This window comes from Ahaetulla prasina, chromosome 3 (genome assembly GCF_028640845.1).
Source record: "Ahaetulla prasina isolate Xishuangbanna chromosome 3, ASM2864084v1, whole genome shotgun sequence".
Lineage (NCBI taxonomy): Eukaryota > Metazoa > Chordata > Lepidosauria > Squamata > Colubridae > Ahaetulla > Ahaetulla prasina.
The window spans coordinates 205,528,251-205,658,414 of record NC_080541.1 but is presented as its reverse complement, the minus strand read 5'-3'; the positions used below and the strand labels follow the sequence as shown (position 1 = coordinate 205,658,414).

Sequence of the window (130,164 nt, the reverse complement as noted above, 5' to 3'; positions counted from 1 at the left end):
TAGAGAAAAATAGGAGCCAATACACATATGTCATCATGCTTGCTATGTAAAAGTTGCTTCAGCAGTGAGATGGATGGCATATAAATTTAACAACTAAATAAATAATAAATAATTCCCGAGTAGCTGGCTAAACAATGCATCTATTAAGAGTTCATCTTCCCCACTATGTCTTCCATCTTATGCAAAGATACATGACTTGATATAATAATCATCTCAGCCATCCTGAATACAATGGTACCTTGATACTCAACTGCTTTGAAACTCGTCAAATCTGATAGTGCATTTTGATATGAAAATTGTTTCCCAGTACTGACTGTTTGTTTGGTACTCAACACACAAGCTAGAATTTGTTGGTGCCAGCTGCCTTATGACTCACTATATTATTCCTTATCAGAAAAAAATTGTTTGATACTCATCGTTTTTGGTATTCATTGCACCTCCTGGAACTAATTAATGATGAGTACTGAGGCACCACTGTAAATTTGCTAAGGCAGTTTTTCTACAAACCTATTAGACACATCCAGGCAGCTGTTTTAAAGTGTTCTTCTCCAGATTTTGAGGGAAGACAACAGTAGGCTAGCATAAGTTGGTCTACTTAGATGGTTTCTATTTTGCCTGGATAACAAAGTCAGCTAACACTACAGTCTTAACAATTTACTATGAGCAAGTTAAGGTGCGAGATTAATGGATTTCCTGCCAATGGGAAAAATATGAACCAATCACTCCTCCCCAAACAGGGTATGGGTAGGCTGGTAGAAGAGACAAGGTTTAGATGCAATCTATGTATTAAGACATTTCTTTCCACCAGGATCTAACCAGTGGTTCTCTGGCAATTGCAGAGAGCTAGGATGCCTGTCTCGCAATCTACCTGTCAAACCTGTGAAGAAACAAATACCTAGAAAGCAGCTCACTCTCCTGGTGTCATGCCATCCAGCAGCACAAATCAAAATGGCCATGAAGAGAAGTGAGCAACATCTGGACAAGAAGCAGCATGCCTACAGCAGTTGAGGAGAGCCAAATAGAAGCCAGGCAGATCCCAGACCTTGTGTCAAGTGACCCGGATCATGCATACAACATGATTTATGTTAGGTGAAAACTATTGCCATGTTGGATGAGAGAACCTCGAAGAGATACGGCTTCAGCTTTGAGCTGGTGATGAGAGGAAAGCTACATTCATGGGGATATTTCCTGACAGAAGGGTGAATGAAGCATCTTTGATTCAAAGTTGGAGGTTGTGAGCTACTGAGGGATAGGGGTTAAGTTTTTGGAGTTTAAGGTTAGAAACAAGAGATCCAAGTTCTAGTCTTCAGCTCAGAAGCTCACTGAGGGACTTTTTCTTTTAGCCCAATCTACTGTACTACACAGAATTGTTGTTGTGGAAAGGGGGTTATGTATGCTGCTTGGAGCTGCTGAAGGAAAGGCAATATTTATGTATTTAATAAATGAAATTAATAAATTAAAATTAATTAATCTATTAATAAATAATTAAACATGCCCTGAGTCTTCCTTTTAATAATGCACAATAATCTAGTCTTGTTAGCAAAAATATTCCTTTTATTTTGAAGTCTTTTGCTAACCCATTGAACTGAAATACATTCAGACTGTGTGCAACACATGTTGGAAACCAAAGTCTTTTTAAGAAAATGTTGGATAGCCATTTGTGTGAAATGGTGTAGGGTTTCCTTCCTGGGCAGGGGGTTGGACTAGAAGACCTCCAAGGTCCCTTCCAACTCTGTTATTAAGTTATGTTATGTTATGTTATTATGTCTGTTGTTGACAAGCTATTTTATGGGAAATAATGTGAAGTCTTTATGTTATGAATGGTTAAAACTAGCAAAGCTGCACATGCCCTAAACTAGCCAAAAAAAGTAGAATGAAATAAGATGAAGAACACAGATACAAACATGAATTTTTCTTATATGTATTTCCATTATGCCATCGATTTTTAAAGAAGCTACTTAATTTCCCGTCAACAATACTTTTAAACAAAACCTACTGAAAATTTGAATAAGGTTCAAATAAAAATTCTAGTCCCCCCCCCCCCCCAGGATTAGCAACAAAACAAAGCAAGTCCTCATTTCAGATTGCTGCCTTTATACTCATCGAGAAAAGGGTTTCTAGATGTAGAGTGAAATAATCTGGAACTGCTTAGTTGAAAGAACTTCATCCAGATCAGCTTGGCTGAGTTCTGGTGTCTTCTGTAAGGCTCTGTAGATCTGTATAAATCTGAATAATATATCATAATCTATATTAAATCACATTTTAACTCCCTTCCCCCAACATCATCTTGACAAAACATGGCAGCAAACTGCCAACTGCAGTGCAAACTCCTGCCAATTTTTAGCAGGAAACAATTAAAAAAAGATAGAAAGAAAAATAGGTGTGTTAAACCTTGGATACACAGAAGTTTAATCTCCTGGAGGAAAAAAGAAGGTAAAGCAGTTGAAAACCTTGTCTGGCCCCACTCTTAACAGAGCAACAAGCCTTCCAAATATGCTTTCAAGTGCAGAAATAAAGTATACAGGTAACTCTGACACAAAATAACAAAATAAACTTTTGTATTGACAACGTTGCTTGGCTGCTTCTACAATGTCACTAATCCAGTCCAGAGATCAGTTAACACTTACCATAAATCTCCCTTTTATTATTATTTTTAAATAGACAAGGCAGCATATGAATGACATTATGAATGAATGAACATTAATGCAATATTTTTAAAAGGCACTGTATGTAGTGTAATGGTGAGAGCTGCCAAAAGGACGATCAAAATTAGTGGCTAAACTAAACAATATATGCCAGTCATTTCTAGGGCTATCAGATCAGGCCTGCAAAAATCTGGATGGTTGAAAAAAGTTAAGAGTTATTATCCTTCTCATTACCTTCTTTATTCTCTCCTCTTATTTGGTTTTATTCATTAAATGTGAAACTCAGTCAACTAAATATTCAAAAATGCATCACAAATACCATTGACTGGTGCTAATGGTTGATACTGGTTGCTGCCAGCATCCTAGGCATCAACCAAATACCTTCTTAAGATGTATGGTGTTCCAAGTAGCGCAGTTTTTTCTGCTGGTGTTATTGTAGGAAGCTGCAATTTGTTGATGTATCTTATACAATTTTTGGACATGGTACCAAGTGCCCTGATGACAATGGGTTTCACTGTTACATGTTTCATCCATAATCGTGATATTTTGTGATTTTTTCCAGTTCTTTTTCTTTGACTCTGGCATCTCCTGGTACTGCAATGTCAATAAACTATACATTTTGGTTTTCAGCAACTGTGATATCTGGCATGTTGTATTCCAAATGACAATCCATCTCTATTTGAAAGTCCCACAAGATCTTCACCTTCTCATTTTCTATAACTTTTTCCACTTTATATTCCTATGACTTTTTGGATAAATTGTATTTTTTACATAATTACCAGTGGATTAATTTAGCAACTCAGTCGTGTCTAACTTTGTAATCAGTTTGTGCAATTTTGTTACATTCACATATTAAATGTGAAACAGTTTTGGCTTTGTTGTTGCAAAGTCAGCAGTTTGGATTGTTGGTGGATTTTTGTATCTTTGCTTTCATGGCATTAGTTTGTAGTGCTTGTTCTTGAGCAGCGAGTATTAAACCTTCCGTTTCTTTCTTGATGGTACCCATCTTAAGCCATGCCTATGTAAAGTTGTCATCACATTTTCTTTCAATGTTTTTCAAGTGCTGTTCATGCAAAGCTTTGGTTTTCCATCTAATTAATCTGTCATCCAGCTATTTTTCCTTATATTCTGCCTTTGTTTCTGTTGTTTTTATAATGTTTTCCATTTTCACATCCTGCAGCAATTTTTCTGTACTTTGGTTCACATAATCATTCAAACTTCATTTTTCTTCTTCTACAGTTTGATGGATTTGCAATAGTCCTTTGCCCCCTATTTTTCTTGGCAGGTACAACCTGTCGATGTCACTTTGTGGATGTAAAGCGTGGTACATATTCAAAAGTTTACACGTTTTCCGGTCCAAGTTTTCCAGATCAGCCAAAGTCCAGTTGATGATTCCAGCTGAGTAGTGTATCACTGGACTTGGCCATGCATTAATGGCTTTAATTAAGTTTCCAGCATTCAACTTTGTTTTTAATATTTTGCAGACTCTCCTTATGTATTCCTTTTGCATTGACTCTTTGACTTTTCCTTTCAAGATGTTATCTGCTTCCAATATGCCTAAGTATTTGTAACCATCATCGTTTGCTAATGCTTTTACTATGTTTCCATTTCCCAGTTCTGTTCCTTCTATTTTTTCCATTTTTCCTTGCTGCATGGATAATATAGCATATTTTTCAAGTCCAAAGTTCATTTTGATGTCACTGAACAATGTAAACAGTTGAACTGTGTTGAGTATTGATTTAAGTTCAGTGGGGCTTTTTGCATACATTTTTAAGTTATCCATGTATAGTATATGGTTTATCTTGCTATGTTGGCTTGAGATTTGGTATCCCAGTTTTGTGTTTTGTAGGATTATTGTCAGTGGAATTAATGCAATGTTGAACAGTAGTGGCATTAATTCCACCGACAATACTCCTAGGAAACACAAAACTGGGATACGAAATCTCAAGCCAACATGGCAAGATAAACCATCTACTATACATGGATGACATCATCATCATCGTCAACATCATCATTATTTTGCTTTGCAGGTACGCCAAGAGCTTCTGCACCAGAAACAAATGCCTTGTTTGTTTAATCACATTTGACCAAATAAATTATGCATTCATTCATTCATTCATCTTTTTGTTACCATTTAGTAGTGTTCTACAACCCATATCATCTGGAACTTTAAAACCAGGTTTGTATATTTTATAGTATGTCTATCTTCTTAAACAAACTAGATTACTATCTCAGTTTGAGAATGTAAATTATATTAATGTCAAATTGCACATAGATAGATATATCTATCTAAATATAGGGTCAGTTTGATGTAGTGATTAAGACATCAGGTTTGAAACCTGGAGAACCTGAGTTCTAGTCCCACCTTAGGCACAAAGCCAGGTAAGTGACCTTGGGCTAGTCATTTTCTCTCATATTTAGGAAGGAAGCAATGGCAAACACTTCTGAAAAACCTACAGGGACGTGTCGAGACAATCTTTCAAAATCGGACATGATTGAACAGAACAACAAAAACAACAAATATGGATATATGTCTTCAGGGCACTATATTTCTTGTGTTTATACCTAAAAATAGGATTGCCCTATCCTTTCCATCTTACATCAGAAGAATTCAGCCATATCCTACTGTTCCTGTACTATTGTTTCCTTTTATTATATCCAATTAATATAGTTGTTACATACTTATGCTCATATATATGCTTATATATTATATAGTTATTTTCATGCTTATGCTTATATATACTGTTGTGACAAATAAAAAAAATTTAAAAAATTGCCAGCCTGCCATTACAACCCCTACCCCACTTAAACAGACTCTAAAATTGCAAAAAAGAAAAAAAAAGAAAAAAGAAAAAAAAGAAAAAGATGTGTGTGGGGGGTTTATAACATGGATGATTAGCACCTCACTCTAATGTACATATTTGCATGACTTTTTATAGGATTTTTTTCCTATATTATTGAACCCTGATGAAGAATATTTCCTATGCTGCTCAAAGAACGTAACTGGCAAGTATCATCTCTTTGCATCTTTGCTTTCACTTCTTTTGTTAAAACAAATTTTAAAGAGCTTTCTTAATTGATTAGTAAATACTAATCAATTACTAAAATACTAAATACTATACAATACTAAAAACAAATGGGGGGTGGAAATGGGATCTTTTAACACACAAAAATTGCTACTGTTATCCCTGTTTGCTTCAATATTTAATCAAAAGTGCAGTAACCTCTTTGACTTTCCTTAATGTGCAAAGTGAGAAAGGAGCCAAACAGAAAGATTTTTAACCTTTCTATGGGTAGCATTTTCAATCTGCTTCTGTACTATCCCCTTCTTTTATTCCTCACTCTTGCTATTAATTCTTTTAATATGTTCCAGTGGTGAGCATTGCCTCTTCCCTTCTTAGTAAAACCTGGTGCTTCTGCCAGGACATTATGTTCTCAGTTAGTACAGTGACGTCAAGTGGTATCTGGCTCCTAGTCAAAGAATGTTGCTGGGAAGGAATGTATGAATGAATGAATGAATGTGGATTTCAGTTCAGATGGTAGTGGATGCTTTCATGAGCCAATGAATCTTCCACTTTTCAGTATTAGCCAATTGTGGGCCAGATGGGTATTATCTCACAGAACATCTGCTTACTCTCTGTGAAAGGAAAAATAAGAATATCCGAAGCAAAACCAATGCCTGATGTAGTTTACATGGAAATGCATTCATTTTTTTTAAAAAAAAAAGCAACCTTAAATTTCTAAAACTTCAGAAATAGTCTCGCCTTCTCTGCTTTTTTAGAAAAAGAAAAAAAGACTGACAGAGGCATAGAGCAGGGGTCTCCAAACTTGGCATCTTTCAGACTTGTGGATTTCAACTCCCAGAATTCCTCATCCAGCAAAGCAAAGCTGGTTGAGGAATTCTGGGAGTTGAAGTCCACAAGTCTTAAAGTTGCCAAGGTTGGAGACCCCTGGTATAGAGGCTTCTAAAATTACAAATGATATCTGCAGGGTGTCTACGTATCATACTTCCCAACAAACCGTGTTGTCCTGAAATAGCTATGAGAGTGTAACTGCCTTCTTTACGGGCCATTCTCTGTTTCAAGGTTGTGAACTTTCTGGAGGCTGCATTGGTTTTTTTGCACAGCATGCTGAGAAATCACTTTAATTTTTTTCCCCTCACCTTATTTTTATTCTTCAATGATATTTCCAATTATTGTTTTACAATATTGTAAGTGTTGTACCTTGATGAAAGTATTTTTTTCTTTTATGTACACTGAGAGCATATGCACCAAGACAAGTTCCATATGTGTCCAATCACACTTGGCCAATAAAAAAATTCTATTCTATTCTATTCTATTCTATTCTATTCTATTCTATTCTATTCTATTCTATATTACATTACATTATTTCTTTGGAGGGTCCTTTCATATTCAGAATCCTCTTTCTCCTAAAATAAGATGCAGATTTCCCCCCACCCCTTTCCCCCAAAGCAGGGGTCTCCAACCTTGGTCCCTTTAAGACTTGTGCTTTGCTGGCTGCGGGACTCTGGGAGTTGAAGTCCACAAGTCTTAAAGGGACCAAAGTTGGAGACCCCTGCCCCAAAGGATACAATAACAATAGGAGCAGCTGAGATTTTTTTTTAAGGTGAATTTCCCCTTGAACTTTTTTTTTTAAGGGGAACTTGCCTGGTAAAGGGCAACACTTCAGACTTTTCACTGCCCAGACTGCACAGGTCTCCAACGTTTGCTGACTGAGAAATTCTGGCAGTTGAAGTCCACAAGTCGTACAGTTGCCAAGGTTGGAGACTGTTGGCCCAGAGGAAAGCCCAAGTGGAAGTTTGAAGTCTTTTTTTTTTTTTGCAGTTTTGGGGAAATAAGAGACCATTTGGCTTCCCAGTACATTCACCCTAACATAAAAACAGCAGAAATCCCCACCCCCACCCAATTTATATTTTTAAAAGGGTGCAGTAGGTTTTTAAGCTAAACCAGCTACAGGTACCGGAACAGACTTGTAAGTGGATCACAAGCTTCCTAACAAACAGGAAGCAGCAGGTGAAGCTAAGCAAGATCACATCAAATACCTGTACAATTAGCACAGGGGCCCCCCAAGGCTGTGTGCTCTCCCCACTTCTCTTCTCTCTGAATACCAATGACTGCATCTCCAATGATCCATCTGTTAAGCTACTGAAGTTCGCAGATGACACAACAGTGATTGGTCTCATTCGAGACAATGACGAATCCGCATATAGACGAGAGGTCGAACGACTAGCCTTGTGGTGCAACCAAAACAATCTGGAACTGAACACACTCAAAACCGTAGAAATGGTGGTAGACTTTAGGAGAAACCCTTCCATACTTCCACCTCTCACAATACTAGACAACACAGTTTCAACAGTAGAAACCTTCAAATTTCTAGGTTCTATCATATCGCAAAATCTAAAATGGACAGCTAACATCAAAACATCATTAAAAAGGACAACAAAGAATGTTCTTTCTGCCAACTCAGTAAGCTCAAACTGCCCAAGGAGCTGCTGATTCAGTTCTACAGAGGAATTATTGAGTCTGTCATTTGCACCTCTATAACTGTCTGGTTCGGTTCTGCAACCCAACAAGAAAAACACAGACTTCAGAGGATAATTAGAACTGCAGAAAAAATAATTGCTACCAACCTGCCTTCCATTGAGGACCTATATACTGCGCGAATCAAGAAGAGGGCCGTGAAAATATTTACAGACCCCTCGCATCCTGGACATAAACTGTTTCAACTCCTACCCTCAAAACGACTCTATAGAGCACTGCACACCAGAACAACTAGACACAAGAACAGTTTTTCCCCGAAGGCCATCACTCTGCTAAACAAATAATTCCATCAACACTGTCAAACTATTTACTGAATCTGCACTACTATTAATCTTCTCATAGTTCCCATCACCAATCTCTTTCCATTTATGACTGTATGACTATAACTTGTTGCTGGCAATCCTTATGATTTATATTGATATATTGGCCATCAATTGTGTTGTAAATGTTGTACCTTGATGAACGTATCTTTTCTTTTATGTACACTGAGAGCATATGCACTAAGACAAATTCCTTGTGTGTCCAATCACACTTGGCCAATAAAAATTCTATTCTATTCTATTCTATTCTATTCTATTCTATTCTATTCTATTCTATTCTATTCTATTCTATTCTATTCTCTCTACAAGACTTAAAGGAACTTTGTGTATTCAAGTCAGTTTTGATTCCTGGCAATAGCCCAGAGTTCAACTCAGAGTTGTCACCCCAGGCACAAATGAGTAGACTCAAATTATCCTACTTCAGACAACATTGTGTGAAAGACCCATATCTAATGCTAGGAAAGATTGAAGGAAAGAGAAGAGGACAACCAGTGGTAAGGTGGATAGAGTCAGTTACAGTGCTGATGAGTGCACTATTGGAAGGACTGAAAAACCAGATCATCATGGAGAAAATCTATCCAGGTGATGGCTAGGAGTAAAAAATGACTTGATAGTGCATAACCAATCAATCAATGGCCCAGATAAGTCCATGCAGTCTTTTTGATAAGACTTGGAATTGATTTGCCATTGCATTCTTTCTAGGATTAGCAAAGAATGAGGGATCTAGGTCACCCAGTTAGCTTTAGGAAGGAGGATAATTCCTGTTTTAATCATAAACCTCCAGTATAAGCCTTGTTGACATCATGCTTGGCATGACACCATCACACAAAAGAAAAATTAAAAAATTTCAGTGAAAATACCGCAGTGCAAGTGATGCTATTTGCCTATAATTTTAGCTAGTATAACCTCAAAAATGTGAAAAGGAGCTTTGAAAATTTAATTTAAATTTAACTGGGAGAGTGGTGGGTTGCCCCCGGTTTGTACCGGTTCTAGAGAACCAGTGATAAAAGTGGCAGGAGGCTCCGCCCACTGACCCGAACATCATCAAAAGCGATCTGCGTATGCGCAGAAGCTTCTGCATGAGCACAATGCGAACTGAACCCACCCCTGATTGGGAGGTTATAGCAGGTGTGATAGGGGACTGCATCCAATTTACAGGCCACAGGGTTTTTTTTTTTTACATCCTTGCTTTATTTTGAAGGAACCTAAAGCTTAATGAAAGAGAAAAGGGGATAAAGTGTTTGCACCTGGCCTGAAGTGTAATACAGCATAGATACAAGTCATCTGCTCACAACTGCCCTACAAGATATAGTTATTTCCTTTCCTTTCAGGGGTGTCAAACTGGCGGCCTGTGGGCCAGATGCGTCACGTGCAGGCCAGGCCCACCCCAGCTCTGTGAAGGGGAAAAAAACCATCTTGAAATGGCAACGTGACACTGCGAGTTTGACAACTGTGCTTTAAAACAGGGGTCTCCAACCTTGGTCCCTTTAAGACTTGTGGATTTCAACTCCCAGAGTCCCTCAGCCAGCACAGCGTGGCTGAGGGTTGGAGACCCCTGCTTTACAACATTACTTTTGCATTATATTTTTTTCCTAAGTTTCCAGATGTATGTATAGAGAAAGCTGGGGGAAATATAAATGCACAGGTATTCAGTAGTTATGCCAATCTTCTCTTGGGTCCTGTTTTCTGAGGGATTTATAAGTGACCAGGGAAATATATTAACAAAATAATATGAAATGTTCCGCTTAAATAAAGCCACCAACACATTGTAATCATAAGCACAGCCACAGGGAAATAAGTTCCACTAAAATGAATGGGACTTACTAAAATTTTAGAGTTTTTTCCCCATGCCCTGGGAATATCAATTGAATTGATTAACACAAGCTTCCAAAATAAGGGAAAGGAATTATTTCTGCAGACAAAACAAGATTAATTACTTATGAACACACAAAGACTTGGCTCAAAGTTGATCTTTAGAATCTAAACTACCCCAACAACCTTTCTGCTCATGGGGAGTTTCATGAACTTGATCAATTAGATTTCAACATATAGGAAATAAATGACAGAGGGTGACTATACTAGTATCGGCCTGGGGTGATGCTTAAAATGTTGGCTTAGGAGTAAGGAAATTCATATTCAACTTCAGTCTTAGCTGTAGAAGCTCCATGTTGACTTTGGGCCAACCTGTCCGTCCTAGCCCAAAGTATTTTACAAGGTGGCTGTTGTAGGGGGAAAATGGAGGGATATCCTCATGTAAGCCAACTCTCAGAGGAAAAGTGAGTTATCAATCAATGAAATAAAAATAGTTCTGGATATTATTTCCAATCAACTAGCATTACAGGTAGTCCTTGATTAACAACTGCCCCATTTATGACTTTTTCAGGTCTATAAAGCAAAGGAAAGCTGAAATAAGATTGTAAGCATGATCACAGTTTTATTTACCAACTGCTTGGCTTAGCACAGGGGCCCAGTGATGGGTTGCTACCAGTATGCTCTGGTTTGGGAGAACTGGTAGTAGCGGTGTGGGAGGCTCTGCCCACCCACCCGGACTTAAGGAAATATGCTCTGCGTATGCACAGAAGCTTCTGCACATGCGCAGAAGTGGTATGCATGCAAGCAAACTGGTAGCAAAGGTAAGTGAAACCCACTCAACCTGTGGGCTGCGACTCACTAGTGAGCCATCAGGGGTTTGCAACAGGGCCAAGGAAAAGGCTGGCTACTAGTGCGGAACCATCCCTTTTTTAAAAATTTGAATTTATATCCCGCCCTTCTCCGAAGACTCAGGGCGGCTTACACTATGTCAAGCAATAGTCTTCATCCATTTGTATATTATATACAAAGTCAACTTTTATTGTCCCCAACAATCTGGGTCCTCATTTTACCTACCTTATAAAGGATGGAAGGCTGAGTCAACCTTGGGCCTGGTGGGACTTGAACTTGCAGTAATTGCAAGCAGCTGTGTTAATAACAGACAGACTTAATCTGCTGAGCCACCAGAGGCCCTTCTTCCCCCGCCCCCCCGCCAGTCTGCAAAGCCAGAAACGTTGGGGAACTCTGGCTTAGCACCTGAGTTGCCATTTCCAAATGTGTAATTTATGAAAATGTAGATTGTGTTTGCATTTCTTTGAGTCAATTTTGATCCCTGGTGATTACTTGGATGAGTCTCTGCAGTTTTTCTGACAACATTTTCCAAATTGGTTTCCCCTTGTTTTGTTTGTCTTGGGGCTAAGAATGACTGACTGTCCCAAAGTCACCCAGATGGCTTTGTGCTTAAGGCAGGGCTAGAACTCCCAGTCTCCCAGTTTCTAGCCAGTAATAATAGAATTTTTTTATTGGCCAGGTGTGATTGGACATGCAAGGAATTGTGTAGGTAAAAGAAAAGATACGTTCTTTAACAGTATCTTTAATCATTGCACCAAACTGGCTGGCTCCCTGAAGTAATACATCAACATCTGACTCTAGCAAAGCTCTAGCAAGGACAAATAGCTAGGATTGTCTTTATCATTATGCGCTTTTGAACTTGTAAAATCTTTGTTCTCCGTTGGAGACAACATTCTGGAGTAGAGGGGCTGCTTCTTTCAAACAAAAAGGCAATTAAAACAAACGGAACAAAATTGTGTCTTTTTTACATTGCTCTGGTCACTGCAACTAAAGTGCTGTTTTCAAAGGATGTGAGAGACAATGTAACTAAGCATGGAAAAGAATAGGAACATAGTGACGTCAATGGTAATTCTCCTTCAGCATTAAAATAAAAAGTATTCTTCACGTTGAATTTGACTATTGAATGTTTTCATGTCAGTCTGTTGACATGATACGTAAGTAGTTTCTCACCAGCCTCTTCAATATGATTTTTGGACTTCCCAGACTAGCCTACTACCCATGCAAATACTAACCAGATTTCTTTGCTTAGTTTCTAAGCTCAAGCAAGGCAAACTGGGTGCTGCCATTTACTATGACCTCTTTGTTAAAACATTGTTAAAGAAAAAAAGTAGATTTTCAATTTCCTGGGAGATTCAGATGACCAAGAGTGATATGAAAGTCATCTTTTTTTATTACTCTAAGATTGCTATTATGATTTAGAATAAACTGGCGTATTTCAGCTCTGTAGGTAATAAAATAATATACTTTGAAGGGGGCACTGAAAGCAGGAGTGGACAATATTCTTTTGGCCATTTATAATACTTTATGCCTTCCGGAGGCACAAACTCTGTGCGCCAATGGCATCACTGGGTGTGGTAACAATGTGACTTCTTTTCATGTTTTATGTGACTTTTGTACTTTAAAGACATTGCATGGATCAAAGACACCATCCCCTTAACCCTTTCAAATTAAAAATCAGCCTTATTTTGTATAGTGGGTTTTTAGAAGCCCTTGAAAATCATTCATGTACAAAATGTTAGCTCTACCTGTTCCAATAATACTCTGTATAAAGGTTGCTGCATGGTTCCCAAGACCGCAGATCGGGGGTGAAATTCAGCAGGTTCTGACAGGTTCTGGAGAACTGGTAGTGGAAAATTTGAGTAGTTTGGAGAATCAGCAAATGCCACCTCTGGCTCCATTCCTACCCCAGAGTGGGATTTCGCAGTATCCTTCCCCAAGCCACACCCACCAAGCCCACCAAGCCACACCCACCAAGCCACACCCACCAAGCCCACCAAGCCACACCCACATAACCAGTAATAAAAAATATTGAATTCCACCACTGCAACAGTGGCGTCATAGTCAAAATGTTGGACTGAGGAAATCCATTCCCAGCCTTAGAAACTGATCGAATGGAAGACAATCTGTCGACCAGACTTCTTCTCCCACTATGGGAAGAGTTGGAGAAAGAACTGCTATGTACATTGCTTTTATCCTTTGGGGGGAAAATGAGGTATTTAAATCTAATGAATAGATTTTTAACTGAGAACTAAAGGCCTATCCTCAATTTGTAGTATTTCATCTGCCAAGGAAGAGTCTGCAAGCAGATGATAATTTGTGGAGGCCAGGAAGAGATTTTAGAAAAAACTTAGAATTCTGTACTGAAGGTGAGCATGAATGGAATTTGCGATACAGAGCCTGAGATGACCCAGTGATGTGGATACACAACATGATTTTCTTAATAAGTTCCCACAAATCGGCTTAAGCAGAAGATGGAAGACCTCCTCTAGTAAAAAGGAAAACACGCCATCCTTTGCCTTTTAGAGGAATGGCTGTCTTGTTAAAAGGAACTGAGTGGTCGATTTTGAAAATCCACAGCTCGAGGGCAGCCTAGTTAAAAGCACTTTAAACATAGCATTGAATTCATTTTATTCTGTTTACCAAAGTTGGGAACAAGATTCTTAAATTGGTAAGTGTACTTCATGTGACATACAAAATGACTATAAAAATGATAAAACCCAGATGGTACAAAAACCCATTTTTTTTTTAAAAAAAAGGAGAGGGATAGCAACATTCCACCTAAAAGACAGGAGTAGTCAACATTCAACACCATTTCATAAGACCTAGTGACCAACGATGCCTAATGCAAGGAGACAAATGGATTTCTTTTGAAGGCAATTCAAGAAGGCCAATCCTACCGCAGAAAAGAATTTGCTCGTGCTATTCCAAGCTCTAAACAAGCTCTTTCAAATGGCATGAGAAAGGTTCCACACAAAATAAATTAGAACTCGTAGGATGGAAAGTTATCCCTGAGAATCTCCCAAAGACGATGGAAAATTATGTTCATATTTAAAGCAGCATCTTTCTATGAAGGGCAATTGTTGGATGCAAAATGGGCAGAAGTCAAAAGGAAAGCTCATTTGGCAGGCAAAAATTACTGCGTCCAAGATCATGTCATCCCCTTTTGCTATCTTTTTACAAGCAAAGTCAACGGGGAAGCCAGATTTACTTAACAAACCGGGTTACTAACTTATCAACTGCAGTGAGTCGCTTAACAACTGAGGGCAAGAAAGGTCAGACAATGGGGCAAAATTCATTTAACCAATGTCTCACTTAACAACAGAAATTTTGGGCTCAATTATGGTCATAAGACGAGGACTACCTGTACTTCCCCAGAGCAGAGACACCTCCACATCACTGTGTTCCAAGACTTTTCTTAGAATAACTGGATTATTTTTTTTAAAAAAATGACTATAAACTTTATTTATTTATTTATTTAAATCTGTTATAGCCACCCAACTCTGAAGGACTCTGAGTGGAGTACAAAACTTTAAAAAAACCCCCAAAAACCTCCATAAAACCATGGAGATAGACCAGACTAAAATGATCTTAAAAGCAACACAAATCAAGCTTGGGCACCCATTAGTCTGCAGACTCCAGTCTGCAAAGTTAAGCAGCAAAATATATCATGAAAACTTTGTTCTCTTGGCATGTTTTCTTTTAGTCTCTGCCAGAACTTTTGATATGTAAAGTGGGAAGAAGATAATGGAAAGAAATGAAGAAAAAAAAAAGACCTCCCTAAAGGTTGCTTGGCTGCATTGTGTTACATTGTGTTTTGTGTGTGTGTGTGTATAAACGTATGTTTGTGGGCAGAAGTTCAGAGAGCAGCTCTTGGTTCAGCTTCAGCCACTTTGCTCATTTCTAAGTGGAACCAGCTGCAGACAACATCGCATATACATGGCTTTCAGCACCGCAAAACATTTGCATGAAACAGATTTTTTTTTTGATCTTATTTATTGTCCTGAAGATTTTTTTTAAAAAAATCTAAAACAAAGGTCAAAGTCCTAATCCAGAACAAATTGTGCGTCTACAAATACCTTGTATACATTCAAGGAATAAATATGCTCCTTTGTTCTCTGTTCACTCAGGCCTTTTCACCCTATGTGGGTGAAACATATGAAGTTGGGACACGGCTGCACGTCCTATGGCCCTTTGCCACACTTGGCCCTTCCAAAAACTGATTGCCTGTTTCAGGAATGTGCACTCTAGCAAGAAGGGAGATCTTCAGCCGATCTCCTGAGTTCTTTCCCGTTCTACAATTCTTTAACTGTTGGAAAATCCCAGGATAAATTCACAACTGTGTACCATAGCTGCAAATCTACCCATTTAAGAGGCTACACTAAAGCTTTGATCCAAAGACAATTTGGTGGAAATGAACGTTCCAATGGTGATATATAGAATCAAAACAGATATATTGACATTGATTCTGCAATTTGAAGGATTTTGATACCTTGAGAAAAAGGTTGCTGTGGTTTGCTCTTAGAGATCACTTGGGCAGGTCTAGCTTCGGTGATGATCTGCATCTATGGAGAACTATACAGGAGATTTATTATCTGTACCCTTTTCAGTGTGAATTTAGGCTAGTAATATAGCATGGATATAAGGGATGTGGTGGCTCAGTGGCTAAGATGCTGAGCTTGTTGATTGAAAGGTTGGCAGTTCAGTGATTCGAATCCCTAGTGCTGCATAATGGGGTGAGCCCCATGACTTGTCCCAGCTTCTGCTAACCTAGCAGTTCCAAAGCACGTAAAAAATGCAAATAGAAAAATAGGGACACCTTTGGTGGGAAGGTAACAGTGTTCTGTGCGCCTTTGGTGTTGAGTCATGCCGGCCGCATGACCACAGAGACGTCTTCAGACAGCGCTGGCTCTTTGGCTTTGAAACGGAGATGAGCACCACCCCCCTAGAGTTGGGAACGACTAGCACATAGGGGAATCTTTACCTTTACCTTGTAGCATGGAAACCATGTTGATTGTTCTCACAGATAACCTTTGATGGGAACCTACATCTCTCCTAAATGTCTATGGAGATCTTTCCATAGACATCTCTCCTAGTCTTAGCTGATTTATCAACTGCTTTCAATGTCATAAAATCATGGTGGTTTTCTGGACTGCCCCTGGATGTGTGAATGAAGTGATTCTCTTATCTTTAGGATTAGGTTCAGTTGGTGATGGGAGGGGGAGATAAGTCAAGCCTTAAGGCCCTTCTGTGTGGGACAGTCATCTGCTGGTATCAGGTATTATTTTCTGGGCTTTGCTGTACATCTCAAGCATGATCAGTAAATGTTATTCCAACACTTCAAGGCTGTGAAGGTCTAAATGGAAAAAAGGATTCAGACACAACCCCACCAAGCAAAGCAGATGTGGTATTAGAAACCAACTGAGGCCAGTGATGTTCCATCTTTTGTTCAGAATGGAGTCAAGCTGACCCAGACTGATTTGGTTTGTAATGGGATGCTCCAGGACTAACAACCCTGCTTGAGGAGTAGGTGGTTGTTGAGGCTACAAGGGCCTTTGTACAGCTCTTTGCGCACACTTATGACTTTTTTGGATCAAGAGTTCCTGCTTATAATCACTGCTTGGAGGTGAGACAGGACAAGAAACAGAAATTCTACTAATGGTCTTTCTCATAGTAAGGGTGTGCAACAATCTTGGAAGCTTGTCCAAGTTTTTCTCTACTCCATTGTCTACTAAACAAAATCAAGGCAGAGTTATTTTGAGCTTCTTTCTCACTTTTACCCCCATCTCAAAATTGTAATCTTTCTGCTTTTTCTCTTAACAGCTCTCTCCTTACTTCCTCCTTAATGGTCCAAGGTCAATTATACATTCCTTCACATTCATTTCTTGGTTAACCTTCCAGTCTCTTGGGGTTACCCTGGAAGATCACACAGACCCTGCAGCTGACTCAGAATACAGCAACTCAATATAGCTAAAAGGTTTTTCCCAACTTCCCACTTCTGAGAAAGTGGCAAAGTTCTGCAGTAGTTGGAAGTTGGCTTCAAGGTTCAATTCAAGATTTTGGGCTGCATAATTCAGGACCTGGATATTTGCTGGACCAATTCTTTTCCAATCGTGCCTTTTATAATTTTGTTAACAATAAACTTAAAGACACAAGATCCATCCCACCACTAAAAGATTCTAACAACAAAGAATGCAATGACGAAACAGTTAAAGCCAACCTCTTCAACATATTCTTTGGCTCAGTTTTTGTTAACAGCGATGACACATATCCGACATTCCACAAATGTACCAGCAATGAACATGATGACTTAACTCATATAGACTTCACAGAAGAAAATGTTGGAAAAGCTCTTCATAACATAAAACCATCGCTATCTATTGGACCCGATGGACTATGTGCCTACTTCTTAAAAAAAACTTTCCACTAATATAGCAGAACCCCTAAGCATAATCTTTGATAAAGCTTTCACTACCAGTTCCCTTCCCAAACTGTGGTCACTGGCCACAGTCATCCCCATCTTCAAAAAAGGAGACCCCAGCTTAGTCGAAAATTACAGACCAATCTCTCTATGCTGCATCACCTGCAAAGTCATGGAATCAATCATCAACCAATACATTACCTCACACTTAGAAGCAAACAACCTACTCTCCAATAAACAATTTGGTTTCAGGAAAAAATTATCATGCAATTTACAACTTCTCCACTGTAAAAACATATGGACTACAAATCGTGATCAAGGCAAAACAATAGATGCAATCTACATAGACTTCTGCAAAGCTTTTGACTCAGTAGTACACGATAAACTTCTCCTAAAACTAAAATCCTACGGCATTTCAGGACCCCTTCACAAATGGATATCTGCTTTTCTGTCTAAAAGACAACAAGTGGTCAAAATTGGCAATGCTCTATCAAATCCTGTTCCTGTCAAGAGTGGCCTTCCTCAAGGCAGTGTCCTTGGACCAACACTCCTCATACTATACATTAATGATCTTTGTGACCATATCTCAAGTAATTGTGTTCTTTTTGCTGACGATGTCAAACTATTTAACACCACTGATAATACATCTATCATTCAAAAAGACCTTGATCATCTAACTGCTTGGTCTAAAACTTGGCAACTCCAAATCTCAACCAGCAAATGCTCAGTCTTACATATAGGAAAAAAGAACCCAAAGACTAAGTACTTGCTTGATGGACAATACCTTACAGATGACCCCCATCCCGTTAAAGACCTTGGAGTTTTCATGTCAAATGATCTAAGTGCCAAAGCCCACTGCAAATACATAGCAAAAAAGGCTCTAAGAGTTGTAAACCTAATCTTGCGTAGCTTCTTTTCCAAAAACACTACACTACTAACCAGAGCATATAAAACATTTGCTAGACCAATTCTAGAATACAGCTCACCTGTTTGGAACCCTCACCATATCTCTGACATCAATACAATTGAACGTGTCCAGAAATATTTTACAAGAAGAGTTCTCCATTCCTCTGTAAACAACAAAATACCTTATCCCACTAGACTTGAAATCTTGGGCTTGGAAAACTTGGAACTCCGTCGCCTTCGACAAGACCTAAGTTTAACTCATAGAATCTTCTATTGTAATGTCCTTCCTGTCAAAGACTACTTCAGCTTTAATTGCAATAATACAAGAGCACCCAATAGATTTAAACTTAATGTCAACCGCTTTAATCTAGATTGCAGAAAATATGACTTCTGTAACAGAATCATCAGTGCTTGGAATACTTTACCTGACTCTGTGCTCTCTTCTCATAATCCTAAAAGCTTTAACCAAAAACTTTCTACTATTGACCTCACCCCATTCCTAAGAGGACCATAAGGGGCGTGCATAAGCACACAAACGTGCCTACCGTTCCTGTCCTATTGTTTTTCTTTTCTTCTATACCTTTATATACTATATAACCTTTCTGTATGATAGTTACATATATTGTTGTGACAAAATAAATAAATAAATAAATAAATAAAGTGGCTTCTGCTGTCCATCTCATAATCTCTAGTAGGGAAGGCATCCTTCAAGTGTCTTCCCATCATCAGGAACCATGAGAACATGTCAATTTGCCTCTTTTTTTTTTTTTTGGGAATAGTGCTTCACCCAAACCCAGTTAGCAGTCAAGTAAGATGCCAAATATAATTTCATAAAGCCTGGAGGGTTGAATCGCATAACAGCTCACTCACTGAGCATATGATTGTTGCTGCTAGGCATTTTCCTCAGTGTGTCAGTGGCTACTGTTACTGGGGGTGGGTTTGGGGGTTGGGATGGATGGATAAATAATCTACAAACACACATTTTTAATTGAATCAAACTGAGCCCATTTGTTTTGACTCAGGTCTTTGAGAAGATGAATCTAATTAAATCAACTGGTTGAAATGAATCAGAAACAAATTCCGAAGTGATTCATGAAGGCCTAATATTTAAGGCTATATTGCATATTTGGATGCCTAATTGGATAAATAATTTCATGCAATTTAGAGCTACAGCAGACATTGTACTGCATGTCAGAGACCACCTTCTAAAAATATATGGGGTCAGGAAGTCCAGTGTTTAAAAAGTGAATTCAGCTGACTTCTTTAAACCTCTGCAAAGCTTAAAGCATTTATTTTGAGTTTCTTAAGCGTTTCTTCCACTCTTAAAACTCAACAACATGAAGGAAGGACCAGATATTTTTTACCATCTTGCTCCAATCTATGGAACCTCTGGAAGCTGCAGAAAGATTGCTGATAGGCTACACATCTAGGCTATAGCATGGTAAATCTATAGGATTTCTTCATCTAATCTTTTTTTCTCTTGGGATTTTCTCAATTCCAGTTTCACTTCTGCCCCTGTAAATTGCATGCAAAAAAGGGAAATACATCTGGAAAATCAATTGTAAGGGTAAGAACAGAATAATTTCTTCATCCCACCTTTGTCCCTAACCTTAGACTTGGTATCTGAAGAAGATAATACAGATCGTCCTCCCCTTACAACCACAGTTAGGCTCAGAATTTATGTTGCTAAATGAAAAATTTGTTCAGTGAGTTTTATGACTTTTCTTGCCACATTTGTTAAGTGAATCATTGTGGTTGTTAAATTAGTACGGTAATATAATTGTTAAGTGAATTTGGCTTCCCCATTGTCTTTGCTTGTCAGAAGATCGCACTGCAATGTCATAAATATGAACCAGTTGCCAAGCATCTGAATGTAAATCATGGGGATGCTGCAACGGTCATAAGTGTGAAAAATGATCATAAGTCACTTTTTTCAGTGCTGTTGTAATTTTGAATGGTCATTAAATGAACTGTTGTAAATCGAGGACTACCTGTATTGGTTTTTCCAGCACTCTCTGCTCTTCTCAGATTGAGAATTGCATGTGATGCTGGCAAGCCTGGAGCCGTGGTGGGGCAGCGGTTGGAGTGCAGTACTGCAGGATACTTCTGCTGCCTGCCGGCTGCCTGCAATTTGGCACTTCAAGTCCCACTCGCTCAAGATTGACTCAGCCTTCCATCCTTCCAGGGTCAGTAAAATGAGGACCCAGATTGTTGGGGAGCAATATGCTGACTCTGTAAACCACTTAGAGAGGGCTGTGAAGCACTGTGAAGAGGTATATAAGTCTAAGTGCTATTGCTAATATAAACAGTAAAAAAAATATCCAGAGGAGCACTAGATCAGGGGTCTCCAACCCTGGCAACTTTAAGCCTGGCGGACTTCAACTCCCAGAATTCCCCAGCCAGAGTTGATTGGAGACCCCTGCACTCGATGAAAGCAAAGAGTGAGAATTTCTCTTTGCTGCCATCTACTGTTTGGATTAATGCAGTTCAGATATGGCAACCCTTCATCAGAACATAACAAGGTTTTGAGTAGAGAGCAGGGAAACATTTTTATATACAAACTAAAAATGATTTTGGAATGTCATGCAATGCTTGCAGGACTACCATTGCGTCCTGGAATGCTGATTTCTGTGCTTGGCTTATGTCTTATAAACAAGCAGATTAAGCAGGCATCATAACTCTCCAAGACTCTCTTATATGAAGCTAAATATGCATATTTAGCCTGTCCTGTCCGGGACAGGATGGGAATGTACAAAAAAATGTTTTATCTTTTTTGCTTGGGATAGTTAAATGCCTAAGGCTAGTTCTGGTTCTTTGTGCTCTTTCTGCTATCAGCATGCTTTAGTTGTGATTCCTTCTGCAGTCATCATACCTTGGAGATAAATGCCTGAAAAATATGCTTCTTTCCTACTAATCAAGTTTTTCAAAAATTCTGGAGGCAAAGTGAAGAGCCAAACAATAGAGATACAATTACTGAGTGATCTCAGAATGTGTGTACAATATGGGTAGATATGTTTGTCTGTTTGTTTGTTTATTTTGTTGAATACATATTAAATAACATTTATAAGTATAAGCATGAGTTGAATACATAAAATGAATACAATTAAAGGAACATTAGGACATGGACGGTAGGCACGCTGGTGCTCTTATACACACCCCTTACAGACCTCTTAGGAATGGGGAATGTTATGTATACAAAGGGAATAAAAGATATATATGTGAATAGGCATTGCCCAATGCCAACAACAATAAAGAGAACCTTTTTTTCTTGTTCCTGTTTGCAATCCTAGATGAGAAAGAAATGAACAGAAGGATAGTATTTACATAGTCGTTTCCTCCTCCTCCTCCTCCCCCCCCCCTCCTCCTCCTGTCCAACACCAATGTGATATAATGATATAATTGTTAGCATAGGTCCATAGTCAATCCATCCTTAGGCATGGAAGTTCACTCATTAATCACACTTTCACAAAACATCTCAAGGGGGTTGTACTTTAGGAAAATTGGATGGAGCGAGTGCTACATCAACTGCATGGAAGTTATAGAAGAAAATACAATGCTATACATCTAAAAAAGAAATTTCTATGAAGATAAATTTAAAATAAGTCAGACATTTAGATTTCCCAGATCTGTTGATTGTATAAAATCTATGCACACTGATTTCTTGGTAGACGGAAAACAATATTTAAACAAATGCGTCCCCAATTCTGAAAAAGCAATCTGTACTTAGACTAGCAGTTGGATCCTTTTAGATGATATCAAAATCATATTGAGTCCATCTAGGAAGGAAGAATAGAACTTGCCAACTGCTAATTACATGAGACTGAACTGGAGGTCTTGGGAAAGGAATGATCCTGGGATTTTTTTCGTGAGGGTCAGGAAAAACAAAAAGATATTGGACATTTCTGATGCAAAGAAATGAGGATATAGGTCAGACAAAATATGTAACAGGAAAGTGTTCAATGACACCTTCAGAAAAAGTTTGCAAAAGCGAGAGGGAAAGGCAGCTGAGTGTGAGAACTGATTATCTGTATAATTAAAACATTTTTTAATACCTTCAAATAAGTACTGACTCATGGCAACTGCATGGACAGGTGCCTGCAGTTTTCCTGGCAATATTTCAGAAGTGGTTTGCCGTTGCTTGCTTCCTAGAACTAAGAGAAAATGACCGATCCAAGGTGGCTTTGTGCCTAAGTTGGGACTAGAACTCAATATTTCCTGGTTTCTAGCATTAACTTCATAGTTATAGTTATGTTGTCATCTGACCCTCTTTTGCTCAAAAACAGCAAAATTTAGACTATATATGTCTGCAAAATCCATACTCTGCTGCAAGTCTTTGAGTGCATGTTACGTGCTTACGCATGCAAAGAATCTTAAGGTGGCACAGAATTACTTTAAACTTTTCATGGTAATGTAGTTAATTGTCAAGTGCTGTATGAAGTGTATCCCAAGGAGAACACAACACAGCACTGGAATCCCTGCAAAATATAAGAAGAACATAAGTGTTCCCAGGGCTATCACTTACCTACACAGTGGTAATTTTCCTTTCTAAGAATCAGTTCCTGTTTATACCTTTACAGCTTAATTAAATGTAATTAAATGAGCAGTGAGTAATTGGATATATACTTAGCCCTCTGGGAACATGGAAAGATTTGGACAAACTGTACCTGACAAATTTTACTATAAGGTTATCCCATTTTTCCCCCTATGGGTTTGCTATACTTTTTTCCTCCATCCTGAAGGCATGGAATGATCAGGGTGGGGTGGGGGAGGCTAGATGGTTTCTGCTGAAAGGAAGTACAGTTATTAGACTGAAATGATTTGAAAAACATCCAGGTTTTTCTATTACAAACGTTAAGAGGACAGGGGAAGGAAAATCTCCAGATGGAATCAGCTATATTCTTCACATACCCTCCCAAATTTTGGCCATTTGGTATTTTGACATTCTATCTAAGATATCACCAAAGAGAAGAAACAGTACCAGCTTCTCCTGTTTGAAATTGTGACCATAGAATAAATCATAAGATTCATAGAATTACAGAACTGGAAGGGACATCTTTGTGGTTGATTTCAATGGATTTGTTCTGTCTTCCATGAGCCTTTGCTCTCACTCTTGATAGAAATTCTGGCCAGCCTGCTTGTCTACCTATCAGTCCATCCTTCCCTCCCTCCCTCCCTCCCCCCCTCCCCACTTTCCCTCTCCCACTCCCTCTCCCTCTTCCACCCACCCACCCATCCATCCATCATCTATCAAATTTATTTGGTGTCCATCTCACATCCAACAACATAGTCTAACTCAAAATTTATTTGCTGCCTATCTTGTATCCAACAATTCAATCTAGCTCAGTGTTTCTTGGCAACGTTAAGATGTGTGGACTTCATCTCTCAGAATTCTCCAGACAAGCATGCTGGCTGGGCAATTCTGGCAGCTGAGTCCATCCATGCATTTTAAAGTTTCCAAGGTTAAGAAATATTGTCTAACTAATTTACTTTTTACAAAATGCCTTTGTAACCCACCTTCCTGCCTTGTCATTTGCTTGCTAAGCAACATAGCTAACCAGACAATAATAATAGCAGTAGTAATTATATACTATTACTAATCTATTTTTTGGCTGTTCAGCATTCTTCACATAGTAAGGTTGTGGATGCTCTGGAAATAATGCAGAATATGAGCTTTGGACCTCACCTGGATGCATCACTCCACTTTTCTGCTATTCACTAGAGCAGCCCCCCCTCCTTTTTTTTCAGACTTTGGCACAAGAGTTTTGGAAGACTTTCTTCTCAAAAAGAAATGTACTGTTGCTTTAAAAATTGAATTGGATTCTTTAAAGTAGCAGCATCTTTCTTTCCCAGCTGAAGCTGAAGCCTGGAAAAAGGGAATTACTGCAGTGAATAGACACTCTGATACTCTGCTCAAGTTCACATGAGGTCTGAAGCCCTAAGGTAGAATCCCTCATATAGAATCTCAGTCACCGTAATAAACCCTTATAATAGGACATCATTGTAATCAGATTGTTGAAAGAAAATCAAGATTGTTTGCTGAATCTAGACAGGGCATGAAATATTGGCCCAAATTTTAACATGGAACCTTGAGGCTTATTTTCTTAATTTACACGACACTTAATTTCTACTTGGTGTATTAGGTATTGCAAAATAATTACGATGTTTTTTCATGTGAAGGAAAAACATTGTGAAGGAAATTATATTGTACTGATATTATAAGATAAATAGCAGCCATAGATGTGGGGCGGGATTACAGAATTCAATTCTCTCTCTTTGCTGAGTGGCGCCTAAGCTTCCTTTGTATGATGAAGAATGATCTATGTAGTCTATCTTTGCAGTAAATAAATTACACTATAGCACTGGATCAGTTTTTGGTGAAAACTGAACTAAGAAATATCCTTGAGGCAGCAATCTGTAAAAAGTTTTAAAATTATTTCCCATTTTAGGTTTGATGATACAGTTTTGGATATCTGCTATCTCTACATACCAGGAAATCACGCCAACAATTTTTGGCAATTGTTTTGCTGAAATTTGGCTGCTCAATGACATGGGATAGAGTAGGTAGTCTCACAAGAAGGTCTCAAGGCTAACCAGTTGCCTTCCCCATGCCTCAAAAGCATCTAATGAGCCTTCAAAATGTGTACTAATGGAGGGATAGGGTCACAGAGTACGGTATTCTGAATAGGAGATAGGGTGGAATCTAAGCACATCTTTATCTGAGCTGTTGGAAAGCATGATATATGCAACTGTCCTACAGACAAATTGTTCTCCTGTATGCAAAGTACACTTTTATCAGGCAGATACTGAAAGTCAAAATTCAGTGGTGATGCAAAGATAACTGTGATGTGATTGTAATTCATACAAGATAATAATAATAATAATAATAATGTTGATACAGAGCAGAAGGAACACTCTTTCTGTCCTTGGCAATTTCCCCACTAATGACTTACAATGCTCTTTGGAGCATCATCATCCAGCCATCACTGGAGTGATATAAAAGCTGTCCTTGTTATTTTTATTTTGGCACAACTCTAGCTGGATAACTCTGGAAGACAGTGAGGAAATGACCCTTGTCAGTAGAAACAAATAATAATTCTGAGGATTTTGGAAACATTAAAAACAGAGGAAACCCACTTCAGAAATAACCTACTCTAGATATTTTATCTGGCAGAAGAAATAATAAAAGCTCTTCCAGATCAAGGAGAAGCCTTAAAACTCAGAAGAGATGATTCTTCCATGGTTTGTTAGTTTTATAACAGTGATCTTATAGCAGTGAGCCATTTTAGGGTATCCCCAAGCCAATGACATGGAATCTATGGACAGAAAATACCATTTCAAGGCAACAAAGGCTTTTCAGAACATTAATATCCCCTGTCTTTGAGGGAACTCTCACTGGCTGAGATCCCTTCACTTAGCTCTTGGGATTGCTCTAGAGTACAGTGATGGCATGGCCATGATTCATTAAAGGAGTACAAATACAGAACAGATGCAGAATGAATGGTTGCCGTGTTGATGGATCAGGAACACGAGGAAACACTAGCAATTGATTCTTTTTTTATTTTTGTAATTAAGGAAGGGGGATGGATGTTGAGATACTATCTGAGGGATACAGAATAAAGTTATTCGCTGATAGACAAGCACTGATTGATTCTCTGTCTCTCTGTCTCTCTCTCTCTCTCTCTGTCTTTCTCTGTCTCTGTCTCTGTCTCTCTCTGTCTCTGTCTGTCTGTCTGTCTCTCTCCCTCTCTCTCCCCCACCCCCCACACATGCAGACATGTGCTCAGCTAGTCCAGAGAAGAATCATCAACCATAAGTTATCTGGAATATACTGTAAGTCCTGGCAATTGGACTTCTTTTTTGTTTGTTAGTTTGTTTGAAATGTTTCACTGCTGATCCAAGTAGTTTCTTCAAACTTAAGCAGTGAAACATTTCAAGCCATAGAAGAAAGAAAGAAAAGTCCAGTGCCATGACTGAACTTCCAGATATTCTGCCTCGATGATGTTCGTTGACACCAACCATGACTGATAAAGCTACCTTTATTGTACGGTAACTGAATCTTGCAAGTCTGAAAGTGCTTCTCCCCTCCTTTACCTTCACTTCCTATAAAACTAGGGTAGGTAGGTTCCTTCTGAGATGCTTCTCATGCCTTCTTTTCATTCTGTGGGTTGAGATACATTTTGCATCATGGTTGTCTAGACTGAGGCTCTTCTTTTTCTTTTTCCATGCTCATAGCATCCTGATGTCCAAACAAATTTGAAAGGATTGAGAGATTAAGATTCATCGGGCAGTGCTCCAATCACTAGATGGAAACCATATAGTCTCCATACAAAACATAGCTGAGATGAGCAGACCACTGGGGTCATTGCATGTTGTTTTGTTGAACATAAAGAAATCCTAGCCCTTGGTTGAACTGGAGTTCTCTTGATTGCAAAGCAGTTGTTATCTCTCAGGCTGAATTGGTCATAGATATGAAAAGCATGATCCAACTAAACATAACCCAACAAAAAGCGTGTAGTCATCATTACATTGATTAATCACATTGTTTACGCTAAGGCAGAGGTCAATGAAAGCAAGGCCAAATAGACTTTGTGCTGGAGTGACTGGTTAGTGGGGGATAGTTGTGGGGGAGGTTTTGCTTAAATGAGGAATACTAAGTATTTTCAGATTCAAAAATGTGTTAGTCATCAAAAGGCATCCATTTATTATGGCATAACATGTCTAAGGGTAGAGCCTGCTTTGTCCGATAAAAGAAATGGATGGAAAAATATAGCCCTGTTCAGGTATTTTGCTCGTAAATCATTTTAGCAGGTAAGCAGCATTGGGTAGCTTTTCTCTGCTGTAATTGAGCTGATAAGGTAAGTGAAGAAACAATTCACTACAACATTCTTGTAGGGCAATTTTGACAGCAGGGAGACTTGCTCTACCTATGAATATTTCCACTTTGCTCAGTATTTTCCAACCTTGGCCACTTGAAGAAATGTGGACTTCAATTCCCATAATTCCACAGCTGGCTGAGGAATTTTGGGAGTTAAAATCCACACATCTTCAAGTGGCCAAGGTTGGGAAATGCTAATTTATCTGTAATGGTTTCCTAGTGATGTCCAGTCTGAACACTATACCTGAGGGATGAATACCCCTCATTAATCTTGAGGTAAAATATCATACTTCTGTAATGGGTATCGGTCTACATTTCTTGAAGGAAGGAGGAATAAAAGTGAAATTGGCCATTATAAACCTCTATCTGGAAATATCTACCTTCACTTCCAAGGTTCCCGATCAGGGGTGAGTTCTACTTACCTTTACTACCGGTTCGTATTATGCCCTTCTGCGCATGCGCAGAAGAGTTTTGATGACGTTTGGTTCAGTGGGCGGAGCCTCCCTCTGGTTTTACTACCGGTTCTATAGAACCAGTCCGAATCAGGGGCAACCCACCACTCTTCCTGATCAAGAATGATCATATAGAGAAAGGGACTTTCTACTGGTTTAATTTCAGGAAAGTTGGTTTAACATGGTTTTGTGAACTCTCTAAAGCACATTTGGCCACACTGCTAGGATAATAAGGTCATATTCCAGCTGGATTCATAGGTACTTTCTGGGTATTTAAAACCTCAGCTCTTATGGCCTAATTTATAAACCCCAGGAGGAAATGGCAATTAAATTATCATGCAATGCCTGGAGAGGAATGTCTCCCCCACAGCCCATAAATGCATGTGAGAGGGGAAGAAACATTTCTGAATAAAATCAAAGGGATTCTCTTATCTAGATTTTTCCACTTGGGAGGATGAAGAAAGAATCTGCACTTCTGTCCAAAAATTGTTGTTATCTTCTTCAGTCAGTAGATTTTAACAGGAACATAGCACTATTTTGGAATAAGTCAAGTCATAAGTTTATTTGAAATAAAATAAAGTATTATTTTTGGCACATATGGAGCCTAATGCCTTGTACTAGCTTTTGTACAATTATGCATTTCTGCTCGTCTCAGTACCAGAACTGAGAGCTATTGTGCTGTAGTATTGCAGCTAAGTAAGCTAGCCATATTCCCCCAAGTAAAAGAAGTACAGTTTAAGGTATATTTTTCACATCTAAGGTTGCACTTTTTATGTAATTAACAGTATTAAAAAAGAAGGCTGACTCCTTATTTCATTCTAAAGTTGAATGAAAGAGATCAGTTATGGTGCTCCATCGCTTTCAAAAAGAGATTGGACAACCATTTGTCTGAAATGATATAGGGACTCCTGCTTGAGCAAGGGGTTGGACTAGAAGACTTCCAAGGTCCCTTCCAACTCTATTATTCTATGTTCTGTGTTCTAACTGATGTGATGATTTGGAAGACACAAAAGCCATATGTCCTGTATTAATTCAAATCCTTAAACTAGAACGATCTGATAATTCAGATGAAACCAAAAATTTGAACTGAATCAAAGCTGAGATCCAAACCCTTGGAGAAATTGGCTGCTTTCTGCTACAAAGACCACCAGGGCCACCATCAATTAAATATAAATTCATCCTCAAAAGGTATTTAGCTTTTAGGCTGGTAAAGATTCATTTTTGTAGCATGCAATATGAGGAAAGAGAGTGATTATTAGCATGATTTATTAAAAAGATTCTTGATAAGGTAGGAGACAGAAAAGAAAGATACAAATTCCACGAAGTTCAATTTTTGCTGATGCTTATTAGGTATTGCCTTATTCTGGAATATTGCTTCATTTCCCATCTAAATTACAGCCAGAATTTCATAGTGATATCCTATTCAGGTATGTACCAGGTCTGAACATCAAAATAGGTTGGGTAGATATTACGACCTTCTACTGTATAACCTACTTTTGAAGGCTATATAGGTATACATATTATGTACAGTAGAAACATTAAATGAAAATAAAGGTAACAAGACAGATTTTCTTTTGGGAATCCTAGATGTTTCTTAGCTGACTTCTACATGGTAAACATTATCCTATGGCCCAATATTTCAGTGCATGGGAAAACAGAAGAAGTTGAGGAAAGGAAAAAAAATGTTTCTTCCCTGCTTTTATTTTCTAAATGTTATCTTCCTATTCATTTTTAAAGTGATAAATTTTTTTAAAAGTCTTCTCAGACAGAGATCCTGGTGAGCGCTCAGGGAGAATACCTAGAGTACTGCATCCAGTTTTGATCACCACACTATAAAAAAAATGTTGAGGCTGTAGAAAGAGTGCAGAGAAGAGCAACCAAGATGATTAGGGGACTGGAGACTAAAACATATGAAGAATGGTTGCAGGAACTGGGCATGGCTAGTCTAGTGAAGAGTCTCCAGGGGAGACATGATAGGGGTATTACAATATTTGAGGGGCAGCTACAGAGAGGAGGAGATCAAGCTATTTTCCAAAGCACCTGAAGGCCAGATAAGGAATAATGGATGGAAACTGAAGAAGGAGAGATTCAACCTGAAAATAAGGAGAAATTTTCTGACAATGAGAGCAATCAACCAGTGGAACAGCTTGCCTTTGGAAGTTGTGGGAGCTTCATCACTGGAGGCTTTCAAGAAGAGACTGGAGTGTCATCTGTCAAAAATGGTGTAAGGTCTGCTTGGGCAGGGGGGTTGGGCTAGATAACCTACAAGGTCTCTTCCAATTCTGTTAATCTGTATGATAATATTGGGAACATATTAGTGCCGGCAAGCTTTATGTAGGCAAACTTTGACTTTATGGAGCTTTGATACGGGATAGCATCATTTATATTAAAAAAAATCTTAGTTAACATTAATTCTGTGTTTCTCCCCTCTCATATCTCTTTCATCTTCTTCCACTTTTCTTTTTCTTTTTAGATAATCTCTTTTAGATTGTAAACCATTAGTTGAATAACAATGACCAAAGTATTTTTGTCTCCTGCTAGTCGGACTCACCTGTGCATACTTACCTCAACTCTATGTATCTTTTGGAGTCTATCTTCAAATACCATACTAATCTTAACTATGTTACTTGGTGTCCTCCGGAAACCTCTAGATACCTCAACACTATAATGCCTAGAATTCCCACCCCCACAGCCTATTTAGAACTAAAATGTATTTATTCCTCTCAAGTAATGCGTTTCCAAATTCTCCCCCTTCCCTCACTATTAATCTTCCTCCTCTCCTCCTTCTCCTCCTTCCAAATCTTACATTTGCATAAACTGAATTTCACAGCTACATTTGCCAGGGAAAAACTTTGTTGAACGTGTGTAGATCTGATCTTTTCAAACATTCTCTTTCCACTATCTGTTCACATAAAGCTGTGTTAATATTTCCATTCTTTACATTTTTAGCTAAACGCATAATATTTCTAGTATCCCTTTTTAAAAGTTTGGGTAATGGGAAACCTATTCAAGCCCCAGCTTGTTCTTCTGTTCATCTGAAAGACTGTCTTTATTTTAAATGGGAATATTTTGCAGGCTTTAAAGGGAGCCAAAATTACTTGGAAGGAAGATATGAGGAAATGAGGATAAAAGCTTTCTGATCGGTTCTGGCTTCAAAAACCAAAAATGAATTTTGTCACTTGATTTTTTTTTTAAGCCATTAAATGGAAATGCTGGCAGACTTCAGACTATTATGATGTTGAGATGAAGAGAATGTATATGGCAATGAACAAGGTGAAAATGCTTGAGGCTTTCTTTTTCTAGAGTAGTTACATCTGTTTGAATTCCAAAGAAACAAGCAACATCCTGATCAAACAGAAAGAAAAATGGAGTATTGAGTCCAAGCAAAACATCTGGATTCAAGTGTCAGTGCCAGCATGGAGTTCCTTTTCTTAGTAAACACTGGAAAAAAAACCCCACCACTATAGACATTTAGTGGATCCAAAGGGGGTCTGGTACAGAATAATACACTGAATAAGCAAGCTTCAATCTAGAGAATAGTGTGATAGAATATAATAGGGACAGTACATCAGATAAAAATATGTATAGAACAAAGTTCCCAATAGCTTAAGTAAAGGAGCAAGCTGAATTTCAAGGGAAGCAAAATCTTCACGATGTCATTAGTTTATCTGATCGGCAGAAAATATCCCCAAATATGACATATGGCCAACTGAACAAAAACCGTGCTGTTCTGTCCAAGTATACCATTGATTGGATATTTTTGACTTACTTACTTATTTATTTATTAAATTTGGTGACTGTCTATCTTACCACAGGGTAACTCTGGGAGGCTTACAATGATAAAAAGGATAAAACTATACAAAACATGAATAGTGCACAAATAAAATACTATAAAAATACAAATCATCATCTCTAACTAAAAGATGGGGAGAGAGGGAATAAGATGAACTGGAGGGAGGCTGGATCAGTGGTGGGTTGCTCCCAGTTCTGACTGGCCCCGCCCCCATCTATTCTCTGCCTCCTGAGTCCCAGCTGATCAGGAGAAAGTGGGGATTTTGCAGTAACCTTCCCCTGGATTGGGGAGGGAATAGAGATTTTACAGTATCCTTCTCCTGGAGTGGGGTGGGAATGGAGATTTTGCAGTAACCTTCCCCTGGATTGGGGAGGGAATGGAGATTTTACAGTATCCTTCTCCTGGAGTGGGGTGGGAATGGAGATTTTGCAGTAACCTTCCCCTGGATTGGGGAGGGAATGGAGATTTTACAGTATCCTTCTCCTGGAGTGGGGTGGGAATGGAGATTTTGCAGTATCCTTCCTCTGCCGCACCCACCAAGCCACACCCACCAAGCCACGCCCAGAGAACCAGTTGTAAAAAAATTTGAATCCCACCGCTGGAACACACCTCAGAACTGAATACTGTGAGGAAAATAATAGAACACCCAATTCCCCTCTCCTTTCACTGGCTCCTCTCTCTCTCTGTCTCTCTTCTCTAGCAAATGCAGCCTAAACAAAGCACCACATTTTGGTTGGTCAGCTACATGGGAGAAAACATCCCTTTCCCATGTAGTCCCAAGTAGTGATCACTCATCTGCTGCAATACGATTGTTGAAATGTAATCCAACCACAGTGATCCCAGAAGATCGCATACCTGTCTTTCCCCTGTAATTCACTTCTAGGTTTCCTGAGAAACTTGTGCACATGCCGTTGTTAATAGCCTTGACTTCAGTGGAAAAACTTCATCTGTTTTTCTGGGAATTAGTAAGGGCAGCAGGAGAGATACACATTGCAATAAATAGAGGACAAGATTACTTGGCTAAGCATGAAGAGAAGGTGATCTAATGCTAAGTCACGATTTCATCAGAATGTTGTTTTGGAGGAGGAAAACATTTTAAACGTGCCTGCATTTAATAACCTCTGCTGTGCCAGCATACACACTCATGTGTAGAGATACTAAACAGAGGAGAACTTTGAGAAATGAACCCAGTTGCATTTAGAATCAATCCATAAAATCAACAGACCTTAGGTAAGTCTCTCTTCCTATTATTATCATCACATCCTTCTCCAAGGTTGGACTGCCTTCCAGATGTCTTTGACTGCAAGTCCCATCATTCACAGTTATCATGATTTAAGAACAGTGGTGGGATTCAATTTTTTTTACTACTGGTTCTGTGGGCATGGCTTGGTGGGCATGGCAGGGGAAGGATACTGTAAAATCTCCATTTCCACCAGTGGTGGGTTGCTACCAGTTCGCCCTGGGTCAGGTGAACCAGTAGTGGTGGCGGCGGGAAGCTCTGCACACCTGCCTGGATGTCTCTGCGCATGTGCAGAAGCATTATATGCACATGAGAGCATGCACGCACCCACAAGTGAACCGGTAGTGACGGGATTTGAATCCCATTACTGATTCCCACCCCACCCCAGGGGAACGATACTGTAAAATCTCCATTCCCACCCCAGGGGAAGGATACTGCAAAATCCCCATTTCCTCCTGATCAGCTGGGATTCAGGAGGCAGAGAATAGATGGGGGCGGGGCCAGTCAGAGGTGGTATTTACTGGTTCTCTGAACTACTCAAAATTTCCGCTACCGGTTCTCCAGAACTGATCAGAACCTGTTGAGTACCACCTCTGTTTAAGAGTACTGACACAGAGAAGGCTGACAGGTCTACCTACCTGGGAGTTAGTTCTATTGTACTGATTATTTGTGAACATGAATAGCTTTGTGCTATATATTTACGTCTCATTGATTCTAGTGAGTTGACTTTTAAGTGTGGCTAAATCCTGAATGTAAGCCATTGTGACTGGTGTTGTATTGTCACATCCACGTGGTTGTTATTATTGTAGAGAAAACAACTCATTGTCAAAAAACAAATATTGCTGAACTTAGAGGAAGTGTCTGTGATCTCTTTTATTTGACTTGATTTGTTGACAGGAATTCAAATCAGAAGACATTCCTCAGCTATACACAAACTTTAAACCATAATAATGGCCTTGCTACAATAAACTAAATCTAGTGTTTTGTATCCAAAAGTGTCCAGATGTGTCCAAGATGATTGCAAGGAAGTTGAAGTTGTCTTTTGTTGCTTAGCATCATAATAGAGCAACAAAGGCTATAATGCATCTAAATGTGGAGGTTTCATTAAAAAAAACCTACTTGACAACAGGAAACCTATTTTTTCATCAGTTCTAGGCTGCATAAACAGAGGGATAGAATCAAGATCACGTGAAGTGTTAATACCACTTTATAATGCTACACTTGGATACTGCATCCAGTTTTGGTCCTCACAATGTAAAAAAGATGTGGAGACTCTAGAAAGAGTGCAACAAAGATGATTAGGGGACTGGAGGCTAAAACATATGAAAAGGTTGCTGGAACTGGGTATGTCTAGTTTAATGAAAAGAAGGACTAGGGGAGACATGATAGCAGTGTTCCAATATCTCAGGGGCTGCCTCAAAGAAGAGGGAATCAAGCTATTCTCCAAAGCACCTGAGGGTAGAACAAGAAGCAATGGGTGGAAACTGATCAAGGAAAGAAGCAACTTAGAACTAAGGAGAAATTTCCTGACAGTTAGAACAATTAATCAGTGGAACAACTTGCCTCCAGAAGTTGTGAATGCTCCAACACTGGAATTTTTAAAGAAGAGATTGGATAACCATTTGTCTGAAGTGGTGTAGGGTTTCCTGCCTAAGCAGAGGGTTGGACTAGAAGACCTCCAAGGTCCCTTCAAACTCTGTTATTCTATTCTATTCTATTCTATTCTATTCTATTCTATTCTATTCTATTCTATTCTATTCTATTCTATTCTATTCTATTCTATTCTATTCTATTCTAGTCTAGTCTATTCTATTCATTAATTTTTCCTAATCTATCTCCCCCGTTTCATCTCAGCAAAGTGCAGATGAAGAACCAGGGATTATATTTATAACTGCATTGAACTAAATTGAATGGATGCACCAGGAAGATCCTAATCTCAATCAGACTGAGGTACCATAAATCCCGGTATAATGTTATATATTATTCAGTGCCAGTTAAACGTCTCCAGAGTAATGGCCTTGATTCATTCATGGAATTTATAGGAAGCTGAGACAATCTCCTCTCTGCTTACAATATTTCTTTTTTAACTTATTTTCCTTTCTGGAAGAACGTGTTACAAAGAAAAAAGTTCATATAACTCTACACTTGACTGAGGGCAGAAAGCACTACTCATTTGCAAGCAGTCTTGCTTTCCTTTCAGTTATGATTAGTGATAGAAAAGAAGAGAGAAAGAGAATATTCAATAGCAAGATGGATGGCGAGAACCAATGTAGAACAGCAAGGAGAAATTTCCTGACAGTAAGAACAATTAACCAGTGGAATGACTTTCCTCTAGAAGTAGTGGGTGCTCCATCACTGGAGGTTTTTAAGAAGAGATTGGACAGCCACTTGTCTGGAATGATATAGGGTTCCTACTTGAGCAGGGTGTCAGAGGAGAAGACCTCCAAGGTCCATTCCAACTCTCCTATTCTGTTTATTCTATGGATCCAATTGTAGTAGTGATGGGTGCACTATTGCAAGACTTACCGTATTTTTCAGACTATAAGACGCACCAAGATTTCAAAGGGGTAAGCAAGAAAAAAAAATGTTTTGCCTTCCCCAGCTCATAGGAACGCTCTGCAGGCCTCCCAAAGCCTCTGCGTGCCCCATTTTGGGATGCGTGGGGCGGGGCTTTGGGAGGCCAAAAATGTCTGTATTCAGTGTATAAGACGCACCAACATTGCCACCCTCTTTTTTTGGGGGGGGGAAGTGTATCTTATACTCTGAAAAATATGGTAAAGGACCAAGTTGGATTCATATTTGGCTGTCCTTTGATGAACATCTGGCGGCCGTCTCCAGGAGGGCCTTTTACCAAGTTCGCTTGGTCCGCCAGTTGCATCCCTTCCTTGACCGGGATGCCTTATGCACGGTCACTCACGCTCTGGTTACATCTAGGTTGGATTACTGCAAATGCTCTCTACATGGGGCTGCCCTTGAGGTGCACCCGGAGGCTACAGTTAGTCCAGAATGCGGCTGCGCGAGTGGTAACGGGAGCCGCTCGTGGCTCCCACGTAACACCACTACTCCGTAGCCTGCACTGGCTTCCTGTGGTTTTCCGGGTGCGCTTCAAGATTTTGGTTACCACCTTTAAAGCGCTCCATGGCTTAGGACCCGGGTACTTATGAGACCGCCTGCTGTTACCTTATGCCTCCCACCGACCCGTACGCTCTCACAGAGAGGGTCTCCTCAGGGTGCCGTCCGCCAAACAGTGTTGGCTGGCGGCCCCCAGGAGCAGGGCCTTCTCTGTGGGGGCACCGACGCTCTGGAACGAACTTCCCCCTGGCTTACGTCAAGTGCCTGATCTTCGGACCTTCCGTCGTGAGCTCAAAACACACCTATTTATTCAAGCGGGACTGGCATAATAGTGTCAAATTTTAATTTGGGGCTTTATTAATATTTTTAAAATTTTAAAACTAAATTTTAACCGGGTTTTATTATTTTTATGTCTATTTTAAATATTTGGCCTATTTAATAAGTTTTTTAGATTAATGTTTTACTTTGCATATTTATGTGTTTTTTATATGGCTGTACACCGCCCTGAGTCCCTAGGGAGATAGGGCGGTATAAAAGTATGAATAAATAAATAAAAATAAATAAAAAATAAATATCCTCTTGGAGATAATATCTTTATTTGATTGCTGAACTTAACGCCGAACTGATAGCTCATAATCAAGGTGATCTGTGAATATTATGGTGATATTTTTAAAAATTTACTTTCTTCTAAACTAATCTGAACTTCAGTTCCCAATAAAAGTTTTATTCTTTTATTCTTTAAAGGTAAGCACTGGAAATCATTCTGTGAATTACTTTATTTTTATTTCTACTGCTTTTTAATTGCCTTTTCAAGACAATATTCTTAGATATTCTTAAGGACATTATATATTACAACAATACCAAATAAGTAGATAAAATATAAAAGTACTACAAACTGTGCTTTAAAAAACTCCTTGAACAAAATTAACTAAAAGCACTCTAAAGATCTAAATTATCCTGCTGTCTAAAGCTATTCCCACATTGACTGCGTCAATCAAATCCCACATTGGCCTATGGGTTAAGCAAAGAATGGAGTCTGCTGACCAACATGTTGTCTGAAATAGCATGGCAATTTACTTGTGGGTATTTCACCTGTGAGGGCTCATCCCCATATGCAAGTTGCCAGTTGATGCAGTGGCCTTCAAAACAAAAAAATGTATAGATGGCATCAGTGATGGGTTTCAAATTTTTTTACTACAGGTTCTGTGGATGTGGCTTGGTGGGTATGGCATGATTTGGTGGGCATGGCTTGGTGGGCATGGCAAGGGAAGGATACTGTAAAATCTCCATTCCCACCCCACTCCAGGGAAATCCCCATTTCAGCTGGGACTTGGGAGGCAGAGAATAGATGGAGGTGGGGTCAGTCAGAATTTTTACTACTGGTTCTCTGAACTATTCAAAATTTCCGCTATCGGTTCTCCAGAACTGGTCAGAACCTGCTGAAACCCACCTCTGGATGGCATGCAATCCTAAACTCTTGCTGTGTTAGGAAAGAGGCATTTATCTGCAACATCACCAACATGTGATGGACAATGGACATTGAGATCTCCAGTGTTGCTCCAATAGTGACTGAATCCATAGCACTGTTCTGACCCATCTTTTTCAAAACTATGGGGCAGAACTAGATAGAGAGAGATATGCAGTGGGAAGAAAATTGATTTGTTTGAACTGTGGTGCTGGAGAAAGCTCTTGCTTATTTCATGGACACCAAAGGTGACTAACAAGCAAGTACTGGAGCACATAACACCAGACAAGTCACTAGAAGGCAAAATCATAAAACTGCATCTCACTTATTTTGGCCATGCCATGCAGGGGAAACCAGACCACCAAAGAACATGGTGGCTGAACACATCAAAGCTGACATCAGCCAGAGCATAGAACAACACAAAGAAGTAATGCAAATTCAGAAGATGTGCAGAGACCTGGCTATAGAATAACTAAGGCCTGGACTTGACTGAATGGATATCATCATCATCATCATCATCCAGGCACTGAGAAACCTGCCTATGTGAGAACATAGCCCGTAAACTATGCAGTTGTAAAGACTGTCAAATCATCACACCAAATTGGCTCCTATAAAGTATTTTGCACCAAGAATGCCTTTCTAAACCAAACAGGAGTAAAAAAGCAGGGCTCAATTGAGAGAGAGCAGGATTGGGATTGGATGGCATGTATATTGAGTAAATAAATTAATGAATGCAGGAACCAGGCAAGCATATAAGTAATCTGTTGAGCCTGCATTACCTGCCAAGGTATGAAGTCCCATGTAGTTAAGCAAGACGAGGAAGCAAACATTACATAGAACTCAGTGCCAGTCTGTGAATAAATGCAGAACCTCAGAAAAAGGTTGCAAGAAGAATTTCGAAACGTGATTTATAATGAATTCATGAGGGTGCAATTATTTTGCATGATTTGAAATACCTTTTCAAGGTTTCTTGCCGTTTTGGCAGACTTGCCAGTTACTTTAAAAACTACCAGTCGATTCTGTTTCTATTTGTTTTGGGTTTTTTGGTGGCTTGTGTTTCCATCTTCCTCACAATCTTTCATACAATGAGAAGAGGGATTGAAGCAAGTTGTAGTCAGAACCGAAATTGAAAGTGGGTATGATACCCTTTTCTGACACTTTCCTTTACCGGACTCCTCATTTCTCTCTGCCTTTTTCCCTATTATCCACTCTTGATCTAATAATTTTGGCATCATTGTGGATAGCAACAGATGTGTACAGTTCAGAAAAAGCAAGCCTCAAATATTGAGAAAAACTCATAAGTGGGTGCAGAACATGATTATGTAATGGTGGTTTGGAACTTTTGCTTGAAATCTTTCACTCCTGCAAACTATTTCATCCGTGGCAGATTCCTATCCTGAGCCTTCGTAGCCCTCAAATTACTAAACACCAGAAAGAAACTGTTCTATCAGCATAGGCAGCAGCATCTGTAGAAAAATGCAGGTAATTGATTTATCTGTGAAGGATCGTTCCAGTGCTGGATGAGAAGAAATGTCAAAGAAACCAAAAAACTGCAGTTGCAGGAGACAAATATTATAGCTGAGGAACATGTCCCTGCAGTAGAGAAGATCAGCCTTGGGTGACTTTGAAAAAAAGACAGGTCAGGATATGCTAGCAGCCCATCTGGAAATCCCAGGGTTATGAGTTAGTCCAGGAAGTTAAAAACAAACAAACCATCCTGCAAGTAAGAAATGACAATCTTTGAAGACGACATGGTCATGACATTTGATAAAAGGATAAGAAGAACAAGCTGTAAATTATGAAGACTGACATCTCAGAATCTATTGGACACTGTGAAATAAAAATATATAACCAACGCATCAAGCTGTTTTGAAAAAAAAAACATTAAAACCCAAAAGCTGATGAACAACTAAGATTGTTGTCACAGTATTTGTGGTTTTTTCAAATCATCTTATTTGGAGGAGGTTCTCTGGAGGAGGAAAATTTGTCTCCTTCAGATTTAGATATTTCTCCGCTGGATGTTCACTGTTAGAATGGTATGGTATGGTAACTATTCCCAGAAAAGAACTCCGAGTAAAGTCTCTACTGCTATCTACCGTTATCCATTTTCTGCTGAGTTGCATGTTGACTGATTATGGTTCTGAATTAAGACAGAATTTTTCCCCTACTTAAGGGAGGCCTCAACAATGCACGGGACAGCTGATTTGCTGTTACAAGAACATTGGAAAGCTGCCACCAACATAGAGTTGGAGACTGGATTAACTATTGCACCGTTGAAGTGATATCAAAAGCATGGCTTTCTTATAGTTAGGAAAGTGCTAGAGAGAGAGAGAGAGAGAGAGAGAGAGAGAGAGAGAGAGAGAGAGAGAGAGAGAGAGAGAGAGAGAGAAAGATAGACAGGCAGACATACACTCACTCACTCATTAACTCACTCACTTTTTGTGGAAGCATTCTCATTAACATCCTTATGTCAGGCCTGGAAGCCATCTTTTTTGATGGATCTTCAGGCCTGCCACATTTACTACTGTGAGAAATTGGGAGGGAGGATTGTATGGAGTATGGGAGATACAGTATATAGTCATAATTTCCTTTCCCAGAAAGTCAAGGACATCTTGCCCTGCACCTGATTTGCCAGTGAAGCCATGTAAATATTCAGATGCAAAGATATTTCTTCAGAAGACTTATTTCACCTTTGGAAAAAAATTATGGTGGATATGGGAAAAATATAATTACAAGGATCTATGTTCTATCTGAGAACAAAATAAATGCTTTAACATGTGGGGACAGTATTCTATGCTCCAGGACAAGAAGAAGGCCTGTGTTGAAAATTCATTACAGACAACACAGAGGAATACTCTAGCATCTTAAAGTTCTTCCAGAGCTCAGTTGTTTTCTTGGAGACATAGGTAACATCATTACTGGTAGTAGGGAGTGGGGTTTGCTCCATTGGTGGGTTGCCTCTGGTTCGGACCGGTTCGGAGGTCTCTGCCCACCGAACAAGACGTCATCAGCATGCGCATGTGGTCTCATTGCGATCCGGTAGTAAAGATAAATAGAACCCACCCCTGGTTTGCTTTCATTTTATATACTACTGGTTTGCCCTGTTGGTGCTGGTGGGAGTGTTCTTGGTGGTTCCTTGATTAGGCTGTTGTTTACTGTTGTTTCTGACAAGCTAATAGTAAGCAACAGCCCAATCAAGGAACCACCAAAACCTACCAACTCCTACCAATGTTGACAAGACAAACCACTATAGGTAGTCCTCAACTTACGACCACAATTTATGTTGCTAAGTGAGCAATTTGTGAAGTGAATTTTGCCCCATTTACGACTTTTCTTGCCACAGTTGTTCAGTGAATCGCTGCAGTTTTTAAATTAGTAAGACGGTTGTTAAATGAATCTGGCTTCCCCATTGACTTTGCTTGTCAGAAGATTGCAAAAGGTAATCACAAGACTTGAGGCCATTACAATGGTCGTAAGTATGAAACAATTGCTGAGCATCTGAATTTTGATCACATGGTCATGGGGATGCTGCAAAGGTTGTAACAGTGAAAAACGGTCATAAGTCACTTTTTCAGTGCTGTTGTAACTTTGAATGTTTACTAAATGAACTGTTGTAAGTCAAGGACCACCTGTAGTATATAAAATGAGAGCAAATCCTACACCCTACTGGCACTGATAATAGTACCTAGTTTGATAATAAAACACCTGCAAAAAAACAACCAAGCTCAAAGAGCACCAAGGGCCCTATGATAATTATGGGTCCAAAGCTAGCAAATTAGTCAAGTCTAAATTCCTATTTTGACTTAACTTTTATATGGAGCTCAGTGAGGTTTCATATCCATATATTATCTCCTAAAAATGATTTGGTACACATTTCTGAGGCAGCGTTTTAGGTTCCCAAGTATATTCCACATGCATTGTCTAGTTGGAAGCTTCTCTACCTAAGGTGGAGATTTGCATGGGCTGGTAACTTTTAATTTTTGTTTAAAACTTACTCTTTGTTCTGTGGTGTGGCTGCTTTAAAAGTCGCTATTTGGATTGGAAGCAGACCCCCTTGGATATACTTTGAAACTATGACCTATCACCAGAATGTTTGCTGTCTGTGGGTTACAAATGAAACTAGGATCTTTCTTAAACAGTTAATCCCGGATACTGAGTGACAAAACAAGTTGAATGGCATCCATAAGGAAGGGGAATCAAATGACAACATGCCTGCCATGACATCAGCACACAAATGAAATGTCTTTTGTCATGTAGACTGGGATGAAAAGTTACTGTTTTATTATGGTAATATACTTATTGTTTATTACCTACAGATTTTAATGTGTCTAGGCTATTTTACATTGCTGATCTTTAGCTGTAATAAAACATTCTTTCATACATTTATTCATGTGCTACTGAAAATTATTTCAGAGTAAATTTCACAAGACCAATGCAATCTCTCTCCCCTCCCCTCCCTTTCCCCTCCACCCCCGCCCCGGTATTGCACACATATATTAAAATCTCCATTGTGAGTTCGGAAAGTAATTTTAGTTACATCATTGCTTCTCATCCCTCTGCACCATTGGAATCATCTTCCGTGATTTAAAAAGTAATGTTTCCAGGATTATTCAGGGAAGAGTGAAATTTCAGTGGGAAAAGGCAATGTATGAAGACTGCCCTTCCTTTCGGCACAATGAGGCATTTCTTCCAGCTGGCAGAGGCTCAAAGACAGGAAGATATGTTTTCCAGACATTCTATTTCATTAATGGAAAATAACAGAATAACAGAGTTGAAAGGGATCTTGGAGGGCTTCTAGTCCAACCCGCTGCTCAGGAAGGAAACCGTATACCATTTCAGACAGATGCTGCATTCTCATTCTCCTTGCTTTGTAGTTCTAATGTAGAATATCATTAGGAAACTGTACCAATAGTAAGTTGTTGTTATTGTTAATTGTGAAGTTGTGTCCGACCCATCGCGACCCGATGGACCAGTTCCTCCAAGCCTTCCTGTCCTCCACCATCCTCTGGAGTCCATTTAAGCTTACCCCTAATGTTTCAGTGACTCCACCCAGCCATCTCATTCTCTGTCGCCCCTTCTTCTTTTGCCCTCAATCTTTCCCAGCATTAGGCTCTTCTCCAGTGTGTCCTTCCTTCTCATTAGATGAGAATAGTAAGTATTGAAGCTAAATTCAGCTGCCAATCCCATTGGTTTCTAGATGTTGAATGGAGTGTGTGTGTGTTTGTAGGGGAATCTAGCTTTCAGAACTGGGATGGTCCCATGTGTTGTGGCAACTTTGTTGTTGTTAGTTGCAAAGTCGTGTCTGACCTATCACAACCCCGTGGACTATGTTCCTCCAGGCCTTCCTGTCCTCTACCATCCTCTGGAGTCCATTTAAGCTCACGCCTACTGCTTCAGTGACTCCATCCAGCCACCTCATTCTCTGTCGTCCTGTTCTTCTTTTGCCCTCAATCTTTCCCAGCATTAGGCTCTTCTCCAGGGAGTCCTTGCTTCTCATTAGGTGACCAAAGTATTTCAGTTTCATCTTCAGGATCTGGCCTTCTAAAGAGCAGTCGGGGTTGAGCTCCTCTAGGACTGACTTGTTTGTTTGCCTTGCAGTCCAAGGGACTCGCAGGAGTCTTCTTCAGCACTAGAGTTGGAAACCTGTATATTCAGTATAGCTACATATTAGACTAACATGGAACATCTTGGCTGATTTATGTATTTATTTTTTGGGATGTTTTTATTGTTTTTAACTGTTAGAATTGTAAGCTGTGCCTTGGTTGAGATGGGTGGCTATAGAAATTGAAAAAATAAATAAATCTCGCATACATGGAAGACCGAGATGTGTTCTGGTTTTCCTTTTCTTTCAGTGGCTAATTGTTGATTGCCAGCTTCAAGGACCAAATTCTTCCTTCTTTTCATCCCCCCACCCCAACCTTGGAAGGAAACGTAGATTGGAAAGATGCCTGAATAGAGAATGACACTGTAACATGGATGTGTAACTATTTTTTCCATGTCATATCTCTAAGAAGTCTAATTTACACACTATTATAATTACTGGACTTGGGGATTTCTCCATCAAGTTTGAAAACAGAGAAATTAGATAAAATTCTCAAGGAGGTGAAAAATTCTCTTAACAATTTCACAGGATTGGGACTCTCATTTAGGACCTCTATGGGGAAAAAAATCCAGTGGGAGGATTTTTCTCAAGATTAATTTAATTTAATTTAATTGAAATAGCAAAATGTAGGCAAGTGGCAAATTATTGGATACATCAGTGCACAGTGAAAACTAGGACATCTATTTATCAAGGATTTTTATGGGTTTTTTGTATGATTCAGGTTATTTATTTATCTACTCAGTATTGTATACACCAGGGCTATTAGAAATAAATTATACATAAAACAGAATAACTACTAGATGGCAGCAAAAAGATACACAACTCCAGCCCTTTGCTGCCACCTGGTGACTGAATGAATCTTTGCAGCTGAGATATAAGAGCCTCAATGTACATTTGATACTATCATTTTTCCTAATCTAAGGCAAAATTCTTTCCTATCACTTGCTGCATAATTCTTTTAACTGAAGATACCAAGAATTGAATATGGGATTTTGGGCTCCAAGTCAAAGTTAAATCTGAGCTGCAGTTAAAATTGGTAGCAGGAAAGAGTCTAGAAAACCAATAAAAGTCAGAGGAGGCAATTTTGAGCTAGATAATTTGTGATATATTTTATTTTTGGTTAATCATTGTGTTCAGTAAGATCATATCCTGGCTTCAGTTGAAGTTATACATGCCAACAATATTGCTCATTATATTGATGTAGATTAGAGTGTTTTTTATGCATAGTATGTGTTACGTATTGAATATATATAGTTGTGTTAAGCCCTGCTAAAATGAAACTAACCTTTAGATGACCTTAATTGTTAACTCCACTATTTTGGAAGGAAACTTAGAACATTCATATCTGGGCGGGCTTTTTCAAGTACTATAATTGGTTAAGGCCCTGTGGGCCCAGAGAATAAATTACTGGCATTTGCCTGCAGTTCCTCAGTTCAAGTTTTGAGTCAATAAATGTTGTTGTAGTTATGCTGGTTTGCTTCTTGCCTACTGAAGCCCACTATACAATATGTCTCGCCTCATAAAATTTGATTATTGCTGATAAACAACAAAGGCTGGGAATCATATCAAACTCTGGGCTGAGATAGGTGGTGATTTGGTTCTGAAACCTATCTTAACACAAACCATATATGCAAATAAATCTGACTCTGTTAAAAACATGATCTTTGGAGATTCCTTAAGCAACTGTAGTCCTTATAGTATTTTTCTATATACAATAAATCTATCTCTGCGTAGAACATTCAAATTGGATCACTTGATCTGATAAGCAGAGATCGTATACTTTGAACTGCTACTATCTTCTGAAACCTTTTACTGAAGCACTGCACACCAGAACAACTAGACACAAGAACAGTTTCTTTCTGAATGCCATCACTCTGATAAACAAATAATTCCCTCAACACTGTCAAATTATTTACTAAATCTGCGCTACTATTACTATTAGTCTTCTCATCATTCCTATCACCCATCTCCTCCCACTTATGACTGTATTTTTTTTATTTATTTATTTTGTCACAACAGTATATATAAGCATAAGCATGAAAGTAACCATATAATATATAAGCATATATATATATATATATAAGCATAAGTATGTAATAACTATATTGATTGGATATAATGAAAGGAAACAATAGGACAGGAACGGTAGGCACGTTTGTGCTCTTATGCATGCCCCTTAGGGACCTCTTAGGAATGAGGTGAGGTCAATAGTAGACAGTTTTTGGTTAAAGCTTTGGGGATTTTGAGAAGAGACCACAGAGTCAGGTAGTGTGTTCCAAGCATTAACAACTCTGTTACAGAAGTCATATTTTCTGCAATCAAGATCGAAGCGGTTAACATTAAGTTTAAATCTATTGTTTGTTCTTGTATTGTTGTGATTGAAGCTGAAGTAGTCTTTAACAGGAAGGACATTGCAATAGATGATTCTATGAGTTAAACTCAGGTCCTGTCGAAGGCGGCGGAGTTCTAAGTTTTCTAAACCCTAGATTTCAAGTCTGGTGGCATAAGGTATTTTGTTGTATTCAGAGGAGTGGAGAACTCTTCTTGTAAAATATTTCTGGACACGTTCAATTGTATTGATGCCTGAAATGTGGTATGGGTTCCAGACAGGCGAACTGTATTCAAGAATTGGTCTAGCAAATGTTTTATAAGCTCTGGTAAGTAATGTAGTGTTTCTGGAGAAGAAGCTATGTAAGATTAGGTTTACAACTCTTAAAGCCTTTTTTGCGATGTAGTTGCAATGGGCTTTGGCACTTAGATCATTGGATATGAAAACTCCAAAGTCTTTGACAGGGTGGGGGTCATTTGTAAGGTAATGTCCATCGAGTTTGTATTTAGTGTTTGGATTCTTTTTTCCAATGTGTAAGACAGTTGTGTAACTTAGTTGCTTGTATCCTTACAATTTATATTGATATTGTTTCCTGATTTCTTATTTGTACCCTATGACTATCATTATGTGTTGTACCTTTGTACCTTGGAGTTCTTGATGAAGGTATCTTTTCTTTTATGTACACTGAGAGCATGTGCACCAAGACAAATTCCTTGTGTGTCTAATCATACCAGGCCAATAAAAAAATTCTATTCTATTCTATTATCCACAAAGGAGGATCACTTCAAATTTGGGGCACATTCTCTTGCTGTGAAACTTTGGCAGTAATATCATTTTTGGCAATCCTCTTCTGCTAATATGGCAGTTTGTATTGTTGTCCATCTGCCAATCTCTGGGAGGAATTATTAGTTGCAATGTACTGTCTCGCTATGTGAAACTCTTCTCTTTTGGAAATTAGCCTTCGGTCTTGTTGCTGGAAGCCGAGTTCAACAATAGAATAGAATAGAATAGAATAGAATAGAATAGAATAGAATAGAATAGAATAGAATAGAATTTATTGGCCAAGTGTGGTTGGACACACAAGGAATTTGTCTTGGTGCATATGCTCTCAGTGATCTATCCTTGAGAAATCAAACAGGAGTAGCCTAGATCAAAATGGCCTGGGTTGAATTGAAAAAGGTACAAGGCAAGGTTGTCCCTTGTCTCCATTATTGTTTATTTTAACTTTAGAAATTTTATTAAATAAAATACGTGGTTCAAATCAAATAATGGGAATAAAAATTAGACAGCAGGATTATAGATTAAGAACGTTTGCAGATGACTTGGTTGTTACTCTATCTCAACCTATTCAGTCAGCTATATATTTAAAAGATATAATTGATCAATATGGTAAGGTATCTGGCTTTAAAGTTAATCAACAGAAGACAAAGATGATAACTAAAAATATGAATATACATCAAAAAGAAGAATTAGAAAGAGTTACAGGATATGAAATTGTTAAAAAAGTTAAATATTTTGGGGTATATATTACAGCCTCAAATGTGAAATTATATAAAAATAATTATGAGGTGTTGTGGCAGAAGGTACAGAAGGAATTGGAGAACTGGAAGAAGCTACAAGTATCTTTGCTGGGAAGAATAGCAGCAATTAAAATGAAGGTTTTGCCTAGGTTTTTATTTTTGTTTCAGATGATACCAGAACTTAAAAAGGATGTAAATTTGCGGGAATGGTAGAAAGGGATTAGCAATTTTATTTGGATGGGTAAAAAACCAAGAATAAAGCTAAAAATAATGCAGGATATATGTGAAAGAGGGGGTTTAAAAATGCCTAATTTGAAATTATATTATGAAGCAGTTGTTTGGTCACTGATTAGTGACTGGTTTAACCTAGCAGAAGAAAGAATTTTGAATATAGAAGGTCATGATTTGTTATATGGATGGCATGCTTATCTAGTATATGATAAGAAAATAGATAATATTTTTAAAAGTCATATTCTCAGGAATGCTTTATTAAGGGTTTGGAAAAAGTATCAATATAAATTAGACAATAAGATACCTATATGGGCAATCCCCAGACATGCGATAGAGAATATAAATATAAAACAAAAACAAGAGAGGATTGCTTATAAAGAGCTTCTTTTTATAGAAAAGGGTAAATTACAATTGAAATCTTTGGATATATTAAAACAAGAAGGGAAAAATTATACATGGTTTCAGTATGGACAACTGCAATCTAGATGGAGTTTGGACCAGAAAATTGGTATTGTGTTAACTGAGGAAAATTTGGTAAAACAAATTAGAGCTCAAGGTCAAATGCATATTAAAAGGTTATACAATGCATTGATAGATATAGATTCAGAAATGGAATTAGTTAAGGATTGTATGATAAAATGGGCACAAAATATTCAACAACCTATAATGTTGGAAACATGGGAGAAAATTTGGGTTAGGAATGTTAAATTTATTCAAGCACAAAATTTAAGTGAAAATTTTTATAAAATGTTTTATAGATGGCATTTAGACCCTAAAAAATTGGCATGTATGTATCCAAATATGCAACCTAAATGTTGGAGATGTGATTGTGATGATGCTACTTATTATCATATATGGTGGACTTGTAAAAAAATCAAACCGTTTTGGGTTAAAATATGGTGGATTATGCAGAATATTTTGAAAAAGAAGATAAAGTTTACGCCACAACTGTTTTTACTAGGTATAATCACGGATTGTACAGTAATAGAGACTAAATTAATATTGAACTTAATATCAGCAGCGAGACTTTTGGTGGCGTAACATTGGAAGAAAGAAGAACTGCCTACAATTGAAGAATGGACACTTAAAGTTTCAAATTTAGCAGAAATGGCAAAAATTTCTGCGTATTTGAAAGACTACTCACAAGAACGATATATAGTAGAATGGAGAAAATGGATTATGTTCAAAATAAGTATCAGACCAAAAAGTATCAAATAGCTTATGAGTGATGGTAGGAAATGTATTGTATTTGTGTATTGGTTTAAAAGGGGAAAGGGGAGTTAAGGGATCAATGGGGGAGAAGGGATTATGGGTTATGGTTTTTGTAGTATTTTAGAGTATGTTTGTTAGATGTTATACCCTGTATTCTGCTCTGGGAAGTCTCTGGGGAGGGGAGGGGAAGGAGGGGAAGGGAGGGGTGGGTGGGTGAAGGGGGGGAGATAATTCTTAAAAATTCTTTTGTTGTAAAACTTTTTCAATTAAAAAAAAATGGCCTGGGTTGAACTTCGACAGGGTTCTTTGAGGAGATCAGTCTGTGTTAATTTTCTATTACTATCTGATAGAATTGAGGCCTTTGAACTATGGTGTTGGAGAAGACTCCTGCAAGTCCCTTGGACTGCAAGGCAATCAAACCTGTCAGTCCTAGAGATCAACCCTGACTGCTCTTTAGAAGGGCAGTTCCTGAAGATGAAACTCAAATACTTTGGCCACCTAATAAGAAGGAAGAACTTGCTGGAGAAGAGCCTAATGCTGGGAAAGATTGAGGGCAAAAGAAGAAAGGGATGACAGAGAATAAGGTGGCTGGATGGAGTCACTGAAGCAGTAGGCATGAGTTTAAATGGTAGAGGACAGGAAGGCCTGGATGAATGTTGTCCATGGGGTCACGATGAGTCTGACACGCCTTTGTGACTAACAACATCTGATAGAAAGTTAATTTTCATGAGAAAGACTGCACTTCTTTGCACCTATGACCAAAAGTCCTGATTCATACCAAAATCCATTTTGCAGTTGAACTATGCAAAAGTTTGAAAGGGTGCTTCTTGTTTAAGGAAAGGTTGACAGAATTATCCTAAACTGAAATGGATTCCTGTTTCAAGGCAGTGAATGGAATCAGGTGCCTGAAAAGGACTTAATGGATTCAGAGGCCTTTCTGCTGTTTCCAGGATGGTTTCAGGCAATGTTACACAATTAGCTGCCATCAAGTTCAACCCAACTCATGTCAAATGCGTGGTCAAATGTCTCATGTCTGGTGCTGTTCCTTTGTAAGTTGTTAAACCTTGCTTGCAAAATGGACTAGTGCAAAGATTTGGTAACTGTCACCTTCTTTTGCCTCTCTCTTCTTCAGAATAAATGTATATATACCAATCTTTCTCAATCTCTGTGCCGCACAGTCTTGCACTATGTTGACAGAGATGTTAGCACTTTAATTGCTTCTTCTTCTGCTGTTTTAAATGGTTCAGTGGATATTTCATCAGCATATTTAACTCATGTCGTATCTCACTTTGCCATGGAGTCACTTCCTGAATATATTCTCTCTCTGCAAATATTCCTGTCACTCTAAAAACCTGTTTGTAAGAGTTTCAATATAGTCTTTCCATAGTTTTAAAATCTTATTGACCTCTACTATATTTCTCCTTTGATTGTTCTTGAATGTTCTTACTTTGCCTGTAAATGTTCTAAATTTTCTTAAATACATAACTCACGTCTTTTTCTTGTTATTTTTTTCTATTCGTTGACATTCTTGATTGAGATAACTTTCTTTGTCCTTGCTCATCCCTAGAAGTCTCTCCAATCTTTATATGTCCTTCTGGTTGCCCAAGGTTTTATTTTCCATGACTGTTATATTACCATGATAGCTTGTTCTAAAAAATCCGCGAGCTTAAAACATACTTATTTAATTGCGCAGGACTGAGTTAGATTTTAAATTGATGGGTTTTAAATTGGGTTTTATTCCTATATTTTTAATTATTGGGCTTTTAGAATAAGTTTTTTAATTGTTTTTTATATTGTATTTATGTGTTTTTTAAGTGCCTGTAAACCGCCCTGAGTCCTTCGGGAGATAGGGCGGTATATAAATATGATCAAATAAATAAATAAATAAATAAATAAATAAATAAATAAATAAAAAATGGCATCTGTTAAACTTTTATTTTTACTATGTCTCTTATCTATCGTCCTCCTCCCAGCCCCTCAAATTCTCTTTTGTATGTTAAGCATACTTTACATTAGAATAGAATAGAACAGAATAGAATAGAATAGAATAGAATAGAATAGAATAGAATAGAATAGAATAGAATTTTTTTATTGGCCAAGTGTGATTGGACACACAAGGAATTTGTCTTGGTGCCTAGGCTCTCATTGTACATAAAAGAAAAGATAAGATCATTAATTTTATATTATGACACATGTAGTCACTTTTGGGAAATATAAACCATTAATTCATGACTTATGTATATAATGGTTCACACTGCTCCAGAAAAGTCCTGGATGTGTAGATTGTACTTCTCTGTCATTTTTTATTTTTATTGTAATTAATATCATTTTGAATATCCAAGTTGTGCACTGAATGATATTCTTGTATAGAGCCTGCATTTAGGTTGCTTAAAGTATTTGTTGGCAATAAATGAAGAATTATTATTGTCCCTGAAGAGCTGAAGAAGCTTCTTGAATGAGAAGTGAAATGTCTTCAAAGAAAAACAAGAAAGTCCAGTTGCCTTTTGAAAAAAAGCACTTTGGGGACAACCATGACCTGGACGACTGACAAACTCCATAGACCTCTCGTGTTTGCCCAACCAAATTCTGGGTTCCTTCATCACTTTTGCATTCCAACCACCCTTTGATAATACCATTACTCTATTTTATGATGGTTGCAGCATCCCAGAGTCATGCGATCACAATTTGCAACTTTGCCAACCAGCTTCCCACAAAAGTCAATGCAGGAAGCCAGATTCACTTAATAGCCACATGATTCACTAAAGTGCAGTGATTTGCTTAACAACCATAGCAGAAAAGCTCATAAAATCAGGTGTGACTCGTTTAACAACCACCTTGCTTAGCAATGCAAATTCTGGTTCTAATTGTGGTTGCAATTTGAGGACTACTGGCTATGTTTAATTAGTTTGTTGCTTAAAAATGAGGCGGTGGTGAGAGAAATGCTAATTTCTTTATCTCAGCCTCTCCTATGTTTCTATAGCACTGTTTCTTGTTGCATCAGTAAGAAAATGTCAGTAGCACTGCCTCTGCTAAGTGACTAACAAAAACTATTGATAGCAGGTCGCAACCTTGACTCATCCATGTCCTACAAAGAGGAGGCTAAGCCTTGCCAATAATGAGAGATAAAGCTCTACAAACCCTCCTGGAATTGCACAAATCTCTGGGATCAGAAGCAGCCAAAGCACACCATCCAAGCAAGGACACGTCAAGGGACATGATGCAACCTCATGCCATTCTCATGCCTGTCATTCCAGAAAAGCAAATGGAAGAATTTCTATTAAAACAGGTTTCATAACTTTTTATTTGTAAGTTGGAATAGGTGATTTTCTTGATTAGTTCAGCCAAATCTCATAGGTTGATTTGCACAAACCTGCTGTATGTTAGTTTGTAATACTGTATATGCTTTATAATAAATGTAATAAAGGCAAAAATCCATTTTAAACATATTGTTCAGTTTAATTCAAAATTACTCTCCATGCTAGGTTTAGACATTGTTTTTTTCCCCCAGATGTTCCTACTTCCAGTTAGGATTGAATAAAATATTCAAAGTAGTCCAACATCCTGTTGTCCAGTTGCAGCCAGCCACACATTCCTGGAAAGCTCACAAAATGAGTTTGAAAACGGTAGCTTTTCCTTATGAATTCTCCTTCAGGCAAAGTAAGTAGTGGCAAGTTATGTCAAAGGAGAGTTGTCTTAATTACCAATGAGAATATTGTACATTAAATAAAAGAGAACGCCTGATGTAAAAATAAAATTGTAAGACATTCATACTTTTGTCCCTCACAAACATAATCTTTTACAGCTGATGCCCAATCTTCAAAGGGGTAAGAGTTTTGTACTGGATCTTCATTTAAAAACACACCTTTTTTATTTTTTAAGCTCATCTGTGTATTTCCGGTCATCCTTTATATTGTGGTTGATGCTGTTGTTCATTATTATTAATTAATTATGCTGGCCATCTGTTAGATCAATAAATCTTTCTAGGTACCTAAGGCCAAGACTTCTGTTCTATGAAAGATGCTGACAATCTTTTGGAATATCTTCTGATAAGATTTGAAATGACGTGCCCTAAGGGAGGCTGCCTTGTTGGTTTAGCATGAATCATTAACAGTGGACACAGTGTGACAATGGATAGTGTGGCTGAAATCCAAATCAAAGATAAAGTCATCCTCAAGAGAACATAGTGGCCCAGACAGTAAAAACACCTGGCCATCATCAGGGCTATTGATCAATTTTTGGTTTACTTTGTACAACATCCTAGATTAAGCTAAAATGAATTTGAGTACGGTAGTTGGGTGGGATCTAGCCATTGCCTTAATATGTTGTTTGAACAAAGCTATGACATTTAATTGTGACATGGTTTATTTAATTGGAGAGTGTACATTACATGAACATAGCAATTCCCTAAATTAACCTGGATTTAAGAGGCATGGTGGTGCAGTGGTTGGAATGCAGTACTGCAGGCTACTTCTGCTGACTGCCGGCTGCCAGCAGTTCGGCAGTTCAGTTCTCACTGGCTCAAGATTGACTCATCCTTCCATCCTTCCAAGGTGGGTAAAATGAGGACCCATATTGTTGGTGGCAATATGCTGACTGTATAAACGGCTTAGAGAGGGCTGTAAAGCACTGTGAAGCAATATATAAGTCTTATTGCTATTGCTATTTAAAGATCTGGCAGCTAGAGATTACCCATCTCATCACACCAATTGTCATTTATTGTAATATATATACAGAAGAGAATATTTGTAGCTCATGATTAAACTATGGGGTCTTTGATGCTCTCTAAGCTAGGTGGTTTTCTTGCAGGCATTTCATTACCAAACCAGGTACCCTGTTTCCCCGAAAATATGACCCAACCGGAAAATAAGTCCTAGCATTATTTTTCAGGATGCTCGTAATATAAGCCCCAAATAAACCCCAGTTAAGATTGTCAGCCAGATGGGTGCATTTAGTACCATATTTCCCCCAAAATAAAACCTAACCAGAAAATAAACCCTAATGCATCTTTCGGAGGAAAAATTGATATAAGACCCAGTCTTATTTTGGGGGAATCAATACATGCAAGACAGCACCAGAGAGCATCAAGGATCCCACAATGATGCTTATTTGTTTGGCTGACATCCTTCCTTTCCTCCAAGAGCTTGAGGCATCTTACCTGGGCCCAGAGCAAGTCCCTAAAACAGAGGGGTTAGCCACTTTCTCCATTACCAAAAGGAAACATTGAAGGGGAAGAGATTCTCCAGGGCAATGAGTGTGGTCTTGATTCACTTCACTCCATGCTGCCATCTTTTGACCAGTCAGCCAGGCTATTTGTAGACACATGCTATAAAGAAGTACAGAGATAACCTTAATAAAAGAATGAAAAAGAACCGTGATTTACAAAATAGATAAGAAAGATTTTTGTTTTTTTTAAAAAAAACACCTCCGTCTGGGAAAAGAAGATGAGAAAGTGACTTAAAATGATCCCGTCTTGTTTGGTTTCAGAGGAAGCAGAGGGCAGGCTTTCAAGATTTTGTTATTATGCCCTAGAACAGAGGTGCCCAACTTTAAGACTTGTGGACTTCAAATCCCAGAATTCTCCAGCCAACACATGCTCCCACATGCTGGCTGGAGAATTCTGGGAGTTGAAGTGCACAAATTTTAAAGTTTCCAAGTTTGGACATACCTGCCCTACAACAATAAAATATAATTAGGTAACCCTTGCAATATCTGTTTCCTGACCTGGTGTACCTTGAGGGGCTGACACAAATTTAGTGCTTTTTCAAAAGAGCAGTTGAATCTGGCTTTCCCATTGACTTTGCTTGTCAGAAGGTCACAAAAGTTGATCACATGACCCCAGGACACTGCAACCATCATAAAAATGAACCAGTTTCCAAGCATCTGAATTTTGATCATGTGACCATGGGGATGCTGCAATGGTCATAAATGCAAAAAATGGTCATAAGTCACTTTTTTCAGTGCTGTTGTAACACTGAACCAGTGGTGGGTTGCTCCCAGTTCTGTCCGGTTCTATAGAGCTGATAAGTGGAAATGGCGGGAGGCTCCACCCACCCGCCCGAATGTTATAATTGACGAACTGTGCATGCGCAGAAGCTTCTGTGCATGCGTGCGCGCACTCCCATTGCGAACTGGTAGTAAAGGTAAGTAGAACCCACCCTTCAGTGGTGAAATCCAAATTTTTTTACTACTGGCTCTGTGGGCATGGCTTGGTGGGTGTGGTGAGGCTTGGTGGGTGTGGCTTGGTGAGCATGGCAGGGGAAGGATACTGCAAAATCTTCATTCCCACCCCAGAGGAAGGATACTGCAAAATCCCCATTCCCTCCCCACTCCTGGGGAAGGATATTGCAAAATCTCCATTCCCATCCCACTCTGGGACCAGCCAGAGGTGGTATTTGCCAGTTCTCTGAACTATTCAAAATTTCCGCTACCAGTTCTACAAACTACTCAAAATTTCCGCTACCGGTTCTCTAGAACCTGTCAGAACCTGCTGGATTTCACTCCTGCAATCCTTGTACTGAACAGTCCCTAAATGAACTGTTGCAAGTTAGTGACTATCTGTACTATTGAATATTTCTCAATGTTGGCAACTTTTAAGGTGTGGGAATTTGAATTCCAAGAATACTGTAGCCACAGATCTTAAAGTTGCCAAGGTTGAGGAAAAATTTATTTAGACAATGAATTTTGGATAACGCTGTGTTATATTAGCTTGTTTTCTTCCCTGACTTCTATTTTTCTAGTTTATTGTCAGAATAGTTGGTTATTTCTTTTGTCTTTCATTCAGTGGTCCTTTTGAATTTACTTTACTGTTGGAAGTAGCCGATAGTTTTGTTTTCTTGAACACATTTTTTCATTCCTCTAAAGCAGTTTTTCTCAGTCTTAGAAATAATATGTGTGTCAGGCCTGGAAGCCATCTTTTGCATTGAGCCTTCAGGCAGTGGTGGGATTCAAGTAATTTAACAACTGGTTCTCTGCCCTAATGATTTCTTCCAACAACCAGTTTGGCAAACTGCTCAGAAAGTTAACAACTGGTTCTCCTGAAGTGGTGCAAACTGGCTGAATCCCACCACTGCCTTCAGGCCTGCCACATTTACTTCAATGTGTGGACCTCAAATCTCAGAATCCTCTTCTTGAGTGATTTTCATGCGTGTATTTCTGGGAGTTGAAGTCTACATATGTGAAAGTTCCAGAGGCTGAGAAAAACTGCCCTAAATTGGAAATTCCCAATCAGCAAAATCTCCGCAGAGGAGTTTTCCTTGGAATTGAATTTGAGCCAGTGAGCTTGCACACTGCTGGAGAGACCTAATGAAGGACAAGACAGACTCCTGGGCTAAATAAGTACAAGAATTCCATTCCTTGTAATTTCATCAAAGTTTTTATGAAATGATTTCCAAAGAATGTTCTCTTTTATCAAATCAGTAAGGATGAATGCAAGGGAATATTTCTGCATGACACTAAAGTTGCAGGGCCCACCCAAGCTCTAAGTCCTTATAAGAAAAGACTGTGCAAATTGTCATGTGGCTATTAAATGACTTTTTGAACTTTAGGGACAGAGCAGCCGAAAGAATGACTGAATCAGCAGGAAATCTAGAAGGACTCAAGGTTTTCTTCATCTCTTCCTCTTATTAAAGGGAGGAGAAATTGGACAATTTTCTTCCAAGTGCAAGGGAGAGATAGGGGAATTAAAGGTATCCCTGTGTCAACCAATGGCATCAAGCACCAGCATCCCAGAAGGGAGGGAGTAACTGTCAGCGTCCAATCATCTGGCAAGCTATCCAATTTCCTAATGGCCAGCATGTTTGGCCTGAGTGCATGGGGACAAAAAAGATCAGGTCATCTCAGTTTGAACTCACCAAACTCTGAAGTCAGCAGTCACAAGGTTGCTGCTGATTAAATATGAATGCACAGCACAGCAAGTCACTGACCCTCCACTGTCCACGTGGTACAAGAGAGGATTCACAATCCACCATGGAATCTGAGCTGTGCCAACTTGCTGGCATTTGCTTCTGTGTCGCATAGAAGGCTCAAGGCTGCATCAATGTTGAAAGGAATCAGGCCATGTTGGAAAATCACCCAAGAAACTGAATGGAAAGCTCAGATTTTTTAATTTACCGTATATACTCGAGTATAAGCCGAGTTTTTCAGCACGTTTTTTGTGCTGAAAAACGTCCCCTCGGCTTATACTCGAGTATATACGGCTTATACTCGAGTTTTTTTTTTTTCTTCTTTTTTTCACATTATACCGGATGGTGCAAACTTGGCGGGCTTTTGCATTAGCGCGGGGAAGCCCTGCCGGTGCAGTGAGAGGGCGGGGCGGGGGAGCCGCCAGCCTTCTCGGCTGAGGGAGGGAGGCTTTCCCTGACCGGTAGCTGCCTCATTTCCCTCCCTCAGCTTATACTCGAGTCCCCAGTTTACCCCAGTTTTTTGGGGTAAAATTGGGGACCTCGGCTTATACTCGGATCGGCTTATATTCGAGTATATACGGTAATTAAACCGGGAGCCTCAGTTTGATGATAGGATTTCTGCTTATGATGTGTATTGAATCTGTTTTGGACGTTTCCATAGAGAAATGCATGAATGTTCTTGTACATTTAGGATCCCTATTTGACTGCTGATTTCCCCACAAAAACTTTCCTAGTTAGAAATAAGAACAACTAAAAATTATAAACAGGTATTAGCCTATTCAGAAAACTCCCAAATAAAAAGGAAGAAAGGAAGGAAGGAAGGAAGGCAGGCTTTTTTGTCTCTCTCTCTCTAAAAGTGCTGTGATAAAAAAAGTTCAAGATGACCATATTATATATGGTCAGAACTCTGCCTACTTTTTATGGGCATCATACCACTGTAGTTGCCATTTTGACTTTTCTTTAAAAAGCATGCCACATGGATACTGCTAGATTGTTTTTTATTTGAACAAATATCAACACCGCAGGGAGACGGAACCAATACGTTGGTTCCGTCCCAGGTGCCTGATGGACCCGGAGAGGTTCCAGACGGAGCTTGGGCCATTTCCTGAGGGTCTGGCTCACGGCACGGCCGAGGAACTTGTCACGGCTTAGGAACGAGCCGCGGCGGGGGCCTTGGATCGTGTCGTGCCTTTGCGGCCTCTGACCCGGCGCAGGTCTCAACCAGCTCCCTGGTACTCCGGGGAGCTGAGGGAGATGAAACGCCGGAGAAGACGCCTAGAGAGTTCCTGGAGGTCAAGTCATTCAGAGGCTGATCGGACACTAGTTAGGTCCTATACTAGGACCTACCTAGTGGCAATGAGGGAAGCGAGACGTTGTTACGTCTCCTCCCTCATTGCGTCGGCAGATAACCACCCGGCCGCCCTGTTTCGGGTAACTCGCTCTCTCCTTCAACAGGGAGAGCGGGATGACCCGTTACAGGGACGTGCTGAGGAGTTTAGTGGTTATCTATACGACAAAATCGTTCAGCTTCGGGACGGTCTGGACCAAAATTGGGTAGATCCAGGTGGAATGTCTGAGAGCCGTCTTGTTGAGATTGTTTGGGATGAGTTTGACCCTGTGGCTCCCGAGGACATGGACAGGTTACTGGGTAGGTTGAATGCCACCACATGTTTACTGAACCCGTGTCCCTCCTGGTTGGTGCTGGCTCCAGGGGCTTACAAATGCTTCATGGTCACCATAGAGCATGGATGTCAAATTCACCACATCATGTTGACGTCACATGATGTATCTCAATGTTTTTTGCGTGGGCTGGATGCCTCACACCCTGTGCGTGACACATCCGGCCTGGGGGCCACCAGTTTGACACCCCTGCCTTAGAGGGAGAATATCACTACAGTATGATTAATATGTACTGCGCATGCCCAAGATGGCGCAGTGAAAATTCTTCGTAGGAACGGGGGAGCGGCCTTTTTCGGGGGCCTGGGACCGGGAGATGGCTATTTTTACCTTCCGGTCCCAGCCCCGGCCGGGGGAACATCAGGAGCGGCGAACGGGGTGAGGCTGGACGAGCTAGTGGCCTGGGGACGATCGGGCCGGCTGGCGTTCTCCAGGCTCCTGCTGGGGCGGCTGCTGCGGCGGCTGCAGCTGGGCCTCCGAACTTCCGGGTTTGCGGCGGCGGCGGCGGCGGCGGCAGCGGCTTCCTCAGGGGACTGGGAGCTTCTTTGTCATCGCTCTCTGTTATTGGAGAGCCTTTGAGCTTCGGCGCTGGAGCCTTTTGACCACCAGCGCTTCTTGCCATCTTTGCTGGTGAGGCCTGAGATGAGATGAGTGGCAGGTATCAGCGTTTTCTTTGGGCCCTTGTGCTGGGGCGCTGGCCGCTGCGGTCGCGGTGTAGCTTTCGGGTTGCGGCGGCGGCGGCAGCGACCTCCTCATGGGACAAAATTTTTCTATCAACGCTGGAGAGGCAGAGGGTCGGACTTATGAGAGGCAGAGGGCCCGAAGAGTCATCTGGAGGGCCCAATCCCCTGAAAGGGAGTTGGAGCTGGAGGTGAGGTTGGCCCTCATTTGGACCCTCAGCAGTTTGGACTAGGATGGCCCATGGTGGCGGCGTCGGCGTCAGCTGGGAATCCTGGCTGTCGGCGACGCGATGGCCTTATCATCTGATGGGCTTGTCCTGGATTGTGTCCCTCACTAAGACTAAGACTAAGACCAAGATTAAGACTGTGATTAAGACCATATATCGTCTTCTAAACATCATTGGTTGGCTAGACTGGCTCAGAGGAGAGTGGCTGATTCGATTGGGTGCCATCTGGACCTAGGACGAGTGGTGGCCGCTGGGTTTGGAGATGGAGTAGCGGCCCCATGGAGCCCTAGATGTCCGCGGTCCGTCCTGCCAGCCTGAGAGCCCGTTTTGCTGTGGTTGACATCTTGACCGGCTTCGATGGGCTGCTTACCGTACTTTTTGATATGCGAAGATTTTCAACTGCGGACCTTCTTGCCCTGCGAGATTCCCCTCTCTCGCAGGTTTGGCCCTCCACACTACCGAGGGCCCACCTTGAGGACGGGTTTTGGAACCCCGAGAGCTGGCATGCTAAATCCAGGAGACTTAGGGGATTTTTAACTAATTGTTTTAATAGATTTTTTAAGGGGAGTTTTAATGGGGATTTTAAGGGTGAGGGATTCTTAAGGGGTGGGAGGGGTAGGGCGGGTGTTGGGGGAAACCCGCCGGGTGGGAGTTTTAATGGAAATTTTAAGGGGAGGAAACCGACGGGTTTGGGTTGGGGTGGGTGGGAGGTTAGGGTGGGTGATGGGGTAGCCCGTCGGGAGGAAACCAGTTCCAGCGCATGCTCGTGGCGACTATCAAATCGGTTCGGAGGTTATGGGGGAGTGTGTTCCTTTGTGTGAGGGTGAGTCCATCTGCACGGTAAGTGGGAGGGGCAGATATGGCGGAAGGGGATCGCATCGGTTTAGGGGTCACGCGTTCGATGTATACAGGCGATTGCGTGCCCGATCCCCTGACTTCTCCCGTTCCCGGATGGTCAAGACCCTCAGAGCCTGGGCCTTCGCCTGATGTTATGCAACGCACGGTCCGTGGCCAAGGCCCCCTAATACATGATCTGATTCAGGGGTGCCGCGGATATTATAGGCGCACGGAGACCTGGCTGGGCACTGAAGGGGCGTGCCCTGGTTGAGATGTGCCCACGGGTTTCCGTGCATTCCATCAGCCGAGGGCCCAGGGTAGGGGTGGGGGTGGCGGTTGTTATTAAAGAGAGTCTAGAGCCGAGGAGACCACTGTACCTCAGATTGCCGGGTGTGAATCCCTCTTTGTGAGGTGGGGTCATAGATGTCAGGTGGGCTTGCTGGTCGCGTACCTGGCTCCTTGCTGCGTGACAGCGGCCCTGCCCGCGCTCCTGGAGGTGCTTGCCGGGTGGCAGTGGAGACCCCCAGACTTTTAGTCATGGGGGACTTTAACTTGCCATCTGCTGGCTCGTCATCGACAGTAGCTCGGGAGTTCATGGCCTCCATGACGGCCCTGGACCTGACTCAAGTAGTGGATGGCCCTACTCACATTGGGGGAGGCACACTGGACCTGATTTTTATCTCTGGTCAGTGGTTGAAGGATCTGGACTTGGGAGATATAGTCACAGAGCCTTTGTCATGGTCAGATCACTCTCCTTCGCCTGGACTTTCTGACCGCTACCCAACACCGCAGGGAGACGGAACCATTACGTTGGTACCGTCCCAGGCGCCTGATGGACCCAGAGAGGTTCCGGACGGAGCTTGGGCCATTCCCTGAGGGTCTGGCTCACGGCACGGCAGAGGAACTGGCCGCAGCCTGGGAACGGGCTGCGGCTGGGGCTTTAGACCGTGTCGTGCCTCTGCGGCCTCTGACCCGGCGCAGATCCCAACCGGCTCCTTGGTTCTCCGAGGAGCTGAGGGGGATGAAACGCCGGAGAAGACGCCTAGAGAGTTCTTGGAGGTCCAGCCGTTCAGAGGCTGATCGGACACTAGTTAGATCCTATACTAGGACCTACCTAGTGGCACTGAGGGAAGCGAGGCGTTGCTACGCCTCCTCCCTCATTGCGTCGGCAGATAACCGCCCAGCTGCCCTGTTTCGGGTGGCCCGCTCCCTCCTTCACCAGGGGGAGCGGGATGACCCGTTGCAGGGACGTGCTGAGGAGTTTAACGGTTATCTATACGATAAAATCGTTCAGCTTCGGGACGGTCTGGACCAAAATTGTGGCGATTCGGACGGGGCGTCTGAGGGCGGTCTTGGTGATATTGTTTGGGATGAGTTTGACCCTGTGGCTCCCGAGGACATGGACAGGTTGCTGGGTAGATTGAATGCCACCACGTGTTTACTGGACCCGTGCCCTCCTGGCTGGTGCTGGCCACTCAGGAGGTGACACGAGGCTGGCTCCAGGGATTACGAGCGCTTCTTTGGTGGAGGAGTCTTTCCGGCCGCCTTGAAAGAGGCGGTGGTGAGGCCCTCCTCAAGAAGCCTTCCTGGACCCGGCTGTTTTAGGTAATTATCGTCGGTCTCCAACCCGCCGCGGCGAAGGTTGTAGAGAGTATGGTGGCATATCAGTTTCCCCTGCACCTGGAGGAAACTGTCTATCTAGACCCGTTCCAGTCCGGCTTCCGGCCCGGTTACAGCACTGAGACGGCTTTGGTCGCGTTGGTGGATGATCTCTGGAGGGCCAGGGATAGGGGTTGTTCCTCTGCCCTGGTCCTATTAGACCTCTCAGCGGCTTTCGATACCATCGACCATGGTATCCTGCTGCGCCGGCTGGAGGGATTGGGAGTGAGAGGCACCGTTTATCGGTGGTTCTCCTCCTATCTCTCCGACCGGACGCAGACGGTGTTGGCGGGGGGGCAGAGGTCGGCCCGCGGCGCCTCACTTGTGGGGTGCCGCAGGGCCGATTCTCTCGCCTTCTGTTCAACATCTACATGAAGCCGCTGGGTGAGATCATCAGTGGCTTCGTGTGAGGTACCAGCTGTGCGCTGATGACACCCAGCTGTACTTTTCACACCGGGCCACCCCAATGAAGCTATCAAGTGCTGTCCCGGTGTCTGGAAGCCGTCGGGTCTGGATGGGGAGAAACAGGCTCAAGCTCAATCCTCCAAGGCGGAGTGGTTGTGGATGCCGGCATCCCGGTACAGTCAGCTGAGTCCACGGCTGACTGTTGGGAGCGAGTCATTGGCCCCGATGGAGAGGGTGCGCAACTTGGGCGTTCTCCTGGATGAGCGGCTGTCTTTTGAAGACCACCTGACGGCCGTCTCCAGGAGAGCTTTCCACCAGGTTCGCCTGGTGCGCCAGCTGCGCCCCTTTCTAGACCGGGATGCCTTATGCACAGTCACTCACGCCCTTGTGACGTCTCGTCTGGATTACTGCAATGCTCTCTACATGGGGCTCCCCTTGAGGGGCATCCGGAGGCTTCAGTTAGTCCAGGATGCAGCTGCGGGGGTGATAGAGGGAGCCCCTCGTGGCTCCCACGTGACACCTATCCTGCGCAGGCTGCACTGGCTACCTGTGGCCTTCCGGGTGCGCTTCAAGGTGTTGGTGAACGTCTTCAAAGCGCTCCATGGCATAGGGCCGGGCTATCTACGGGACCGCCTGCTGCTACCGAATACCTCTCACCGACCCGTGCGCTCTCACAGAGAGGGACTCCTCAGGGTGCCGTCGGTAGCGACAGTGTCGTCTGGCGACGCCCAGGGGAAGGGCCTCCTCTGTGGGGGCTCCCGCCCTCTGGAACGAACTCCCCCCAGGACTCCGTCAACTTCCGGACCTCCGAACCTTTCGTCGCGAGCTTAAAACTCACCTATTCATCTGCGCTGGACTGGGTTAGTTTTTAAACTTATGGGTTTTTAATGGGTTTTATTCTAAATTTTAATCATGGCCAATTTAATAAGTTTTTTAATTATATTTTAATCGTATTTATATTGTATTATTTTGTATTTTTTATCAGGCTGTGAACCGCCCTGAGTCCTTCGGGAGAAGGGCGGTATAAAAATTTAAATAAATAAATAAATAAATAAATAAATAAATAACAGCTATGAAAGGAATGCTTGTAGGAACACAACTTTTGGATACTAGTAGAAATACAAATATTGAAGCTCTGTCATATTGCCAGTTAGAACACACACACACACAATTTTACTGCAATTTCTCCTTGTACTGCTCTCACAGCTTGAGCTATCATGACAGGGGCAATGCGCAAAAATGACCTACAAATTGGGAGGCACCATTCTATAAAAAAAGTGCTCTATTTCAGAATGCCTAGAAATCGGGCAGCGAGGCAGAAGATCAGAAAAGGAGCAAGTTCTCAGGTTGCTCAGGCAGGACTGTTTCTACCTCTCACTTCTCAAGCCATGGGAAGTATTCACATGTGTTGGAGACCTCTTTCTGTGTATGATGTGTGTAAGTGTGTATGTAAAATACATGTGTGTGTATTTGTGGGTATATATGTATGCATACAAAACACCTCTGCCCCTATAAAATTCAGATCATAGTTATTCACAGAAAACATAAAGTAAAAGTAATCCATGGTTAAAAGCTGATTTTGATTCCTGGTGACTTCTTGTATAAATATGACTTGTGCATTGTCTTGACCACAGTATGAAAACCACACTATGGCCTTCCCCCCCCCAAATAAGGCTCTTTTCTTTTTCACTTCCAGACAGCATGCGAAGATGGCTTGGTGGTGTCCTATAGAAGTACTGATACTGCACAGCTTTCTGAGATCAGTCAAAGTTGGCTCGGTGCTGCAAATGTGGGTTATTAAACTCATATGTCAGCTTTCCCCAGCCTAAATTTTTTTCAGATGAATCCCAGAGTTTCTATCCACTTAGTAAGAGCTAAAATGAGTCTATGTCATAGTTTTGCTACCCCTCCCATTTGACTTCAGACTTATTATAATCTTGTGTCACTCTCATTCTACCCCAGGTTCTTGGTTGGGGGGGGGGAGCGGTTTGAAAAGAAAGCCACACACAAAATTTGCATGCAGGCACATATTTTAATGCATTTTTGCAGCCAATGGACATTTCTCAATGTTTTCTTACACAAGACATATATAAGCTTTCCCATTTCCTCTATAAAGAAGAAATAATTTTGATTTGAGAACTATGCTATTTAGGAAGGGGAAAAAAGGCACGTATGTGTAGAGAAAGAGGGAAAGCGCAGAAAATGTTGGTTCTCTTTGAAATGCAGATCACGTGAAATGCCTACATCTTAACCTTACATGTAACATACTTTGATTTTCTGGGATCTACCACTTTATAGCCACAACCTGGACAATGCTTTATTTTCCATTGTTTAACTTCTGTTTTTTTCCTTTTTAGGACCCTGTAATCCCTTGCTTTGAGGTGGAGTTGGGGTGGCTGAATGAGCGTTTACTGGCTGGATGCCCTTCCTGACACCTATGCAGAGTTCACAGTAGATATTTTCTTTTTGCGCCCTAATAGAGAGAGACCTGTCGCTACCTAGGATTGAACTATCAAACGTCAAAGTGGCACTACTCCAATGTTTAACCTCTGTAACTCTCTCATATTGTCCTGTGGCTATTATTTATTATTACTTATTTATTATATTTTTATCCCATCTTTATTCCTTCATAAGTAACTCAAGAGGGTGAACGTACTCTTTCCTCCTCCTATTTTCCCCAAAACAACAACCTGGTTGGGCGGAGAGAGAGTTCATAATCACGCCCAGATGGCTTTCATGCCTGAATCAGGATCAGAATCATAGTCTCCTGGTTTCTAAACCAGCACCTTAACCGTTACACCAAATTGGCACCCTCTTAATTGCTATTTTAATATTTTAAATATATTGATTCTTTCAATTTCATTTATCTTATGTTTGTCATGTAGTACAACCCATCCTGAGAGCTTTAGGATAATGGATGCAGGCTATAAATGTTTTAATAGATAATTCAATACTGTAAAAGCTCCATAAGGAATGGATAGCACCTCCTTCCACCACTTGTTAGCCTGTGAAAGATACAATTATTATCCCACTTGAATAGAACAGTTTCTATTAACCATAGTTTCAATTGGAAAAATGTGACTATCCTAGATCAAACCAAGTCCGAAAATGCTAGGGATTTTCTAGAAGCCTGGCTTTCTGACAAATTAGCCATCAACATAGACACCAACAACATCTATAGACCATGCAAACAAAGACAATCAACCAACCAAAAAGGGGGAAAAAACCAACCAGTAATCAGCACTCAGATTAGCATAGATTTACTCCAAGTTTAACATCAGTCCAACAATCTAGTAAACAATGCCCCAATTAAGAAAACTGCCAAAGAAGCCAACAACCAACAGCCCAACCAAAGGATCTCTAAGGCCAACCCCACCAACACTGACCAGGCAAGCCAATAGAATATAAACTGACAGTGCTTTCAAACACTGATGATGTTACCTAGTTTGGGTAATGAGATGTCTGCAAGAAAACAAGCAAATTCAGAGAGCACCAAGGACCCCTCATTTCAACCCTGAGCTACACATATTCTCCAGTAGTGAGTTTCAATTTTTTTTACTACAGGTTCTATGGGTGTGGCTTGGTGGGTGTGGCATGGGAAGGATACTGTAAAATCTCCACTCCCTCCCCAATCCAGGGGAAGGATACTGCAAAATTCCCATTTCCTACCGATCAGCTGGAACTCAGGAGGCAGAGAATAGATGGGGGTGGGGCCAGTCAGAATTTTTACTACCGGTTTTCTGAACTACTCAAAATTTATTTATTTATTTATTTATTTATTTGATCATATTTATATACCGCCCTATCTCCCGAAGGACTCAGGGCGGTTTACAGGCACTTAAAAAACACATAAATACAATATAAAAACAATTAAAAAACTTATTCTAAAAGCCCAATAATTAAAAATATAGGAATAAAACCCAATTTAAAACCCATAAATTTAAAATCTAACTCAGTCCAGCACAATTAAATAAGTATGTTTTAAGCTCGCGGCGGAAGGTCTGAAGGTCCGGAAGCTGACGAAGTCCGGGGGGTGGGAGCCCCCACAGAGAAGGCCCTTCCCCTGGGCGTCGCCAGACGACATTGCCTCGCTGACGGCACCCTGAGGAGTCCTTCTCTATGAGAGCGCACGGGTCGGTGAGAGGTATTCGGTAGCAGTAGGCGGTCCCGTAAAATTTCCACTACCGGTTCTCCAGAACTGGTCCGAACCTGCTGAAATCCACCTCTGATATTCTCCTTTATTAGTTCCTATTACATTTTATAAGGTTCTTCTAATCAGCTTCTGTTTGGAGTTTGTCATCTTCCTCCTCATTGTCATCATTCTGCTCCCCCTCCAGTTCACAGCATCATTGCTGAACAGACTATTTTTAATCTATGGAGGGTTCCCCCCCACCCTATCTTGCAAGACATAGTGTGCCTTAAGACGCTTACTCTGACATGTTCTTGTAATGACCCTGCCCTGAGGTTCCCTTTTTCTCCTGTTTTTGCTTTTTCTCTGCATGTAGAGCCCAGACTAGGTGACTCTAATTCCCCAGAATTGCACTTCTCGGTGTCTCTGCTCTTATGAAACCAGGTGACTATGCTGAGTGCTACAGGAATATTCTAAATATCTTATCCCAGTGTCAAAGCATAACAGAAGCTCCCCCGATTACATCACTGGCCTTCAATCTTCATTTCTAAATTATTATTTTAAGGATGCATTTCACAATAACACCATGAAGTAAGTCATTAATAGCCTAGCAATGTAATTTGCCTGGCATGTACTATTGCCTCATTATTTATATTGCTAATTATAAATAGGGATAATCTGACATAATCTCCTGAGAATTAAAACAGAAGAACGCACCCTATGCTAAATTTCAAGAAGCAACAACCCTGCAGTGGTACACACACACACACACACACACACACACACACACACACGTCTATGTATGTATACACAATGTGTGTGTGCACGCACACACACACACACACACACACACACACACACACTACTCACACCGTATGCTTGCATTTCATTAGAACCTGACAGATTAAGATCTGGAAGGTTTGCACAACGGAGGCTGTCTTGCCGCTAGAGAGCTGTCTAATGCAATTGAACTTAAATTTTATGGCTGAGCTGTAGAATCCCTCAATGCATATACTGCAAAATGTACAAGCCTCTGAATCTGCAGAATGAGAATAAGGGTTTCACAATGACTGCATCCCTTTGCCAAAAGAAGAAAAAAAAAGTCTCTCAAAAATAGTTTGGCAAGGAGATGATTTCGTTTTTATGCTTGGTTGTCCTGAAGTTACAGATTTAGGCAAGCTTGCTTACAGTACACACAAAAACACACACCACAGAATAATGTTCTTTCCCCTTCATTTTGAAATGATACTATCCTAGGAGCACAGCAATATCTAATTCATGTGTTCTCCTGAATGTGCTTACCATAGGATGGCACTACAGACTAGGCATTCCAGGCCTGGCATCATTTCATTCCATAATCTCCAATTATTATCAATGTCTGAAACAAAAAAAGAGAACCAGCATATCTAAGTGAATGAAGTCTTTCCACTGTTGTTTGTTTGTTTGTTTTCAAATAGCCTAGAAAGTAAATTTCTAAGCCTGTTATACATTTTTTGGAAACAACAACCTTCAAATTTTGAAAACGTCTCTAAGCATGTTGTTAATAAGTGGAGAAGTTGTCCATAATTATTATTATGGTTCATTGCACAGACCGGGTTTGGTATTTTGTCCACCTATCAAGTCCTTTCGAAGGACCCGGGATAGGCAGATCTGGATGTTTGAGGGTGTTAACAGATATCAGAACATAACAGAATTACAGAGTTGGAAGGGATCTTGTAGGTCATCTAGTCCAACCCCTGCCCACACAGGAGACCCTATACCATTTGTGACAGATGGGAGTCCAGTCTCTTCTTGAAAGGTTCCAGTGATGATGATCCCACAATATTTGTTGCAGGATATAAGCTGTTCTGAGTAAAGCTGCCTTTTGCAATTGACAGATGGCAAATTTGTCAATTCTGAGGGTGTTCATGTGGTGCTCCAGTTGTTCTGGGATTGCACTCAAGACCCCTTTTACTATTGGTACTATCTTTACTTACCTTTGCCATAGTCATTCTCTTTCTATTTGTAAGGCTTGGTATTTTGTTATCTTCTCCAGTTCTTTCTCTTCTATTCTGCTGTCTCCAGCTACTGCCACATTTACTATTCAGACTTTTTTGCCTTTCTTATCAACAATTTTTAAGTCTGGGGTGTTATGTGGCAAGTACCTGTCTGTTTTATTATTGTTATTAATTTCTGAATTAGCTTTGCAACCAGATTTCCATTTGCTTGTGTAATTCATTCATTTCCACCTACTTTAAGCAATTGTTTTGTTTCTTCTGTTTGAAACAACTTTTATTCATGGTATTAAGGCAAATACACAGCAAAATTGCCAGTTTTGAGAACAATTTTCATTTTAATGGATTTTTAGTGCAGTTGCTAGATGTTGAGTGGCAGATAAACTTAATAAATGATAATTACTATTATTATCATAAATATTATACCGGTACGTTTTAGGCACACACCTTTTATTATACGAAAATGAAATTCTCAGGAAATGAGAATCTTCTCATTTTAAGTGATAGTCAAATGTTACCAATGGTTTGATATCTATAAATCTTAAGGGGCATGTTTAAAAATGTGCCTGCTTGAAGGTTCAAGCTAGTTTAGAATTGGGTATTCTTAATTTATATGACTCAGTTGTAATCTGATTTGGGTGTGCCCATCAGATATTTATGAAATGCTGCTAATTGAAGACATATAATTCTACACTCATAGTGTCAGGGAAGCTTCATAATTCCCTGGCAAAAGTCTGTGCAAAGAATCTAGATGAAAATTATGGCAAATTGTAGTTATACAATAAATCTTCCAATTTCCCATTTCCCTTAAATTCTGAAGGAATCCCAAACATGTACAGAATGGAAACAGATTCTGTCAATTGTTTCTTTCCGCATAATAACTGCAGTTGGGTAAAATATTACAACTTTATCCATCACTAAAATCTACCACAGATATAAGATCTGCAAAGTCAATTCGGTGTAAAATTTAAAGTGCTGTCCTAGGATTGGAGAGGCTCAGGGTTCAAATCTTCTCCCAGCCACGAAATCTTTGTGGATGATCTTTGGGCTAGTCACACTCTTTTAAAGCCAAACCTATCCCATCGCGGTAATATTGTGGGAATAAAACTGACTGAAATAATACTGTGCCCAGAAGAAACACAAGGTAAACATTGAATAAATATATAACTAACAAAAAAAGGATATATGCAGACCATTAGAATCAGATCTTGCTATGGGGCTAAAATGTACACGGAGTGATCTTGTTTTCCTTCTGATTCACAGATGGACTTCTCAGTCAACTTGCACTTCTATATCTGACCACTTCAGATGGGCAATGGAGAGGCTGTGAGTGCACCACCTCAATCAGAATGGTTGGCGTTGCCATGATCTAGATCAGGGGTCTCCAACCTTGACAACTTTATGACTCGTGGACTTCAACTCCCAGAATTCCTCAGCCAGTGCATGCTGGCTGAAGAATTCTGGGAGTTGAAGTCCACGACTCATAAAGTTGCCAAGGTTGGAGATCCCTGATCTAGATCAAAGAGATCTACGAGCCATCTTTTCTCCATCTTCTTGAGACAATAGGCAATGAGAGAAATATAGAATACAACTTCACCCTTTGTCCTAGGGGTCTTCAGCATGTCTGGTAAATTATGTCATTGCTTCCCTGGTTGTCTGTGTTTAAATTATTTAGATGAAAATAATAATGAGACAAATAATGACAAATCACGAGTCCGCTCCCCATCACTTGTTCCACATCGTGTGGTTTGTTTTGCTCTATTTGGATTGAATTGGTGTTTTTTTAAACTATGATAGTCAATTAGCCTGAGGACATTCGTCCCAGACAATGTGATGTAGATAAGTAACTGTAAAAATAATAAAGATATTATGACAGCAGCAAGTAAACAAATCAAAAGGGTCAGGTCACTTTGGAGGCTTCATATGAAAAGGGAAGCTGAACAAAAGAAAGAATGGTTGATATTTTGGATATTTTTCACATTATTTCATTATTATTTTTTATTTTATTTAATTTAATTTTTATACCGCCCTTCTCCCGAAGGACTCAGGGCGGTGTACAGGCAAAAGTAAAAACAGCACAATATACAGAATAAAATACCATTTAAAAAACTTATTAAATTAGCCTGAGATTAAAATTTTCCATACTAAAAACCCCATTTAAAATTAATAAAATTTCCCCTTAAAACTAATTTAAGCCAGCCCCGCGCAGATAAAAAGATGTGTTTTTAGTTCGCGACGAAATGTCCGGAGGTCAGGTATTTGACGTAAACCCGGGGGAAGCTCATTCCAGAGTGTGGGTGCCCCCACAGAGAAGGCCCTTCCCCTGGGGGCCGCCAGCCGGCATTGTTTGGCGGACGGCACCCTGAGAAGTCCCTCTCTATGGGAGCGTACGGGTCGGTGGGAGGCATGTGGTAGCAGCAGGCGGTCCCGTAAGTACCCAGGTCCTAAGCCATGGAGCGCTTTAAAGGTCATAACCAACACCTTAAAGTGCACTCGGAAAGCCACAGGCAGCCAGTGCAGCCTGCGCAGGATCGGTGTTACATGGGAGCTATGTGTAGCTCCCTCTATAACCCGCGCAGCTGCATTCTGGACTAACTGAAGCCTCCGAGCGCACTTCAAGGGGAGCCCCATGTAGAGAGCATTACAGTAATCCAAGCGAGAGGTAACGAGCGCATGAGTGACCGTGCATAAGGCATCCCGATCAAGGAAGGGGCGCAACTGCCGGACCAGGCGAACCTGGTGGAAGGCCCCCCTGGAGACGGCCGTCAAATGATCTTCAAACGACAGCCGATCGTCCAGGAGGACACCTAAGTTGCGCACCCTATCCTTTGGGGCCAATAACTCGCCACCAACAGCCAGCCGCGGCTGCAGCTGACTGAATCGGGGTGCCGGCATCCACAGCCACTCCGTCTTGGAGGGATTAAGCTTGAGCCTGTTTCTCCCCATTATTAGCAGATATTACAGATATTACAGCTAGATTGCTCATTGCAACTTATGCTCTATTTGTTTTTCAGGGGAGCTATTCATTTCTCTGGGTGCCTCTCAAATTTATTGCCCATTTCTCTGCCTTTATTTTTTTTTTATTTAATCATTTTTAATTAAAAAAATAAGGAAATGTGAAGCTAGCATACTGCAAAATGTGATATCTGCCTCCAGCATCCTCTTTATTTATAACAATATTTAGTTTGGAAGTTGGTTCCTTTCCCGGTTTAAGAAATTGTCCCATTTAAGATCTCACAGGCAAGTGATTTCATACAGAATTAGATGGAGCTTTCTTCCTCCACCTTTAGAACCTCCAGATCTATTGAATTGTAATATCCATGTGCCCAAAATTACACTCCACAAGACCTGGAAGGTGCCAAATTGGGAATAGCTGAGCTAAGTTTAGAATCAAAGAAGTACCACTGAAGTTCCCCGCAATCGAGAACAACAATGATGAGGAAGAGGAACAGGGAAAAGCCCAAATACCTTCCCACAAGCCACTTGAATAACTTGTCTTGCAGCCTCAAGTGTTTGTTGTTTCCATCTGAGTCCACCCTTGGCACACATAAAACAATCTTTACTTGCTCTCGCTACTTATAACAAGGGGAATGGAACTTTATGGAGCAGAGACCATATAAAGCCAAGTAACAGGCAAGCCTAAATATCCAAGCATGTATGTATGTATGTATGTATGTATGTATGTATGTATGCATGCATGCATGCATAAGACTCCAAAGACAATATTATAGTTATGCTATGCGTCTCTGAGCTACATCAGGTAAAAAAAAGAACTCTGTAGAACCTGTATAAAGATCCACAAAGTGTAGTCAATCCATCCTTAAAACAATCATTTAATTCATTAGAATTGCAATTGTACATGGTTGAAGGGCACTTTGCTATGGAGTAAGCTGAAACGTTTGATCACAGTGGGTGGGGGGCACCTGTTCTCTTTTCTTAACTTCTGCTTTACCCTAATTGATTTGCTCAATTTTATATAATGCTCCAATCAGAAGACTGAGCCACTTATCAGCTATACAGTAATCAGTAATCAGTAACCTTGTTAGGTGTATATTATAATAATAATAATTGATAATAATAACAACAACAACAACAACAACAACAACAACAGAGTTGGAAGGGACCTTGGAGGCCTTCTAGTCCAACCCCCTGCCCAGGCAGACAACCCTACAACCCTACAACCATCAGACAAATGGTTAGCCAACATCTTCTTAAAAATTTCCAGTGTTGGAGCATTCAAACTTCTGGAGGCAAGTCATTCCACTGATTAATTGTTCTAACTGTCAGGAAATTTCTTCTTAGTTCTAAGTTGCTTCTCTGCTTGATTAGTTTCCATGTATTGCTTCTTGTTCTACCCTCAGGTGCTTTGGAGAATAGTTTGACTGCCTCTTCTTTGTGGCAGCCCCTGAGATATTGGAGCACAGCTATCATATCTCCACTAGTCCTTCTTTTCATTCAAAGAAGAGGGAGAGGTTGACTCCCTCTTCTTTGTGACACTCTCTATCAGTACATTTCTCCTTAGTTCTACACTGATTCTCTTCCTCGAGCATATAAAAATCTCTGAGCATATAAAATTGTAACAAAACATACATCAGAACTTGATTTAGTAGCACATTGTGGGTGGAGAGCAGGCTGGCTGGAAATCAGCTGAAGTTCTGAAAGTTGGGGGACTGAGGGGACTGAAATTACTTAATAATTTCACTTAATAAATTACTTAATAAGATATATCTGAACGGTGTTATGAATTCCCTTCAGGTCGTCTGCTCTTACCAGAGCAGAAATTATAAAATTATGGCTGAGTTTTTTTAGCTGCCTGTCATCTAAGCTTTTATAATATACAAAATTACAGCTACAATTATCAAAACAGCAGCACAAGCAATACCAGAAACCAATTAATGACAAAACTGCCAAAACTATGATGTTTTACCGTCTTTCACTTCTTCAAAGTATTTTCTGACTGAGTTTGAAAAGTAGTAATATTGTCCCACTCAGGAGAAGCCCAAATACATCTTCTGGCTATAGAGGTAGGGTCTCCTGCTTGGGCGGGGGGTTGGACTAGAACAGGGGTCTCCAACCTTAGTAATTTTAAGCCTGGAGGACTTCAACTCCCAGAATAACCCAGCTAGCAAAACTGGCTGGGGAATTCTGGGAGTTGAAGTCCCCCAGGCTTAAAGTTGCCAAGGTTGGAGACCCCTGGACTAGAAGACCTACACAGTCCTTTCCAACTCTGTTAATCTGTTAAAATATCTCTCATGGCAGCTGCTAGACTGTAGGATTCTCCATTGAAAAGCCATAGCTGGATTTAATTTATTTTGAAGAACGAAATCAACACAAAACTCTTAATCAGAGAAGATGTGGCTAAACCAAAAGCAAAAACAATCAGAGGGTTGGGAAGAAGCAAGAAAGACAAAATATTAGATTACAGGACTACAGACTACAGATTTAATTAGATTAGATTAGATCAGATTCTTGAAATTTTAAGACTGTCTTGAGATGGGGACTAAATATAGAAACAGTGTTAGATATTACTGGTGTTGCATGATAGGATTTACTCAGCAATGGCTGTTTTCCATAGCTTTGAGTAGAGAAAGAATACAGATCAGTCCTTTCCCTGTTATAATGCACAAGAAGTTGAAGCAAAGAAGCAGCCATTTTGATATCTATATGGTCAGAGATAAAATTGAGCTGCAACACTTGTTTTGGCAGGTGACCAACCTTAAGTTTATCTTAAAAAATAATACAAAAAGAAAAGAGGGAAAGGAGAAAAAAAAGGAAAAAGATGAAGATAAAGAAAAGAAAGAAAGAACCGAAACATATTATGTCACATATAGAAAATCATTAAGCCTAAGTTATAAGCACATCATTAAACTTCACCAGACCGAGTGATATTGATCTTCATTCCATCCACAGATACCCAATTCATAAGTAGAAAGAAAATACGTATCTATAATCCTGGATTGTAAATCTTGTGCCAAACTAGCTTTTCAGCATTGGAAAGTAAAAAAAAAAACACAAATCCATAATTCTTCATATAGTCAAAAGTTCAATAGATAATATCATAAAGCTATGACTAAAAATTGAGCCAAGGTTCTGTCATAATGTTATAAAAGCCACATGATAACTTTCTGATTTGTCCTCAGTCATGTATTTTATTTTTTAAAAAAACAGATTAATTGCATTTCACAGAGAAATAGAAAATATATGACAATAAATATAACAGTCTAGAAATTAAAAACCTACCACAATATGGTAGCCATTATTTTGATAAAAAACTAAAAGGGGTATGTGTATACTTCTTAGAATATCTTATAGTCTGCTTAAAATAATACAGTTTTTTCCTTATTTTTCTTCCTAGCATCTTTTGCCACAAATGCAGGTTCTGGTTTTTTTTCTAGGTCAGTTGAATGTCGATTGGTTGTGACAGGAATTGGTCACCTTGTCACCCAAGCCTGACTTCATCAGCTGAGAGAGAGTGACTGGCCCAAACTCACCCAGCCAGCTTTCATGGTTAAGTCAGGACTCACAATCTCCTGATTTCTAGCCTGGTGCCTTTACAAAATACTTCTGAATGAATCAATCTTTAAGTAATATTCATTTTTACATTTCCCTTCCCTTATAAAAACAAACTCTGTGTCGATCTTATCTTATGAGGACCCAGATTGTTGGGGGCAATAAATTGACTTTGTATATAATATACAAATGGATGAAGACTATTGCTTAACATAGTGTAAGCCGCCCTGAGTCTTCGGAGAAAGGCGGGATATAAGTGCAAATAAAATAAAATAAAATAAAAATCAGAGATTTGATATATTAATATCTGCAAATGAAAAGTTCTCTTGGAATAATTTTTCATAAATATTTTAAAACAACATTTAAAGCTCCAATTATTATAAATTTTCATTGAAACATTAGATCTATTGAATGTAAATGAGACTCCAGTTAATCCGATGACCTGATAAATTACTAAACTGTTGCATACTGTCCATAATTCTTTGTTCAGAAAATATGTAATTATCAATAAAACATAACACATCGTGTCATATAAAAACTGTTCAACTGCAGTAGCTGTTGTGGGGAAATATCATCTCTTTGTCTAAACCAAGAAAGGCAGTGTTTCAAATAAAAAAAAATAGGGTGTGAAGGATGATGAGTTCCTTAGACAGTTTGATAGATGAAGAGACAATTCCATCTCTAATAATTTGGCCAAAGGTTAGAAAGCAGCATATTGATCAAATTAATAAAATCAGGAAATTCATATTTAAGAAAAAATCATTTCAGAAATTTCCTTGGGCTGTGTACCAGAGTACTTTTCCTTGCCACATTGTTAATTTCATTTTCATTTCATTTTCCTGAAAGATACATACAGAATAACAATTAATAATTGTATATTATCAGTTAGAATAGAATAGAATAGAATAGAATAGAATAGAATAGAATAGAATAGAATAGAATTTTGCTCAATGCCTTTTTGTTAAAAGCAGATTGTGCAGGATAGATAATCCAGAATAATATTATCTGTAATCTATGTACCCACTATCCATTTTTTTATCACTACTGTATTTAATAAGGAATTTATTAAATATAAACTTGACAATTGCTTACTAGGTCAGCAGGAACTTTACTAGTCCCCAGAAACCAAGTAATATAAGATTCACAGAAGGAAGTTGGAAATATATATTTAAATGTAATATTATAATTTGTAATACCATTGGGGCAAATAAATCAATGTAGGTCTTTTAATAGTTGAATAACAGAGCAGTTTTTACCCATTTTCAAATAATTAATTACATCTGTCATTTCTTGAAGAGATAAAGAGATGTGCTCAATAGCCAGTCTGATCATAGGTAACTTAAGGAAGAACTATATGAAAATTGATTAATTTCTTTCTTGGTCACACTTAATTCAGTGTTATGCAATCAAGAATATACCTTTTTTTAAAAGCTGATTTGTTGAGTCAAGTTCTCTATAATTCAGTGTGCGTATCCTTCAACTAACTAGATTACAATTTTATTACAACTTGGATGGGAGACAAGCAGAAAATCCCAAGACTCTACTTTAGGTTAGGAAATTTTAAAAAAAATCTGGAAGAAAGGGAAAGAAAGTCAAGCTGCATTTGAAAGATTCTTTACTTTAGAATAGTGGTCTCCAACCTTAGCTTTGCAGATTGGTAGGTGTGGGAAAGGGACAGTTCTGGATGAATAGTTGGCAGGCAAGTGTGTGCATGCAGCTTACTCGTTCGCTGTATACAACTGGAACTGTGTGCACATGTATGTTCTTCCGCCACTTCTGTGGTCCATTTCTAAACAGACCATGGTCCAGTAGTGGTCCATGGCCCGGAGGTTGGGAATCCCTGCTTTAGTAGATATAACATTGCAATAAAACAAATTTAATAATATTACATGTTTAAAGATTTCGGCAGAAGCATGCAGTGCATAATTTGTGAAGCTTTTCCAACACTTTGATAAGATCTCTGTTCTGGGCCACCTGACCAAGGAGAAGGCAGAAGGAAGGCTTAGAACGAAGCAATTGGCCACTTTCTGAGCAGCTTCCCAGCTGCTTCTCCTGTAAGGAATATTTGAAGGACTTTTTCTTTGTAGTCCCCAGCCAGGCCAGGCCCTCTTCACATTTTTGCCAGTTTCGGTTTCCAACCAAATTTGGCCCGTTCTGTACAAATTTTCAGGTTCCTATCATGCTGATAGACAGACAGAATCCCAACACTCCTTACACAATTTCTTTCCAACATTCCATAGTGTTGGAAGAGTAAGGACTGCTTAAAAAATGGACTAGGTCAGCTGCATCCATAGAGGAACTTGAAAATAATTCTTATTTCAGTTGGCTCTCTATCTGTGGGTGAAAAGTCATGCTAATTGTTTTTTCCTTGTTTCTTGGGGAAAAACAAAAGCAACGTAAATTTGTGATGAGAACATAAGTGCATTGAAATTCTGGAGAAAATTAGTTGGGTTGGTACTAGTAGATTTGGCCTTCATGTTTTATCCTTAGACAGCTGCCAAGGCCCTGATGTCTTGGCATTACTTTTGACATCTGTCCGCCCAACTCCTTCAATATTTATATTCTACTCCAACACTGAGCAGCATTAAGGAGCTGGGTCTAACCATCATGAAATTAAATTAATGACTACACCCAGGTATCTGAATCTTTTGAGTCTGTTATGCTGCTTCTCCCCCATTAACAGGGGAAGGAGAGGTTGATTAAATTGCTCTTTCCCATTCAGAACTAGCCAGAACAGAATAACAGAGTTGAAAGGGATCTTGGAGGTCTTCTAATCCAATCCCTTGCTCAAGTAGGAGATCCTATGCTAGTGGTGGTGAACCTATGGCACACATGCCAGAGGTGGCATGTGAAACTGTCCCGTGCCGAATGCATGGCCTTGCTAGCTCCTCATTGTGTTCCTGCACTCAAATGCGCACTGGTCAGCTGGCTGTCGTGTGCACGGTGTCGACTGACCCCAGAAGTGTGGCAGTCCATCGTGCATGTGCGAGCCAGCACCCGTCCTTCTGGGTTGGTGTTGCGTGCATGCGTGATGGACCACCACACTTTCAGGGTCGGGAGCATCGCACGCGTGACGGCCAGCTGACCGGCGCATGTTTGAGCGCAGGAATGTGACGGGAGCTGGCGAGGCCACACATTCGGCATGGGACGGTTTCGCGTACTACTTCTGGCACATGAGCCGGCACGCGAGAACCCTAAAGGTTCGCCAACACTGTCCTATACCATTCCAGACCAGTGACTGTCCAGTGTCTTCTTAAAAGCCTCCAGTGATGGAGCACCCAGAACTTCTGAAGGCAAGCCGTTTCACGGCTTGATTGTTCTCACTGATAGGAAATTTATCCTTAGTTCCAGGTTGGTTCTCTCCTTGATTAGTTCCCATCCATTGTTTCTTGTTTTGCTTTCTGGTGCTTTGGAAAATAGGTTGACGCCGTCTTCTTTGTGACAGTCCCTCAAATATTAGAACACTGCTTTCAGGTCACCCCTAGTTCTTCTTTTCATTAGACTAGACATTCCCAATTCCTGCAACCCTTCTTCTTATGTTTTAGCCTTCAAACACGCCCCCCCCCTATCTTTGTCGCTCTTCTCTGCACTGTTTTCTGAGTTTCTACATCTTTTTTTATATTGTGGTGACCAAAATTGGATGCAGTATTCCAACTGTGGTCTTACCAAGGCATTATTAAGCAGCAGTATCACCTTGTGATCATCATTCTATCTCTCTGTTCATGCAGCCTACGATTGCATTGGGTTTTTGGGGTTTTTTTTAGCAGCTGCAGCACATTGCTGGCTTATATTTAAGAAATTGTCCACTAGGACAGGGCTCTCCAACCTTGGCAACTTTAAGCCTGGAGGACTTCAACTCCCAGAATTCTCCAGCCAGCTTTGCTGGCTGGGGAATTCTGGGAGCTGAAGTCCTCCAGGCTTAAAGTTGCCAAGGTTGGAGAGCCCTGCACTAGGACACCAAGATTTCTGAATAGCCAGAGTTTTAATGGCTAACCTTTGTGATCTTTTATTCAGATGGAGATCACTGATGTTTTCTCAGAGCAATGGACTTAAGGAAGATTGGCCACAATTTCCATTTCCAGTCATTGCAAGATTTTGCGCTAGAATAAACATGCCTTCAATGGCTGCAGATTAGTGGTTTCAGTGAATTGTCCTGAAGACTTTATGGGGATTCTGAAATTACCTCCTGAAAGATCTGGTACAGAAGATTACAGCACAGGGAGATATTTTTTCTTCTGAAACAATGAAGTGAGTATTACTGGGAAAATCACAAATATTCCCAAATTACAAAGTTCAGGGGAAAAAAATCTGTGGGTTGTGGATTCTGTGGTCTATTCCCAACAAGTAGTTTCTCATCTATGAACTATGGGGCATGTTCTAGAAAAATGGGTTAAATTCCTACACACTTTTCTCCCATGGCTTCTCATGAACCCCATGTACTTTGTAAATCAGGATTATGGGATGGGAAGCTCTGGACAATTCATTTCTCTCGATGTTGGAGTATGAAATACTGTAATATATATTTTCCATAAATGAGATGCACAATATAACTCTAATAAACATAAATGAAATATTTGCAGCTTAAGAAACTGTTTTTTTTTCTTTTGGGCGGGGGAATACTGGTAGGTATTCCTAAGATTTCATCACTGGAGGTTCAGATTTACCTTAGACTTGGATGCCTTAGAAATGACAATGAAATAAATAAATAGTTTCTCCTTTTTAGGAACATCAATAGTAAAGAAACTACCAGTCAAATAAAATGCTATAGAACAGAATTTGGTAGAGTAATAATGAAGTCCTTGGAAAAGATGCTCAGATGCTATGATATGTCTATATCTATAAAAATCAGGATCACACAGGCAATGATTTTCACTGAGACTATATGGAAGCAAAAAAATGGACTTTTAAAAACAGTACAGACATTTTTGAAATTTGGTGTTGGAGAAGATTGTTGAGAATACTGTGGATAGCCAAGAAAGCAAACAAAGAGTTCATTGAACAAATCAACTCAAAGTTTTCATTCAAGGCACAGAGAAAGGGGGTTTGGACATGAGATCCAAATTGTGGATATCCACAATATCCCTTGGGAAGTCCATAATTCTGGGAAAGGGGGAAGAAAATGAAAAAAACAAAAACAACCAATTCCAAAGTTCACTATTGAAGGATTTGGAAGATCAGGTTGAGGACAATTCATCCTGGAGAACGCCTATCTAGGTAGTCCTCCAAGAATTAACACTGATTGGTGGCACATACTGTAATCAGTCAATATTATTGTTGTTTCTTTTTGCAGCTGTAGTTTTCATAACTCCATTGTATATTTAAATTAACTTTAGCAGAGACATTAGCATCTACTTACATATAAAATAGGCATACTTGGGCCAGAGAATAATTTAAGAATAAAATAAATACCATGCCATAAACATAATGTGGTTTGTTTGGTTTTTGTGTAATTGTTTGTGTGCATTTGTGGGCTGCTGTATGCTTAGTCCTCTCATTATCTTTCGAAGCTTCCTCCAGATTCACTAATAGGTAAAGAGAAACAGGTAGGAACAAGGGAAGCATTTTTCTCACTTATGGAATGCCAGGCACACCTAATCCACACATTAACGCTTTTTGAGTACCTGGAAAAGACATTCTTCTTTTCCCAGACACTTTTATAGGTTTGGCATAAAACTCTTGCTGTAAGGTTGAATACTGGATTGTTCGGGGTTTTTTTTGGCTGTGTATTACTTGTATATTATTGTTTTTCCCTGTTTAAAACAGTTTAAACAGTTCCCTGTTTAGAAAAGTTTTAGAAATTTATTTGAGAAAAGTTGTGATTTGCCCAAAGAATTCCTGTTACTGAGTGGAGGTTGAAACCTATATTTACACATGCATGGTCTTGCCTATTGTGCACCTGTGCACCTCCAGAGGTTGTGTATACAAACATATTTATTTCATTGTATTTCATTACAACAAGCTAGCCCCTTCAATTGAGAGTTCTAGGTGTATCTAGGGAGAATCAGCAGGTGCAACTGAACTCTCTAACCTTTCTTTTTTTAATGTGCAAACTTCCATTTCATTTTTTTACATTACATTACATTTTGTATATAAATGTTTTTATATTTTATTAAGTTCATGATTACCGAACTAGACTACTCAATTTAAGCTGCCTGAAAGTTAAGTTATATTTTGCACATTGAGCTAGTCTGAAGTTGCAATGCATACCTTTCAAAATTTAACATTTCAAAATGGATGTAATTTCAGCCTATAGTTATAATGAGAACCCCAACTTTTATAAACTCCTATCTGGAAATATCTCTTCTCCCCTAAAAAAAAGTCCTGTCAGCATTCCAAGTAATGCACCCATAGAAAGTAGAACTCTGAGGCAGGCAAATTCCTCAAAGAACAATTTATTGGATACATCATATTGGCACAACTCGTGAAAGTGAACTCTGAAAGTTCCTGCGGCTTTCACCTAATTAAAAAGTAAAAGTTTCCTCTTTCTCCCCACGTCACTGGTCACGCTGTCCAATAAGGTGCTGGCCAGTTGCTTGGTTACTTCGCTCCACCTCTGGCCACTCACCTGTGAGAATGTCCTTGGTTCCCACAGGAAAATTTTATTGTTTTGGCTACAAAACCCCCATTTAGCTATTTCCCCCCTCCCTCTGTTGTGTGGCAACCCAGAAGCCTCCAACATGGCCTCAGCCAGGTTCACTTCAGGGTTAACAATTCCCTTATTTCATAAAATACACAGATATCCGGAGAAAGAATAGGAAAAAAAACCCCTTAAGACATTCAAAATGGTGATTAGCCCTGTAGGCTAATTTTAAACAACATCTAGACCAGGGGTGGGTTCTACTTACCTTTACTACTGGTTCGCATCGTGCCCGCATGCGCAAATCACTTTTGATGACGTTCGGATCAGTGGGTGGAGCCTCCCACCGGTTTTTCTACTGGTTCTATAGAACCGGTCCGAACTGGGGGCAACCCACCACTGATCTAGACAAGTTTAAAACTAAACATCAAAGCTCCTCCTTGATGTATTAGATTTGACAAGGTCAAATTTTCAACCTGGTGCTCAAAAGTGGGTCTCCCAAAGGTATGTATAGGACTCCAGAGGTGAAAAAACAAAATCTGGAAACATGAGGTAAGGCTGGCCAAAGTCCTATTTTGGAATAAGAAGTGACAGGAGACAAAATTTCACAGACATTCAATACTTCCTGTTGCCTATTTTCCTGCTCCATATTATATTCCCAAACTGGTTTCACCAAGATATTTTTTGTATGGGAATCCTTCTGCCATGTACAGCTTTACTTTAGTTTTCACTTTATTTCTTGTATCTGTTTTTTCCTCTTCTTACAAAATTGTTTGTATACAGTACACAGTATTTTCCCATATAGTTCTAATGTTATATCGGGGTTATATTTGCATAAGTTACAAAGAGATGTAAATGTATAAATAAATACCGTATTATACGCTAAGGACATTTCTATACATATTCTACAGGCCATGATTATCATATTATATAATTCATTTAAATAGAAATAAAAGACATCACTTCTTGGTATAAAAGATTTCATCTGGATGACTATTCAGTTGCTAGATAATGATATATACCTTAATGTTTATTCCTATGCCTTTATAGGATTCTTTATCTTCAAACTAGACATAGATTGCACAATCTTTCAAACAGAGGACTTCCCCTGTAAAATATGACTGCTATTATGGCTAAATTAAACACACATGACCCAGCATCAGACATATGATACAATTATTGCTGAAAATGTGGTGTATTTAGCGCAAGAACTTTACCTCAGAGCACCTGCTGTGGTAAGTTAAGATATCCATTCAGTATGGAAAAAGATGGAGGTTCCCACCTTCACAGGACTTCTTCCTTCAGACACTTATATTAAATGCTAAAAGCCCAGATTTCTCCAGCAGAAGCAGTTTTATACATTCTGAATATGTAGACCTGGTCATCCAATCTTATGTATACAGTGTTCAGAACAATTTTCAGAATGCCTGGATGCCTTGCATTCAACAATAGCCTCCAGTAATACTGGAGGCTAAAACATATGGAGAATGGTTGCTGGAATTGGGGATGTCTAGTTTAATGAAAAGAAGGACTAGGGGCAGAGGTGAGTTTCAAATTTTTTTACTACCGGTTCTGTGCGTGTTGCTTGGTGGGCGTGGCATGGCTTGTGGGCGTGGCAGGGGAAGGATACTGTAAAATCTCCATTCCCACCCCAGGGGAAGGATACTGCAAAATCCCCATTTCCTTCCGATCAGCTGGGACTCGGGAGGCAGAGAATAGTGGGGGCGGGGCCAGTCAAAGGTGGTATTTACCGGTTCTCCGAACTACTCAAAATTTCCACTACCGATTTTCCAGAACTGGTCAGAACCTGCTGAAACCCACCTCTGACTAGGGGACATGATAACCATGTTTCAATATCTAAGGGGGTGCCACAAAGAAGAGGAAGTCAACCTATTTTCCAAGGCAGGAAAAAGAAGCTGTGGATGGAAACTAGTCAAGGAGAGATCCAACATAGAACGCAGGAGGAATTTCCTGTCAGTTAGAACAATTAACCAGTGGAATGATTTGCCTCCAGAAGTTATGACTGCTCTAAAACTGGAGATTTAAGAAGGAATTGGACAATGATTTTTTTGAAATGGTATAGGGTTTCCTGTTTGAGTAGGGGGTTCAACTAGAAGACCTCCAAGGTCCCTTCCAACTCTGTTATTCTGTTAACAATCTGTTATATAATTGGGATTATGCTGATTACAGCTGCAGAGGCACCTCTTTATTTCTTAAAAAAATGACTCATTCTTCTCTAGAAAATAAAATTTAAACAACAAAATATTAACGGCTGGCTTGCCTTTTTAAAGAATGATCTTTAAACATACAATTCTGTTTAACAACAAAGTCAGCTTCCTCATTTGAATGCAAAAATCTCTCTGTCCCCCTCCTTTCCCTTTCTTAAACTGATACTTCTGAAATGAATACTTTGGTAGCTAGATTATTATGATCTAAAACACAAACATGACAGTGTGATGCGTTACATTTGCTAAACAACCAAATACAGCAACACAAGTCTTTACAATGGGTAGAATAGACAGGAATGTAACAAGATGAGAAAATAAAGTTTCTTCCTTTTAAAAAATCCTGTCAGTGATTAAATGCAATGAGTCACAATTCTTATTAAAACAGCAAGCAAGGAGAAGCATAGAAAAAATACAAGGAAGGGTTAACAAAAGCATGAACTGAGATTCACATAAAACCGTTGACAGCTTAATTGCTATGTTGACAGAACTTGCTGTTTTGGAGCTGATGGTACTTTCCTCTTCAAACTTTTGTGCTGCATTGTAGAAGAGGCCTACTATCAGAGACGCTCCCTCTTAATGCACCTGCTGGCAGACAGGATATGTGTAGGTGGCTCAAGGAGCCCCAGGAGCAGAGAACAACTGGTTGAAGAACCACCTGAAAGATAACTGTGATTCAAAAGAAAGAGGGGTTGATGGACTTAGATAGTCAGATAAAGGATTGTTATAGTTGCTCCAAGCTCAGATCATAAGTCAGAATGAGATAGTTCAAAATATACTTTTATTTATCCAGGGTTGAGTAAATATGTCTGATGTACTCAGTTCAAATTCTGGGTCTCCCAAAGATTGAGTTTATTTTTCTGCAGAGTTGTGTTGAACTGTAAGAAGCAGTACTGTATACAGTTTGTATAGTGGCAATTTGTTAGCAGGGGATTCTCCAGTCAGAAATGGCATCAGAAGCTGGGTGAGAAGACTTTAGTTGGTTGTCTGGGAAAAACAAAGATAAGTTGTTCCTCTTTGTTGTTCATCTGGAACCAAGAGTGACAGGAATGATAAATACTGCCAAGGGACAATGTAGGAATCCATTCTGTCTTGAATCTTCCTAACGTGATTTCCCACCTGGAACTTCTTTCACAAGGTCAAATTGCAGTCATTGCAACATCCCCTTGAGCTTCTTCATGTTTGTGGGTGCAACTAAGCTCCTGTAAACAAATCCTTCTTCGGTGGGCCTCTTCCCATTTTCCTCTATCGTTCTGATCACATTATTTAATTTCATGGAACCATGTTGTTTTAATATCCCCCCTCAATTTAAATAGGCCCCTCACTAGAATTCTGCTAATCTAAAAGAGCACACAATAGATACAAACTGAAGGTAAACCACTCCAAACTCGATTGCAGAAAATATGTCTTCAGTAACTGAGTGGTCAATGCCTGGAATGCACTACCTGACTCTGTTGTTATATCCCCAAACACCCATAACTTTAACCTTAGACTGTCTACTGTAGACCTCACCCCATTCCTTAGAAGTCTGTAAGGGGTGTGCCTACTGTCCCTGTCCTACTATCTCCATTTATTTGTACCCATTTACTATGTTCATATTTATGTTTATACTTATACCTGTTATAATAATAATAATAACAGAGTTGGAAGGGACCTTGGAGGTTTCTAGTCCAACCCCCTGCCCAGGCAGGAAACCTTACACCACTTCAGACAAATGGTTATCCAAATTTTCTTAAAAAATTCCAGTGTTGGAGCATTCACAACTTCTGCAGGCAAGTTGTTCCACTGATTAATTGTTCTAACTGTCAGGAAATTTCTCCTTCGTTCTAATTTGCTTCTCTCCTTGATTAGTTTCCACCCATTGCTTCTTGTTCTACCCTCAGGTGCTTTGGAGAATAGTTTTACACCCTCTTCTTTGTGGCAACCCCTGAGATATTGGAACACTGCTATCATGTCTCCCCTAGTCCTTCTTTTAAACTAGACATACCCAGTTCCTGCAATCATTCTTCATATCTTCATATCTTTGACAAACTAACTAACTAAATAAAAATAAATAAATTTAAGAAGACTTCATAGGAAGAAAAGGAGTGAGACTATCAGAATTGGTGATAATAAGGTCTGCCAAATAATTAGCACAGTTCTTGTGATAAAATCCCTCTTTGCTCTTTGTAGTTATCATAAAATCCCCCTTTGCTCTCTGTAGTTATAAGAGAGAGGTGGTGTTTTTTTTAGAGATCCATCTCATTGTCTCCCAGTCTTTCATTTTTAGAAACTCTGTGATCAGGGAAAATCCAAAAGACTCCATGCTTTGCCAGAGGAGCTGATCTTTATTCTGCACTGCTCAGATTTATTAACTACTGAATTTGCTCAACTACAGTCCTAGGAGCATTCAATAATTCACCAAAAAAAACACTACAGGTTTTTTTTAAATGTATATATATATTGTTCCCCCTGATGCCCACAGTCTATTTATCCATACACATTTCTTTATGTTTCTCTGGTGGTTTACAAAATATTTCCTCTGATGCTGGTGGTTGAAATGAAAGGTTGGTTTTTAAACTACCAACAAATGCAGAAAACTCCCAAAAGCCTGCTGTTCACCATGATAGGGCATCAGAGAATCTGTGGCATTTACTGTGGAATCTCAGTAAATCTAAAGTTTATTATTGCATAAAATGGTGGCTAGGGAAGATCAGTTCATAAAATTATTTATCAAATGATAGTGGGAGGTTGAGATGACATGAAGAGGCTTCGGAGCTTCAGAATGAAAAAGGGGTATTATTTCATATATTATTATCTTATTCACATAGTATTATCTCCTCTCTGAATAGATATTATGAAGCAAGCAAAAGAAATAGTTTCATACCCACTTGCCAGTAGGTGCACAGCACAACTGCCTCATATACCTTTTCCAGAAAGAACAGTTTCATTCTCAAAATTGTTGCCCTAAACCAGAGCAAACTCAAGACCCGTGGGCCAGATTTGGCCCGTGGGGTGCTTAGATCTGGCCTATGGGGACGACCTGGAAACAGCAAAAGAGGTGAGGTGAAGCCAGCAAAAATGGAGCCTCTGACACGAGCGACATCAAGCTGGCCATGCTCACCCCTGGCTAAGCTGCCTTCCCCCCGTCCCTCAGAGGTCAAACACAACCCTGATGTGGCCCTCAATGAAATCAAGTTTGACACTCCTGCCCTAAACAGTGACAAGTAGTCCTTGACTTACAACGGTTCATTTAGTGACTGTTCAAAGTTACAATAGCACTGAAAAAAGTGACTTATAACCATTTTCACACTTATGACCGTCACAGTATCCCCTCCCCATGGTCACACAATCAAAATTTAGATGCTTGGCAAATGGTTCCTATTTATGACAGTTGCAGTGTCCCAGGGTCATATGATCCCCTTTTGCAATCTTCTGACAAGCAAAGCCACATTCCCTACCAACCATGTTATTAACTTAATCACTGCAGTGATTGATTTAATCACTGTGGCAAGAAAGGTCATAAAATGGGGCAAAACTCAATAAATGTCTTGCTTAGCAACATAAATTTTGGGCTCAGTTGTGATTGTAAGTTGAGGACTATCTGTATATAAAATAGGTAACTAACTAACTAGCCTGAATATTGTTTTTTCCTAGCATTTCTAGTATCTCATTTATTCTCCAAAATACACTGTATTGGCTCTGAGCTGTGATTAATATCTTGGAGCAATATTATGACAGTAAAAGTTTCAGGAATTGGGGGAAAGATAGAATTAATCAAGAGAAATGTGGGATTCACAGGAGAATGGCAACTAGAAGCAGGATAATGTAAGATGAAATGTGGCTAACGTCACTCCCCTTCAGATTTTGATATCCTTGCAATACTGTTCACAAACATAAACTCCACATATAATAGCACACATTTCTCCAGTTGTTGAGTTGGACCAATGGGGGTGGGGGGGGATGAGTTTCTCCGGGACTAATACAATCAGTTGGTGGGGTAGATTTAAAATGATTCAGTGATCACTCAGGGACAAGATCATGAAATAGATGGGGGAGAATCCCATCCTACACGAACATTATAACCAACTGGTGAAAGAGCTGAGGTAGATAATCAATTAATCATTTGGGGGTGTCGATAGGCACTTTTAATTTTGAAAACCCTGTCAACTCTAGTCATACAGGACTTACAGGTTTTTGAAGGTGCACCCACTCACACATCACACTGCCAATATTCTAATAGTTTCTGCCAAGACACTTTCCCAAGTACCTGTTCCCAGAAGAGTTCAAAACTTGGAATCAACAGAAGTCTAAACCGGATTATGCATCAGGTTCTGATGAGTCCTCAATCCGAAACTGAACTGATCTGAGTCACAGCTGTCTGGATCAAAGCAGGAGTCTTGTAAAACAGTTTGAATTTGCATTTGAGAAATATTTATTTATCAAATCATATGGCCATCCATCTCACAAAATAAGGGACTTTATAACAATTAATTTAAAAAAACCCCAATGACTGTATATAAAACTTTTTTTAAAAAAACCCCTATTATTTATTTATCAACTTTATATGGAAATGTTGTAGCAATACCACTAGGAAATCATTCCTTTTCCTACCAATCTTTAGATTATTTCTCTTTAACATCTGAACAGGTGTATGGAAGTGATTTATTTCATTTTACCTTGGAATGAAGTGCAGTTAAGCATAGGAATATAAAAATAATTTTACCACCAGTTCTCCTGAGTTAGGATTGGAAACCTCTGTCGAATGAAATCTGGCTGATACTTGTCTTTTCTCAGTAAGCAAAAGAACAAAAAAAAATATATCAGGGAAACAAAAGTTTCTTGAAGGAAGCTGTTAAGAATTAACAGTGGTAATTATATTTTTTTAAAAAACAGAGAAATTTATGTTATAGAAGTCTCTGATGGGGAAATTTCTATGTCAAAAAATGAAAGCAGTTTCTATACTTGGAAAAAGATTCTCAGGCAGTTTAAATATAGCAACAATGTGGATTAGATGTGTGTAGCAATATTCAATATGTGAGGAGACACTTTTAACTGTAGATTATTAAAAGGTTCTACTGTATTTTAGCCAGATTCCAAGCAAAAGAAGTATCAAATTTGAATAGTTAGTTAAGTGTGTCAAGTTCAGTTTTTGGTGATCACATGGCCAAATGCTTGCCATTTTGATCTGATTTTAGTAATAATCTGTAGCTATTCCAATGACATCCAGTATTCTTTTAAACCCCATTGCTTTTCCTTCTTCTACTTCCCTAAAATCTTGCCAAACATAAACATATTTTCTGGTCTATCATTGTCTTGCATCACTTGGACCTTATCCTAATAATGTAGACCATAAAGATGACTAGATGTTTATTGGAGGTTTAACAGTTTAACAGAGTTGAAAGGGACTTTGTAGGTCATCTAGTCCAACCCCCTGCCCAAGCAGGCCCTACACCATTTTTGACAGATGGCAGTTCATTCTCTTCTTGAAAGCCTGCAGTGATGAAGCTCTCACAACTTCTGAAGGCAAGCTGTTCCATTTGGTTGATTGCTCTCACCATCAGAAAATTTCTCCTTATTTCCAGGTTGAATCTCTCCTTGTTCAGTTTCCATCCATTATTCCTTGTCTGACCTTCACGTGTTTTGGAAAATAGCTTGAACCCCTCCTCTCTATGGCAGCCCCTCAAATACTGTAACACTGCTATCATGTCTCCCCTGATCCTTCTCTTCACTAGACTAGCCATGCCCAGTTCCTGCAACTGTTCATTGTATGCATTAGCCTCCAGTCTCCTATGGATCCAAACATTCCTATTTAACTTCCGCTTTCATCGCTTACAGTAGCTTTTTTTCATCCTGATTCCTTTACTCATCGTTCCTGGGAATTTTGAGAGTTGCAGTCCCAACATTTTTGGTGGTAGCCAGGTTAAAGAATATAGATTGAACTACAGTATAGGGATAGTACTAAACTCGTGGTCATAGGATCATGACATTATGGGAATTGTAGTCAAACATACCTGGAAATGTCAGGTTCAAAAAAGTGACTTATTGTCTTTTGTGTATCATCTTCTGGGAAGATGACCTATTTAAGACCGACAAAATGCCAAATATATTACCGAACAGTTCTTTTCTAAAAAATTAATGATGTAAACAGAACACCCCAATATTCTTTCCTACCACTTTGTCACTGAGCAATGGGTGAATACAGGATAGACACCAGTGTAATTTAATGGTTTAAAGAATTAGGCTAGAAACTGTCGTAGGCACAAAGCCAGCTGCATAACTTTGATACAGTCCCCCTCTCTCATTCCTAGGAAGAAGGCAATGGTGAGTCACTTTTGAAAATGTCACTATGAAAACTTTATGGACTTGTTTATGTAGATGCTAGGAATGAAGACTGACTCTAAAGCACACGAAAAAGAAAACCATGTTTAGCTCAAGGAAATAATGATATTTGGCAAATATGGAAAATAAAATAAGGGGTAGCTGATTAGCTTATGAGTTAGCAAAGTCCTCCCTCCCTCCCTCCCTCCCTCCCTCCCTCCCTCCCTCCCTCCCTTCCTTCTTCTCAGCAGTGAATCTTGCCTGAACTTAAAAGTTCAGTAGAGTTGGGGCTCTTAAATGGGAAACTTCTAGGGCAGTTTCTTAAACTATCCAACTTTAGGATGGGTGAACTCCAACTCCCAGAATTCCTTGTCCATAATGCTGGCTGAGAAATTCTAGGAGTTAACATCCACACATCTTAAAGTTACTAAGATTGAGAAATATTTTTCTAAGGAATCCCAAGGCAGCAGGGAAGTTAAAACATTGCCCCCCCCCAAAAAAAAGAAAAAAAAAGAAAAAAAAAAAAAGAAAAAAAAAGAAAAAAAGAAAAAAGAAAAGAAAAGGCAATGGCAAAACTTTTCTAAGGAAAACAGAAGTCAAACTTGATTTAGGAGCCTCTTTTCCTTTTTAACTTTCTTGCCATCTTGTATAAGCTGATAAACTTTCCTTCCTGGATCACTGAATTCTTAATATTGTATCATTTTTGCCAGGTGTCTCATATATGTGTCTTGAATATCAGAATGCACCTTCTTGAATATAGAAAATTTTTCAATTAATATTTTTTCCCCTTAAGAAAAGAATATGAAATGTACCTGAGACCATTTCCTCAACAATTTAAGTATGAACGAGGACTAACTGAAATTGGTATTAGGAGCTGTGGTCAACTGGCCTAGGAAAATGATACAAACAAGAAACAATTCCCTGGAAAAATATGATTTCAAGACAGTTGTACGGTGAATCTGGAAAAAATATGATTTCAAGACAATTATATGGTGAATCATTCGCAGGTCTCCCCTCCCCTCCCCTCCCCTCTCCTCTCCTCTCTTCCTCTTTCCTTTCCCCTCCTCTTTTTATTTTTGCCTTTGGTAAGTATTTGAGCATTTTTTTTATTGGTCCAAAGAAATCAATCAAGTAATTTGTAAATATCCACCCTTAAATTTGTCTGGCTCTGTTTCCCACCATAAAAGAAAAAAAAATGCTTCCAATAAATTTAAAGGCAGTAAATAATGGCATTTCTTGTCATTTGGTTGTGACAATATTACCGTATGAAAATATCTTTTCTATGAACAGATTTTGGGGTTATTTATCACAACAATTCATTTTCAGGCTAAGTAAATTAATGAACTGTGAACAACTGTGGTGAATCTATATTTGATATTATCATATATATTTGATATATCTAAGCAGGCACTAGCCACCAAAAACTGAGATTATCTTTCTTTGATAGTTGAGGCTTTCACAGCTTGCTGTTCCACTTTAGGACACTGCTGGTGGCCAAACATATTATTTAATATTATTCTATTTATCCACATTTTATGGTTTTCCTCTTTTAATCATATCCAGTTTTGCAGACCACATCAATTCTTTGAATGTAGCCCTTGGCATGCCACAAAAGACACAGTGCAAGCTTTAGCCTCAACATGTTACTTAAATTCTAGGCCAATTTTAGAAATGTAATCTCATGGCTAATAAACCATTAAAATAGATCCTTTAAAACTGAGCTGAGAACAGAAGCACAGCTCATCTTTTGTGTTTCTAATCTTTGCTTTCAGACCACTAGACTATCAAGTTATCAGGCATAAACGTTCATTATCCCCATTCAATGCATAGCACAGATTATGTTCAAGATCAAACATCAGCTCAGCATCTTCCTGAATATACCTCATTTTCCTAAGTGATAGAGACAGTGGGATGGGAATAAAGCAGAGAAATACAATAATTGTTAAGATCACAGATGCAGATATTCTACCTATATTCTATTAGTCAAGCTATAAATAGCCAAACTATAATTATTGCAAATGTATGTTTCCCAAGCATCACTTTTGATAACTGGTTTCCCATCAAGAACATCTTCCTTTGAACCTAGAAATGACCAGCTAAAAGAGGCCACAACAGTCCACAAGAGAAGAAACTGTAAACTCACAAAATTTGTTTTTCCTCACCATGTACATGTATACATCTGGAGTAGATTGTGTTGTTTCTCTATGTCATGTAATATATGTGGCTATGTGGGTACATGGATACACTGAGAGCATATGCACCAAGACAAATTCCTTGTGTGTTCAATCACACTTGGCCAATAAAAAAATCTATTCTATTCTATTCTATTCTATTCTATTCTATTCTATTCTATTCTATTCTATTCTATTCTATTCTATTCTATTCTACTCTACTCTACTCTACTCTACTCTACTCTACTTTATTCATTCATTCATTCATTCAATTTATTTATTTATTTATTCATGTTTATGTAGTGTATATTGGAGGTGATAACCTTTTAAGAATCTGTATGTAATGAAATTTCATTTTAATGTATGCCGATTAGTATACATTTAAAGTGGCAATAAAGTTATTCTAAGTCTAAGTATGCTTATATATTTAAGCAAACAGAAGTTTATGTCAACATTGATTAGGAGGGCATCAGACATCTAAATACAGAAAAATATAAACAGGATGAAAGGGCAATCAGTTGTCTACCAACAGATCTTAATTTATTATATCTATATAATAAAGTATTGTTTTCCTTCAAAATATTGATTCAGAGTGTTATAATATTGAAGATCTGTAACAAATTTGCAATTGCCTTTCATTCAAAGCTTCTTTACTATTTTCTCTCTCAACATAGCATGATTCCATTAGAGATGGATTAAAATTGATTAAATTGACCGACATTGTCCCAAGAGCCAAAAATGAATTTATTTTTAAACAGCTTCATGTGTATAAATCTATCTAATAATCTAACTAATGAATGTGTAATACAATCTCTTCCACGATTCTAGTACAAATCCAGTTATGTTACCGGAAGCCAGCTAAACCTTTTAGATCTCGCTTTCAATGTGCCCTCTTCGTGAAGATTCGAAAATGGGATTGGGAAAAAAATAATAATTTTCCAGCTTTGGTGGCTAGATGTAGACTTGATCCATCTCAGAACCATCACCAACCAAATTAAGGACTGCATGGATCTTTGAGTTTGGCTAGTTCATGTTAACATAAATTTCACAGACTCACTTCTCCTAAATAAGATCTTAATCTAAAGACAAATTTCTAGGACAGTGTACTGCAACCTGGGTACTGGTATGGGATTCCCCAGCCATCATAGTCATTTTAAAAGGTGAAACTCTGATTGTAAAGGGCAACTAAGTTGAGGAAAGGATCAAGTTGTTTTAGGGATCTCAAAAGGATGCTCCGGGATCTATTTGGATTCCAAGCAGGAGTGAAATGCTCCCGGTTCGGACCGGATCGCCTGATCCTGTAGTGATGGCACCAGGTGGTTCGGAGAACCGGTAGCAAAAACACTGCCCCCCCATGCCAAGCTGAGCCACGTGATCATCAGGTTTTTTTTTACTTTTAAAAGCATTTTTTCTTCCGCCGAAAAAATGCTTTTAAAAGTGAAAAAAATAGCCTCTGATGATCGTGCGGTTCAGCTGGGATCATCAGAACCCTTTAGAAACATTTTTTCTACAGCCTCTTCGGCCAAAGAGGTTGTAGAAAAAATGCTTTTAAAAGTAAAAAAAAAAAAAAAGTTGGCCATACCCACCCAGTCACATTACCCCCTCACCAAGCCAGGCCCAAAGAACCAGTAGTAACAAATTTTACATTTCACCCCTGATTCCAAGTCATTGGGAAGATTTCTAAAACAGATAGTTTGCATCAGTGATGGGTTGCTGCCAGTTCGACCCAGATCGGGCGAACTGGTAGCGGTGGCAGGAGGCTCCACCCACCCACCGAGATGCTTTTGCGCATGCCCGCAAGCAAACCAGTAGTGACGGGTTTTGAAACCCGCCCCTAGTTTGCTTGCATGCAGCTCCATTATCAAAAAGGAAAGAAAGAATTCTGCTGTTATCCTGCAACCAATACATCTTCCTCACCACAGTTCAATGGAGCTCTATTTTGTTTGTTTTATTACTATATCCCCAGATATAGTCTCTGGGTTGGACCATGAAACTGTTATTAAAGATAACTCAATCACCTGGAGAGTTATCCAGTAAATAATTTGTTCTAGGCAAGCACCACTACAAACAATTTCCATCAATTTGTGTCAATTGCAGCCAATCACTACTCTTAAATTTCGGGCTGCTTGACCTCGTCCTATAGTATGAAATGTTCATTGTACAAAGCTTGCCACATTTAATTGCAAACACAGTCCTGAAAGGGACATGTGGAAAAGGTCACGTCATGAAGTCTTTGAAGAATTTTGAATGATGTTTAGAAAGAAATTACATACTTATTCCCACAGGAGGTTTAAGCAATGAAGCTCATTCGGTACGTGGCCAGCAAAACCCAATATAACTTTATCTGGCGTCACAATAAAGTATGCGCCCAAAGGAATGTGATTATATTAAATTATACTGAAGTTCCATTTCAGTCAGGATGCTGCCAGAATAAAATAAACAATAATAATTAGAACATAAAAGTGGAAACACTTAAAGCACTTTACGATGACAAATTATTTGAACTCGGCTTCAGAGGGAATTATATGTCATCCTTCATTGGTGCTGAAAGATGCATCAAAGAACAAGGGAGAATGCATTCATAGATACTTATTCTCCTTGTGCCAAAAAGGAGGGAGAACCTGTTGCCCCTCAGGCACAGAGAAGCCATAACTCTTGACATCATGGTCAAGAGGAAGGAATTCTGGGAGTTGTAGTTTAATAATATCTGGAGTCTGAATTTTCATACCTACCCCTGATTTAGGTCAAGTAGCTTTTTCTTTGATAAACAAATAATTCCATTCATTTTTTAGAAAGGTGATATGTGTCTGCTAATATTTTATACACCTATAAAATATAAGCTATTTTTGTAAAAAAAAAAAATGTTTTATTTTTATTTGCCTCTGAGGGAAGTTGCAAAGAAATTACATGCATGTAGAAAATACAAGATATGTAAAACACAATGTATATTCAAGAGCACTGCATACAACGCTGCATATAGTGGATAGCAAACTGTGTTGCTGGGATGATCACAAAAACTGTAGAGGGAAAACATGGCAAGCTATAGGGAAAACTCTGTATTTGGGGTAGATTTAAATGAGACAAAATAGAATAATGTGTGGTGGTAGCACTAATTCTGTACCTGTCGGGGTAAGCATTTTAATTCCAAGAACTTTATTTTTGGACATCAGTTTTGTGCTGTTGTGCCATTTGCTTGCCACTAAACACACACACACACACAAAAGAATTAGCAACCTCCATCTACAGTTGCCTGCTTGATCTTCAAAAGCTACCCTGAATGCCACAAAAATAAAAATGGATAAACTCTCATAAGGTATCAAAATTTTGCAAGATTTTATACAAGAACACTAACATCTTGGATGATTGCGTGTGTGCAGCTTAACACTGTGATACTTTCAAAACAAGAACTCAGATGGTTTCACGTGCTGGAATCTCATTAGATTCTCAGTAATTTTTTGGAAGAAAAAAAAAGTGACGGGAGAGGAATGGCAGGAACACTGTCAAAATTATACAACAGCTGATCTAAAACGGATCTAACCCAATGCTAGATTAATAGAATTGATATCCCAGAATTACAAAGGGATTGTAGAACTCCTTTGGTAAGAGCATCTGCTGCAGATTTCATAGCCCGGCTGTCATATCAGACATGAGGATTTATTCAGATAGTCCTCATTTCCAAATTCAGGAATTAACAAGGTGAGAACAACTTTTCGGAGAAATCACCACAGCCTTTTGTTCTTGCATGCCAAGACAGTTGTGCTAGCTATTACCCTACCGCTCCCTCTCTCTTTTTCTCTCTCTTTGTCTCCTTTATTCCTTCTCTGTAAGTAATAAGTAATAAGATACCAGCTAGTACTTGTTAAAGTATCTATCTATCTATCTATCTATCTATCTATCTATCTATCTATCTATCTATCTATCTATCTATCTATCTATCTATCTATCTATCATTTATCATCTATCTATCAGATCTATAGATAGATTTACGAACTATGATCTATCTATCTATCTATCTATCTATCTATCTATCTATCTATCTATCTATCATTTATCATCTATTTATCAGATCTATAGATAGATTTATGAACTTTGATCTATCTATCTATCTATCTATCTATCATCTATCTATCTATCTATCTATCTATCTATCTATCTATCTATCTATCTATCTATCTATCTATCTATCCTTCATGTCTAATTTTCTATCATCTATTATCTACTCTGTTCCTTATCTGTAAAGAATAAAATTCCAGTTAATACCTATCAAAGGAATGAATTGAATCTGTGGGCTCCATGCTGCTAATATCTATATCACACTATTCATGGATTAGGAAATTGATCCTAATTGTCAGAATTGATCCTAATTGTCAGAATTGTTGTTTGGACATGAAACTCTCTGAGTTATTCTTGTCCAGGTCATAACATTTCTGGCTGACTAACTTAACAGGGTTGTAATAAATAAAAGTATTTAAGAATCAGCCTGACTTTGACAGTTATCACCTAGGGAGACAGGCAGGGCAAAAATATGTTAAATACGTACTCATATTTATTTTTTCTAAATAGACATGTAGCTCAAAGAGGATTACATCAAATGCAAAGGAAGCCAATCCATCTTTTGGCTAAACTGTCCCTGAACAACGCTCTGTGTGAAACTAGCACCTGTCCTTCCTTTTTCCTGGTCAGGTATAATTGGACTCTGTTTACAGTGAATCAAGAGCTCCATTGTAAAAGATGACGGGATCCAACTGGGAAGAAAATGCTAGCAAGTATTATTTGTCAGGTCTTTGGTGCGTTGTTTCCTGTCGTATACTCACCTCAAAGAACTGGATGGAGTCCAACCAAGCCTCAATCCTGCTGTATCATTTTTAAAGAAGAGATGCTTGTTTACAGACAAAAGGTAAAGGGGGAGAGAACAATCCACTTATCCCTTTGCACCCCTCCCGCACCTGTGACCTTCACTTCCCAATAATCACCAAGTTAAGTAATATGAATAATCTGACACTAGCGATACATACAAGGAAGCTAAGAATAAGGTTGGGAAATGACCTTGCCTGGCGCACCCATACTTAGCTTTCATGCCTTTGAATGGAATCTTACCAACCAGCCTCAGAGGCAGACGAGAAGCAGTAAGGTCAATTAAACATGGTGGGTTAATACCATATACCCTGATTGTATGTATGAAAATTAAGGAGGGTCTAAACCAGTGTTTCTCCACCCCTTAAAGCCACCGAAATTGAGAAACCTTGGTCTAACCAATACCAATCTTCGTTCTAGATATCTTTGATTTCCTTTTTTCCTGTACCTAAATGAATATGCTTCTGAGCTCAATATTCAGGGAAAGCCAAAAGAAGTTTAGTATACTAAAGGAGCAGCCGAGGAAAGGAATGACAAAGAAACCATTAAATAGGAAAGTAATAAAAGGACAAAGAAAGAGCATCCAGTTCTTGCACATCCCATTCATTTCTTCTTGTTGGGAATAATATTGTTATTCATAAACATGTCTTTTTCCCACCCACAAAGGAAGGCCAGAAAATATTTTATTTATTTATTTAATAATATTTATTTTATTAATTTATTCAATAAACTTTGCCCGCCTCATATACCTGACTCTGAAAAACTCTTGTCAGTCAACAGGAGTGCTGATTTACTATCAATTTATCAGGATCTGAGAACTTGGCAAAAAAAAGGAAACAATAGCCAATGACTTAATAAACAGTCATCAACACTCCAATCAATAACTAAAAAGCCACACGCAATAAAGCACCACACAAATACTATGCCCAAAGCCACATTCTGAAGAGAGAGAAGTTCCCCGAGGATGAGCTCCAGCATGAGTCTGAAAGCTTGGAAGACAAAACCTCTGGTCCTAGTAGCTCACTCAGATTGAATCCGAAAACAGAATAAAAACACAGCCAAAATGATCAACTGAAATAACACAAAATAGCAGCTGACAACATTTACAACATCCCACAGTCAATGTAGCAAATTGTGTTCACCATCACAATTAGGGCCACAGACTCTGATGGCCCAGCCAAGTATTGTACCCATACCACATCTCTGACATTAATACAATTGAACGAGTCGAGAAATATTTTACAAGAAGAGTTCTCAGCTCTTCTGAAAACAACTAAATACCTTATACCACCAGATTTGAAATCCTGGGATTAGAAAATTTAGAACTCCGCCGATTCCGACAAGATCTGTGTTTAACACACAGAATCATCTATTGCAATGTCCTTCCTGTTAAAGACTATTTCAGCTTCAATCATAATAATACAAGAGCAAACAATAGATTCAAACTTAATGTTAACCATTTCAATCTTGATTGCAGAAAATATGACTTTTGTAACAGAGTTGTTAATGCTTGGAATACACTACCTGATTTTGCGGTCTCTTCTCAAACTCCCAAAAGCTTTAATCAAAAACTGTCTACCATTGACCTCACCCTATTCCTAAAAGGACTATAAGGGGCATGCATAAGTGCACAAAAGTGCCTACCCTTCCTGTCCTATTGTTTCCTTTCACTGTATGTGCTTGTATATAATGTTGTGACAAATTTTTTTAAAAAAAGGGGTTGAGGCAAGTTTGACCTCAGGAGGGATGCTGTTTTAAACAGTGGCCACCACAGCAGTTTTGTCAATGATTTTTTTGAAAATTCATGGCTGATAGGATGATCCAAACTTTTGAAAAGGTGTTTTAATATGAAGCATCCATATATCTTTTGATACATGTCTCTGAGACATTCATATGACAGCTTTGGACGCTGGAAAGCACATGTCCCTGCACATGTGTACAGGCAGAAAAATCATGTTCCTCTCATTCCAAAGGAAAGAATTTCATTTCCTTTATGGCATAAAGCTATTCCTTTTGGTGAAAAAACTGCCTTGCATAGAACCAATAGCTAGGAGACTTTGGAAATACAGGGACTGAGGACCTTCAGTGAAGAGAGGACCTTTTCACACGGCTGCCATTTTGTCACCATGGTTCCATATATTTTTTAACTGATGCAAGTTAGAAATCACACTTGTATCAACTCTTTCCTCTAGATATATCCAAAAACAGTTTGGAATCCAAAGCTGATACTATATTTAAATCCCATGGCTTCTCAAAAATTCAAAATTCGCAAAATTCTCCTATCAGTGGTGATGAAATTAGAGAAATTCCCAGGCAGAGGAGAAACTGTCCAATATTTCTCAGTGACAAAGCTTAGGGTCTTTTGTCCCAGTGCAGAATTAATAGCTCACAATTTCCCTGATTGAAGATAATTCCAAGCATTAACCAGATAAGGAACTCAGCGAATATAGGGCAACTTACTGGAGTCACAAAAAGTGTGAAAATTCTGTAAAGAATGCTTGTTTACTAGACAGGGTGGAAAGTGACACAAAAAGAGAAACATTTTAAGATTTTTTTTTTCCAGAAAAGAGTTTTCAGAAATTTCATCATAACTGACCTTATAGGGCTATAATTGCTTTTAAGAGAAAAACTGTGATAGCCCATGCAATCAAATTAAGCCACACCCACAAAATTAGCCCTAATTAAGACCCTGCCCACCCTGGGGTGGAGGGGGTGAAGTGAGGCACACAGGTAAAAAATTAGCAAGGGTGGGGATGGTGGGGTGGAGCTGCCCTAGTTACCAGGCCTCACACACCCCAAATTTGCCTCGCCTTTTTCTGCAGCCACTTCTTCTGTGGCTACTTGCACAGCCACTCGCACGCATCACCCTGGCCTCCATTTTGCCTTCAGATGCCTGCTGGAAGGCATCTGCAGCCGATAGTAGACCTTTGGATCTCTGTTATCAGCTGCAGATGCCTTCTGGCAGGCATCTGAAGGCAAAAAGGAGGCCAGGGCGATGCATGCGAGTGGCGGCAAGCAGCCGCAGAAGAAGTGGGCCAGCAGTGGGCTCCTGTTGGGCAGAGCTGTCAGTGCCACCACCACGAGATGAGTCAGTAATTAGAACCCTCCAAAAATTAAAACCCTCCATCCATCTGTTAAACTATTGAAGTTTGCAGATGACACAACAGTGATCAGTCTCATCCGAGACAATGATGAATCTGCATATAGACGGGAGGATGAACAACTAGCCTCGTGGTGCGACTGGAACAATCTGGAACTGAACAACTCAAAACCGTAGAAATGGTGGTGGATTTTAGGAGAAACCCTCCCATAATAATACTACTTACAATACTAGACAACACAGTATCAACAGTAGAGACCTTCAAATTTCTAGGTTCTATCATATCTCACGACCTAAAATGGACACCCAACATCAAAAACAAAGAATATTCTTTCTGCGCCAACTCAGAAAGCTCAAACTGCCCAAGGAGCTGCTGATCCAATTCTACAGAGGAATTATTAGTCTGTCATCTGCACCTCTATAACTGTCTGGTGTGGTTCTGCAACCCAACAAGACAGACACAGACTTCAGAGGATCATTAGACCTGCAGAAAAAACAATTACTACCAAGCTGCCTTCCATTGAGGACCTATATACTGCACGAATCAAAAAGAAGGCTGTGAAAATATTAACATACCCCTCACATCCTGGACATAAACTGTTTCAACTCCTACCCTCAAAACGACGCTATAGAGCACTGCACACTAGAACAACTAGACACAAGAACAGTTTTTTCCCGAATGCCATCACTCTGCTAAACAAATAATTCCCTCAACATTGTCAAACTGGTTATTAAGTCTGCATTATCATTAATCTTCTCATCGTTCCTATCACCCATCTCCTCTCACTTATGACTGTATGATTGTAATCTTGTTGCTGGTATCCTTAAGATTTATATTGACTGTTTCCCTATGATTATCATTAAGTGTTGTACCTTATGATTCTTGATGAATGTATCTTTTCTTTTATGTACACCAAGAGCGCACGCACCAAGACAAATTCCTTGTATATCGAATCACACTTGGCCAATAAAGAATTCTATTCTATTCTATTCTATTCTATTCTATTCTATTCTATTCTATTCTATTCTAAGAAGGCCTAGCTGTTTTTTCGGGGATCAAAAGAAAATAAGACCCAGCCTTCTTTTTGGAGAAACATGGTATTTTTTTAAAAAACAACAACAATGAACAATGTTTAATGATCCTTCATACTAAGTCTAAGTACTTAGTCTATATAGAAGTTGAGTAGAACTTTTGTCTTTTTTTTTTTTTTGAGAATCAATGCTCTGGAGTAATTTAGTATAGGATTCAGTTAAACTGAAGTAGATTCAGATTACTTTACTCATTTACTTCAGAATGCAGTTGTTAAAACTGTATTCCCCATGTATTGATATTGCTTGGGTTACGTTCAGCTGGCTGAATCTTGCACAGAAATAAAGTGTGTTTATGTTTATTTCTTGGATGACTAAACTATCCAGAAGTAATCCAGAAGACTGGAATATTTTCTAGGCAAGATCCTGGTGACCTGCTCCTGGTGTGTCATTGTGAATTGATAATAATGTAGTGTTTCAGGTGTTGTTAATATAAAGTATGGGCCTTCCCAGATCTATTCAGATAACATCTCCAAGAATCTATAAGAATTCCCAGTGGAAGCACCTGCCACAATTTACAACGTTCTTCATGTTAATTCTTGACTTCTAGCAGACTTCTAATCTCAGTCCTCTCTCTCTAAAACTGCATGAGTATTTGGACCACACAAGCAGTTTCTCATTGTTCATAACCTACTTGCATGCATCACATAATCTTCTCAGAACACCTCGGTATTTATCCCAAGTTCATCTTAATTAGATTGGTCATGTGATCCAAAGCTGAAACTAACTTTTAACTTAGTGTCTTGAGACTTCAATGTCATCAATTATCTGTCAAGGGCTTGTACACACCAGTTGCCTTCCCAGGAGACTCTCCTTCTCCCCTTCTCTTTCATACCACACCTTTAAGGCTGTGGCAACCATTTATTACTTCTTAATCAACTGTCTGGGGTGTTTACTCATTGCTGATCAATGCAAGGCACTCCTTTCTCCCCCAGGGCTAAGTACATTTCCTTTAGAGTTCTCTACTCAAACCCAAGGAACTAGAAGCAGGGGTGGGAACGAAACCCAAGTCTTCTGCATGACAATGCAAAGTATTATAACCTGGGGCTTAACACTGACTTCCTTCTCCTTACTAGCCCCTTTTTCTCCCCAAGAAGAAGACAAGAAAGGCATACCTAATGCATGAGATTTTAAGGATTAATAAGGTGATGTTCTTAGGGTTTGGATCCGTGCTTGTTTCCAAGAAGACAATGCAAATTCCATCCAATTATGTTTGGGATAAGAATTTTGCAGTAGTCTGTCGTTCTTTCTTGACTGCCTTAAAAATAGAGTGAGAGGATAGCGAGAAGCAATCTCCAGGAACAAAGCAATCCTTCATTTTTCATCTGTAGTAATCCTCAGGATAACTCAAAATCCTCAGGATAACTCAAAGTGGCAATGTATTTGTCATCCTTAAAGAACAGGAAAGTTTGGGAATGACACAAACATCATATATCTTCATTTCAGCAGAGAATTTGACAAAAATATCCTATGACCTTACAATCTGCAATCTAGTTAAATGCAGGCCAGATGGCATGAAAATTCGATACATTGCTAGGTAAAGTGTCCCAAAAAGTGTTCATAAAAGATACACCAAAGGTATCAAGCCTTCTACTTTTTATTATTTTTATTACCGACTTGTATGATGAGCTGGAAGAATCGTTTATCAAAGCTACAAATGGTACAAAATTGAGTGGGCTAACCAATACCCTAAAGTACAGAAATAAAATCCAGATCAAACAGGATAAGTTAAAGAAATGGGATAGAAATAACAGAATAAGATGTAATAGAAACAAACACAAAATTCCTCATTTAGGCAACAACAATGATATGTACAGGTTATCTGGTGGGGAATACGTAACTGGATATCTGTGAAACAAGTCTTGGAATAATAGCTAATTGTGAACTGAAAATAAGAATGGTATGGCTGAAGAAACAAAAAAACAAATGCTATTTTAGATTGCACCAACAAAATATAGTTTCCAAATCTTGGAAAATTATTGCTCCAATTTGTTTAGCTTTGGTGGGTAAAGAGCAAAAAGAGTTCTAGATCCAATTCTGAGTATTGAACTATAGGAAGGATGCAATTAAACTAAAGTAGATTCAGGTAACAGCCAGAGAAATGATAAAAGGTTATATACTATATGAATATCTTCTTGATGTAACAGTGAATGTTTAGCTGGTAGTAAAAAAAATTGAATCCCACCACTGCACAGAAGACCAACACCTGTGCTCTATAATTCCAGTGGAAGGGAATACTTGATTGAAGTTATAGAAAGGAAGATTTTAGTTTGACCATTAGAGGAAAAAATCCCCAAAAGACCAGTAATAGCATAATCTATAGAATAATCTATTCAAGTAAGCAAATCTGTGCCTGAACATTTTAATTTGAATTCCTGCAATAAGCAAACAGAATTGAGGCTCCTTTCAAAGAAATGATTCTAGTCTTCTTCCTCAATAAACGTATAGCTTTGCACCTACTTGTCTGTAATTTAATGCATTGTATGGCCAGACAAGTAAAGTTTGTGATACATGCAAATGCTTTGTTGTTGTTTTTTAAAGTCAAAATGTTAAGTATACCCATTTTAAATACTTGTCTCAGTTGACTGAATGGTATCAGGCTTCATCCTAACATCATGGTTCTTTTTCTGTTTTCCTGCACCATCCAGACTGGTGAACCAGGGGTGAAATCCAGAAGGTTCTGACAGGTTCTGGTGAACCAGTAGCGGAAATTTTGAATAGTTCAGAGAACCGGCAAACCTCTGGCTGGCCTCAGAGTGGAGTGGGAATGGAGATTTTGCAATATCCTTCCCCCAAGAGTGGGGAAGGAATGGGGATTTTGCAGGATCCTTCCCCCTGGAGTGGGGTGGGAATGGAGATTTTGTAGTATCTTTCCCCTGTCATGCCCACAAGCCACACCTTGCCCAGCAAGCCATGCCCACAGTACCGGTAGTAAAAAAATTTAAATTCCACCACTGTGGTGAACCAACTCTTTAAAAAGGAGCTTAACTATTAAACTATTAAATTAACTATTCCAAGGTTAGTGGCAGCAGGGCGGGGAGGGATAGGAAGGAGGAAGAATTGGTTGGAGAGGAGCTACAGTTTAAGACTAAAGTGGTAACTAATAGGATAGAATAATGGAATTATAGAAAGAAACTATAGAAACACTTACTTTGACAAATAAATTGGTTAAGAGGAATTGGAATGTCCAATTTTTGTCAACCAATTTTATACTAACAACTTTGTGAAACTTTTTTTTATTAAAAAAAACTTTCCTTATAGTAATTGTTCTGATTCTTCTGTGTGAATTCTACCACCCCAAATGGGGAACTTACACAATTTGGAGTTTCCAGATATTGCTGAAGATTCAGATCACACAAAATTGAATGGCCGTCAGATCAATCCATGTCATTTTTCAAAACTAGAGAACCTTATTCTTGAGGCTGAGAATAATGGGGCCTAATCCCACTGACCTTGTGGACAGGAGAAAAGCTAGTATAAGCTTGCTGCTTGAGTAGGCACTTAGCAATTTTATTTATAGTTTCATGCAAAAAAACTATACTCTTTTCTACATGGGATTCTTTGAAATACTGATAGCAACACATAATTAATGAAAGCTTGCCCCATTGGACTTGATAAAATAAAACATTTATTTGAAAAATGTAATGTAGGAACAAATTCTTCCACCTGTTCTTGACAATGAGTGAGTTAATCGTCGAGTGGCTCCCAAAACTGTAGTTGGCTGAGTGCAGTTTCAGGAGATATACTACAGATTCCTTCAAAACTTCATTGTTTTTTCTGCAATTTCATTTCCCTCCTGCATGTATAATGATTGACATTTTCTAATATTTTCTATGCACGACAGTTTCACTGTTATCAGACTCAGAAAGAAAGACATTTACTCTGCATTTCTGAGTTTTAAAGTTAAATATGACCTCTGAGTTCAACTGGGTCAGGGATCACACTGACCTATTCAAATATTACATGACTTTATCAGTACTTTATGTAAGCCTCAGAGAAGACATTTTTATATGCATTCTTTGCATCAATCCCTTCTTTCTTATCAGTCAGTGTCACAGATATGGAAATTATTTTTGTTGGCATTAGCTTGTTCTCCCTCTTTGGTTCAATGGTGGCCCTCTTGTCTTGGTCCCTTCTCCTATATACTCATCCCAATGGCTTCACCATATCTCATCTTGAAAATAAGCATCGATGCTTAAGTTACAATGAAAACATTCAATAATGTTCAAGCAGCTTGTAAAAACAATTTATCTGATTTTATAAAAGACTTAAGATCAAAAATTCCAAATCAGGTAATTTAGTAATTTGGGCTTATATCTTGTTCCCTTTTATATTCATTGGCAGATGAGTTTTGAAATAAGATTTTTCGCTATTCCCTTGGGATAAGTTCCATCACTGAGCTACAGTCCTTCATGGCTCGGTATATTTTTATAAGTTGGCAGAAACAGATTGGAAAGATTTTACTGGAAGTTCCATAAAATAGTTATTGATTTATCCTAGCTGTAAATTATCTATTTTATAAATACGATTGATGGAAAGGAAACCAGACAACGATCAGGAGAGTTGATAGTGACATTACTGGAATAATAGAGAGGCAAAGCACAGTTTCAACCAAACAATGGACCAAAGTAGCAAAATGTTCAAAAGTCATTAGTAATCCCACGGTTGGACGCTTCTCAACAGTATAAACCAAGAGCAGCTGTTTGCCGAGAAATAGTGTTCCATTTGCCAATATGTACAAGAGATTTTATGTTCCCCTAACTGGGAATTCCACTAGCTGTGCTTATCATACATTACTAATAATATGGGATGAGCTGCCAACATTTTGATGGGCTGTTAAAAATCAAATCCAGATTCTCTAGTCTCCACGGCTGTATCTTCCCCTTGCTGGACATTCAGTTCCCCTGCCTCATCATTTCCTCCTACATCCTATATCAAAATTTCGCTCTGATCCATCCAGCATTCCCCTTTGATCAGAGTGGGAATCATTGTACAAATCCCCTGGCATCATAAATTATGACTTTACTTTTTACACAGAAGCGCTGTCAAATTTCTCTTGTTCAAGTTTGTGTATTTTTAGGGCAATTTTAAAAGTCCTGGACAGAAGTGAGTCTTTACATTGGAACTAAATTCAGGTTGATATACCTGTTCAGCTTTAACAATACTATGGCTGTCAGAGCTGCATTGAAAAAATGAGGTTGATCATTAGAGGGAAGTAGAGAGATGGAAAAAAATTTAGCTCTTTGCTGCCATCCAATGATCACCATCCATTTTCAGCCCAGATTAGGAAGATTTAAACAATGCTAAACAATTATAATTATTACTATTTATAAATTGTTGAATCATTTTGATTCCTGAAGGGCTGACAAGAAAATTAATAAAAACACCCAACAACAACAACAAAAGTCCATAAGAAAAAAAAAGTAAAAGTAAAAATGACCTGAGAGATTTATAACTCTAAAGCTCAAAATACAGTATTTTTTTTTAAAAAACCCTTAAAAGTAACAATATAAGAACCATAAAATTAAAAAAAAAAAGGAATAATGAAGAACAAACTGGGATGGTGGGTGATCAGGGTCTTCCAGAAGAATTTAGCCTTCACCAGCTTCTGAGAGACAATTATTCAGTGTTATATTAGAGAGTATATGTTTGGGGACAGGAGGTTAAAAAAAATAATCAAATCAATATAAAATGAAATAAGAAATAAAAATAAAAATGGAACATAATGAAACTCAGAAGCCAGAATTATATTGCTTACAAAAAATCTGTGCAGAATACATAGCTCTTCAGAAAAGGTCTAAAGCCAAAGAAAAAGCTATATTGTTCCTTTCCTAATACAGTACAGGCAGTTTTCAATTTATAGCCATTCATTTAGGGACCCTTCGAGGTTACGACGACACTGAAAAAAGTGACTGCCTCATATTTATGATGGTTGCAGTATCCTGAGGTTACGTGATCCCCTTTTGCAATCTTCTGACAAGCAAAGTCAATGGGCAAGTCAGATTCATTTAACAACCGTGTTACTAACTTAACAACTGCAGTGATTCACTTAACAGCTGTGGCAAAAAAAAAAGTTGTAAAATGGGGCAAAATTTATTTAACTGCTGTCTCACTTAGCAATAGAATTTGTGGGCTCAATTGTGGTTGTGAGTTGAGGACTATTCTGTATTAAGCTGACAGAAATCTCCTGTTTCGCCTATGGAAAATATTCATATTCTATTTTTATTCAATCTCTACCATGAGATTGTTGCTGTTTAGCTCGCTTCCTTCTTTTTTCATGAACCACCAGTTCCAAAACCATATAGAACAGGGGTGTAAAACTGGATTTCTTTGAGGGCTGGATCAGCATTGCAGTTCTCCTCTGCGGGCCAGCGATAGGGTGGGTGCGGAGCGGGGAAGGAGACAGGATGGATGCCTCCTGCAGCATTCTGCTGGCCAAAAATTGGCCGTGCAGAGGCCTCCTGAGGCCCCCGCGTGGCCCATTTTTTGCTGGCAGAGTGCTGCAGGAGGCCAGGGAGGCTGAAAACAGGCCATGCAGGGGCCGCATGCAGCCCATTTTGGCTAGCAGAGGCACCTTGCGCCGGTCCTTTGATATTTCCAGGCTAGTCCCAGGGACTGGATTTAAGCACCCCAAAGACAAGATCTGGACCACAGGCCTTGAGTTTGACACCCCTGACCCCTCCAAAAGTTCAACGTCTACATCACATAATGGTTATTCACATAATTAAAAAATAGTCACATAAGGGGCGTGCATAAGAGCACAAAAGTGCCTACCGTTCCTGTCCTATTGTTCCCTTTATTATATCAAATTAATATAGCTAATGCATATTCTTTACTTATATATATATATATATATATTCTTCATGATATTTTATTTTTACTTATGACAACGTTTATGTATACTGTTATGACAAAATTAAATAAAAAAACAATCATTGTTTCTATGCATGGATCAGCTCTGATGCATACATCTAAGTACAAATAAAATCCAGTTGGCTTTTCTCTCTTAATATTCCAATCTGTGAAGTCAATGATTTTTTCCAGCTCCATAAAAATGCTTTTTATGTTTATATTCCAATTTATATCTGACCTATTTCAAATCAGGAATTCTGACAGAGCACCTTTAAAGTAAAGGAATAGGGAAACAATTGGTATTTACATTCGACACTGAAGAGAATTTATTGTTAGGAAATAATTATCTGGTCCTGGTTGAGATTTTTTTCCTGTGGTTTTTGTACTATAACTGAAACAACTGAGAATCAGAAAATCCTTACCTAGAGGTTTCTGAGTAAAATTCTGCTGCCCACCTCTGATTCTCTGAGAGAAGAAGAGAAAGAGAGAGAAAGAGAGTGAGAGAGAAAGAAAGAGAAAGAGAGAGAAAGAAAGAAAAAAGAAAGAGAGAGAGAAAGAAAGAAAGAGAAAGAGAAAGAAAAGGGGAGAGAGAGAGAGAGAAAGAGAGAGAGAATGTGTGAGAGAGAGAGAAAGAAAAAGAAAGAGAGAGAAAGAAAAAGAAAGAGAGAAAGAAATTGAAATCTATCAGTGAACTGTTCGGATTATGTAAGAGTCTTGAAAACTCTTAACTGCATCAATAGGCAAAAGTAGAAAGTTCTGAATGAATCTCCAAGCTTCCTCTGAGAACTCTCCAGAGAGAAAGAATATGTCTCAAGATTTAGGGTGTTTGTTTGTTCTTTTCCCACTTTTGATAAAAGCTTCCCCAGAATGTTCAGAACTTTCTAAATTCTCCTGTCTTGTTTTATATCTTATTCTGGCAGCACAAAGAACAGGAGAAAGAAGTCGAGCAGGTTTGTTTAATCTCTACTGTGACTAATTATAATGTTCTGGGCTTATTTTCCACTTTGCAATTTGATGCTAGTAGTAATCCTTAAGGAACTTTAGAGATATATCTGCCCTCTTCTGCTCAGGCATGTTAATCCAATGAAATAGTTCTTGCTGCCATTGGTCAAACCCAAACTTCAACCTGAATTTGAATTAGGTTCTCTGTAGTTCTAGCTTCATTTTTAAAGGGGAGTTTTCACACGTAGGGTCTTGTGTAAAAACAGGGTGGAACAACAACTGATGACCTCCTTTTACTGGTTCACAATAGAAAGCGTCCTCACATATTGCATCATGGTATGGCATGCTGGTCTGACAGCCGGGGATAGAAAAACATTACAGAAGGTGGAGAGCACAGCATAAAACATCATGGGCTCTCCCCTGATACCACTAGATGAGATTGCTTAGAAGAGTGAGAAAAATTCTCAGGGACGACTCTCACCTTGGTCATCACTTCTTTACCCTCCTACCATCGGGAAGGAGATATAGAGGTATAGCCAGACGCACAAACAGGCTGAAGAACAGTTTTTATCCGTGGGCTGACAGACTCCTGAATGAGAAATAACATCATAACTATGTAGTATGATGGACTGCAGGGCCGGTGCAATGTGTAACATGTTCCCACTGGTGCAATAGGACTGGGTGTTTTGTTAATATGATTTATTGGGTTAGGGGTTTTCTGTCTTGTGTCCTGTGAGTTGTATTGTGTTGCACTGAGGGAGCTCAGCCAATCTCATTGCACATATTGTTAAGTCCTCGCTTTTATATCCTGCTTGCCTCAGCCAGGCTTGTTGCCAATGTTCTGATTGGCTGAGGCGCAGGCAACAAGAAAAGTGGGAAATTGTGAGTGCTGCTATTGGCTCCTCCCTGAAAGCCAGCTCAGCTTCAGCTGTCAGAGGGAACCCTGGTCTGTCAGAAGCATCTAGCGAGCACCGGGGTCGGTTGAAGGTCTAATAGTTGTTCCGTTTAGTCAATAAAGTTGAGTTGGATGCAGCCTCGCCTCTGTCCATCTTTGTCCGGTCTCAGATCTTATTACATATGTTGTGCACTGATAATAAAGATTTAAATTTGAATTGAATTTAGAAATTCTCCTCCCCATCTGGCTAATCTCCTATAAGTTTAACTCACAGAATCATCTATTGTAATGTCCTTCCTGTCAAAGACTACTTCAGTTTAATTGCAATAATACTAGAGCAACTAATAGATTTAAACCTAATGTCAACCGCTTTAATCTAGATTGCAGAAAATATGATTTCTGTAACAGAATCATCAGTGCTTGGAATACTTTACCTGACTCTGTGGTCTCTTCCCATAATCCTAAAAGCTTTAACCAAAAACTTTCTACTATTGACCTCACCCCATTCCTAAGAGGACCATAAGGGGCGTGCATAAGCGCACAAACGTGCCTACCATTCCTGTCCTATTGTTTTTCTTTTCTTCCTATATATATATATGCTTATACCTCCTTATTTATTTATTATTTATTTATTTTATTTATTTATTATTTAGATTTTTATACCGCCCTTCTCCCAAAGGACTCAGGGTGGTGTACAGCCAGATTAAAACAAAACAATATACAGATTAAAACCATAGTTAAAATAACGTATTCTATAAATGGCCGAAAATTAAAACTGTCAAATTTGACCCACAAATAAAATACACCAGTTAAAATTATTAAAATTTAAAAAATTTAAAAAATTTAGAATATTAAAATTAAGCCAGTCCCGCTTGAATAAACAAGTACGTTTTCAATTCACGGCGAAAGGTCCGAAGGTCAGGTAGTTGACGCAAACCAGAGGGAAGTTCGTTCCAGAGGGTAGGTGCTCCAACAGAGAAGGCCCTTCCCCTGGGGGCCGCCAAATGACATTGCTTGGCGGACGGCACCCTGAGAAGACCCTCTCTGTGTGAGCGTACGGGTCGGTGGGAGGCATAAGGTAACAGCAGGCGGTCCCGTAAGTACCCGGGCCCTAAGCCATGGAGCACTTTAAAGGTGGTAACCAACACCTTGAAGCGCACCCAAAAGACCACAGGTAGCCAGTGCAGACTGCGCAGGAGCGGTGTTACCCGGGAGCAACGTGTGGCTCCCTCAATCACCCGCGCAACTGCATTCTGGACTAACTGAAGCCTCCGAGTGCACTTCAGGGGTAGCCCCATGTAGAGAGCATTGCAATAATCCAGACGAGAAGTCACGAGAGTGTGAGTGACCGTGCATAAGGCATCCCGGTCAAGGAAGGGGCACAACTGGCGAACCAGGCAGACCTGATAAAAAGCTCTCCTGGAGACGGCCGCCAAATGGTCTTCAAAGACAGCCGTCCATCCAGGAGAACGCCCAAGTTGCACACCCTTTCTGTTGGGGCCAATGACTCGCCCCCATATTTACTCATATATGTGTTTATATACTATATAATCTTTTTTGTATGATACCTACATATATTGTTGTGACAAAATAAATAAATAAAATAAATAAATAAAATAAAATCCCAACTGGCAAGAAAGAAAAGCAGTTCCAGAAGCCAAGGTGGAGCTTGGAATCATCTCCTCTGAAATAGCCCACAAAGTGATGCTTTTCTGCAGTCTTAGTAGTCCTCGACTTACGACCACAACGGAGTCCAAAATATAATATTGCTAAGTGAGAATTTTGTTCACTGAGTTTTGCCCCATTTTACGACTTTTCTTGCCACATTTGTTAAGCGAATCATTGCAGTTGATAAGTTTAGTAACCCGGCTGTTAAGTGAATCTGGCTTCCCCATTGACCTTGTTTGTCAGAAGGTCGCAAAAGGGATCATCTGACCCCAGGACCCTGCAACCGTCATAAATATGAATCAGTTGTCAAGCATCTGACTGTAAATTATGGGGATGCTGCAATGGTCATAAGTGTGAAAAATAGTGATAAGTCCTTTTTTTCAGTGCTGTTGTAACTTGGAATGGTTACTAAATGAACTGTTGTAAATTGAAGGTTGCCTGTACTCTTGGAAATGTAAGCAGTGACATCTTTGATACCTGGTGGCCATTAAAGCTCTGGCAAGAGTCCTCTCTTGAGGAGAGTGAACTGTGACAATGGGCTGGCATGTTTGCATTTGATGTGGATAATGCAGGTCATCAGTGGTGGGATTAAAATAATTTAACAACCGGTTCTCTGCCCTAATGATCGGCTGGGTGGGCGTGGTCATGGTGGGTGTGGTCAGGTGGTGTGACAGGCAGCACTCAGCTTCCTGCACCCCCCTGGGAGCAAAAAAGGGCCATGGGTGGGATGCGCCACCCCTCGTGCCCCGTTTTGGGCCTAGGAGGTCTCCCTGAAGCCTCCTGGGAGTGAAAACGGACTGTGTGGTGGGGGGAGTGCCCACGTTCCATTTTGGGCCTAGTAGGCTGTAATGTATCTTTAAACATTTTGGCGGGAAACAAGCACGTTGCTGATTGGTTGAAGCCGCCGTTTAGACTGTATATAAGGAGAGGTTTTTCCCCAGCCTGGTTGCTGGGTTCACCATATATTAAAGAGCTGTTGTCACTATCCTGGTCTCCAGCCTCGTTACTTCCCGAACTTAACACTGGCGACGAAGGTGGGATCTCGAGGCTAAAAGCACCAGGAACGAGCTGAACGAGCGAAAGAACCGAACCCAGCAAATTCAGGGCAGAAAACGCGGAGATGGCCAGCTACACTCCGCCCGCGCCGTTTGACCCAGCCAGGGAGAAATGGGGAACGTACATGACCCGTTTCGAAAGCTTCCTAGAGGCAAACGAACTGCAAGGAGTTCCAGACAATCGCAAAAGGGCATATTTCCTGAGCCACTGCGGTCCCGAGGTCATCGACATCGCGGAAGCCCTGGCAGAGCCAACGCCGGTACAATCGGTATCGTGGCAAACTCTGCAAAATCTATTGAAGAACCATTTCGCGCCAACACCGTCCAAATACGTACGGCGTTTTGAATTTGGGGAGCGCAGACAGCAAGAGGGCGAATCCATCAGCGATTACATGGCCGCCCTGCGAAAAGCCTCCAAGGACTGTGGGTACCGAGACTTGGATGAGGAGCTGTTAGAGCAACTCATCCGTGGGGTCAGAGACATTCGTTTGCGGAGGCGGCTGCTATCAAAAAGCAATCTAACGCTGGCAAACGCTCTGGACGAAGCCAGAGCTCATGAGATGTCCACCCAAGCGGCGGAAACCCTACAAAAGCCACTCACGCCAACGGCGAGCGCGAAATCAACCCCGGTCCACAATGAAGAAATCCAGACCGAATCAGACGGCGAGGATGAGGAAGGAGTTTGCCTCACCGAGAGAAGGGGCAAAGAAGACCGGGATGAATGCGGAAGTTGCGGAGGGCAACACCAGCGTCAACGATGCAAATTCAAGGACGCTACATGTCGGCGGTGCGAAGAAGGGCACCTGGCTCAAGTCTGTCGAGCACCCCAACCTTCCCGAAAATTCAAACCAACCAATCAGGCGCAGGATCGGCAAGGCGACCCGCGATTGGTCAAAACAAAAAGGGCGCGAATTCAAATCGAACGACCGTGATAATAGGCCGTGCAGCAACCCGCGTCGAGAAGAAAATCTTCACTAAACCGAAAATCGAAGGAGTGCCGTGCCGACTAGAAGTGGACACCGGGTCAGCGATCACAATCATGTCCTGGGACACTTTTGCGAAAGCTTTGCCGAGAATCGCCAAACGCAAACTGCAAACACAGCGGCTACGAGTTCACGACTACCAAGGGAATCGCATCCCTGTTCGAGGGACCACCTCTGTCCGCGTCGAGTACGGACCACACAAGAAGACCCTGCCCATCACGATAGTCGAGGGGACCCTGCCAAGTTTGTTGGGACTGGACTGGTTCCGTGCATTGGGCATGGGAGTGACTGGCATCTACAGAAGTGACTTTAACCTAAAAGACACACTCATGGATGAATTCGAAGATGTGTTCAAGGACTGCCTGGGCAAGTACAAGGGGACCCCTATTTCCTTTAATTTAGACCCCCAGGTAGCCCCCATACGGTTAAAAGCAAGGAGGGTCCCTTTTGCCCTTAAACCCAAGATTGACAAGGAGATAGACAAGCTCATCAGTCAGGGGATACTGGTGCCAGTCGATCATGCAAAGTGGGAGACGCCAATCGTCACCCCAGTGAAACCAGATGGGTCAGTTAGAATCTGCGCTGATTACAAGGCAACGTTAAACAAAGCCTTGCAAAAAAGCGCTTACCCGGTTCCCGTGGTGCAACACTTGCTGCACTCGCTGGGGCAAGGGCACGTTTTTGCCAAATTAGATTTGGCCCAAGCCTATCAACAACTGCCCGTAGACGCCGACACAGCCGAAGCCCAGACAATTGTGACTCACAGAGGTGCTTTCAAGTGTACCCGGTTACAGTTTGGGGTGAGTGTGGCTCCTGGTCTATTTCAAAATTTAATGGAGCGACTTCTGCAAGGGCTCCCAGGGGTAGTCCCCTATTTCGATGATGTATTGGTATCAGCCGAAAATTTAGAAGAATTGGGGGAACACTTGAGAAAAGTTCTGGGCATTTTCCGGTCAGCCGGTCTAAAGGTTAAAGTGAACAAATGCCAAATAGGGGTAGAATCCGTAGAGTTCTTGGGCTACAGAATAGACAAGGAGGGAATCCACCCCACTGAGAGCAAGGTCAAGGCAATAAGAAAGGCTCCAGCGCCCAAAAACAAAACAGAGCTACAGGCATTCCTGGGTCTAGTGAACTTTTACGCGGTCTTTTTGAAAAATAAGGCAACCGTTGCCGAGCCGCTACATAAGTTACTGGGAAAGAATACTGCTTGGTCTTGGGGAAAGACGGAAGCTAGGGCTTTCGAAGCAGTAAAAAACCTACTCTCGAGCGATAGCTTACTAATTCAGTATCATAGCACAATGCCATTGGTATTAGTTTGCGATGCTTCCCCTTACGGAGTGGGGCTGTGCTCAGCCACAGGCTTCCAAATGGCACAGAAGCCCCAATAGCCTTCTACTCCAGAATGATGTCCTCGACAGAGAGGAACTATAGTCAGTTAGATAAGGAAGCTCTAGCTATAGTGTCAGGGTAAAAAGTTTCACGAATATGTTTTTGGTAGAAACTTTGAAATTGTTACAGACCATAGACCATTGTTAGGGTTACTGGCTGGCGACACCAACGCCTGTGGCACTTTCGCCCGATTGACCCGATGGACTATCTTTTTGGCCGCCTACTCCTACAACCTGCGGCATCGCCCAGGAAAAGAATTGGGACATGCGGACGCATTAAGCAGATGCCCACTACCAGGGGCGATCGAGGACCCCACTCCGGGGACGTCCGTACTATTAATAGACTCCCTGGACTCTGGCCCAGTCACGTCTAAGGAGGTGGCTAGGGCGACATACCGGGACATTATTTTGAGAACTGTACTTGGTTGGGTACAAAGAGGGTGGCCCGCTGCGCCGGGCGGGCGTTTTAAAGAGTTTGTAAAGCGTGGGGAACTTTCGGCTCAAGGGGGGTGCCTGCTATGGGGGGATCAAGTGGTGATCCCAGAGAAATTGAGGAAAAGGGTGTTGGATCTCCTCCACGAGGGTCACCCAGGGATCGTAAGGATGAAGGGTCTAGCAAGAAGCTATGTGTGGTGGCCCTTAATGGACTCGGAAATTGCTGAAAGGGTAGGGAAATGCCAGGCCTGCCAAGAGTCCAGACCGCTACCCCCAACGGCCCCGGTTCGGGAATGGGAGAGACCCCAAGGGCCCTGGTCGAGAATCCACATTGATTTTGCCGGCCCCTTCCACGGCCAAACCTTCCTGGTAGTAGTTGATGCCTACTCCAAATGGCTGGAAATCATTCTCATGAGATCCATGACAGCCGAGGCCGTGATCTCAGTTCTCAGGCACCTATTTGTAACCCATGGGTTGCCCGACACACTAGTTTCCGATAATGGCCCGCAATTCACGGCAACCCAGTTTGAGGAGTACTTGGCAGAAGAGGGCATCCGACATGCCCTCTCGGCGCCTTTCCACCCTGCGACGAATGGCCTTGCAGAGCGTTTCGTCCGAAGCGCAAAAGAGGCATTGTCCAGAATCAAGCCAGGCGACTGGCAAACAAAAATCGATGTTTTCCTGGCCGTCCAACATAGAACCCCCTGTGTCACAACCGGCAGAAGCCCAGCAGAATTATTAATGGGCGAAGCTCAGGTGCCCCTAGACCGCTTAAATCCAAACTACACACTGGAGGGTTACAAGGGGACTTGAAAAACAAGAGGATGGAAATAGGCGACCAAGTGTGGGCACACAACTATGGTGAAGGCCCAATCTGGGTAGCAGGACAAATCCTAAACATAACAGGTCCAAAATCATACTTGGTGGAGTTAAAGACGGCCGAGTATGGAGGCGCCACATAGACCAAATACGAAAACGCATAGCCGAACAATCTGAATTAGACGAAACAGGCCCTGACTATACAATGTTTGAATCCACAGCTGACTCAAACCCGGGAAAAGCGCAGGACTTATCTGAGTTCCCGGAGGTCCAGCGACGCCAACAGGTTCCAATAGAAAACAGCAGGGACGACTCTGCAAATAATCCAGGGCCGGATGGCCTAGAGGAGGAGCTGAGAGGAGCAAACAGCCCCTCCGGTCAGCTCAACCCACTCCCAGGGAATGAACTGCGCAGGTCCGAAAGAGTCAGGAGACGCCCAGTCTATTTGCGTGATTACGTTGAAAAATAATATGTAAATATCATGTAAATAGGGGTAAAGTGTTTTCTGGGAGGGAAGGAGTGTAATGTATCTTTAAACATTTTGGCGGGAAACAAGCACGTTGCTGATTGGTTGAAGCCGCCGTTTAGACTGTATATAAGGAGAGGTTTTTCCCCAGCCTGGTTGCTGGGTTCACCATATATTAAAGAGCTGTTGTCACTATCCTGGTCTCCAGCCTCGTTACTTCCCGAACTTAACATAGGCCTCCCTCGTTTACCTGGGAGCCAAAATTGGGCATGTGGGGACTATGGAAGGGGAGGGGAGGGGCCAGCCAGAAATTTAACTACCAAATCCCACCACTGCAAGTAATCCTTAACTTACAACAGTTCATTCAATGACTGTTCAAAGTTACAATGCATTGAAAAAAGTGGCTTGTGACCATCTTTCATACTTACGATTATTTGGCATCCCCATGGTCATGTGATCAAAATTCAGACGCTTGGCAACGGTCTCATATTTATGATGGTTGCAGTGTCCCAAGATCAGGTGATCCCCTTTTGCAACCTTCTGAGAAGCAAAGTCAAGGAAGAAGCCAGATTCACTGAATAACTGTGTTACTTGTTTTATTATTCGAATTTCGAATTTATATACCGCCCTATCTCCCGAAGGACTCAGGGCGGTTAACAATGTTAACAATGTTAACAATGGTAATGATTCACATGTGGCAAGAAAGATCTTAAATGGGCCAAAATTCACTTAACAAATGTCTCACTTAGCAACAAAAATTTGGGGCTCAGTTGTGGTCGTATGTTGAGGACTACCTCTACATTATTTTTAAATGAGTTATCTACACTACAGTTTCTATTATATATAAATTCTACATTATTTTTGGATTAAGTGGGTGTTCTCAATCAAAGGGTCTCTGAATGGCTTGAGTTGGGTAAGAACTCAACTGATGGAATCTTAATTGTAGTAAAGAAAAAATGTGGTCTTATATTTAACAGAGGATGGATAATTGCCTCACAGTATTCTTTAACTTGGTTAATTCTCCTCCTCCTCCTCTTTTTCTTCTTTATCTTCCTGAAGAGACAGCATCAAAGTGACTAATTAAAAGAAATTTATAACACAGCAAAAACAATATCCTCCAAGTCCTTTCCTGTTGCTCTTTGGAGATAGATAGATAGATAGATAGATAGATAGATAGATAGATAGATAGATAGATAGATAGATAGATAGATAGATAGATGGATGATAGATAGAAATAGATAATAGATAGATAGATATACATGATAGATGGTAGATAGATAGTCTTAGATAATAGAGAGAGATGACAGATAGATATACATGATACATGATGATAGATAGATACATGATAGATATACATGATAGTTAGCTAGCTAGCTAGCTAGACAGATAGATATAGATAGATAGATAGATAGATAGATAGATAGAAGAGATGATTGATAGATGATAGATAGATAGATAGAAGAGATGATTGATAGATGATAGATAGAGAGATAGAGAGATGATAGAGATAGATAGAAGAGATGATAGATGATAGATAGATGATAGATAGAAGAGATGATAGATAGATAGATAGATAGATAGATAGATAGATAGATAGATAGATAGATAGATAATAGATCTATCTATAGATTTAGATGATAGATAGAAATAGATAGATAGATAGATAGATAGATAGATAGATAGATAGATAGATAGATAGAGATAGATGATATACTTTTTAACCACGAAACAAAAGGAAATGAAGCAAAGCTGAGAATGAGAGCAAGAACCAGGTTGGGGTGTTGTTTTGAGGCTCCTAGTACCGGTAATCAGTTGGAACTACTCCTGGGTAGCAATAATAACAATACATGAAAGGCAGTTTGAGGGTTCATTCAACTTCTCTCCCATTGTCATATAAAGCTGTGATGGTGAGCCTATGGCTTGAGTGCCAGAGGGGGCATGCAAAGCCATCGCCAGCTGTTCTTCTGGTTTCCAGCATGCACATATGAGCTGGCCAATTGGTCTTCGTGCACGCCAAAGCATTGGAAACCCAAAGACCAGCTGGCCGGGATGCATGTGCATGCCGGAAGCATGAAGACCAGGTGGCTGGTACATGCATGTGCCCCAGCTGGTCTTCGGGTTTCTGGTGCTCCGGCATGTGCATGCATGCACACACACACACACACACACACACACACACACACACACACACACGTTCCAGTTTGGGGACTCGGTGCCGAAAAGGTTCACCATCATTGGTATAAAGAATGGTCCACTAACTATTTTTAAAGAACATGCCCTCATGGTTTTGCCTTTATATCAACCCACAGGCTATTTAAAGTTGAATTTAACTTTAGGGGATAACTGTTCAGCCTGAACAGTTATCCCTGTTCTCCAAGCATAATTTTTGCTGTGAATATGGTTCCTTCATTCATGATGGGATTAATAACATGATAGGGCACAGAGATCTGTCCAGCTTCCATTAACCACTTGAAGCTTCCCCTTTCCCCTCCAACTACTGGGCATTGCCCTCTTGGCCTATTTTGGTGTGAGTTCTAGGACAGAGAAGGCATTTTTGCAAAGGCAGCTTAACCAGCATTTCAGAAAGAACTGGTCAATAGACTCCATATGAACATACTTTTGAAAGAGTGTTAAACCTGTGAGTGTAGCTAGACCAGATCAGAAAATTGCAACTTTCAAGTGTTTCTGTGAATGAAGGATTTAATCTGGTGATATGCTTTTTTTTTTTTTTAGAATTGTAATGGCATTTTTTAAAGTTGTTGCTTATGCTATTTTGCATAGTGTGTGGACTGTTTCCAAATGATTCTGATCATGGTCCATGCTGCCAGCGCTGCCCTCCCCTTGAAGCAGAGAGAATAATCTTTGGCCATCCCTGCAAGCAGGGTACAGATTAGTGCAGAATTACTGAAATGAATAAACTCTGTATTTAACAGTGTTTTCGTCTGTGGGGAGTGAGTTTTCCACCATCTAGCACAGGAGTGTCAAAATGGCGGCCTGCCGACCGGATGTGTCACACGCAGGCCATGCCCACCCCAGCTCCGCGAAGAGGAAAAACTTCTCAAAACGTCACGTGATGGCAATGTGATGCCACGAGTTTGAAATCTGGGATCTAGAACATAGGATTGTGTCTATTCAATTGCAAAGTTGATTGCAGAAAATATGACTTCAGCAACAGAGTGGTCAACGCCTGGAATACTCTATCCGACTCTGTTGTTACATCCTCATACCTCCACAGCTTCAACCTTAAATTGTCTATCGTGGACCTCACCCAGTGGTGGGATTCAAATAATTTAACAACCGGTTCTCTGCCCTAATGATTTCTTCCAACAACCAGTTCACCAAACTGCTCAGAAAGTTAACAACCGGTTCTCCCGAAGTGGTGCAAATTGGCTGAATCCCACCACTGACCTCCCCAAATTCCTAAGAGTTCCGTAAAGGGGGCGTGCATACGCGCACCAGTGTGCCTACCATCCCTGTCCTACTGTCCCCCATTTATTTGTATTCATTTCCTTCTTTCATGTCCATGTTCATATTTATACCTGCTATCTTGTCCATGTTTGACAAACTAATAAATAAAAAATAAATAAAAATAAAATAAACTTAGTAAATATTCAGTTAAATTTTTGGGTGCTGCAGACCACAAATAAGGGCTGGACATCTTTGTTTTTCATTGCCAGCATGACCCCTCACTTGCAACCTCTCCTCCCCACCTCTTTCATTTTGTTTTTTAAATACTTTTAATTTTTTTTAAAAACCAACAAGACATAACAGACACTAACATAAAACATATATTCCTTCTTTACATCAGCTTCATACTGGTATTCCTCTATGATTTACATTTTCCCCCTCTCGTTTTCTTTCATTATACTTACCTTTTGGCCCATTATCCCTTATTTCTGTATATATTCCATCATACCTATCATTATAACAATTCATTTTCTTTCATGCACTACATTTTTCCCACCTCTTTCATCCTACTCCTGAACTTAATCTCCCAGATTAGTTCTAGAGGTCCATTGGCCTTTTGGAAGATCAGCATGGCCATGTTGAACAAATACATATAGTATTTTTTCAGAGAAGTCTGCAACCATGTTCAGTCATACCGACAGATCTTGGGCAACTTGAAAGGTGACAAAATCCTCTGTCTTAGGCACCTGCTTTTGCTTGCCCAGCCCTGACACACAACAGGTTATTGATTTGTGGTTATATGTCCTGGCGACAGCTCAGGATTAGTGGAAAGGGCCATGAAATTGGGGAATTCACCCAACTATTTCCTCAACCTGTGCCACGTCAAAACTGTAAGGGTAGAACCAGCCACCAGCTTCATTACTGAGGCAAATTAGAGCTGAGTTGTTGGGGAATTGCTTTTTTTATGTAGGGATACTTTCTGCTGATTCATGGAGTAAAGAAATGCACATTAACATGGCTGTGAGAAGGAGTCCAAAGAGGGATTCTGAGAGTTTGGGGTGGGGAAAACATAAGCTGGAGTTGTTGTTGTTTCTGATTTAAGTAAATCAATTTGTCTTTGCTAGTTCTTATAATTAAAGACCCTTGAGTACAATAACTGGAAGATCTTTCCCCACCTTAGCCTGCTCATTACTCCTGTAATCTCAGTTTTCTATCATGTCTTCATGATATTTCCCATGTTTCATCTCCAATCCATGTTTGAGGCACCTTAAAGTTACCTTTAACTGTCAGCTCCAGTCCAAGCCCATGTTAGAGAAGGTGACTAGCAGATTTTGTTTTGTTTTTGCTAACTGTAGATATTTGCAATATCTAGTTAGATAAAGCAATAGGGATATGGTGGCTCAGTGGCTAAGATGCTGAGCTTGTCGATCGGCAGGTATTGCTGTTTTTTTAAACAAAATGCTAAAGTGGAATAAATATGCCATTAAATTAATCAGTGCATTTCTAATGCTGGATACCGCTAGAAAAGGCCATATTAGATAACTTTCATTGCAAAATATAAGCATGTCAAATGACTGACTGATTGAATGAACATTTATCAGCATGCTTTCGAAAGTACAGATGTTAAGAGCCAATATATTAAAGTATGATTTAACATGCCCATTAGAAAGCAAATACATTTTTATATGCATGGAAACATGACTCTATTGTAATAAATTGTATTATCCTTAATGCTGATTTATTAAGCATGCCTGTGATCTAGTAATATTGTCTGATTATCTTTGTTTCCATGTCTGAATATGTTGTAATATTCACAGACTCTCTAGAGTTAAATGTTTCAGATGTTCTAGTCAAGCAAGCAGCAGAAAAAAACTCTAATATATTTTATTTGATCAAATGTATATGACAAACTTTTTACTCATCAACTCATTCATTTTCCCCCTTTCCGGTATTAGAGAAGCAAGAAGTGTTCCCATACATATCCCCCACTTTTAAATATTGTGATAATGGCTTTTATATGTTCTTTCTTGTATTAATATAATCAAAGTTCTATTGTTTTGTTTGTTTCTAATGCTTTTAAGTAACTTTGTGATTCGCCCAAAGAACATTTCAAGAACATTTCATGATCATCATCATCATCAACAACAACAACAGCAATCCATTAAACCATACTGACTTGGGAAATTTAAAGAAGCAAATTATTTGCCTTGTGTTTCTAAACGTAGAATTGTTGTAGAAAGCTTCTCTTTTTGTGCCAGATTGCCCCATGGGAATGGCTGAACCGTGGGGAGAAGGATATGGGGAGTGGAGTAGGAGTTGTCTCCAACTCAAGGAGAACGTTTTCCATGGCATATGCCCCGTGTAAAGTGAATACTCAGAAGATTGTACAAAGTTTATAGTTCTCTCTGTGTCTGTAACCTGGAAACGGCAGGACAATGCAAACTGTGAGGCCAGCTGGAGCCTGCTGGAATCTCATTCACGTTAGCGAAAGGATCCTGAGTTCGCAGGCTCTGACAACACTGCGTTTTGCGTCAGAGTGGAACACCTCCAGAGTCTTGCCCTTTTTCCCTCCGCCCAGCCCACAAATCCACCTCTTCAGTCAATCCTGTAACTGGATACCATTTGTAAATACTGTGACGCTAACAAAAGTCAATGGGCACTCACAAACATAAGCCATTTACATGCTTACTGTGTACTGAATTTCTCAGAAATTAGGAGACAAAACTTGTCTGCTGAGGCAAAGTAGATTTAGGCAGGACTTCCTCTCAGATGGTAGTGCTTAAGATTGCAGTTAGGGTTACAGAAGCTGTGTGAAAGGGTATCTGATTCAATCATGTATAAAACTGTGGTTTGCACATATTACCCTTTAGAATTCAACTTGTGACTTAAATTTTCATTATATATAGATAAACTTTGGCATAGCACTGATTGGCATTTCTATTTCTAACGGGTAGAGAAAGAGAGACAGAGAGAGAGAGAGGGAGGGAGGGAGAGAGAGAGAAAGAAAGAGAGGGAAGGAAGGAAGGAAGGAAGGAAGGAAGGAAGGAAGGAAGGAAGGAAGGAAGGAAATGAACGAAATTGTATGTGTACTGACAGCAAAAGTTGGTTGGAAAAGTTAAAAGAAACAAGGAATGGTTACAATTAACAGACAGAACATTCAGAGTGATTTAATGAAAGGAACTTGCTTTCAACATGTTAAAAATGCTGAAAAATGATGATGTGGCAGATGAAACTAGAGAAGTATTAAAATAAGGATGTGATTTGATTATGGAGTGGCTTTGTGACTTCTTTAATGTGTGCATAAAGATTGCATCTCTGGCTGCCGATTGAAAGAATGCTAGTGTAACCATGGACAAAGAAAAGATAGTAAGAATGAATGGAAAAACTGCAAGTAAGAGTAATTTGTTAAATGTGCCTGAGAAAGTATTGAGAGAAACCTGATAGAAAAGATACAAAAGGTGGCAGTAGGGTTTCTGCTGGGCAAAGGATGTGCAGATCAGTATTTTTCTCATCAGTAAATGTACAGAGGTTAAAAAAACATTTAATGTTTGTGGATTTAGAGAAAACATACAATAAAACGAATAGGCTGAAATCATGGAACATTATAGTTGAAAGTTGAGTGAGTTAAGAGTACAGTAAATGGTGGAAGTAAAATGTGCATGTGACATAAGCCTGATTCCTTAACTGCGACACCAAACTGGCTCTCAAAAAGAGGTTACAATTAGTCAAAAAGAAAATGTGCAGAATTAAAAAAGAAAGGAAAATTAGCTGACATAGGGGAACAAAAAGGAAATTTGCTGAGCTGTGGGAAATAAATTCTTACCACTCATGCTAGTGTCACTCCATTCTTTTCAATGAATTAAAGGAAGAAGTGATGCATTTTGAAATTCTATATAGCCAATATTGATGGAATTTGTGCTGTGGTGGTACAGTGATTAGAATGCAGTATAGCAGGCTAGCTCTGCCTATTGCCAGGAGTTTGATCCTGATCAGCCTTCCATCCTTCTGAGGTTGGTAAAATGAGGACCCAGATTGTTGGGTGCAATATGCTGACATTGAAAACCTCTCAGAGAGTGCTGTAAAGTACTGGGGAGTGGTATATATGCCTAAGGGCTATTACTGTTGCCAATTTGTGGATTCTTACAGTTGAGTTATAAGGGGTTGTGGATTAATAGCAATAACAATGGCGCTTAGCAAAAGTCACCAGGCTAGAAACTGGGAGACTGTGAGTCCTAGTCTTAGGCCAGCTGGGTGACTTTAGGCCAATCATTTTCTTTCAGCCCTAGGAAGGAGACAATGGCAAGCCACTTCTGGAAAACCAGAAAGCTGAAGGGACTTATCCAGGTTGATTCTGAGACATTCAGCTTAGATTGAATGGAAGAAGAAAGAAAGAGGGAAAAGAAAGAAAGAAAGAAAGAAAGAAAGAAAGAAAGAAAGAAAGAAAGAAAGAAAGAAAGGAAGGAAGGAAGGAAGGAAGGAAGGTAGGTAGGTTATGGGCCATTTTAATATCTTCAGGGATGCTATTCTAAGGGCAGGGGCACTCTCAAAGAAACCAGTTGCTTTTGGGTCCAACACAATGAAACTGCTTAAAGGAAGAGATTTAGAGCACATCCTCCCTGCCAGATCTGGTAAAACAAGCAAAATCAATCAGAGAAAGCTAGTTACACAAAGAGACTACCCCATGCCATCTGGAGCTTTAATACATAATAGCCAGCACCATAACTGATAAGCAGTGCCCAGAAGTCCACTTAGAGGTAGTGCAGCATGCAGCATGCAGTGTTGTATGAGTGTAAATGAGATGCCAAATAACAGCTTCAATTTCTGAATGCACTTCAAGAGAAGCCCATGTAGAGCCTGTTAAAATAGCCCAAATTGAAGGTAAGGAAGAACCTGTGTTATTGTGACTGAAGCCTAATATTCAGTTGCTAAGAATCAGTCATCTAACAATCAAGTGAAATTTTGCATGCGTGAAAAATATATATTGTGTGATTTATATTTCCAGATAGCTGTGTGATTCGTTGTAAGCTGCTTTCTGTACTATTTTTTTTTTCTTAAATGAAAGCAAGACAGGTGGTGGGAAGAATCCTTTACTTAATCAGCCCACTGAGACCAAGAATCACAAAGCCACACTTTTTCAATTTCAAACTTCTGGGCATTTCCTTCCAGCTTCTTCCCAAGCAGGCAATGACTAATATTCATAGCATTTTTAGGTTTTGATGCGTAGCTGATTCTAGGCATCGTTAGTAAACAGCCAGTGATCTCTGCTTTAACATTCCCAATTTTCAGGAGAATTAAAACAAAACCAGGAGGAACCTAAAGCATTTAGGAAGGTAGAACACACAAAAAAAAGTTTAAAGAGTTTTAAAAAATCCTGAAATTGATCTTTCAGACGATGGTATAAAGTAGCAACCTGCATATGGAATGTACAATGTGTCCCAATATAATTGCCATCTGCCCACCTGAAAACAAATCCCTTTGATGTGTAATTTGTAATACACTGACAAGCAGCAAGAAGTAAGTTGGTGTTGTGACCCAGGCCCAAGTAGGTAGTAATAAACTTAGTCCGTGGAAAAACAAACTTTATTCGAACAGCTGGGAATTACTTCATTCCCAGCATCGTTCAACTCAAAGTAAAACAAATGCCTCCCAACACAAATTCCTCAGTTATCTAACAAACCTTAGGCAAACTGACAAAGGCCCTTCTGGCAAATGTCCAGAAGCCACAAAAACAAAGACGTATGCGAAGCAGAAGATGGAGCAGAAGATGCAGCTACAACATTGTTTTCCGGCAAAGCTGAAACGCCGGTACTGGTCTGTTTTAAGCCTTATGGGAGGGACCAATCATTTCTTGGCCCTACTCCCGAGTTGTCCTCTCTGCTTGAGTTGCTCTTGCCTTCTGGCAGCTCTTCTCATGCGTGCATTAGGAACAAGCTCTTCCTGTTCCTCTGCCTCACTACTATCAGTCGCTGGAGGCTCTGGAGTCAGCACCTCACTTCCCGATGGCTCTGGCCTCACCTCAGCCTCATTGCTGTCCGACTCCATTGCCAGCTCCGTAGGCTGCTGACGGACCACAACAATTAGTATATACAGGTAGTCCTTGACTTAGAACAGTTCATGTAGTGACCATTCCAAGTTACAATTGAAGCTGAAAACAGTGCCATGGCCATTTTTCACACTTACAACTATTGCAGCATCCCCATGGTCATGTGATTAAAATTCAGAGTTTTGGCAACTGATTCCTATTTATGATGGTTGCAGCATCCCAGGGTCATGTGATGTGAGGTCATGTGACCTTCTCACAAACAAAATCAAAGGGGGAAGTCAGATTCAAGAAGAGACTAGACAGTCACTTATCTAGTATCTGAAAAACTATAGGTTCTCCTGCTTGAGCATGGTCATCAGTGGAGGACTAGCTACATTTACAGCCAGTCAGCAATGTTACTTCACTACCTAGCAAATAATGGGCTGAGAATTTTGGTTCCTGTTTGAACACTGCCAAAATCAAAAACTGAGCTACAAGTATTTTCTATTATTTCACTGTTTGACCATTTTCTATCTTCTAATATAAAGCATATTGAATTAAAACAACCTGAAGGCTATGTAAGAAATACTCTTTACTCTAATTCCTTCTTTCTATTTTCCACTGTGCAAGGAAAAATACCCTCTCTTCACTTTGTCTGAGGTAATTGCAGTTGCTAGCTGAGTAGACAACACGGCTTCAATGTGCACTACTGTTAACTGAATACATAATATGACTTTAAACAATATAAGTAATTCTGGCCCTGCAAGAAACAAAACAATTTGAAATAAAAAGCAGGGTGCTATTTGCTTTATAATAAAGGCAGAATGCACCAATTATCACTGAAAACAAGAAGAAAAACTGTTACATACAAAATCCACCTATGCCTTCTATAATTTTTTAAACACCAAACTTAATGACTCGAAAACCATCCCACCCCTAAAAGGGACTAACAGAAAAGACTGTAATAATGAAGCCGTTAAAGCCAACCACTTCAACACATTCTTCAGTTCAGTCTTTGTTAACAGCAATGGCTCATGCCCCACATTTCCTACTCGTATCACAATTAATTGCAGCGATCTACTACATATTGATTTTACAGAAGATAACATTGGAAAGGCACTACGCAACCTAAAACCATCTCTATCTATTGGCCCTGATGGACTATGTGCCTACTTCTTAAAAAAGCTTTCCACTGCCATAGCAGAACCTCTAAGCACAATTTTTTAGTTATCTTTCAGAACCATCTCCGTGCCTAACCTATGGTCATTAGACACGGTCATCCCTATCTTCAAAAAGGGAGACCCCAGCCTAGTTGAAAATTACAGACCAATCTCACTGTGTTGCATCACCTGCAAAATCATGGAATCAATCATAAGCCAATCCATTACCCTCCACTTAGAGTCAAACAACCTACTCTCTAACAAGCAGTTTGGTTTCAGGAATAATTTTTTCTTTAATTTGAAACTCCTATGCTGCAAAAACATATAGACTACACAACTCAACCAGGGTAAACCTATAGACACAATTTACATAGATTTCTGCAAAGCCTTTGATTCAGTGGTACACAACAAACTACTGTTAAAATTAAAGTCTTATGGCATTTCCGGATCCCTGTACAAGTGGATAACTGCATTCCTGTCAAACAGGCAGGTAGTCAAGATAGGGAGTGCCCTATCAAACCCTGCATCAGTTAACAGTGGTGTCCCGCAAGGCAGCGTTTTAGGACCCACACTCTTTATACTTTATATAAATGACATTTGTGATCATATTATAAGCAGCTGCATCCTCTTCGCTGACTATGTAAAACTATTCAACACCACCAACAATGCTGCTACCTTACAGAGTGACCTTGACTATGTGTCAGAATGGTCAAACAATTGGCAACTCCAAATCTCAACCAACATGTGCTCCGTCTTACACATTGGCAAAAAAAATATATATCAGAAAACCAAATACAAGTTGGGCGGATACAGCCTCATAGATGACCCTCACTCTGTCATGGACCTTGGAGTACCTATCTCAAATGATACATTTCCTGTATTCATATCCATGTTTATACTTTTTCCTGTTATCTCATACATGTTTGACAAACTAACTAACTAAACTAAACTAAACTAACTAAATAAAATAAAATAAATTAGGTAGCTCATAATGTTCATAAATTCTAAGTTTTCTCTTTGGCCAGAACTCTTCACTCACTCTGCTTTATGATTCTCAAATTCTCTACAGGTAGTCCTTGACTTACAATCACAGTTGGCACTGGAATTTCAGCCATAAGTCGATGCATTTGTAATTTGAGTCACAATGTGACCAGACATGATTTTACAACCATTTTTATGGCAGTGTAAAATAAATCATGTAGCTGTTAACCAAATCACATAATTGTTAAGTGAATCTAGTTTCCGAAAGGTATATTTTCCCCCTCAGAAAACCAGCAAAAAAAGGGTCACAAATTGCCATCATATGGCCACAGGTAACTGGTCATAAATGCAACCTAGTTGCCCAAACGTCCAAATTGAGATCTTGTGATCACAGAGGAGGCTGCAATGATCATAAGTACAATTACAGGTTGTAAACCACTTTTTCCATGGTCATTGTAACTTTGAATCACTGTTAAGTAAATGGTTATAAGTCAAGAACTAACTTGTACCCACTTCACCTTCTACCACCATGGCCCCATTTCCTCTTCGTGTAGCCTGTCTGCACAGCTTATTCATATCTGGTTGCAAAACTGTTGAAATCCTTTCATTCCACTTTCAGAAGTTTTAAGATGCCTTGGAAAGTTGGTAGCAAGATGGCTTGGATTATTTTTCCATTTTCCCATTGTTATTTGATGTAATTAATTGCAATGTGTATGGAGGGAATGATCTTAGACATTTTGTTAAATCTTCATTTTTCTTGGAATAGAGATATGAAGATTTTTGATACTCTGGGAGCTGTGTTGGTTTAGGGGACTGAACCACTAATTAAACTATATTTTTCATTCCCCTTATCTGTCCTCCGAAGGCAGTGAAGAAATTGTGTCAGGTGGCCTTGAAGTTGGCTATAAGGAAAACAAAATGCACAGTTACAGTATATGTGGTAGTAACTGTGAGAGGGATCTTGGAGTCCTAGTGGGCAACCATTTAAATATGAACCAGGAGTGTACAGCAGCTGCCAACACAGTTCTGGGCTGCATAAACAGAGGGATAGAATCAAAATCAGGTGAAGTGTTAATACCACTTTATAATGCCTTGGTAAGGCCACACTTGGAATACTGCATCCAGTTTTGGTCACCACGATGTAAAAAAAGATTTGGAGACTCTAGAAAGAGTGCAGAGAAGAGCAACAAAGATAATTAGGGGATTGAAGGCTAAAACATATAAAGAACAGTTGCTGGAACTGGGTATGTCTAGTTTAATGAAAAGGACTAGGGGTGAAATGATAGCAGTGTTCCAATATCTGGGGCCGGGATAGCTCAGGCAATAGAGAAGCCGGTTATTAGAACACAGAGCCTGCAATTACTGCAGGTTCGAGCCCGGCCCAAGGTTGACTCAGCCTTCCACCCTTTATAAGGTAGGTAAAATGAGGACCCAGATTGTTGGGGGGGCAATAAGTTGACTTTGTAAAAAAAAAAAATATATACAAATAGAATGAGACTATTGCCTTATACATTGTAAGCTGCCCTGAGTCTTCGGAGAAGGGCGGGGTATAAATGTAAACAAAAAAAAATAAAAATATCTCAGGGGTTGCCACAAAGAAGAGGGAGTCAAGCTTTTCTCCAAAGCACCTGAGGGCAGGACAAGAAGCAATGGGTGGAAGCTAATCAAGGACAGAAGCAACCTAGAACTAAGGAGAAATTTCCTGACAGTTAGAACAATTAATTAGTGGAACAACTTGCCTCCAGAAGTTGTGAATGCTCCAAAATTGGAAGTTTTAAAGAAGATATTGAATAACCATTTTCTGAAGTGGTATAGGGTTTCCTGCCTAGGCAGGGGGTTGGGCTAGAAGATCTCCAAGGTTCCTTCCAACTCTGTTATTCTGTATTCTGAAAGAGCAATGTTGTGGAAGTGCTCTTAAAATTAGAAAAAAATTCTTCAACTTCTGTTGCTTAGTGAAACTTTTGTTAAGTGAGTTTTTCCCCATTTTACAACCGAGGAGAGGTGACCACATGACATTGGGACACTGCAACTGTGATAAATAGGAGTCAGTTGCCAAGCATCAGGATTATGCTCATGGGAGCATAGAGAGTGCATTTTGTAACTTCAAATGGTCACTAAACAATCTGTTGTTAGTCAAGGACCAACTGTATTTCTTCTGAGGGCCAGTAAACAATCTAATTGTTTTATATTGCTTTATCGTACTCTGAGCCACCCAGAGTCACTTTACAATGACAAGGGCAGAATATACATTTAATAAACAATAAATAGAAATTGGCTTCTCTTACGGCTTTCTTTAGTTTAGCAGAGGAGGAGGATGAATAGGGGTCAGGAAGAGAAGAATAGTCATGTCATTTTTGCCATTGTTAATTTGCATTTGTTGGCCTTTGGGGATTAGGGCTGGCCTGTTTTAAATCATAGAGAGGTCTACTACAAATTCCCAAGCTATTTTTCCC

At 39.9% G+C, this 130,164-nt stretch overlaps 2 long non-coding RNA genes across 2 annotated transcripts; one reads left to right on the top strand and one right to left on the bottom strand.

Annotated features, from left to right (window-relative positions):
• Positions 1–32,787: 32,787 nt before the first annotated feature.
• LOC131195780 (uncharacterized) lies at positions 32,788–69,173 on the top strand. The gene is made up of 3 exons (XR_009154542.1): positions 32,788–32,861; positions 64,046–64,139; positions 69,075–69,173. It is a non-coding gene; the product is annotated as an uncharacterized LOC131195780 (long non-coding RNA).
• An 11,567-nt stretch (positions 69,174–80,740) lies between these two features.
• LOC131195778 (uncharacterized) lies at positions 80,741–96,648 on the bottom strand. The gene is made up of 3 exons (XR_009154539.1): positions 96,409–96,648; positions 94,327–94,434; positions 80,741–84,151 (listed from the first exon to the last, which is right to left on the bottom strand). It is a non-coding gene; the product is annotated as an uncharacterized LOC131195778 (long non-coding RNA).
• Positions 96,649–130,164: the final 33,516 nt, after the last annotated feature.